The sequence below is a fragment of the Melospiza melodia genome, chromosome Z (genome assembly GCF_035770615.1).
Source record: "Melospiza melodia melodia isolate bMelMel2 chromosome Z, bMelMel2.pri, whole genome shotgun sequence".
In the NCBI taxonomy this organism is placed as follows: Eukaryota; Metazoa; Chordata; class Aves; order Passeriformes; family Passerellidae; genus Melospiza; species Melospiza melodia.
The window spans coordinates 62,361,668-62,498,747 of NC_086226.1; the positions used below are offsets into that span (position 1 = coordinate 62,361,668).

General features: G+C 41.7%; 6 protein-coding genes across 16 annotated transcripts; 2 read left to right on the plus strand and 4 right to left on the minus strand.

The window, feature by feature from the left end:
• Nucleotides 1-6,541: 6,541 nt before the first annotated feature.
• On the plus strand, nucleotides 6,542-52,373 carry IDUA (alpha-L-iduronidase). 2 transcript variants are annotated; one of them, XM_063181163.1, is made up of 14 exons: nucleotides 6,542-6,685; nucleotides 9,797-9,937; nucleotides 38,643-38,725; nucleotides 39,320-39,427; nucleotides 40,076-40,171; nucleotides 40,757-40,929; nucleotides 41,350-41,529; nucleotides 43,181-43,397; nucleotides 43,994-44,209; nucleotides 44,813-44,934; nucleotides 46,165-46,290; nucleotides 46,890-46,966; nucleotides 47,760-47,860; nucleotides 49,423-52,373. In XM_063181163.1, exons 1-14 carry the CDS (start codon nucleotides 6,561-6,563, stop codon nucleotides 49,521-49,523), a joined length of 1,866 nt encoding a protein of 621 aa, XP_063037233.1. In that variant the 5' UTR covers nucleotides 6,542-6,560; the 3' UTR covers nucleotides 49,524-52,373. The 2 variants fall into 2 exon arrangements, with proteins under 2 accessions (XP_063037233.1, XP_063037232.1); XM_063181162.1 differs by having other exon boundaries at nucleotides 6,543-6,685; nucleotides 40,727-40,929.
• SLC26A1 (solute carrier family 26 member 1) lies at nucleotides 12,231-49,060 on the minus strand. 6 transcript variants are annotated; one of them, XM_063181158.1, is made up of 6 exons: nucleotides 48,954-49,060; nucleotides 31,780-31,882; nucleotides 28,917-28,997; nucleotides 25,701-25,780; nucleotides 18,397-19,048; nucleotides 12,231-17,054 (listed from the first exon to the last, which is right to left on the minus strand). In XM_063181158.1, exons 5-6 carry the CDS (start codon nucleotides 19,015-19,017, stop codon nucleotides 15,534-15,536), a joined length of 2,142 nt encoding a protein of 713 aa, XP_063037228.1. In that variant the 5' UTR covers nucleotides 19,018-19,048; nucleotides 25,701-25,780; nucleotides 28,917-28,997; nucleotides 31,780-31,882; nucleotides 48,954-49,060; the 3' UTR covers nucleotides 12,231-15,533. The 6 variants fall into 6 exon arrangements, with proteins under 6 accessions (XP_063037228.1, XP_063037229.1, XP_063037231.1 ...); XM_063181159.1 differs by lacking the exon at nucleotides 31,780-31,882 and adding an exon at nucleotides 24,841-25,034 and having other exon boundaries at nucleotides 48,954-49,054; XM_063181161.1 differs by lacking the exon at nucleotides 25,701-25,780.
• A 2,587-nt stretch (nucleotides 52,374-54,960) lies between the features above and the next one.
• LOC134432437 (purpurin) lies at nucleotides 54,961-62,323 on the minus strand. Of its 2 annotated transcripts, XM_063181166.1 has the most exons (6): nucleotides 62,235-62,323; nucleotides 61,199-61,316; nucleotides 59,625-59,761; nucleotides 58,151-58,263; nucleotides 56,898-57,110; nucleotides 54,961-55,116 (listed from the first exon to the last, which is right to left on the minus strand). In XM_063181166.1, exons 2-6 carry the CDS (start codon nucleotides 61,313-61,315, stop codon nucleotides 55,106-55,108), a joined length of 591 nt encoding a protein of 196 aa, XP_063037236.1. In that variant the 5' UTR covers nucleotide 61,316; nucleotides 62,235-62,323; the 3' UTR covers nucleotides 54,961-55,105. The 2 variants fall into 2 exon arrangements, with proteins under 2 accessions (XP_063037236.1, XP_063037235.1); XM_063181165.1 differs by lacking the exon at nucleotides 54,961-55,116 and having other exon boundaries at nucleotides 56,884-57,110.
• Nucleotides 62,324-64,098: 1,775 nt separating this feature from the next.
• PDE6B (phosphodiesterase 6B) lies at nucleotides 64,099-97,555 on the plus strand. Of its 4 annotated transcripts, none has more exons than XM_063181152.1 (23): nucleotides 64,099-64,967; nucleotides 75,253-75,427; nucleotides 77,336-77,488; nucleotides 77,822-77,911; nucleotides 80,160-80,300; nucleotides 81,453-81,527; nucleotides 81,617-81,681; nucleotides 82,646-82,712; nucleotides 82,854-82,901; nucleotides 83,103-83,252; nucleotides 84,245-84,388; nucleotides 84,951-85,016; nucleotides 85,543-85,689; nucleotides 87,173-87,280; nucleotides 88,115-88,224; nucleotides 89,251-89,338; nucleotides 89,906-90,006; nucleotides 91,414-91,521; nucleotides 92,844-92,907; nucleotides 93,662-93,736; nucleotides 94,548-94,631; nucleotides 94,912-95,068; nucleotides 96,200-97,555. In XM_063181152.1, exons 1-23 carry the CDS (start codon nucleotides 64,729-64,731, stop codon nucleotides 96,256-96,258), a joined length of 2,514 nt encoding a protein of 837 aa, XP_063037222.1. In that variant the 5' UTR covers nucleotides 64,099-64,728; the 3' UTR covers nucleotides 96,259-97,555. The 4 variants fall into 4 exon arrangements, with proteins under 4 accessions (XP_063037222.1, XP_063037224.1, XP_063037225.1 ...); XM_063181154.1 differs by having other exon boundaries at nucleotides 94,912-95,078; nucleotides 96,200-96,302; XM_063181153.1 differs by having other exon boundaries at nucleotides 64,862-64,967; nucleotides 74,745-75,427.
• Nucleotides 97,556-102,135: 4,580 nt separating this feature from the next.
• On the minus strand, nucleotides 102,136-104,504 carry ATP5ME (ATP synthase membrane subunit e). Its single transcript, XM_063180143.1, has 4 exons — nucleotides 104,355-104,504; nucleotides 104,149-104,203; nucleotides 103,781-103,879; nucleotides 102,136-102,275 (listed from the first exon to the last, which is right to left on the minus strand). The coding sequence occupies exons 1-4, from the start codon at nucleotides 104,388-104,390 to the stop codon at nucleotides 102,250-102,252; spliced, it is 216 nt and encodes a 71-aa protein (XP_063036213.1). The 5' UTR covers nucleotides 104,391-104,504; the 3' UTR covers nucleotides 102,136-102,249.
• Nucleotides 104,505-105,857: 1,353 nt separating this feature from the next.
• Nucleotides 105,858-118,052, minus strand: TMEM175 (transmembrane protein 175). Its single transcript, XM_063179703.1, has 10 exons — nucleotides 117,942-118,052; nucleotides 117,574-117,612; nucleotides 116,560-116,657; nucleotides 115,421-115,472; nucleotides 114,546-114,581; nucleotides 113,063-113,146; nucleotides 112,289-112,453; nucleotides 110,443-110,521; nucleotides 108,623-108,764; nucleotides 105,858-108,091 (listed from the first exon to the last, which is right to left on the minus strand). The coding sequence occupies exons 1-10, from the start codon at nucleotides 117,942-117,944 to the stop codon at nucleotides 107,428-107,430; spliced, it is 1,362 nt and encodes a 453-aa protein (XP_063035773.1). The 5' UTR covers nucleotides 117,945-118,052; the 3' UTR covers nucleotides 105,858-107,427.
• Nucleotides 118,053-137,080: the final 19,028 nt, after the last annotated feature.

The window sequence follows — 137,080 nt, forward strand, 5'->3', positions numbered from 1 at the left end:
GCTGTTGCAGCCCAAAAGGGAACTGAGGAGAAAAGGCGGCTTGTTAGAAGGATGCCAGGCAGTTTATCATCCTCAGCTAACCAACATAGTGCTGCTTCTCTTCTACCTGACTCCAGCCATAACAGATGTGACTGCCATTAACATCAATGCCATTCTCTCTGGTAGCTCTACAACACTCTTCCTACATTCTAAAATAAATTTTGGTATGGGCAAAAGGGAATACAGGTGGAGCTCAGAATTTATGGTTAGTCTAATTAGGGTCTCCACAGTCTAACTAAAATACAGATGGTCAATAGCTTTGGTTCAGTTATGGTAAAATCAACACTCTGAAAATAAGAGTGAGACTGATAAATATTAAATTCCTACTATCTATGCCTTGTCTCTAAGTTTAGCCTGCCATTGTCCTTCCAAGTCCTAAGGGGCAGGGAGGACACAAGCTCTCCCCAGGCAGTAAGTGGGTATCACACTGAGTCCTTGGCATGCCAATTTCTTCATCAAATGTAGGCTCTTGGTCACTGTAGTGTGCTTGCCATTTGGGGCTATTTTGGATCATTTGTTAATAAAATCTGTTTTGCTTTCAGTAGTTCCCATCTAAACTTTGACACTCAGCCATAGTGTTCCTCTTTCCTCAGGGACAGTGGAGCAAATCCAGAATTTTATAACTGGCAGTAAAATATTTCAGATTTATTTCTGCACCAAGTTAAGTGCAGATGGAATACATACTAGCCTCAGGCCCAACACCCCAATCCTCCTGAAGTGGAGGAACTGGTACTTAACCCAGTAGAAGAAGAGCATCTTTACAGCAGTCCCTTCTATCTATGAGAACTAAATAATGTCACTGTTTGCAACACAACTTTCTCCTTTCAGCCCAGGAGCCCCATTTCAGAGGGGCTTCGACTTACCCAAGCTATCTTGCATGAGTGTTGATCTCAGCACTGCCTACATCTGGCCAGAATGTAGATCTTTGATCTACACTCTGATTCAAAGTCTGACTTCCCAGTTTGGCCCCAGAGTTGTCCTGTCATGATACTTGCCTGGTACAATTTAATGACCTGGACTCTAGGCTGACCACATTTGTCACTCAGCACCCACCTTGCTCCTCTGAACTGAGGAGCACTGCTAAGTGAACAGGGCTGGTGATGAGGTGCTGGTTTCCTCAGGGATAATCTGGCCCTTGCTGATGCCTGTCACATTTTACCCTGGATGCTATTCACAGAGCTAAGCTAAAAAAAATGTAGGAAGCAGCCACACATCTATCAAACTGCTGCTACCACAGCTAAAACAATCTCAGGCCAAGACAAGCCCTGAGACAACACACTGTCAGGCTGATGTGAAGCCCTCAGCCTAAGAGTCATAATGACAGAATTAGATGTACCAGGTTTCATCTGATGACATAATAGTTGTACAGTAGTGAACTGCAGCAAAACAATCCCCTTGAGTCACATTCAATCATGGTGGAATGGAAGGTGACATCTGGATGATAAGGTCCATGTCCTTGGAAAAATGAGAGAGCATTTAAGAAATAACCCTAGGCTATATGCACTGAATGAAATATACTGAGGTATCACAAAGGCAGGAAGATGTCAAATCCTGGCCTTGAATGTAGTCAGCTTTGGGATATTAGAGATATGCACATGGATAGAATTTCAAGCATTCACATAATACTTGTTAAATTTGTTGTAATAAGCAGAGGTGATATCAAGACTTCCTACCCACCTCTTGGGTAAACTACATAATGATGAGAAAAGCACTTGTAAAGGGCTGAGAAGTATTTCCATCACTCTGAGTATGTTTGCATCAACCGAGACATTGTATACCAGCAGTTGGTCCCCTAAGGGCATAGAACAACTCCACCTTAGCCATAAAGTCCAGAAACTCCACTGGAAAAGCCACAAAACACTTCTGAAACTTGTCAGAATTGTATCTAGACCAAAAGTGGGAGATGGAAAAAAAATTATAGCATCCCACCAGGAAATAAGCAGAAACTGAAAATGTGAAGCCCTTGGAAGGAAACAGCACATTACACCCTACAGCAGAGTAATGCACCCTCTTCTCTCCTATACAAATCACTAACCCTCAAAATCCCGTACAACTCTAGCATGATATGTTCCAGGCACCTTCCAGCTTCCAGGCTCCCTCAGGAATGCATGCATGTTTCTGCATCATGCACAGCTTGTCTGGGGCTGATCACTGCAAGAAAAGCAAGTTCAGCACAGGCAATCACCACCAGGGAGCAGGTATTACAACCGTCTGCAACCTGCACATTGTGTGGCAGAAACTTAGTGCTACAGGTACTGTACGTCTGGAGGCAGCATAGAACTGTCCCACTGAGAGAAAAGACAACAGACAGCTGCAGGCCACATCCAGTTCAACTACAACTATGCATCCCAAAAGCTGGAGATAAATTGAGGAAGAAAGAAAGCTGGGGCTCACAAAACCCACCAGGTCATGGGTAAAAGCTGCAACATTGTCAGAGCTGAGCTTTGTAAACAAGCCGCCCACAAGAAAAGCAGAACTAAGATCCATCCTGTGCTGCTGATAAGGCTTCTGATGTGAGATATGGATGTCTGATACCTTTAGTGTGTTGCAGAGATATTATGAGTGCAGTGGCAGTTTGGTGATTGACATGGCGTATAGAGTTGCCACAGTCCTGTAAGAAACAGAATCAGTTCAGAGCTGGATTTTACAAGGCTGACCATGTTATGGAAGCCATGAAGATGCACGAGCTGGAGCACAATTTCATGCTATGCCTTCTCCAGTCTACCAGCAGGCAGTTCAGTCAGGGCCAGTCTCATTCCCTTCTACCTCAGTCCCTGTCCTTCTTCTGTTGTGTACTACCATGCTACACAGTGTCATGTCTCTGCAAAAGAAAACAAGCTGAATCAAAAAAGGAGATGCTTCCCAGGCAGTCAGCTAGATGAATTATCCCCCTTTTACCTACCTTGATGTTGGACCTGACACATGGGAAACAGCAGCAACAGGCAAACAGTGGCAGGGAAGAAGAGCAGGACAGAAGTCTTGGTTAGACTGGATTAGATATAATATGAAACTTGAGACTATTCAGCCAAGTCTCTCTGTCCAAACACCAGCTGCCACCATGTGGGAATGTGAAGTTATCCAAGAAGCAAAGGCTGTCATAAACCTTGGAAAGCCTCACCAAGAATTAGTGAATTACAACAGTAGTTAGTTATTACAAAAATATCCAGATAACTCCAGATGATTTTCTAGGCTTCAAGTTCCATATGCTACAGCAAAAGTCTTTTTCCTGCCATGTGGCATGAGATGGCTGTGTGACAAAGCCATCTTGACATTTCCATGGATGCTCTTTGAAGCCAAGTTTATAATTCAATTAAGTACTAAATTAGCTGGAGGCATCTGAACAGAAAAGCACACACATTCACAGCTCACACAGACACACACACACACACCCTCAACACATACAACCAAATTTCCTGTGCATTGTGCAGGTACCTCTTCACAAAGAAAGAAAATGCAGCAGGAAGTTACCAGCTCTTTCATGTGTCTGAAGGAGCCCAGAATGTCTCTGCTCTCAGAACATCTGCAGGGATGCTGCCGGGAGAGCTGTTGGGGTTAAATGCCTTAAGCACTCTTTCTCAGAAGAATGATTCAGTTTAGGAGTAAGAGGTTGTACATCTCTCATCTCCCCAGTCTGAGACACTGGAGGATTTTAAGCTGGCCAGACAGCTGGGAAGGGTCAGCCTCAATATACTGGAAAGGGCCAGTGAACAGTGCTGCTCTCCATTCCTCATGCCTTTGTGCCTCCTCAGGAATGCCTCAGCACAGGAAGAGCTCTCACTCAGTCTTTGCAGGGAGATGGGAGAAGGCTGTGGTAAAACCCCCACAAGTGTACTTTGAATGGGAGTGACAGCTGTGGGGAATCTCACTGGTAAAATGCTACATAGAAAACCGCTGCTGGGTATTTCCCAGCCCTCAGAGGAGCAGAAAGTCAAAGCAAAAAGGGGAACCTTTTTCACTTGGTCACCTTGACCAAGGTTTTTATCATGGCTCTGCCTGATCGTCTCTAGAACCATGCTCACAGAAACCTAAGCATATGGGTTTAGCTATGAACCAGATTTTTAAACCTGGCAAACTGTGTGTTGGAGGTAATCTGAGGTAATCTTGGCATTTGTGCTGCCCCTGGAAGAGGACTGGAAGGATTGCAGAGCAGGCAAGGGAGTTTCACAGTGTAACCTGGCATCTGACCCGCAAATGCTGCCAGAACATGTTGATTCAGTCGACTACTGTGATTGGGAAAACACAAACCATATGCTCCCAGATGCTCTCCCTGTAGCAGCCCTCATATGTTTTAGGAACAGAGGTGTACTGGGCTCCTTCACAGGGTGCAGATAATTCTGATGGATTTTCTTTCCCTGGCAGGAGGCACCAGAACAGCTGTGGTGAGCAGAAAAGATTTCCTGTGGGCAACTACAGTTCTTCAAAAGTACCTTACAATATCTTATTAGCTGCTTTGTTGGACATGGAAGAGAAACCTATGGCTGATGGAGCCTTTAGCAGGGGTTTTACTTCGCTTCTGTCACCCAAATTCAGGCCTGGTGTGGCCAGTGTGCTGCATGTAGCACTTGCCCATGCCTTGGGATAAGTTGTAGAAAACAAGGGGGACATTCTCTTTGGCCCCTACCCCAATCTCTGAGAAGGACCTTCCTGGAATGCTCTGGAGGTCATGTTCTTGTCAGACTCCCAGGGAACAGACTTTCCTGGAGCTGTGAGAGAGACTTCTCTAAAAGGTCAACACAGCACCATTTTACATGCACAGCTTTGTGGTGTTTCAGGACTTTATACAACACGCTTGAGGACAGCCAAAGTTTCCTGGCCAAAAAGAGCATAGCATTGGTTTGACACCTTGTCTTCCAGATTGGACTTTGAAATCAGCCAAACTGAATGCAACAGTTCTGTTTTAGTAGTCTCTGAGGAAAAGTCAGCTTGGTCTCCAAGGGTCAAGCCTTCCTTATGTCAAAAGGAATGGTCTGTGGTAGAACCTATAGGCTTCAGGGCATTTCTCCCTTGAAAACGACTTTTTGCTAAAATTTTTGTCCAAGTCTTTGGGGATGGAGCTGTTGGTTCCTTGCCATGTCCATCACAACTGGATGCTCAAACTGCTGGCATCTTGTGCTGGCCCCACAATGAACCTTCCCCACTTTCAGAGAGAGAGGGGCAGGGTTGGTGTTAATAAGCAAAAAATCACTGTATGGTGTTTGGTTGTAAGGTGTTAATCTCCTCCAATCTATCCCTCTGAAGGGAAGGCTAACCACAGAGCCAGCTTGGGTGTGTGCAAGGCCCTCCTCTCATGGATCACCCTCTCTGGCAGGCAAAATGCCACCAGCCCTTACTGAAGCCCAGACAGCAGCACTCACCCAAAGGCAGCTGTTGTCTCAGCTCGGGGCGCAGCTAGCGGCATAGAGCTGGATTCCTTGCCTGGAAGGCTTGGTAAGATTCCTGAAGGCACAACAGGTAAACGAGAATGATCCTAAAGACAAGAGTACCACCTCATGGAAAACTCCTCAGGTACACACGGTAGCAAGCAAGCATTTAGAGAATCAAGCTGCAGGCTGTGCATGACAAATCACACGTAAAGCTCTTCATAGAATCATGGAATCATAGAATGTTAAGGGTTGGAAGTGACCTTCAGGATCATCTAGTCCAAACATCCCCCTGCCATGGGCAGAGACACATCCCACTAGACTGGTTTGCTCAAGACCTTGTCCAGCCTGGCTTTGAACAGTGCCAGGGGGCATTCACAACCCCCCTGGGCAACCTGTTCCAGCATCTCACCACCTCCACAGTGAAGAATTTCTTCCTAATAACTGAGCTACACTCCTCGTCTTTCAGTTTGTATCTGATATTCTCTACGACTGAACAGCCACGACTTTTGCAGCCTGTCTGTGTACGGGAAGTTCTTCAGTCTCCTTGAAAACTTCACGGCCCTTTTCTGGACTTGCTCCAACAACTCCACGTCCTTCCTGTAGTGCATCCCAGAGCCGGATGCAGGGTTCCGGAGGGGGGGGTCTCACCAGAGGGGAGCAAAGGGGTAGAATCCCCCCTCTCGCTCTGCTGCCCACGCTGCTTTGGATGCAGCCCAGATGCAGCTGGCTTTCTGGGCTGAGAGCGCAAGCTGCTCTTCGAAATACCGAGATCAATAAATCGGCTTACACGTAGCCAGCGGACACAGCTCCCACCCTGCCCCTACGCTTTTCCGGGGAAGGAGGGCGGTTCCGCTCCCGTCACCGCGGCCTTCCCGGGCCTGGCACAGGGAGCGCGGGCGTGGCGGTGCGCACCGCCCCCGTGTGGGGCGCGGGTGAGCCGCAGCCGCCCCGCGGCGCTGGCCGCGGGAGAGCCCCGGGAACCGGCGGCGCCGCGACTGCTGCCACAGCGCTGCGGCTCGGGAGCGGCGCGGCCGGCAGGAGCCCCCCGGCCGCGGGGCTCGGAGGGCGGGGGCCGCGGGGCCCCTGGGCGTGCCCTGGCGCGTCGGCGGCGGGCGGCGGTGGGGCCCCGCTCCCCGGCCCCGCGGCCCTCGCGGCGCCATGGGGCCGCTGCTGTGGCTGCTGCTGCTGCCGCTGGGCGCGGGCTCCACGGCGTACGAGGTGTACGTGGATGCCCGGCGAGCCGAGCGGCCCCTGCAGCACTTTTGGAGGAGCACTGGCTTCTGGTAAGAGCGCGCCGCCCGGCTCCGGGCCCCAGCCCCGAGCCGCTGGGCAGAGGCTCCTCGGCCCTCGCCCCGGCCGCATCCCGCCCTCTCGGTCCCCAGGGCGTGCGGACGCTGCCTTCCAGGAGGAAACGAGGCTCTCCCGGGCTTACTGCTGTGGGATTAGAGGGCCCTTGCTACTCCTTATCGCTTATCCTGGTGCTGGACCAGGTCCAGAGTGTAGGGCGGGACGTGGGATGTGGCAGTTAGTGTGAACTGGCCATAAATAGGCCTTGTCTCCGCTTCTCTGACTTGCTTCCATGTCCCCTCGAGTATGTAAAGTCCATCTTCTTCCCCAGCACAGTACATGTGTTGATACTCAGAACTCATTTCCCTTTACTTTTCAGTGTTTCCATTGCCAAGGGCCCCTAAAGGGCCCCAGGAAAAACTTCGGAGAGTTCTAGTACTGCCAAACAAAAGACTGATAGTTCTAGGAGTTTGTTCTTCTTGACAGACGTTTTCCAGATGTACCACCAGATGCAGCCAGTGGGTCAAGTTGACCCAAGTTAGGGGGAAGGCGGTGACCATGCAGAAATTCCTGTATTCTGGTCGTGCTTGGCTTCTGGTCTTGTGCTTAGTATTCTGGTCTTGCTCAGCTAACTAGGATTGGAACAGCCTTTAAGTTTAGTGAGACTACCAAAAGCTTCTAGCAGGCGTGAAAATAAGAGATAGTAAATTCCACTGCCGTGCTTGTATTTTACTCTAAAGTGATTATGATCTACTTCATTTAGGCATGCAGTGGGTTAAATAACGCTTATGTGGAAAAGAGTTGCAATGGAGATGGAATGAGTATGTGCTTTGGAAAAAGGACTTTGTGCACTTTTTTTGTATAATGAATAAAGGTTCCCTAAGAAAAAAGTTAAAAGATTTTTCTTTAGGTTTCCAAGGGGGAGTGGAACAGAACTGGACCTAAAATACATTCTGATAAAGAGAAACATTTGGGCTTTCAAGATTTTTTCTTCTTTCATTGTTTCTTTTTTTTTTTTTTTTTTTTTTTTTTTTTAGGAAACATTAATGAAAATCTGCCTTTAAAATAGTATGTTTAGCCCATTTAAACTGTAGCCTGTTAAAACACTCATGATTTTAATTGTGTGAAAAACCTTGGAAAGCTGCAAACATGAAAGACATGTGAAGGAAAGACAGAGTAACAGTAGCAGAGGCAGAGGCTATCCATGGGTCAGCAGTTACTCTTTTATAATATCTGGCCAACGCTAGTATTTCTGCAAATCCCTTGAAAGCTCATGCAGTGGCACAAGTGAGTTCCAGCTGCTAAAGCTTCTTTTCTGGGCGAGTGCCCAGCTGTGGATCAACAGCTGAGAAAACCTGGGAGCAAGGCTCGAAGTTCTTTTAGATGGGTACTTTGCACTCAGAACAGGAAAGGACAGATGCTGAAAGCACCACTAACAGAACTCACCGTTCTGCCAGCTTTCTGTTGTATCCCATCACAGTTTCTGCAAAATTTCTCTCTTACGGGGTGTGAATTTCAGAATGTTTATTCAACACAGTCTAAGCAAAAATAATTGTCTTTGCCACTATTGATTGGAAGCCAGTTTGAATTTCAGAGTAGTAGTAAAGCATTCCATCAGAATCTGATAGTTAATGTTGTCCGTGTTTACTGGAACAATTAAAAAGATCCAAATGGCTGCTACATTTTTAGTAAGAATGGAACTGGTAATTTCTCAGTATCACTTGTGTGACTTCAAACTATCTTATGGAGATGGTTTTTAAGTGCCTTTTATGCTGGTGAGACTGCAGAGAGGGGTTCACGTATACTGGCTGATTTGTAATAAGCATTATAAATGGATGTGGTTTGTGTAAAGACTTGAACTTTCAGGTAAGTTTGCAGGAGATGGGGTAATAGATCGGCAGTATCTCTGTTGTGTCAAGTTCTTGTCCAGGTGGGGTCAGGTGTTTCTTACTTTGTACACAGAGAGTTAGGCAGTGGGAGATTGATTCAGCAGAGCCCTTGGTGGCAGGATGATGATATGGATGGGTACAGAGTAGGCAGGGATGACTTAAATGACTCTTCCCAGCAGAGTTACAGTCAGCACAAGTCTGGTAAATATCATGGGAGATAGACTACAACAGTTTTTGACTTAAACAGTTCGTATGTAGTGTGTAGTTAGAGCACAGGTCATCTCTTGCTGCATTGTGAAGACACATGGATCTATTTTACCAAGCCTGAGGGAAAGTGTTGTTTTATCCTTCCTGTCATAAAAATGCTTTATCATTCAGAATGTGCACAGTATGAGGAGGCTTGATGAAAGTCCCTAAAGATGCCCAGACCTAGTGAACCATGCAGCATTCTGAGTTGCTGATTTGTGAAGGGTGGGGTTGACATCTCCATCTTGCAGTATTTATCTGTGGAGATTGGAATAACAGATATTTGCCACAGTGTAATGTTAATTTCAGTGGAATAAGTAGATATCTAAGTCAAGTTGATATGTTTGTTGCTGTATAGCCCTGAGCCTGTTAAACTGCTTGCAGAATCAAACATAGAAGCCTCAAACTGCACACTCCTGTGCTTTCTAATGCTTAAGGGTTAGCTGAACGTGGCTGAAGAATATGAAGGCTCTGAGCATCTGATTCTGCTTCAAAGAAGTGTAGTAGCATCCACAGCAGAGAAAGAATTGATGTCATTGCATGAGCTTCATCAAGAAGGTCAAGCCCATATTTTTCTTGCATCAGACATCAGCCTGTCTGACTTCCACTGTAAAGCCTGAAAGACAGTGAGCTCCTTTATGGTTAGTTCCTCAGAGACAAGGCAACTGTTACTGTATGGTTTCCTCTGGCCCTGTTGCCTGAGATCACTGTCTGTGCAGCCGTGACTGCTGGTGGTTTTCCTTTCAGCGTGGCGCTGAGATGCACCCAGGTTGTGTTCTTTGCCAAACAATGTGTATAGCCAGTTGGCCCCAAATAACCTGCAACTCCGTTTTGCTTTCGTCTCATGTTAGGCAGTGCTCCTCATGCCATGTAGGAACATGGAGGTGGTGTAGGAATGTAGCACAGGAATCTTTGCATGCCCAGTGGAGCTGCTATTTAATATTTCAATGTGTTTCTTTTCTTTTTCTGAAGCCCTCCTTTACCTCACAGCAGTGCTGACCTGTTTGACCTGAGCAACGACCAAGAGCTGAACCTTGCCTACATTTCTTCTGTTCCACATGGTGGCATTGAACAAGTTCGGATCCACTGGTTACTGGAATTAGTTGCTCTTAGGTAAGTATACACCTTAAGTCGAAGTCTAGGAAAATGTGACACATTAAAGGGTCCAACAGGCACTCACTTTGATGTTTATCTTAGCCAAATTGCAAGCTGGGCATATCTTTGCTTCTGTGGAAGTCAGCTAAGTTCCAACAGATGGGAATAATTCTGGAATTTTAAGAAACGAAGAAAGACACAGTTTGTAGAAAACTTGAGAAGTTGAGGGATTAGAAAGATGGTTTACTTTTTAGTGCTTTAATATAGGAAGTGTGATACAGTTAAAAAGTCCAGCAAAGGTTGATACAAGCCTAACTTACTAAGAGGTCCAGATGAAAACTGCCACTAACCCTTCTGCCTATTTTAGAAGTTACTTTTTGCCTCCTGAAGCCATGTGTGCACTGCATTAATTGACAGGTAGTGAGAATTAAAACAGGCTGGATTTGGGTAATACCAGTTAATACCCTGTCCAAAAGGTTTTATATACAAAATGGCATTTTTAGTTTTAGGGAAGTATATGTCAGACTTTAGGAGAACACTTGGAATTCATTTCAAGTCCCTTTTAACTCAGCTTGAGCAAATTCATATCAAGATGCCTAGTGAGAACAGCCAAATAGCCAGATGCCTAGAGCAGGAGCAATTGGTCTATGAAGAAAGACAAACCATAAAAACCCCATGAAAAATTGTAATAGCTCTTAAAAGTTCCGCCTGGCCCAGACTCTTGCTGAGCTGAGCACATTTACAGTACACATTATTGTGGCATCTACTGTCCCAGACACAGAAGAATGGGAATTTACTGCTTTGGGGAAGCAACAGGGAAGGAGAGCTCAGATGCTGAAAATGGCATGTGAGCAGAGGAGTAGGGAGTTTCAAAGTGTGCATTAGGAGTAGAATTTTTCTTTCTCAATATTAGAGTGTGCTTGTGTATGTCTGCTTTTTATGAAGGTGGTCATAAGTCCTGCACACAGGTAAGCATTGCATCAGTACCCCAGAGTGGCCTCTGTTTTTTAATTCATCGGTGAACATAGTGGGTAACAGGGCTCCTTGCTCTCTTCTTTCCCTCTTGAAGTTTCCACTAAACACCTTTTCCTCTGTGTGTCTCCCTCTCTCACTGGACTGTGGAATATGTACAATATGTACTCTTGGAGTGAGCCAGTGTAAAGGACAACCATCCCTGCTCACTGCTTAAGGAGTCCCTGTTTTAGAGATTTCTCCTGGGAGGTGGATTGAGTCTTTCAGGTTTCTGTAACCAATTCACGTAAGAAAAATCAATGAGTACCTTTGGAAAGAAAGTAGCCACATTTGCACTTGGAGCTCAGAATCCCTTCTGGCAGGCTTTCTTAGCTATGCCATTGTGTTGAATTGGGTGTTCCACATGACTGAGGGAGAGGAATGCATCTGTCATGGATTCTGCTCAGCCTTTGTGGGGACTGAACCACTGAGCCTTTTAAAAAAAGTAGGATACAATCCTTGACACAATTGAAATTCTAGGACTGTGGAAACATAGCAATCAATCAAGAAGTCCCCAAAAAGGCTTCAGTGTCTCAAAGGTAGGATTCTACCCTACCAGTATCAATCTTTAGCCCACCTTTGACATGTAGAATCTAGAAACTGCTACTGTTTAGAGCCAAGATAAAACATCTCATTTTACAGAAAAATGTTCATTTGTCAAGGACAAGAAGACATGTAAGTTGTGGGAGGACAACCAGTGGACTAAATGTCAGTACTTTTGGAAGGGGAAGGGGCATAGAGCCTGTGACAAACATTGGGACTCAAAAAACCAACAGGAGCAGAAATGCAATTCTGAGCAGAGAAGTTCAGTGCTGATGCCTAATTTTGTGCATGTGTAAATCTTTTCCTGAGCCAGTGATTTCCAGAAGGATGGAAAAAGGCTTTGAGTGCAACCATCTGAGTGCAGAATTGTCTTATGTCATGGGGTTGATGAGTAGAGAACACTCCTTGGAAAGTAGATGGGAACTTGACTGAAGAAGAGCCCTTAGGAAAAACAGAGTACCTCTGTGGAACTCTAGCAGATAGAGACTTTGCTTTTCTTCACAGCTGCCACCATCTGTAAAAAAGGTGCCATAAATGTTTCTGCCAAGGAATAGATGTACTTAATAAAAGACTGCCACCTTCCCTTTCTCACTTCTGTAATGGTCTTTCTCATTATGTTTTTTACTCCCCCAATACCAAGTGCATCCCTTTATTTTAATTTTTTCTCGTACAGCAAGCTCTCCCTCTTCATATTTGTCTTTATTGGGAGTCAGCCCATTATTTTGTCACTTGTGAAAAAGTACCACAAGGCAAACTGTTTTCAAATAACTCCTAGTTTTATTTTCCAGCCAGTAGCACACATTTGTCTCTTGGTCTTGGTCTTGTGACACAGGAATATTCATGATTGTGGGGAAATCCAGGATGTCTTTGATGGACTGGACAGTTCCCAGGTTGTTGGTTACCAGTGCCAGTAAATAGAGCTATTTTGACACATTCTGGCCATGCTTCACTAGTCAACAAGACAGGACACTTTGAGCTGAAGACTCCGTCTCTTTGCCCAGTTCCAAGGGACACACACACAGTCCACAATAAGAATCCATTTTTATGTAGCAGTACTACAGTCTGTTAGATACATGATATGTAGTAAATCACAAGGCATCACAGTGAACAAAAATACAGTCAACCTACATGAAGCATATAACATTTCTTAAAAGGCATATAATGGTTTTTATTTCAATATTAGTATTAACCTAGTTGGAATTACCAGCCTATCCCCAGCTCCTCTCCAAGACATGATAGCTAATTTCTGGTAAATTAGGAGAGAAGAGAATCAGTAGTTTTTGTTAATTTTCAATCTTCATATCTTTAATCTTAGTATAACTCAGTATAGCAAACATAGATGTACTAGAAAAAGGCTTGCTTTTTTTAGTTACCTTTTACATACTCCTTAGAAATAATTCACAGTCTGCCAGAATCCCTACAACATAGCACTGAAGCTGTTTTCATGTTTTGTTTGTCCAACACAGTTGATTGTGAGCCAGCTCTGCCAGTAAAACCAAAACAGGAAATTGTTCTTACAGTTTCTTCTGACCAATAGTTTCTTTCTTCATATATAAATTCTAAAGTTTACCTTTCCTCTTATGTGTAGTGAAGTTTCTTTACTTATGTATCCTTTGGTACCAACTTAAATGTGAAAAAGAGACTTCCCACTCTTACTTTCTTATCCTCATCATTATTCTCCAGAGACTCTTGCAAGGTTACGCCTTCCACTGGAATTTCTTTTTCTTTTTTTTTTTTTTTTCATCTTTTAAAATGAGGTTAATCTAGAGTTAAGGGTATATTTGCAATTTTTTTGTGTGTTCTATGTTGGTAGCTGGATCCAGAGAGCTAGAAAAAGTGTAGATTGGTAGGATGTTTTATTTGAATTCCAGTGACAGCTTGTTTTAGTGCAGTGTCCTATGAGTGTCTATATTGATACTGTCTGGTAGTAATTCTTATCAACCCATTTGCCCTTTAAGGTCCAAACAGGACCTTAAAAGAGGTATTCCCCGATCAAAGAATGGTTACAAACAAGAGCAGATACTAAGCAGTTTTTTGTCCTTGGGCCCTACTCACTTCCTTTTAGAACAGAAAGAAGCTAATCATACCAAGTCAGCTATTTAAATAATAGGGTGGATTGTTTTGTGACAGGAAAATATTGCTAATGGCCAATCCTTTAAATCTCATGTCAGATGTTTCTGTCAGGTTTTGCAGCTTTAGCAGTACTAACAGTGTGCAGCTGATAGGCTTCCTACACAATGAGTGTGTGAAAAAGCCAGCATCGAATAACTTGATACTGTGCTAGTCATAGTCCCTGTGAAGATATTTTTGGTCTTTTGGAAGTGCACTGCTTTTCCTCTAAGAAAATACTTGTTTCTGAGGGCCAGACAGGCTCTGGAGCACCTAGAGAACCTCAGTTTGACTGTTCTTTCATTCAGTGACCTAAACAATTGAAATAAGTCATATGATGTATTGACTTGACTTTTTTTTTTTAAATGGGATGGCAAATAAATGGCTTCTGTATATATGGAACCTATTTCTAGAGTCTGTTAGTTTTGAGAGGCACAGCTGTGATAGAATTTCCTTCCATGCTTGGTGGTGTGTGAAGCTGACATGACAAAGGAGAGAGAGTGAGCACAGCTGTCTTACCTCTTGTGCGGGTAATTATAAACTTGAGTATGAAACAGAATATTCTGCCCGTGCCATGAGCCAGAACACTGCATACTGTCTTACAATCAAAATCCAAAACTATTCTTATTTTTGAAGAGAGAGCATACATATACAACAATACAACTGATGACTAAAGCATAATGAACAACAGTTAATGCAAATTATTATAGAAAGTAACCAGCCTCAGAAAACATGATCTAGTAGACCTCAAATCAAAGATTAATATGATAGGAAAAAAACACCAAGCAAACAAAACCCCCACAATGTCTGTAGTATGTACAAACAGTGGTGAAAGTTTTTCAACATAGAGGGATACACAAGTTACAAAGCATTGCTCCGTTTACTTGACCCATATATGTTACTTGTAATACTTCATTAGCATTGCATCAGAGACCAGCCAGGCAGTTCTGACTGATCCATCAATCCCCTTCAAGAAAACTCACAGATTTACCTTCCCACCCTACCCTTATTTTCTCCTGTTTTTCTTTGAACCCAGGCAGGCATTTGTAGGAAGATAGGGATGTGCTGCATCACAGCTCTGAGGTTTTATGTTTGATGGTCCTTTTGTGTCCCTGAATTATAGTTGCGTCTGCCCACCAGAGGCAACTTATTTTACAGGATGGTACAACTAGCTGGGTAGCTGCCAGTTAAAGCCATTCATTTTTCTTAACTCTGTTTATCCTTTTACTAGTTACAAATTTGCACATTGGAGTCATATTTCTTCCAGCATGATTAGGGGTATCACAGCCTTCAGTAACTAATTATGACAGATTTAATCCAATAGAACAGATGACTTCTGTAACTCCAAAGCCAGCAGTTTTTGAAAATGGTCATTTTGAGAGGAACCTGTGATGGATCATAGTTTCTTCTCCTGTGGCAGATTATGCTGTTAAGGTGTGTGTGATCAAGGAGGAGAGATATTCTACATTCCACAATATTTTATGCATTTTATTTTTATGCAAACAGTGGGGACTTGTCTAGGAGTACATCTGGAGTGACTGGAAGGAGTAGGGCCTTGCAAGTCACTGTTTAAACAATGATGTATCCAGAATGCTGTATTGATCGCTTTTTGATGGAAGTGGCTTTGCCTTCTTAACACAAACCGGCCATTTAATCACTGGGAGAACAGCACTGGGTAGTCCCCTGACATCCATGTTGGGTCACAAAGGATCATGGTAAGATGCAAGTCAATCTCAAACAGCCATTGCCTGGATTTTAAAGTGAAGGTGGTGGTCTAACCTTTCCATGCTTGTCCTGGACTGCGTCCCCAGTGGCTGCCCTTTGTAGCATATGACATAAAGTGGAACTCTTTGGGGGGAATGGCTTTACGCAGCCAACTGTGTGTCTGATAGTTGCAAACTACCCCTCTCTGTCTGTCACTTTGTGGCGAATCATCAAGGAGGACACAGGGTTAAACTGGGCAGTCTGCTGGAAGCTTTTGGTCTTTTGCAAACAGTACAGCATTATGTATACTGTAGAACAGCATTTCCTGCATGCATCCAAAATCCTTTCCGAAGTAACCCCCTCTTTTCAGAGAGTCTATCACTGAGGGATTGCAGCAAGCCAGAAGAACAGAAATGTTTAAATTCTTGTAGTCTTTCAGGATTTCCTTCAAAGTATTAACTCCAGTGGTGTCCAAAAATGAGATGGAAGAGCAATCGACAACGAGGGCTTGGAAATCAATTTCCTTAGGAACTAGTTGCAAAGTGGTTTCTCCAATGCCCAGTCCATTAGCAGTTTTGTGATTTCCCTTTTTCAGATGCTGCTTTTCCTTCTTCTCATATTTCTTTCTTCGAGCAGCTTCTAGGTTAGGATCTAAATTGGTCAATCTGTACAGAGATTTTAGGAAGTAGTTTCTATTTGCATAGTAAAGTGGGGCCTCAAAGCGAAATATTTTGACCTTTGGAACAGGAGAGAGATTTTCATATTCTAAGTCATCCTCATAAAAGCTTGTGTCTTGAATCTGACCAAGCAGGGCTGTCCGTGGCCGCTGGGTCCGAACAATGATGCATAACATGGAGAAAACAATGCCAACCAACAGCCCTATTTCTGTGCTGACCAAGGCAGAGGCAGACATGGTAACTACCCAAACAAGTGTGTCCACCTTATTCACACAGTATCTTGCTGGCACATCTCGGAACTTCCTCAGGGCTCCCCGAAGGCTCACAATGATAATACAAGCCAGGACACACTTCTGCAAGGAGTAGAAGAGAGGTGCCAGGAAGAGCAGCACCAGCAAAACCACCATTGCACTAATTACTCCAGAGATTTGAGTTTGGCAGCCTGTAGATGTTTTGACAAGTGTTTTTGCCAAAGCTGCACTGGTTGCAAAAGAGTGGAAGAAGGAAGGAATGATGTTGCAGAACCCCACAGCGAACATTTCCTGATTGGCTCGGATGGTGTAAGCATATTTCTTTGCAAACATTTCGGAAAGGGATACGGTGAAGACAAAGCTGACTATGGCAAGAGGCAAAGCATCTAGAGCAACTCTGAGCATTAAGTTGAACTCTGGTACCTTTGGAGGGATAAATCCTGTTGGAATAGCTCCAGAAACACTGGATGCATACACTTCATTTAACTTACCATAGTGTGACACCAGTGTTGCCACAACAATAACTACCAGCTCCGTGGGAAGAGGAAATTTCAGTTTATGCTTATACCGATCTCCAATTTCCTTAGCAGTGACCAGCACCACAATACAAATGGCACTTGTGATGACATCACAAATGTTGGCCTGAGAAATGTTCCGGAAAATGTTAATCCAGGTAATAACCAGCATCCCATGCCCTTGGCTGCGTGGAATTTTTATTCCAATAAGATACTTCACTTGAGCTGTTAAAATGGTTAAGGAAGCACCAGTTGCAAAGCCATCTAGTACGGATTCAGATAGGTACATAGATACGAAACCTAGACGGAAGATCCCCATTAGAACCTGAGGAAACAGAATAAGAAGAAAAAACAAACCATGAGCTGTAACCATTGCTGCAAATAATTAGGTACAGATGGGGGAGAGCTAGCTGGAGGCCAATAGTATTTGGCTATTTCGTTCTTGAAAGAGGAATTACCCTTTTTTGTTTCCAGTCTGCTTTTAAAATGTGATTCCTTTTACTGTTGTGGAATGCTGCAAACACAAGAGATGAATGAGGAGTTTGAGAAAGGCTGGTCAATCAAGCATTTGTCTGAAATGACTCCACTGAAGTGGCTTGCCTGATTTTTATTCCCCATGCAAAAGAACAGTGGGTCCAAAATACTTCTGTTATACCAAAGTCAATTTTCCTTTTTTCTGTCTTAAAGCAAATAAAGTTAATATGTATGGCCTTTTTCTTGTAAAAAAAAACTTGATGATTGACAACAAATCAGATCCCTACTTTAGCTTTTTCATTAAACAGCTTTTAATTTTAGCCCTGTGGACAGAAGGGAACATGGAGTGCAGATGGCCCTTGTTGCATGCCTAAGATCAAAGTGTCAGAACAGATCACCAACTCCACAATTCTGTCCTTAACTAGTTGATTCTTCTTAGATGGTTTTGGAAAGTACAACTTCACAAGGGCATTTTTTTGTTCATATATGTGACCTGAAATTTCTTACTACAACCAGAAGATAGCTGGTTCTTTCTGCAATCATATATATACACAGATACATACATACACACACAGAGTTAATTGTGAAGTATGTTCATGATGCTTCCTTCTGTACTCTCTTGATATCCTTGTTGACAAGTGTCAAGGAGTCCTGCACAGCCATTGTCTGAAAAGTGGGTTAGTCAGTGTATTTCTCCTCTTGTTCTTTCTTTGAATTATCTTTTGGGCACCAGTTTGGTGGAACACAGCACGCCCTACCAAAAAACTGAGCTGCTCATTCTGAACCTGCAGAAGTAGTTTAATAGAGGTATACACCTCTATTAAAATATCTAGGGGAAAAGTGATTTCTTCATTTTTAAGTACGCAGCTCTCTGGGAATTTCCTATATCTGTACTGGGCCTCACTGTCCCATGAAAGCAACAGGGCCAAGAAGCAGAAGAGTATCAAAACAATGTTGATGGTCTTCCAGAAGAAGACTCTTGTTTTACCTGTGTTTACTAGCAACTAAGTAAACTGCCTCCCTCATGCTGTCTCTGAGTTGCCTACCATTAGGCTTCCTGGAGAAAACAGCCCAAGGTACATTTGAATGAACTGATGATGTATCTCATTGAAAGACAGTCAAGCCAAAGCTTAGGTCATGAAAAAAACTTTAGGAAATTCATACCTTGCCTCTGGGTGTCAGCAACCACTTACCTGATACACTCCAGCCATGAATGTCAAGGCTGTAGCAATGCCAATAGCGTAGCACTCTTTCCCACACTCGGCATTTATCCCCGCAATGGTAAGGTTGAAGGCAGTTGTGTTGGACGGATTATCATTCTGCAGAGAGCCGTCACCTGAGGCTGGTGGGGCATCATCATTCAAGTCAAACCCAGCCAAGAGAAGTTCTCGGTCCACAACTTGTCCCACCATTAAGCTTATCAAGCTGAAAATGCCAACAGAGACGTGACGGGATGTGCCCATTAAGAAGTAGATGATGTTGGCAAAGAAAGATGTGTAAAGGCTATAAATGGGCTTCAGACCTGCCAGCAGTGAGTATGCAATTGCTTGAGGCACCAAAATTATCCCAATCACTAACCCAGACATAATATCTCCCCAAATGTACTCTTTGCATCGGTACTTGGGAAGCCATCGCAAAACAGGAAAGAAGTCCATAAGAAAGTTCTTCAGCTTCTGTGGTGTGCAGGAGCAGCTCTTTCTCAGCTTAGCTACCATGATTGCTTTCCTGTTAATCTTGACACGAGTCTTTCTTTCCATGAGAAAGCAGGATGAGGTGTTGTTTTCCATTCTGGTAGCCTCAGGTGGTCTTTCCATTTTCCCAGTGCTTACTTCATCTAACGTGTTCCTGCAAAGTGAAGAAAACCTCTGTAAGGTTGCAATTCGTGAAAGTTTTTTTAACACAGTCACTTAACACTAAAAGTTTGTCCCCGATTTTGCTTTTAAGGAGGCATCATCCCAAAACAAACACTCTCACAGGGCTCCAGTGACACATAAGGCTAAGAAATAAATCTGCCCTTTCTTCCACACATTAAGGAGTACTTTGAATTGAATCCAGTTTGTTCTAATAAAGAAAAATGGGGTTGAATTAGCCATTTTTTGTTATGACAAAGATTTCCATCATATGTTCTAAATGTTCTATCATAAAGGTCTTTGTGACCAGAAGTAGGACTTGATGGTGTGAAATAAACGTGTGCTAGTGAGGTGGGTCATAGTGTTTCTCTACAGTGAGTACATCTTGTAATCATTGATTAGTAACTCTCATGGGGTATGATCTCTCACTGCAGTTGTCGTCGGTGCAGAAAAGAAAAACATTCTTGGTAGGAGCTGTAAAACAAAGTTTTCTGGAGAGCAGAGCAGCAGTTTAGTCTAACTCCAAAGATATGTACATAAACAATTGACAGACTCTTTGTGGCTGCTACATAACATTAACTTGTTGCATTGTAGATTGTTTCGATGTGCAGCTTCTGGTAATAAATGCCTCCTCACAAATACCATCACATTGGTAACACACAGACTAAGCACCATGACATTACCACATTGGAAGAGTGGTACATGTTATTATTTTCAGGTTTAAACCCATAGTTACCCAACTTTGGTAACTTTGCCAGTAATGAGATACAACAAACAATTATGTGTACAGCAGAACACAGCAGTGTTACCTATGGTTCTCCTGATTGTTTTCTAGTATGTGATGGCTGGAATGATTTGTATTCCCCTGATGGGGGGTTTTGTTGTCCCTTGCCTCAATGGACACAACTGTTTTCACCAATCTTGACTTCTGCATTTTTACTCAATTGTCAAATTAAATTGAAATTAGCTTAGTGCCTTGATAAGTAATTTTGGGGTGGGTGGGAACATGGCTAAGAGGCAAAACATGCAAGTGTCCTAACTTGCATAGCTAGAAAAATGTAATAGGAACACACAGATGGAAAATGTTAAACAGGCTATGCCAAGTGGCAAATCTTTTCTGGTTAGCAGTAGAGGGAAAGAAGAGACTTCCATGTGAGGATGCCCATGTAAGAGTAGTGGGAAATAAAGAGTGCCTCGTACTGATCTAGATGAAGATAGTATGTCCCAATACAACAGTATGCAGAACTTTGAGGAAAGGAGACCTCTAGGCTCAGCCTCTCCCAGTGTCATTAACAGCCAGGATCTCTGCATCAGAGCTATTTGGTGCCAGAAGTGACATTATCATAGTGTCAAATCTTGTCTTCACTTACAAGTGAAAGCTGTTTCTTTCCTCTTTCACTGTTTAGAGACAGACTCTGTACCCATCAGTTTTATAAAACTTGAAGTAAACTTACTGGCACAGTATTCTGTTGGTAGATTTTAGTGGTTCAAACAATTAATACATAGTTTAGATGGTACTGACAGAATTCTCAGCAAATTTAATGGGATTTTTTGCTGTTAACAAGAACATTATTATTTGTTGATGTTAGGTAATAGCCTGTTAAGGTGTAGAATTCTGAATTTAGAAAAAGCATTAATGGGTCTAACTGGAAACATAATAGCAAAAGAACAGATTAGCAATAGCCTGTAAGCCTTTGTCTAGAGCAGTCCAAACTAAGAGTGGCTTATTAAAAAGTCTTTTGTCTATCCTGCTTAGAAATAGTTTTCAAGATTTTAATAATTATGTTTTGCCATCAGATTGAAAATAATAAGATTATTATATATCTGTAACTAGAGCAGAAATTTTAAACAAGTTCCCAGGTATTATGATACAGCTTAGAGATAAATGATGCAGCATGATTTCCAAGGCTATGCAAAGTTTAACCACAATTCAAACAGGATCTTCAGGTATTATAGATAATTTATAATTTGGTAAAAGGCAGAGTAGAGATTCTTGCTAGAAATGTGTGGACTGATTGTCCAAGTTGAAAAGAACCTGCATAGCAGTCTAAACGTATGTTTAAAAATTAGTAGAGTTTTATCCATCCCAATTACATAAACCTATGTTAACTCCCATTGTATACATTTCTTTGTAAGTTTATTTCCATCATAAGGGAACACTAATTACAATTTAATATAATTATTTATAAAGATCCATGTCCATTCTTTATCAATGCTAAGTTTACTTTAGACCCTAATGTACTGCACAGTTATGCTAGCCAAGATCTGCTTGGACAGGAAAATAGGTTGGATCTAGTCTTTGTTAGAATGCAAAGGTGACAGAAAAGATAAATGAAGTTGCAACACCAGGTGAAGTACTTCAGAGCATATGAATAAAGTTTACCAAATACAGAATGCTAGCAAGTGTAATAAAGATGCTGATTTTTAAAAGGCAAAATCCCAATACTTCCTTCCAGTCTTACCTAAATTAGTTTGGAGAATGACACGCTTGTGCATCAGGACAGCAAGTCCTTATTTAAATGCCACTCACTTCTTATAGCCAAGTGAGTTCAGCCAGCCAGGAAATAAGTATTGTGCCCTTGCTTGACATACTTAAAAGCTAGTGGGCAGTTCAATATCCAATGAGTGCTTTTTATAGGCTACATAAAAAAGATTGCATCAGCTTCTGTACACTAGACTCGTATATTTAATTGCATAGTTGCTGTCTGCCTTTCTCTAATCTCATACAATTTACCTGGAAGTAATGTGATATTTACAAAAAAACCCCATTACAATTCAAAGGTGTGTATTGTTTGAGCAGCTTCCTGAGGGATAGTAGTGATTTTTATTACATAAGATGATTTCAACACAATTTCTTTGGAAATCTATTAAGAGATCTTGTGTTTGAATGATAGTTTACTAATATATATACTAACTTTACTGCTGTACTGGATAATCGGAATAATAGCTTTTTGTAAAAAACAACCAAGCCTCCCCCACCTGCAAAAAAAAGAAAAAAAAAAAAAGAGGTGGTACAGTAAACTATGTATCTTCTGTTTTCAAGCTGACAGTAAGTAATTTTCTTCATTTTTTTTTCCTGAAAATAAAGGCTTCCTTCCTGTAAGTAACTGTTTATTCTGTTATATATGCTTTCAGATCCATCTCAAATGAATGCAGTAGCTGTTAAGCAGTCAGCTCTCAACCTAGATTGGTATCCAGAAACAGTTAATGTTTAAAGTTTCCTTGTTGCTTTTAGAATGCAGTAAAGCCACACCAAATAAGATCAGGGTCATTGTTATCAGCAACCCATTTTTCAGCTGTGTAATCCAGTAATTGTCAGGCTATGATACCTATAACTCATTGCTTCACCTGAAGGAAGTGTGATTCCACCACAGATGGGTGCTATACCCTGTACACTTATGCAGCCTAGCAGAGCTTGCAGCTTCCAATGTTCTGGCCCTCTCCAAAGACAGAATGGAGAAGAGGAGATCTGTCTGCTGTTGTGCACATGAGCAGACTCCAGCCTTCTGATTTTGGCACTGAGATCCAACACCATTCTTCCAAAGTGGTAATACTTGAGCAGTGTGCCGGAGCCCTAGGGGGGCAGTAGGTGGATTCCTTTACTGGTTCACCAAATGACCCATTTTCATCTTAGTCCGCACTAAGAAATGGAAACCCGGTATTCCTCCCTTCCTTCCTCCAGAGCTCCACAGAACATAATGTTTGCATTTTATTCAAGTCATGATTTGCCGGAAAAGCCATTCTTAACAGGGCTGCACAAATGAAGCAGCATGTAGCATGAAACATGTTAGTTCCTTGCTCTTGACTTCGGTGTTGGAACAACTGTTTAAACAAGTGAAAGTTGACTTGTGTGCACATTCATGTATATGTGCAACATTCATATAATTACAACAGAAAGTAGTCTTGGTCATTTTTAATTGTACTTTATGTTTGGAATCTTCACAGTGAAGTTTTTTCAAGTTTCCCTTGACCATATGAGCGAAAAGCAATTGAACAGAGCCTTTTCTGACCCACTTTCTGCTAACTTTCCAACTGGCCTTAGTCCCACCTTTCTTCCTGTCTTTTCATCATGCCTGTGACCTGACAAAATCTCTCTGCAGGGAAAGAAACAATCGTTACAGTATGTTCATGTGGGATTTCTATTTGCAGCTTCTTTGGCAGGCAGTTTCTCCTGCTACATGTATAACCATTCTAAACGGATAAGTTGTTCTTTGTGAAACAGCACAACCCCTAAAAACTTAATTATTTTGCATCCTTTTGCCTCCCCATCTTGGATTGTCCACCAAAAACTCTGAAGCTGTATCTCTTTCAAGCTAGGAAGGAGTAGCGACAGTGAGCCTATCTCCCTATGCTGAGATACTTTAAATGCTTTATTTGGAACAGAGGTCAGATGGTATCACAGCTCTATATTATAATTGCTCACTTGCTGAAATAGTGATTTCAAGTGTAAGTTAGGATAGAGCCATTTAAAGAGTTTAAGCCACGTGATGTTTGTTGTTTTCTCCATGTTTGAACTATGAAAAATCCACTGAAAACTAATGTGGTTAGGGTGGGTTTTGTATTTATTTGTTGCGTAACTCGCTGAAAAACATGAGAGACATCAGTCTAGTTAAACATTTGATTGGAAACACGGGTGTTAAGTTGTTAATGTTCATCTTTCATATCAGAAATATTTTCTGTCTCATAGAAACCTTTCTTGGCTCTAGTGGCTATGATTGCATTACTGTTGTGGTTTTGAGCAATGACACGATATTGAAAAAGCTCCTTGGTTATGCTCATTTATGGTGCATAGATTTAATGTACAGGGGTGTGTTATTCTTGCAAACTGGATTTTTTTTCAGAGGACGGCACCTAGAAACTATGCCCCAGTGCACTTTGACACTTTATGGTGGCATAAAAACCTAAGCCAGCAATTGGTGCTTTGGACATACTTGAACAGATGTGAGGAATACATTTAGTTTGTGAGAACTGACTAGTCTGAAATAAAGTCCCCTGAGCTGCATATAATGGAAGACAATACTGCTTTAGCACCTATTGCTTTGATTTATTAAGGTTTTGTTTTACAGGGTTGCTTAGATAGGTCAACATAACCTTAAAGTTTTAGAAGTCATCAGGTACTAAAACAGAACAAGTGAGAGGAATGTTTCTCTCTGTCTTACATTAGCTATTATATTTTCATCTTTAGAACTAAGATGTACTTGGAAGCAGACTTAAGCAAATTTAAGGTGCCAGCAGTGAAAAATAAATTTATTTATACTCTGACCCAGCAAGCTGTCAGACTACAGGCACAGAACATGGCAATGCCTTGTAGGAAAATCTTATGAAGCTTGTTAGATTTAGTTAGTTTTTTCACTATATAGGGGAAAAATGTTACTGCTTCAAAGCATTTTGTCTTGAGTTTCAATGTTACACTAATTTAAACGTGAAAGAGCAAATAGCATTCCAGTTTAGTGGTCTTTACAAGTCAGGAAAGCCAGATCATGTCCTCTACAAATTAAACTGCTATACTAAGGGGAGGTTTATTCTGAGAGTCTTTCAGATTTGTGTATTTCTAAATAAAATCTCCAATTCACAATTTCTGTTTTCAACTGTAAATTGATTTAGGACTTTTCAGGCAAGTTAGGCTCTTTGTTAAGTGTCTGCATTGACCAGCAGCTGTGATTCAAGTCTTGTTTTCCCAAGAATTCTCAGTTCCATATCCCAGTGAGTAAGGTGACAGCTGCTGACAGGTAACAATCCCAGAGCTCATGAGAAGGCTGCAGTGGAACTCATGCAGTTGGCCAGCACCTGTTGTTATGGCTGGCCCATCAATATCATCTCTGGGAATAATCATTCATGCAGACACATGGTCAAGTAGTTTCACTTGTTCTGCAGAGACACTTTTTGTGCAAGAATTCCAGAAATTGCTGATCTCACTATTGACATGCTCTTGAAGGCAAGACAGCATTTTTCTTCTGGAATGACCACTAAAAAGGCATTTCCTGTGGATTCAAAAAACATTCCTAAAAATCAGATTTCTTACTTTTGGGAAAGTAGCTGTTTCAAAGTCAAAGTCTGTTATTTAAAATAAAAGAAGTCTTTCAAGATAGCTTTTCAAGACCCTGGTCATCATTCATGAAGTTCAATACTAAGCTCTGTGTTCTGCCCTGTGGTTTTGCTGGATATTGTTTAGCTGTACTAAGCTGTCACAGAGAAAACCAAATTGATAGTCCATTCTCATGGTTTTTCCTGTTGTTTTTGGTGGCATCTTGTGTTTACTACAGGCAATAAGCACATTATTTTGGAAACACTTATTGTACTGAAGCACTAAGAAAATGCTCTCAGTTTCAATATCAATGTACTACTTTGAGAAACAAAGATAAGCCTAGTATATGCCATTTTCTTAAATAGAAATAAAAACTAACCAATTGGTTGAACTCTTGGATGAGGGTTGCAGGAAAGATAATTGCTGTGCCATTTATAGCTGACTATATGATTTACAAACTTTTGTCCAGTGTCTACTTTATAAGCAATATTAATAATAAACAAAACAAAATCCAACAGCACAAGCAAAGTAAGTGAAAAGAGGCAGTTTTTCATCTTTGAAAACAGGCAAAGAACAAATTAACCTGAATTCAGAGGCACTGGAAGGGAGACAAATCTCTTACCTGGATAACTTTTTGACGGGAATGTACCAGCTCTGTTTTTGCGCGTTGGAATGAATGGAAGTCTTCAGCCAGATATCGCTCTATTTGCATAAAGGATAATTATTACCTAAATATTCCTCAGGGTAGGAATGGGTATTTATGGAATCTTGAGATTGGTGTTTGGTAGTGTGTTGTCACTTGTATCACTTTGTAAAGCTGGATATATAGGTATCGCTAGCTGAGGATTTGAGTTTAAATAATGCATAAGATTATTAATTAACTAGCACTGATCCAAAAATTGTGCTGAGTTCAAGCTAGCGCATCTCTGACCTTTGAAGCTGCTTCCCTTCTGAGATTTAATCTGGTTTATGCATCCTCATGTAGCATTAGCTTTTGATTTTACATGTTCAAGGTATATGAATAGAACTTCTGTCTTGATTGAGATTTGTGTCCTTTGCAGGCTGGAGTAGATCCTGTTCTGCTCAATTCGTAGGATGGGAGAACTGGAGGTCAGAGTTCTTTTTTTACATGTCAGCACATTCAGATCACAATACTTTTTGCTTCTGTGTAAACCAAAGACTTCATAATGTAGGCAGATCAGAAGGACAAAGATAGACTTCATTCTTGTGCGGTATATAAATGACCAAGTTCCCTGTCAGTTATCTTAAATCTTTGTATAAGTGCAGGCCTATCCAAGTGATAAATAAACATCCATCTCCCCACCCTTGACAAAGGTGATAGGTAATGTTTAATGGTTACTAGCAGTGCAGATTAACAGGTTGGGCACAAGGCCATGACCTGTAGAGACTGTATTCAGCTGGCCTACAAGCTGAGGGAAGAGCAGATGTGTCTATTTCTCAGCCAAGGAAGAACATGAGCTGGCATGCAGTAAGTATCTGAGATAGAAGTTGAAAGGTCACAAAAAGACTGTGTTGTTGGCACCCAGTCATGACTAGAGAGGGCTGAGTTTCAACATTGTCTTTTATCCCTGTGCAAAAAGTTGCTTGCTGCTCTTTAGAAGTAAGAAGGAAACATAAAAATTATGTAAATGAAAAGTCAAAACTTTGGCAAGGGAGGAGTAGAAATAGAACTTCTGTGATGTTAAACTGGTCATGGATTCTTAAAATTACTGGCTACTACCAGGAGCTTAGACTTGGTGATAGTAGTTGTGGTGTTCTAAATCCAAAATTTTAAGAAGGTAATTTCACTCTTAGCAAAATCGTGTTGCTTGCTTCTTTGTTATGGAAGGTCTTGTCAACCACTCCTATCATTTTCCCCTTTGCTAAAGTACTTCCTAGAAAAAAGGGGATGCAGTAGTACACCTTATCTGCATAACAAATTTTGCACACTGGTCACAAAGATAGTGTGGTTCTTTGGTTTTGTGCTCTACAGAATAGAAGATTTCACTGCTTCTATTAATTCAATTTTAGCCTTGAGGTATTTGTTCATTAAAAATAAAGTGACTTAAACTAAAGTCTCTCATATTCATCCTTTCATCCATTTTATTATCTAATTCTTAGAACCAAGAGTTATCTTGTCTAGTGATCTCCTAAAACACGTGTGCCATCTGCTTCAGTACCTAAGTAAACTTTTTCTCCTTTTCAATTCCTGTCCAATATTTAGAATCTCTGTTACTTCTGGTATTTGCAATCTTGGAATTCAGAATAATTGGGGTTTGCCCATTTCACAATTTTTTTGACAGAGACCCGTCTGCATTTCTCTCCAACAGCAGTTTTCCCAATATCGGGCTCCTAAGAGAAAAGAGGATATTATTCTATCATTATCACTTGACCCCTTCCATATAAAGTTGGCTATGACTTTGTTTTGCCTCAAGCTAGCCTAAAAATAGCTCTTTTTGAAATATAAAAGAAAGAAACTTCAAATAATAATTCTGAACATTTTTTTTGGTATAGCACATTGCCAGTGAGGCTAAATGTATTTCGACAGGACAGTTCCACGTGAGAAAAAACTGACAAAATGAAGCAATCTCTCATTCTGTCTGTAGAAATTTTGAAAATAATGGTTTTGACAGAACAGTGTTTTATAATGAACAATTTTGCCTACCGTACAAAAGTACTGACAGCAGAATGTTCAATAATGGATTATGGAGATGAGAGTTCATACTCCATTACATGAAGTCAATTATCAGGGTTTCAGTCCAGGAATAATTCTGAGTGAGCTGCTCCTGGCATCCTAGTTGAATTCTACTGACACTGAGTTCTAAAAGTGCTGTCTTTCCTTGTGAGCTGCTGAGTAGTGAAACAGTGGTAACTGTGGTAACAGTGGCAAAAACAGCCAAAAGAGGTACTACAGTGAGACATGTATCGCTAAGTATAGAGACTACAGTAGAGAAGAGTGATGATCACTGAGCATTAATTTTGAGGTGATTTTTGTTTGTATGACTTACTATTTATCTTTATGAACAGATGCACAGTTCAATTGGTTTAAAAACGGTAAAGGGTTAAAAGCAGAATTGAACAAAAGTATTTATGAAATAAATGATGGAAAAACAAAATATATTTGACATTTTGGACACATTTACTTGAGGATTATCAGATGATCTCAGAAAAATTCATGGCATTGCTATGTACAATTCATATCTAGTAACCTAATGGTTAAAAAAATTAATGCTAAATGAGTCACATATGGACAGTTAATCTCAGAATCATAGTTTAAAGTGTTTGTTTACTGGGTCACGGTCAATAATATAAAATCTTCAAAAGTACATAGTCCAAATGTAATAACCATGTTTTCCTTCTGTGCAAGTGTTGGAAGTTCAGAAATTCAGTGAATTAAAAAAACTATTAAGCCTAATGCCTGCATTGTTTAAAATGCTCTCAAGCCTCAATTACTCTGTAATTTACCTTTATATCATAGCAAGCCGGTGATGTGCCTAGAAACCACGCGTTTGGTTGCCTTTTAATAGGAAAGATGGGCACACTGAAAGTAAGCATCCAGTCACTTCCAATCCACGATGCACTGCACTCTACATTCCTTCTCTAGCTGTGGCAAGTGCCTGGTGCAGCTGAAAATGGTGTATATATGCGGAGAGTTGTGCTATTGATTTTTTTGTAATGAAAAAATCTGTAGTTCCTGTTGTACAGTTTCCAGGAGAAACTGAGATCTGCCAGATTCAATGCAGATTTGTATATTCAGAATTGAGGAAACCTGTCATTCAGTATGCAGGCCCCTTTCTATTTCCCACTACAAACACACAGCAAATGGATTAGCACTTACCAAAGGCACAAAGTAGCTACAGTAGTTCTACAACCGTTCTTATCAGCACCCAGTAGCACCGTACCTCAGGATAACAGCTTTCTGTAAGAATAGATTAGAAATTGTATGATGATATAGTGCAGGCCTTTCCAATTGGGTATTGTTGTCATAGTGCTTGCAGTGAGATAATATAAATAAACACTAGCACTTGAAAAATCTTTGTCCTGTAGAGTGTAATCACAGATAAAAGATAAACTTTAAGTCATTACATTACAGAAGCTAGTAACCTCTGACTTCTTACTCATCTCTGCTATTCTACTGTAATACAGCTGGTTACACTGTGTGGAGTTCAAATAGAATTGCAGTTCTGATAAAGCTTTTTACAGTCTTTTTAACTGGGGTTTTCCGGAGTTTTATATACGAACTTCAATTGGACAAAAAAATACTTTTAATGTGTTAAATGAGATTACGAAGTATGTGGAACTGTCCTTACACTTAGTGCTTAGTTGTCAATGGTCACTAATAGAGATTTGTCCTTTGAAAAAGCATTTTTATTGAAATAAATCATGAAGGGGGTCTAGCTGATAAATTTTGTCTATATATAGGAGGAATTTACATACATCAGCTGACACTGAGTGTAAAATGTCTGGGCTTTCCTGCCTTCTAAGAAAAACTCCTGTTGTTTCATCCCCAGATAGCCAGAACTGTAGCACTAGAGCCTGCCTATTGATGAAGATGAATGTTACTACTGATATTTGTATATCATAGATGCAGATTTAATGTAGCAAGGATTGTCTGGACTTTTGAAGCTTGTTCACCCATTCCTTGAAATTGTATGTAATCTTAACTGGATATTGAAAACCAATTTCTGGGTGCAAAGAAAACAGATGATTTATTACTTCATTGTGAAGTAAATTTTCATGTTTCATAAACACAGAATGTAATGCATCTTTATATTGAAAGGGGAGATATTTTTTGTATTAGTGGAAGTTTTTCAGGATGGGGAGGAATGGAGGAAAAAGGGTAATACATTAACGTGAAGATCATAGAATGTAAGACCTATCCATACTGTATTTAATAATACACCCCTAATCTAAATTGTAATGCCAAATCCAGGTTCAAAATAGAGTTGTCAGATCTGTAGAGGCTTAGAGACTTTTAAGTGTGTATCTCATATAAAACTATCTGTAAATGCAACTAGCTAGTTTTACCTCCTTAATTGTAAGAGGTTTGAGGAACAGGAATGAGGAACAGCCACTGGCATGCCATTTAAAAAGCCGCACTCTCCGATTGTCTTACAGTGGTCGTTTGTCAGTTCTGAAGTACTCAGAAACCACTCATCACAAAAATTCTTCAGGATTAAGAACGAGACATGGAAGGCATATTCATTGTGCCTTTTCACCATCAGAAGTTATTAAACACTAGTAAGTTGAAAAATAAACTTGGTATCACTTTGCAAACAAGTGATGTGTTCTAGTTAGATATAAAGTGGCCCATGGGAAATCAAGGATTGGTAGAGAAAGACACGCCTGAAACTACATCTGATAAGCAAAATAGATCCAGCAGCTGCGGGACTTCATCAGACACTATGTGCTGTCTGTATTTTAGATTGTAAAAGAAGTACATCAGCTGAGAAATCTAGCTGCAAATCTTCACACCTTCAGTATTTACCTCCATGTTTTTCTTTTCTTAGACTGTTTGTTTGTCCGTTTATGTGCTCCTTGGTACACATCTTGACAAGTGGAAAAAAGTTTTCAGAATGGAAAATGCTAAAATATTGGGTAAAAGTAGTACATTGTGCATTAATGCAAAATTTCAGGTCCAATTACAGTATGTACATGACCAAGCAAAGTGCTTGCAAGAGCACACTAAGTAAAACACTACTGAATTTGGTTCTTGTTGCATATTTGGCAGCAGGGAGGGCAATAATTCCCTCTCAATGTTATGATTTACACAACAGTAAATAAGCTATTTTCCATTATATAATTGAAGTCACATACTTTTGGACTGTATTTTCTTGTCCAGCTAGCAGGCAAAATAATAGATGGAGCATAAACAGCAAATAAAGATGTGATGATGAAGAGATGATAATAGCAGAGCTGTGAAAGGAAAACAGGAAGTCAAATATGTGCCATGGAGGCTTATTTCAGAAGGTGCAGTATTGTATGTACTTGAATTAGAATGCTGGATGCATACAGAGAACTATTCTGTCACTGCTTGGGAAGAAAAGTTCAGTGACAACTTTCCCAAGCAGTGCCAAAAGGAGTAATTTGCTTAAAGTAAGCTAGTTTTAGCATTTGATCATGTTTTCAACTCCTCGTGCATCTTCAGGTTTCAATATTGATTTAGTCTCCCTGTCACCTCATTTCAAAACTTTTGCTTACAAGTGACTTTATTTGGAGTTTGATCATCAAGGGTAGCATCAAACCATAGTGAACATTTTACTGATTAATCAGTTTCATACATCATACTCAATCAGAAAGGTATCCTCTAGAAGTCAGCTCACATACAGTGACTGAACCTCTGAACCTTTCAGTCACTTGCAAACCCTTTAAATTTGTAGTGAAGAATCAGCTGAAAAGCATTTTCTGCTATTTCACCTCATTATTTAATAGCTCCCTTTGCAAATGAAAATGAATATAGCAAACCTGAACATGGCATCACAAGGTCTCACGACACGGAATTGTCCATGCCTAGGTGATCTGATAGGCTGTGTTCACAAATGTAGAGAGGTCAGATACTAAAACAGCATATACCTGTGCCTAAATTGTTTCTACGGCCTGTTTTCCCTTTTACATCTGGAATTTGTTTTAAAGGGGAAGAGGGGTGTGGGGGGGGAGAAGAGACACAACAGTCTTAACAATATTTTCCGAGGCTAACTCACCTCGGCACAGGAAGCTCTTGGTGCTTTGTCTGCCTCTCTCTTCCCCCCACACACAGCACGCTGACTGCTGAAAGAAGGCTGAGACTATGCTCACAAAAGCAGGCTGAGTAAGAAATGGAAAATCATAGGCTGTGATTAGCATCAGCTTGAAAACATCCATTGTTTGCTTGCAATTCTGTGCCAGTGAATTTCAGCCAGATCACAGCAAGGATTTTTTGAGTTGCTTTGCAAGGTGAAGCTCAAACACTGCTGATTTCAAAGAGCAGAGATGCTTATTAAGATGCTGTATAAATCAAAGTAAATTCTATTTTTATGTTTTTAAAAAAATAGATTCAGCTGAATGCACAGCTTCATGGCTGGCTTGTAGAAGAGGCAGTGATTTCCAGTAAATAACAGCTGATGAATTCTCCATTTTTGAAGGGGTTTGTTCCTAAGCTACAGGGATTCATACCCATCCTTCTTTTTGCGCATGTACCACGCTGGTTGGTTGTGTGGATGGATTAACTGTGACAAGCTGTGACATCAGCAAAGGCTGGATGCTGCCTGGCTCTGTGATTTTGTAATGCATCCTCCCGTTCCTGCTGGGCTGACTCATTCCCGTTATAGGAATGTGTGCGAAGTGTGGGCCAGCACCGACTGAAGTGTTGGGCATTGTGCTTCTGTGCAGAGGCTGTGCCTTAATTGTAAAGCAGGCAGATTTTCCAACCCTGCTTACACAAATCATAAAGCTGAGAAGCAAATGCAGAAAAATATTAATGCTTATAAATAGACACAGAAGTGGTAAAATATATGGGTTATATTTACTGTGGGTGTGGTAGTCTTTGAACTTTGAAGAAGCCTCTGATTTAGGTTTTTAGTCAGCAATGTGTGTGAAAATAACAGGCTGTGTTTTGCTTGGGGACTGCCAGGGAGGGAGAATCAGTGTTCATCAGCCTGAATACTATCAAGTTATCATGGTTATTTTGGATTATGGAGATTTTGTGAACAGGAGCCAATTTACTTTACCTGTAATGATCATAGGACGCGAGAGCAAGTTAAGCAAGAGCAGGGTAGAACCAGTTTTAGTGTGAACGAGTACTATATTGTTAGCTTCCACTCAACTCAGGAGTGGAAAGTGTTTTTAATAACCCAGGAGTGTACTGATTTCTTAGTTATTAACGATCTTGTACTTAAACCTGAAATACCAGACTAGTAGGGTTTTTGGTTGACACTGACTAGACCTGAGAAAAACTGCTGTGAATTCAGCCTCTGGAAAGGTGAATGTTAATGAGGGCTATTCAGCCCTTTGTATAGTCTGAGGTAACATTTCAGTAGTGCTCACAGTCCCTTAGGATCTGCTTTTAAGGTCCAGAGGTTTCTTAAGTACTCAGCAGAACAAGAAGCTGATGATGACTATTGGTGGGTTTGGAGCAAACAAAGTCTTTATAGAAACCTGACCTTTAAATTGGCTTCATTTCATTCCTCATAGCTGCAAAAGTAATTAGCAAAACTAAGGAGGGAGGGTCCTTTTGTGTTGTAAGAGGCATTTTGGAGGGCAACAAGTTTCCCCTCCAAAGAAAAAATAAACTTGCTGACATTTTCTGTCCAGAGCTTTTGACCTTCATCTTGTAGATGCTCTCCCCTTCAGCTTACATGCTTCCTTGACCATTTAACAGCCTGTTCTGGCTAAAAGCAAAACAGGTACTTCTGAAGACCATTCCTTCTGGAATACCTTGTAGCAGCAAGAATTTGAAATGGCATAGATTACTGTTGTTCGTTCCCCCAGCAGTTACTGTTGTGGAAACCCTTAGAAGTTTATTGTTTGCTTGCAGTGAACAGCTTGACTTTGGACACTAATGTCCTTTCCAGGGTAGATGGACTCTTGTGTGTGTTCTGGAGTTTTACGATCCCTAAAATGGCATCATGGATTCTAGAAAAGTGGTAAGCAATTGCTTGGGACACTATCTACAGACACACCTTATAGTAGTCACTTACTTCAAGAGTTGTTTTCACTTCATTTAGTCTTGAGAGGGGGAACTTAATTATCATGCATATTTACAATCATCAAGAACAACGGTGATGGTGTTACCATTGGTCCACATCCTGGACCTGGGCGGACAAGAGTGTATGATTGCAGGAACCCCCTTACAAGGGTGGGCAAAGGTGGTCTGGCACACAGCTAAGGATCTTTATCAGATGAATATGTGGTATGTAATATGATCATTATCTCAGCAGAGGTACTAGATACTGCCATAGCAGGGCGGTTTCTTAGACTGCACTGTTGCTTTTCTAAGATTGTAACACAGAAAACCTTCAGTGGAGAAAGGGGTTTTTTAGGTGACTCCTTCATGGAGTCCACTTTCCAGGTGTGAGGTTGGCCAATAGCCTGCTGAGAAATTTTACAGGTGTGAGTTGCATCTTTCCTCTGCTAACACCTTGTGCCAGTTTTCTGCTTCTTGACTACATTTGCAACTGAGCAGTCTTTCCAAGTAGAAGCCCCCAGTGAGGATGTCAGCAGGCCATGCTGCTGTGGGAGTGGTGTTAGCCAGCCACTATGGCCAATCTGCCCAAAGGGAGGCTGTTCTCAGATGCTTATGAAAGTAAGTCAGATTATGTCAGCTTTTGGTGTGTGTGGTAGCTGTGTTTGCCAGAAACACAAAAGGGAGACCACACTTAGCTGAATGAGAATGTCAGGGCGAGGATGAGTGCTATTCTAGTATACTGGTATTTCCCAGCCATCCTTAATCCTAGGCTCTCTTTAACAGAGTATCTCTGTTGATGGTTACCCTACATGGTACATTTTTATTCCTAAATGGGCTGTGACCTTCTGACAGGAGTCAGCCACAGGGCTTCCTATCCCAGGAGATTTAATTCAGTACATTAAAATAAAGTCTGATAAAGTTAGCTTGACGTGTTATCAGAGATTCAGTACTTGACTGAAGATCACCTGGAATGGAAACACTCCCTGCCTGTGGTTTTTGTTCTCTCTTTTCTGTAGATAAGATATTTGGTCCGATGTCTGTGTGTGCACATATTTTCCAGGGCATGCAACTATATTCCTGGACAGGATCAATGTAGGCCAGAAGAGAAGCAACAGATGCTGGACACGGAAGGGAAGCAATAGCTGTAGGCTAAAGAGTGGTATCTGAAGCTGTGCTAGCTGTAGCAGATCTGACTTTAATGCAAGGTGTCGACAGCTAGAGCTGTCTTACCTCTGCCTTCCCAAGAGATTAAGTTTGTGAATGAGAGTAGGCTAAAAGTGGCATGGATAAGAAGCGCAATGTGAGTATCTTAAAACACTTGAAAGCTGTCCGGTGCTACCTATGCATCTGAAAAGAATTTCCCTCCATACTTGAAAAAACATTTCAGTAATAAGATGTAGTGGAAAGATGTTAAGATAGGCCTGCAGCCTTTCATTCAGCAAAGAATTGCCCATGAAGCAGACCTTTCCAAGGAAGGGAGCAACCAGATTTTGTGACAGCCAGCAGACACCCCTCTGTACTCATCACTGCTCTTCATATTCACAGCGTGATTGTTGCTCCCAAGAGACAGCATGTGGGTCTGGAATGGAGACCATGATACAGACTGGAAAGGTTCCTCACCAGCAGGACACTATATTGCAGTCTCTGGAATATAGAAGCCTCAGGCCTGGTGCTTCTATGGGCGTTGGTACCAGGATGCCAGTAAATGTGCTTTAGTGTAGTTGTTTATGATGACTGAAGATGAAGAAGGTCTATCTGGCAAGCTTCCTGGAAAAATCCCAGCTGAGAAACAGTTGAAAGCCAGGCACAGACAGGACAGTGATTGCTGCTTGACATTGAAAATACCTGACAGCAGACAATGAACAATCACAGTCTTGCAAGCACTCAGAAGAGATGATGAGTACATGACCTTCTGAGTGCTTGTAAATGAAGGCAGTTGTGTCTAGAAACCATGACAGAAAGACTGGAAGAGAAGGCAAGAAATAGATAGTGAAATTCTGTGAGCTTGCAACCAAGAGCCCAATCATAGGTACATGATGTTCCACCAACAGTTTAGATGTAGAAAGATGCTTTGAACAGCTTTGGCCATGGATTTATCCTCCGCCACGGATTAATTCTCGACCACAGATTTACCTTGTCATGTGCCTGTAAACAGTTTTGATCTGTTCGTCAGTGTCCTAAAATTGTCTTCAGAGCTCTCCTGGCAAGGGCCTGGCAGCTGAGCCAATCTTGTCCATGCAGAACATTTGTAAATAGTACCAGTTTCTGTGCTTCCAATAGTACCAGCATGGCTTCCAGTCACTACATGCAGGCAACCCTGCAAGCCAGATTCTAGTAGTACTGTATGTGCTGTAAAAAAATGCATCGATCTTACATCAGGAATGTAGTACAAGTAAGGGTAAGGTCAAAATCTGAGCAAGTGTCAATCCTGTCAGTCAAGTAATCATTTTATTAATGGGATCATATTGTCTGGTTCACTTGGTAGGAAGAAGAGATCCTTATAAAGTGGCAGATCAGCCAAAGAACCTAAGAGGTGTCTCTACACCTACATGCATAACAAAAGATCTTGTGTACCATCTCTCAGTCATGTTTGGCAATGGCATTCTGTTTTAAATGGTGCACTTGGAAAACTGTAAATGTCCTGGGATCTTAAGTGTACAGGCATCAAATAGAAGGTTTTATTTATGGTTATATTTTATATGCTTATTTATGATTATATTTTCAAATAGTATTGTGTAGACCTTTGACTGAAGCCAGGAAGACCCTATTTTATTTGCTTTTATTTGTATGGCATTATTAACTTTTTACAAGACAGTGTAGTTAATAATTCTTATGCATACTGACTGTAAGTGTGCATGTAAGCAAATTATTCAATAGAACACAGGGTACAACTGGAAATAGTTAATGGATCTGAGGGAGCAGAGCTAGTTTTAGCAAAAAAAAAAAGTCTTTGAACTTTGGAAGAGGACTTTTTTTTAAAACTTCTGTCTAAGCAAAAAACCTCAGGTTCCAAATGGCCGTTCTTTAGTTCAACAGTGACTTTTAAAATACTTCAAAGAATGCTAAAGCAAATAAATTTCTTTCTACTATTTGCTTCTTTTACAGCTGTGCCATTTGACTTGGGCAGGAACCCTAAGACCATCAGTGACTGCCTACATGGCAGTTTTTGTCATGGGGGTGGGACATACTTTTAAAAGAAAAAATCTGCTTCAGATCTTTGGTAAAAGAGTGTGACCAGGCTGGGGCTAAGATTTTGTGCCATGTTACATAACATGTGGAGCTGGCTTAGTGGATATGGTCTATGTTACACTTACTTTCTCTGCTTTGTCTTCCTCTTCTAGATCCTGGTCAGAGATTTGTCTTCATATTGCGCAGTTCCCTTAATTATCCACTAGGCAATTCTGTCAGCCCTTCTTAATTCTCTGAGAATTTGGAACTGCATTTACATATTCACTAAAACCTTTCCTTGACAAGAAAGCACAGAGAAAGAGCCTCCATCAAAGAGGCTCAGGAGAAGTACAGAAAGCATGGAGAAGTACAGAAAGAAGCAAGTTGTCACTGAGCACAGAGCCCAGCACTGATTTAAGAGCTCTGCTGATGGCCTTCTTCTCATGTGTAATCCCATTTGCTTGTCAGGCTATGCTAGCACTGATCACTTGCAAGAAATGTGATTGTCTCTCCCCCTTCCATCATACCAGCAGCATTGCATCTATAGTTCACTTGTATAGCTTTCCACCCAAGCAAAGGCAAAGTGCCTAGGAAAGAGCAGGAAAGAGGTGGTTAGGCTGCACTGTACCAGAGAAATTAGTTGTAGTGCCTTGGCATGGTTGGAGAAATCAGCTTTGAGAGGGGTTGCCAAGGCTTCACTAAAAAGCCTTTTGCTCAGGTTATACTGAGGCCAGAATTTGGCCACCAGGCCAAGGCTGTTTCTTAGGCCAGACAGCAGTAAGTCACACTAACAGAATGTTCTCAACAGAAGTTCATTGTTAATTCTTATTTGGCACTTCATACTGGCAAAAATTCTCCATCCCTTTCAGATTTCAGTTAAATCAGGCCATAAGTTCAGAAATTGTGGAAAATTGACCTGCATAGTACCTTGTATTTGTTTCTACTGGATGCCAGGCAAGAAAAGCCCTTCAGGAATTTAAAGCAAATCTTCTAGTTTATCACATATAAATTGCAAATGCCATTTTTCATCCCCTGGTCCGGTGTTCCCGTCCATGTGCATGTCCACATTTTGGTACCTGTGTTCGTGCAAGATTCCTTGATACAAAGGAATGCATCATAGGGTGCTGAGTCTTTGAATGCATTTATTCAAAGCTGGATTAAAGATTTGCAGCCCAAGATCCTGGGAGTACAGGAGAAATATTAAGCAAATTCTTACAATGAGGTAAAAATTACAGACATCTTGTGCATAAATTCAGCATTCTTTGAAAGATGCAAAGTTATTTTTCGTCTGGACCTCAATCCATAAGGAGTGCTACTAAGTGATCTATATTATATACTGCATATTAATAGTACCTTAAGACAGACTGCATATGGGGCTGTGTGAAAAGAGCTGGCCTAGCAGTGGGTAATCCAATGGAAACTGATGTAAAATTTGCTTCAGCAGAGAGTTAAAAATCTAATATTCTTTGAAAAAACATAATTCAGCAAGCAGACCCGTATATTATATTGTTTCTATTGCTGCTGAAATAGGTAAAGGGCATGGATAAGTCAAGAGACATGCTTTTGGTGAACACCTATGATCACTTTAGAGGAAGGAAGTTTGTGTACAATTCCAAGAACCCCAGTCTTACGCAGATTTTGAGAAGAAAGCCATCTGACTCATTATCTACTTATCTAAGTCCTATCTTTGCTATAATATTTACACTTGTGTTTTTTATTGCCTTTTTTCTTCAGAGTGGTGAATGGCAAACTTAACTACGATTTTACTGCCTTGGATAAACTTATGGACCGGCTGTGGGAAAATAAGCTGATTCCAGGTAAGGGCAGTTCCCTGCCTGCACAGCTTGGTATATCTGTTCATCCACATTGTACAAGCATTAGAATATTCTTAGAAAGCTTTTCCAAAGCTGGTTTTGATAAAAGATTTCATTGTTTACCTATTTGCCTTTACATCATGTCCCAGTGTGAGCAAAATGATATTATAGCATTAAAACAACAAAATTGGTTTTACATTGCCTTTGAAGGCAGTTTCAGATGGTTGTACTTGTAAATGAGATCTCATGAAGAGAATATTGTACCCATTGACATATACCTAAAAGGGCCAGAGAAGCAGATACTCCAGGTATAACTTCCCATAAATCTATGCAAACATCCACTGTTTTAAGTTTCCTCTGAGCCCTGCATTTATGTTGACAGCTAATAGCTTTGACTACTATAGTCACTGACAAGTTACAAGTAAACAACCTCAAATCTGAAATATTTCTGGTGGGAATATGTGGAAACAAAAGAGAAACTATTTAATGATGCTTCTTCATTAACAAGTTTGTTTCAGATGATGTGATAACCCTTCATTAATAAAAATGAGATAGCATTCACAAAAAAAGGAGACCTATTTCTTATGTCTCTTTTAGGATTTGAATTGATGGGAAATCCATCAGGATATTTTTTAGATTTTGAAGATAAAGAACATGTGGTACAGTGGAGAAACTTAATTACTGTTCTGGCAAGGAGATACATAGGTAAGTTAAAGAAAGAAAAGCGTTGTTATTTGTTTTGTTGTAGTCCTTTCTAGCTACTGCAGAAAGTTCTGTGTGTTGTGATCAATTTCAAGACCCAGGATTTCAACACAAAACCGGAAAACAAACATGCCAAAACAGACCATGGAGACCATGGAATAATAGTCTCTCTTTTTACTGATCCTTGGCCAACATCCGGAATGAATAGAGTGTTCTGGGTAGCACATTTGGCCTGCCTCAAAGGACTGATCTTTAACCTTGTTATATTGTTGTGATTCTAAAATACCAGCTTTCACTGGAGCATGATAACCTAAACACTTCTCATATGCCAGCTTCAAATATTTCTAACAAGGCAGAAGGATCAACCTGAATTAAGGGTAGGTGGGTGCCCTAATCACAAAGCTGTAAGTCTCCCTCTCACCTTGCATCTTTTTCAAATATTGCTGCATTTAATCAAAAATGAGAGATTATTTTGAAACTCACAAATTACATTTACCTCATTATTAAAAATAATGAGGGAAATGATCTACTGATAGTTCTGGGTCCTGAGCCTCACCTGCAGCCTGAACTAAAAGTATTGTCTTTGTAAGTCACTTATTGATAGTATTGTCTGGATATGCAGCTCACTGATAAATGAGGCCTCTCCTACAGATAGGTATGGATTGGAGCATGTTGCTAAATGGAATTTTGAGACCTGGAATGAACCAGACCACCATGACTTTGACAATGTGTCTATGACAGTAAAAGGTGAGCATGTTTTGGAGCATTTCTGAGTGTGGTGAAGTGAGACAGGTGTATGGGGTGAGCAGAGGGGTGACAGTGAGATGTAAGGTATACTGACAAAGAAGTAAGGTAGACAGCAGTGATAAGGAATGTGACAGATACATCAAATCTGTTTTGCTAAGGTCATATTACTGGTCACACTTTATTCCCTACTTGGTATCAAGGGTTGTGACACAGAAAAAACAAAACAGGAGTTACATTAAGAAGAAGCAGTTCATTAGTTGTATATAAAGTACAGTTAGTAGCACTAAGGGGGAGAAGGGTGGAATAAGAGGAAAACTCCTCACTGAAGCTGCATGCTTTGGGAACATGCTCCTACAAGACCTTTAGAAGAACGTTGCGGAGGCAGGTGAAGTTTTGATGTCTTCTTGTGTTGTCAGTGCATAGGAAATGGTAGTCCCAATTTGTGAAGCCTTGCAAATAAATAAAATAACAAGGTTATAACATCTCCTTGTAGTTTTAGATCCAGTTTCTGTTTTGAGTTATCATCTTTGATATATTCATCTGCTTGGACTTCAGGGTTTCTCAACTATTATGATGCTTGTTCAGAAGGATTAAGAGCAGCCAGTCCTTTACTAAAATTTGGAGGGCCTGGGGATTCCTTCCATCCCTTACCGAAGTCACCCATGTGCTGGAGTCTTCTGTGTCATTGCTACAATGGGACCAACTTCTTCACAGGGGAGACTGGTGTAAGGCTGGATTACATCTCTCTCCATAAGAAGGTTAGTCCAAGATTTCAGTTTAAAGCCATTTTTTTCAATCAGTTCAATCAAAGTTATGTTTTATTCTGATTTACAAAGTTGATGACAATGATGAGTGTCCAGCCTATAGCTGGAAGCACAGCTACCTATTCTTGCAAAATTTTGAAGATGTTCAGTTACAAGACTTTAACTCAAAGCAAATTTGTCTTTGCCCAATTCCCAAAGGGAAACAATTCCTCTACTTCTTTTCCATTTTATATTCTAGGAGGAGCTCATGCAAGTAGCAAGTGCTGTAGTAGATGAAGGAAAAATACTAGTTTTGTTGGTCCACAGCAGCTTGGTGACCAAGAATTATGTTTTATGTTTATGACTTTAGGTTATGTCTGTATGTTTACCACCTTTTTCTCATTACCACTAAGTACATATGAAATATTGTTGCAGGGAGGTGGGAATTCTCTCTACATCTTGCAACAAGAAGTAGAAGCAGTTCAACAAATTCAGAAGCTGTTTCCAGGTTTTTCTTCTGTTGCAATATATAATGATGAAGCAGATCCAATGGTTGGATGGTCCATTCCACAGCTCTGGCGAGCTGATGTGACGTACGCAGCGATGGTTGTAAAGGTAACAGTTCATTGGTAGTTTTGGCACAGTAGTGTCCCCTGATGTGTTTTTGCAGTTGAAAAAGTAGGCTTAACAATTAATTTTTAAGCAGTTACTCAGACTAATAGATCCTAAAAAAAGAAATCTCCCTATTGGTACAGTGGGGGTTTCCCTGAGTAGTCTAGTTTTAGTAGCTTGATTTAATTTGTAAATTTAATTTAACTTTAGTTTTCTTCATCTTTCTTAAAAAAAAAAAAAAGTCCAACCCAGAACCAAACTGAGAACTTCACAGAGAAGTGCTAGAGAACTGAGAATGTATACAGTCTCCCAGTTAGATCCATCTGATAAGATCACTCCCACACATGCCTCTCCATGTAATACTGCTGCTGTGGTGTCTGTACTGCTGGCTGTCACCTCTATATGTAAGAATTATTTCCCAGCTCCTTCAGAATTTTATCTCATCCAGAGACATCAGGTATAATAAAGAAGTGCCTTGAGCTCTTAGCATAGTCCATTCTTTGGTTTGGGATACTGGCTGTACACATGATCTTATTAATTACTGCTAATAATTACTGATGTTGGCCAGAAAAGCAGAAGAAGAGAGTGGTCAACATTCCCAGCTCTGCAGTAATTGCACCTTGGCCCCAGAGCAAGCTCAGCCCTTCCCCTGCAAAGCAATAATTTCTACTGCAGACCCAGTGCTTTGTGAGCCTCTACCTTAAACAGCACATAGAGTCCAAGTGCTTCTGTGCAAAGGAATAATTGCCAAATGCGAGAGTATGTATGTCACCCAGAAAAAAGATGCATCTTATCAGCTGCTCCTGAGGAGACAAAGGCTCCCAGTTCCCTGAGACTGCATATACAAGCTGTCTTTGCTAAGGCAACAAGTCAGTGACTGCATCGCAGACAGTTTGCAGGACAAAGTAGCAGTGTTTATAATGATGTGGTGAAATGAAGGGCGAAAGAAAGACACATCCAGTGGAAAATTAACACTTGGTTGTATAGAAGATGGAAGCACCGTGTTTCTTCAGAGACACAATTGTGAGACTGTCCAGTTGCCAGCCTTCTGATTTAATTCTTAAGTTCTGCTTAATTCTTATATTCAGGCACAATCTAATATGCTGAGAACTTGGGAACTTGGATGTTTTTTGGGAGAGCAGCACAGCAACCAGTGAAATACCAGGAGAATTAATTCCAAGTTAGCACCAAGTGGGAAAAATGGCTAATTGAGAAACAGAATCCAGGACCAGCTCACAGACACTGATGTAGTGGGTACAAAGTAACTCCAGATTTGGAGAACTATTTAGATTTAATTCAGATGGTAAATCCTGATTGCTAATTAAGTATTCAAGACAGAGTGGCATAATTTGTAGTGCAATAGACAAGGAGATGTGTTCATTATCTGTGAAGAGTTCTATTATTAATTATTTCAGAGACTTACTACTTGTAAAACTATGCAGGTGCTTCATATTTTACAGTGATTAATATAGTACCTAAAGTGCAGGTTTTCCAAGACTTATGATAAACAGTTATTTTCTTCAGTCTTTTCTAAAAGGCAGAGGGACAGTTCTTTACAGAATTCTGTAAAGATTTTTTAAAAAAATACAAGGATTACTGCATGTTTATTAGTTTTTCTCCAAGGTGAAGGTTCGTTTTCTCTATGACTTTGCAGGTAATCATCCAGCACCAAAACCTGCTCATTTCCAAAGCCAACAACACCATCAACTACTCGTTGCTGAGTAATGACAATGCCTTCTTGAGCTACTACCCTCATTACTTCACCCAGCGGACTCTGACAGCACGTTTTCAGATGAACAACACAAAGCCGCCTCATGTCCAGATGGTGCGGAAACCAGTGCTGACTGCCATGGGCTTGCTGGCACTGCTAGGTATAGTAAAGAGCATGTCAATAACCCCTCCCACCTAGAAGTCTCCAGCCTAAGAAAGATAGTTCCAGCCGTCTTGCTATTCATAAAAGCAAGAGCTTCCCTCACTGTTTACTAGCTGTGTTAAGAAAATGAAACTTCATTTCCTCAGACAGATTGATAGCTCAGAAAATATTTCTGAGAGTCTGTTATCTGTTTGATTTAACTTACTGCTTTGTTTATATCCTCTGTGTGCCAACCACTCACTTTTTGTTGACTGGTACTTCCCTCTTGTGATGCAAGGGGTACACACCATCAGGCTGCAACTGTCTTTAAGAAATCCCTGTAGCTGGAAGATTCATGCAGCATGTTACAGGGAGAACTTCATTCACTGTCACCTGTTTGCATGTTGTTAGCTAAAATGCTAAGCATAAGAACTGCTGTAATATGTATTTCACAACACTCTACTGTTGTGAAATAAATCTGACTGAAGACTGTAACTGGTAAAATCAGGCAGAACATAGCTCACTTATGCTCAGTCTATTTGCATGCTTTGACCCTGCAGCTTCTGACACAGGACTGACTAACAGTGATGCTAACAGTTGTCATGTTTTTTAAAGGAGAAAAGCAGATTTTTGCTGAAGTGAAGATCAGTGGAGATGAAAGCACTCAAAATAGCACAGTTGGAGTGCTGGCATCTGTGCACACCCCAAGTGAGACACAGCCCTCAGATAGCTGGCAAGCTACAGTACTGATGTATTCAAGTGAGGATAACAGGACTTCATCTAACATCAGCACGGTCACAGTGAATGCCACCCACTTCCCCAAACACAGAGGTAAACAAATACTATGTAGACAGCTCATATTGAGTGATCTTTAACAGGGAATATCAGCTGGAAAACTTCTACTGAACTGCCTTTCATTGGAAGAGTGAATTTAATTTTCTAGCTTCCTCTGTCATCTTTTGTGCACTCCTAGATTTTCTGAGATATAATGGTGTCCTTCTTTGAAAGGTTCCTAATGCCTACACTTTGATCCCACCTTTAATAGCAACTGCCAAGTGCTACCTTTCTGGAAAACTACCGATCTCAGTGTACTTGGCTGGATATTGCCAAGTAACAATTCCCTTTATGAGATGCCTCCAAGACAGCCAACACGAACACACAATTGCACAGCTGATTGAGTTACCCAACAAATGCATGCAAAAAGAGAATTTTGGTTCTGCTTGTGGAAGTAATAGTTTGAAAGATAAACTTGGCAAATGTAAATTGTACAGCCTCATGAGAGTCCTAGCTGTGGGACTTTCCAGTGGAAGTTAGGCTCCAAAGTGCTGAAATCAGTTTTGAAAAGGTAGACTTACACACCTGCTAAATTTATTCTTGTTAATCTTTAAATCCAAGTAAAGAGTTTACTTCTTTTGTTTGTCTCATCTCCTACAGAGATGGTGTATGTGACATATTACATGGATAACAACGAAACCAATCCCTATCTGAAGTGGAAGAACCTAGGAAGCCCTGACTTTCCTTCTCCAGAGCAGTTCCAGCAAATAAGGGATGCTGAGGTATGATTATGTGTTTGCTTGAAGTGTTGTACGAGTAAAGTGCTTGTGAAAAATACAACAAATCAGGCCTCTAACAAAAATTTCCTTAGCCCACAGTCATTCACTTTTTATATACACACAAAAATTCACTTGCAGTCCTGCAGAAAAGTGTAGCTCACACACAGCTTATGCCTTGGTGTTTGTGTTATACAACCTCTTCACTCTGGGCCTACCCATAAAATAAGGAGGCACAGTTGCTCCTGGGGAAGTTCTGCCTTCTCTCTGAATGTTCAGTGGGCTTTGAAGCTCTTTCTGTTCCATCTGCTCAGGTAAGTCATATGGCCCTGTGACAGAATGGCCAAATTGCTGCATTAGAAGGTTGAAATGAACCCCATTAATAGTAGAAAACAAACACCTCCCTGAGGTGAAAACTGCCCAGTGCAAGTTCAGAAAACTGAGGGGCTCACATGGAGATTGACAATTTTCCCTCATCCTCACTAGTGCTGAATGCACCATAGAGATAATTAAGGAGTCAGTCTTCTCTGAGAAGTCCTCTCCTCCCTGTGGATGAAAGCCATGCAGAGATTACTTACTGTATGTGAGCATATGAGAGCAGCCTGTCGCTTCAGCTCCCCCTCCCATAGTTTCCCCAATGCATTCAGACTCCGAGGTTAAAAACAGAGGTCATCTTCATCCCCTTCAGGGCCCACAGACAGTACTCACTTTCTGACTTCAGTACAGAGTACTGTGTCTTCTCTTCCCAGTCACCACAACTATTGCTAAGGCCTGTGGGACATTGTAGGAGACATCAGCTCTTCCTTAAAAAGGGCAGCAGCAAGATTGTACATGCTCTTGGCTGTCTGGTACAGCCTCATCCCCAGAGACCAGCCATGTAGCTGTTGTAGCTAGCAGTAGCTTGTTCTGCACACTGGGAAGAGATGAGGCCATGGTTTGTAAAGACCTCTAGCCTGAAAGGCGTCCGTGGGAGGTTACAGAAGTGACAGAATGTGCCTAAGGGCATTTGTGGTCAACCCAACTTGTGAGCTGGGCCAACCCTCTTTTTCCTGAGGAGCTGGAAAACAAGTTCTCCGAGTGTGGAGGACTTTGATGCCTGTAAGCATTAGCAGTACCAACTCTATTGGAAATTTAGAGTCCTAAAGTTAATACACAAGCACTTTACACTGGTTTAACAGTTGGTCTTTAGGTGCTGTAATGAAAGACTTTTTACAACACTACTCTTTGGCTCTGCAGGACCCACTGGTAACAGGTCCATTTCCATTTCCTGAAGCTGGCATCCTGACACTGAAGCAAGACTTTCCCGTTCCCTCAGTCTTTCTTATCCACATCTGTGCAAGACCCAGATCAGCTCCTGATCAAGTATGTGTTGTATTCTACCATTAGACACATCAAAAATGAAACTGCTTCCTGCCTTAAATCTTAGAAGAAGACCATCAAATTAATTTATTGTTAAAAGTGTAAGAATTAGTAAATAAACAATTCTTCTCTCTTTTGATGAGAAGGCTCTCAAAGATGTAATTCAAGATAAAGTACTACATAGCAAGTGATAGGAGCCATCACTAAGATGAATGAAAATTCCCATGGTGAGAAATTAGTAAAACAGTACTGAAAAGTGCAGTATCTCTTTAAAAATCACATAGTATGCTACAAGGATTGACAAGTTAATTGAGAGCTAAAGCTAAAATGGAATCATGGCCTCCATATTAGACATCTGTTTCTGCTCATTCCGTCTCACCCATGTTCATAGTGGTATCCAAAGCCTCTGACGGTCCTCTGCAGGGTTGATGAGTGGGAGACATAGACTGCAAAAAGCTACAGAGCGAAGAATTTTGTTTTTACACCTGATCTCAATGGAAAAAAATCAAAGCAAATAATTAGTATGGAAGGATGAACACAGAAATTTGACCTGGCTGATTAGTTTGTACAGTTTTTTTACATGGGCTTGTGTCTTTGGACAGGTGACTGGTGTTCATTTGATCCCTCTCACAAAGGGGCAGGTCATTGTGCTGTGGGATGACGACGGTGTTAAGTCAAAGTAAGTGGCTTTAAAATAAAATTGATACAAATGAGTTACCAACATACTAGTCCCTAACTTTCCACAAGCTCTACAGAGTAAAACAAGGTCAAAAATTAATGAATTGTTGCTCCTTGATAGATGATACAGTGCATTTGTCTGAAAAGTGAACTGTAGGACCTGTGTGCACAAACTGTGAAAAGCAACCCTGCCTAATCTGTGGCCTGATCAAAGAAATCTGCCTGTTGGTCACCAGCATTCAGTGGCTTTTCTGAGGGGATTCTATTCAGCATAGCAGACAGGAAGATTCATGGTAGAGGTTACATTATCAGCAGATGCCTAAGTGGGATCTTAGACATCTCTGTAAGGGATATGAACTGGAAGAGAAAACCTCCAGTTGCTTTCTTCAGCAAGCTCAACTCAACTGGAAACCCTCTATATGTGAACTATGAAAGGTGATCCAGTTACAAATAGATTACCTCAGGAAGGTAAAAGGACTTAGGTCCTTTTCAAGCCAGTATCCCTAGATTCTTCATTCTTGATAACACCGGTGTCTGAGTGAAAGATGCGTGATATTTTGTGATGCTGCGTATACCCAAAGCAGCAAGTCAGTCTAGGTGTTTTTCTGAGGCTGTTGGAGCCCTGGTTCTTCCTAATAGTGCCAATTAATTCCATCCTACATTTGGCAGGAATGAATCAACTGAACATTTCTTATTTTTGTCCTACTTGTTGATATAGCCTTGATTTTTCATAGTATTTGAGAGTTCATGTATTGTCAGTTGTAATTACAAACCTCTCTGGTTCTCTTTTCTAGGTGTATAAAGACATTTGAAGTGGAATTCTCATCAGATGGAAAAGTGTACCAGCGGATTAATACCAAAGACACAATATTCACTCTCTGGGTCTACAGTCCAGGTATGGCAAGAATACTCACATTAGGTAATCTGTCATGTGATATTGCCATCATGAGTTTGTGAACCATTGTTTAGTAACTACTCAAGGTAGGTAACTTGCAAGTAACACACAGTCCCTCACAGATAAGAGCGCATCCCCTCCTTTAGGATTGTATTCTCAGTAAGAGACTTATTTTCAAGGACAAACAGAGATCAACAAGTAGTCATGAGGACATTATTAGTGGTATGTCATGGGTAATTCTTTATCACAAAAGCCAGTCACTGAGCTGCAGGCCTGGCAAGGTCCCTGAGAAGTTAAGTAACAATTTGTAGCTGATGTAAAAATATGCAAAATTATAACAAAGCACCCCACAAAAAACCATGACCAGACCTTGCAATAGAAGTTTACTCAGATGAAACATCCAAGTAAAGGAAGATACTGATGTTTTATTTGGGTATTTTTTTGTTTATCTGCAGGTGGAGGGTGGTGGTTGTTGGTTTTTTGTTTGTTTTGTTTTTTTCTTTTTTAAGCAAATGCTGTCTAGTCTGCAACATGACCATCCAACAAATATTGATGATAAGCACTGATAAGAGCTGAGTGAACCACAGACAAACCTTGCCTTATAGTGATACTATTAAAAAGCAGTTGAGAGATGGTTTTACCAGAAACAAGGGCTTATCTTACCCTGAGAAAGCCTTAACATCAGCAGTGATGGCATAATAAAAGTTCAGAGGTATTTGTGCAATGTTAGCAAGCAAAGACTTTAAATCTTGGCTATGACAAATCTCTGAAGTTATTATTCATTATTATACTATAATATTATATACCAGTTTTAATAGTTTGTTTCAAAACAAACAGCAACAAAAAAGACTACTTGAAAAAATATCATGTCTCAGTAGTCCTTATTGCTAGGAACTTCCTCCTCACCCATTATTTCTGGCATTCTTTTTTTCCTAAAATAAAAACACTAAAACATATATAAAAATCAATTAATTAGATAAAATACCCCCAAATTTATATTACTTGTGTGTTCAAAGATTCTGCTGGGGAAAGCTGTATTCTTTGAACTGGATTGAGGATAAAAAGCAGCAAAACAGAAGATCAATTCACATACCTTTAAAGTAAGTGGTGCTGCTTCCTGAGTAGAGCAGAGGGTTTTCAGTCAGCCCGTGTGTTTCTTGTTCTTCTTCTTTTTTGAAACTGTCCCCACATAACCTGTTCCAAAGGCAAATTTCAGGCAGAAAAGTAAGTTGGAAAAAAAGGAAATCAGTAATTGTGTGTTGCAGATGTCACAGCCTTCTTCCAAAGGAGCTGCTGGGATAGCAGTCCTGTAGCTGTACTTGCTAATCCTAGTAAGTAGAGAGGACTTCCTTAGTGAAACAAGATAAAAAAGTCAGTACTTGGCCACAAGGAATTTGTTATCATTTTTAATCAGACAGACACAGACACATAGGATGCAGAACTGATTTCCCCAGCCTGTTCCACGAACCTACATTTTACAGGAGTAGTGCCTGCTTCACATCCTCCCAGTCCCACAGGTGCCAGCGTTTCCCAGTGACCATTTCTAACCTTTTCATTTGCAGGAAGCTCAGTCTCCGGCTTTTACAGAGTGCGTGCCGTTGACTACTGGGGGAAGGCAGGCCTGCCCTCTCTTCCCGTGGGGTACATTGAAGCTTTCAAGTGATGCTGAAGAGTGGTGCCTGGCTTGGTGTCAGAGTGGTGTATGTTCCTTGCTAATGACAACTTCCCAGAAAAATAAACTCCTCCCAGGCTGAGGAGGGTGTATGGTAATGACCTGATGAAGTTAGGAACGCAAGTTAGAAGCAACTGCCCCTGTTAACTCTTCACAGCACAAAAGACAGCATTATCAAACAGCTACAACTGCAACTGGTAAGAGGCTACCGTAGGACAGGGATTCAGCCTGGATAACTAGGAATTATGGGAATACATATTTATTATTCCCCCTTTCTCACTGAGCTAACAGCCAGGGCAAGCTAAGATTTTTAGAGGTCACAAACTGTAGCAGGAACAGAACCCTGGCTTCACTGTGTGGGTGAGGATGGTAGCAAAGGCACATGGAGGACCTGTCTGAGAGTGAACTGGCTGCCTGAGCTGCTAGCCAGTCTTGACTTAATGGTTTGATGGAAAAGTGCACAGTGACAAGACACATTCAGAACATGAAGTAAAGGATCCCTTAGTTCCTTTGGCTGGTTAGTCACAGTGGGTTATTTCAGAATGCTTGCCACATCTTCAGGTGTATGAGGTTTTTCACTCTCTCACAAAGGTGTTTCCACCCAGCTCTCTCTGTATTTGTGACCATTACATGGGTGCCAGAGCTGTTTCCTGTAGGCAGAGGCAGGGGTATCAGCTCATTCTCAGAGGGGAGAAGGCACAGAAAGCCCTAGCCTCCTGCCTTTTCTCTTTTGTGCTTTTGTCCAAGTCACCTGTTTGCACTTTGGCCACCAGCTGCTGCCCGTTTGTGGTAGAGGCTCTAAGCCTGAAAGTCCCTCTTTCTCTCCATTGCTGTCACCTAGCCTGGTGTCCTTCAGCCCTTACAGCTAACACCTCCCCTCAGTAAGTGGTTACTCAGCTCTGCATAGCCAGGAGAAAGCTGAAACACTAGTTAGAGCCTTTGTGTCTTCGTACGACGGGACAGCACACTCTTGAATGTAGCAGGGGTACTACTTAGGACACTTAGGAAATTAACAAAGAACAGTTTGAGCTCCCGTGCTTTGCAAAGCATGTCCGTGAGCGTGTGATAGCCCAAGATCACGGGCTACAGATCACCACTGGCTGTGCTTGCAGGTGCCAAACACTTTATGTAAACAGCAAAGTTCCCTGAAATTGCAGGGGTGCTGCTTTATTCTTCTCTTTTCACAACTGGCACAGTTTGAGCTGTGCCTTTAACAGGCTTGCAGAGAGAAGGATAATGCCAGTGAAAACAGCTGGAGTGTTTTCCATAAGAGGAGTGCCTTTGTCACACAAACAAATCCCCTACTGCTCTCTTTGCTGACATCAGCCACCTCACCAACATAACAACAAAAACTGCATATTTGATGAAACATTCAGGTCTCAGAAAAAGAGAAGTGCCCAAGTTTTCACAGTAGGAGAGAGCTGAACTACCTCAAATACCCTCAACTCTTACAGCACAGAAAAGAAACATGCAAAAAGTCAGTGCATGTGAAAGTGGCCTTGTATCTCCTTACTTGCTGATTATTTGTTCAAGTGCTTTTACTGAAAATTAGCTTTAAAAGACTTATTCTGTCACAGAATTCAGATGAAATATTTCTTGCCTCATTTGAGTTTTAATAAGGGGCACTTACCGCATCCTAGTCCTCCAATTCCTTGTCTGTACAGGCAGAACAGGAAACGGCCATGGATCCTACTGAATTGCATCCTCTAAATTTAAGAAAAGTTATTGAGACATTCTACTTGCATAGAGATAGTAAAAATACATTTTAAACTTGTGATAATTGCCCCTGAGTGAAGAACCATTGTACAGAGTTAAGTAAAATCTAGCGGTTAACACATGTTGTTTTGCTAGCATGAGGTGGAACAACAAATGAAATTATTTAGAGAAATACTAAGTATAGGGTCTTGAGAGATTTTAGTGTGTCTGGAGCAGGGGAAGATGTAGGAGCTTGAGTGGACAGTTTAGTGTGTTAAGATGTCCTACCTGAGTAGCCCTTCTGCTTTAAAATTTTCCCACCCTGGCAATCAGAATATAGCAGTCTTTATCAAACCAAGGACTATGTACCAGTTACAGGTGTATTAAAAAAAAAAAAAAAAAAAAAAGGAAAAAAAAGAAAAAAAGAAAAAAAAAAGAAACATAGCTGTAGTGAATAGTATTGATTTTGTTATGCAGGGATGAAAATATATAGATGTGCAAACCATGAAAAATAGAAGATTTCTTCTGAAAATCTTCTTTGCTGCTATGATATAAACTCATTCCTTTAAGAAATGAGCATGTATTAACAAGAGAGAGAAGAGAAGTTGGTATTTCCAGGTATGAGTTTATTTCTAACAAATTATAAAAGTTTTTGAAATGGCGTTTTCTTTTTTCATCATTTAATGTCTACAGAAAAACGCTATTTAGTACTTGAAACTTAAGATTTCTGTAACCATCTGTTGCTGACTCTGATAGTGTTTCCAAAATTGCATGTTTAACTAATCTCCTCTGTTATATGTAGTGATCAGCCCCCCATTACTGTTTGAGTTTTCAGAAGTGCCAAGTATCTATAGCACCAGGTGTGAATAGCAGGTGCTTAGTAGTTCTGTAGTATCATAACCAAAGCAAGGCTGCAGAGAGCTCATGTATGTCTTTTGCTGTTCATTAATCCAAATAAGAATATGTAACTGCAACATGGAATTATTTGCCTGTGCTTGAAACAAAAGCTTGTGAGGCTATATAACCATTTTGCAACTGAAAGAACCTTTCAGCTGAGTATTTTACATTGTCTAATTGTGTATATGCTACATTTGTTACCATCTTTTGTGAGAGCAAATAAAACTGGTTATTAATCTTTCACATGAACCATGTAAAAACAAGATCTGATCATTGTGTTGTAGAAACTGCTTACAACTCTACTTTCAACTTAATCTTTAAAGTAAAGACTATTCTCAAGGACTGTCATATTTGAACTCCAGCCAGCGACCAAGTACCATGCAGCTGCTCACTGTGACTACCAGCACAAGGGGTAAAATAGCTCGACTTGGGGAAATTCCAACATTACATGTAACTGAAACATAAAAAATGTCGAGGCTGAAGTAGAAACCTAAATGCATAGATTGTCTCAGTTACCACAGCCCAGGGAAAACTGGTCTAACTCAAGATGGTATCATAGTCTCTGATCTCAGCATTCACAGTGTCCTTGCTGGAGGAGGTTCACTGGTGTTTGAAGGACAATATCCTTGCAGAGTCCCTCCTGCTGTTGCGCAGTCATAGTCTTTCTGCCAGCACTAAAGGACCTTCTGAGGACAAAACAACAGTCCTTTTAATGTATAAACAATTTTTTTATTTTGTCTTGTTAGTGGAAAGTTTGTGCAGGATAGAGATTATGACTTGGGACCTATACACGCACTTAAAACCCAGGAATAATAGACTGCTTTTCATCAACCAGCTCAAACAGCAGACAGATGTCTGCCTGTAGATGTACCTGAGGTGTTTCATGTTGAACTCAACAGAATTTCAAGAGTAGTGTAAGTCTCATCAGCATACACTTGTGACTGCCTGCCTATCCTTCCTTGTCTTTCACATTTCCTGCAGTCATTAGAGACAAATTGATATGATGTAGCTCCCATCTGTTCATTAACTTACCACATCATACATTGAGGACTTGCTTGTGGTCCTGATGGAGACATACTCCCCCCCAAGTACAATTATTGGGGCATGTGAACTCAACCATGGTGTATTCAACCAGAATCACCTCTATATTTCTATGATCCTGCAGGCTTTGCCTCGTGTGGCTAAAGAGGAATTGCACTACCTATCTTGTCTGGACAGACTACACCAAGCAGATGCACTGGGTCCTGCATATTGTTTGTATCTTGTTGCTACAACTCTCATCTGCTCTGGTCATACAATTAGTATAACCATAGACATTAAAAAATCCCACTTCTCTAAGACTGGTAGTGTTGGTCTGACAGTTTTGGCCAAAGGCCATGCTTCTTCAGCTAAGGGTTAGTGCTGTCTAATCAGTTGTTATACAAGTCCTAAGGTCACAGATTCCACCCCAATACTTCCTGCTGGGAGAAAGGTGGAAGTGGAGAACATTCAATCAATGCACTGACCTTGCACTTAGTCCAGCAGAAAAGGCTGATATTTTTTCAACACTGAGTAGTTCTCTGTCTCTATGGGGTTTTGTTAGCTAGTGCTCCTGTTAGTGCTCCTGCTAGTGCTCCTCTGTTTCTGTCCTTAGCCTTAGGTGGTAGCTCCCAATCTTGTTCTCTGTCAGGGTAACTTTCCCTAGACCTGAGGAGCAAGGACATGTTTGTTCAAGCGGGTTGAGAGCCTTACGAGTATTGCCAGGAAATCCTGGGAAATACAAGTTTGAGAGACTTCACTGCATCCCTGGGATAATGTCTGTGGTCCTGGAGAGTGTCTCTACTTTCCATACTCTTTCTGGTTACTGTGGATAAGATTGTGCAAGCATCTTGCAGCTGTTTAACACTGTAGTGCTCTGAGGGTCTTCAGTCAATATCAGCCTTGTTCCACACACCTTTTTGAAGCCTCAGGGGCAGGGGCTGTTCAGCTTGGTCTTACCTCAGTGCTTGGTAATTATAACTTGTAAAAATTTGTGTAGTTGATAAACTGCAGGATACTGGGGTGTTGACTGGATTTTTATTATTAGGAAACACAAGGTGAATGTGGTTTTACTAAAAGCAGTGGAAAATGCATGTCAATAACACTGACTCAGGTTACCCTTTTTCTACGTGGAGATTTCCAGGTGCTCTTCTTTGGCTTTCTCTATCTGTGAAATTCTTTGCCATAAACCCACTCCATGCTATATCTTTCAGTTCTATACCTTTCAAATACTGAAAACTGGATAATCAAGGCAGAGAGGAGCAAATTACTGTTAATGCCATTAGAAATGCAAGCACCTGCTCATTTAAAGCATTGTCCACTGTCATTGAAAGTAGCATCTGTTTTATTGCATTTGCGGTTCTCCCCTTGGGAACTTTGCTGCAGGTAGCTCTGCCTCAGATGTGCTCTTAGGTCCTGTTTTTTGCTGGAGCTGTCTCAGTGATGTGCCTGCATACTGCCCTGTGCCTTGCTGCCCTCACTGGCTGGACTTTCTAGGCGAATCCTATAGTTTACCCTGTCACCATGCTGGTGTCCAACAATCAGCCCTGTCAGGGGACGTGCCCCTCTCACCATCCTTGCCCTGCCTGCCCTGTTCAGAGCTGGGGAGTGACACTGCCCCACCTGTGCTGGGAGCACCCTTGCTGCTGTCTCACTGCTTCTCAGTGAGCATCCTCAGTGCTTCTGCTCCCCAACAGACAGGACAACAGGCAATAAAAACCAGTTTCAGACGTGCCTTTTTTTCCAAAACATTTATTGACAAATGCCACATTAGGTATTCCCTTGAAAATTCAAATATCACTATTATATTGCACACTGTTTAAAGATCCCCCAATATTTTCATGTGTTTTTCAGGAAAAACACACTATTCCATACTATGATTTTTTAAAATTATTAGTTGAGTGGCAACTTCAAGACCAAGAGGTCTGGTTTCTGTGCTTAAGGATAGGATCAGAAGCGTACTTTTAGCAGGCCCCTGGAAAGAAAGAAAAGTAAACTTTAGTCTGTGTAAGTAAATTTGCAAAGGGCTTTAATAGCCATTAAATCTCCACTGAAACTGTAACTATAACCCTCCTGGGGTACTTCTGAATCACAGTGCAAGACTAGGAGGCAGGGTGCAAAAGTTTGCATTTCTCTCTGTCTATTGGCGCAGACACAGGCAGCCTTTCCTAGCTAGCCATGGGGCTTTTAGCTTTCCTGAGGACCAATCCATGACCCTGCAAACCAGCTGCCTTCCCTCTGCTACAGGGAGCGGTACAGAGCGCTGTGGGGCAGGGATGCCCAGGCCATGGCCTTGGGTGATGCCAGTACCTGCTCTGTAGTGGAGGACTGGCTGACACAACAATGTGCTGTTCAGGAGGTTTTAGCTGCCATTCCTTGTGCCACAGTGCAGAGCACATGTGCTATGTGGCTTGGTAAAGGGTCAACTTCCAGGCCAGGTAGGTGAGGTTGTGAAGAGTGTGAGTGCTCAACGGCCAGCAAAGAAGAATTTCTGCCTTCCACAGAGCCCTAAAAATGTGTCCGCCTATTTCACGGGCAGCATTTGAACTAGAAGATCAATTCCTGTACCTCCAGAAAAATGTTCCCAAAATGGGCTTTAAACATGGTCTGTTTACATGTATGTGGAGCAGCTGCTGACTCCCACTGCCAGCTGACGCAGTCAGAAATGCTGCTCAGAGCCCCTCATCCCTGCTACTCAGACCACACAGGACACAAGTCATGATGGAACTGAGGATGAGAATGGTCCTTCCTGGAGGCACCTTTTCATCTTTTCCTGGAGGACACTGCATGGACCCATGGTAAGATGCTATTATGCAAGTGGCCAGGACAAGGATTTCCAGGTGCAGAAACCCCGGCTTGTTGCATCCATCCCTGTACTGTCTACTACAGTAACAAGGCTGATCTTCATCTGGGAGTGTACCAGGTTCAACACACAGGATTCCGGTAAGTAGCAATCTTAAGGCTGCAGAACCAGCCTGTAGCAGGCTCTTGTTCCTTTATGGATTTCCCTTTGTAGCTCTTTTCCTACTAGATCTAACATGAGGAAAAGGTTACTAAAAAAGAACAGCTGTGTGTTGTGGTGTGCTGTAATGTCCCATTTTGGCCTTCCAGGTCATTTCCCCAAGTGTGCCTATACGTCTCTCCCTTCCCCCTTACCCCCATGCTGAGTGATTCCTGTCAATCAGGCTTAACATTCCAGCAAGGCGTCGTGTGGTTGGTCAAGTTCAAAGGATGCCCCTATGCCCAGAGGTCATTGGCCTTTCTGGGTGTCATCCCCCCTGAGACCCTGCCCCTCTCACCTGGTTGGTGGCTCACCTGTACCTCCCCTCCCCCTGTCCCTGAGCTTAAAAAGGTGATCAGACCATGCAGCTGGGATTCTGTTGGAGCAGTTGCTCACGTTCAGACCTCTGTAACCATGGAATAAACCTCTGGACATTAAACCCTCCAGCAGAATCCTCTCCTTTTTCTCTTCACCATCGCCTGAAGTTCTCCTCCTGAGGTAAACGGGGTTCCTAACAAGCCTGGACTTGTTCAGTGCCCAGCTGCAACCGCCAGCAAGCCAAGGTATCTCTGGGGTGATACACCGCAGTTGCTGCCTTTGGCCCAGCAGCGAGGGTCAGACTGGCCCAGGCACAATCTAATTGGTAATATTGGGAGCCTTTTTTCCAATAGCTGTGTTTGCTGTAGTTCTGTCACATTAACAGAAAATGCAATCACGTGTGCAACTCAGTGAGTTTGCTAATTAGGCTGAAGTACCTGACTGGAGCACAGGCTGGAACTGGCCAGACATGCAGATTTCCTCCTGCTTTTGGCGCACAATGCGCTGGATGGCTGGGGGGAGGCCACGGGGGTTGCGCGAGAAGATCAGGGAGTAGCCATCGTCACAGGAGCCGTCCTCCTTCAGGCTGCGGCAGGCATAGGTGATGGCATAGTTATCATAGTCAGTGTCAATCACCCAGTAGTTGTCCCCTGAAACAACAACACACAGCTTTGTCACAGAGCAGAGGTGGATCCTTCAGCAGGGAGGTGGCAAACTCGTGTTAGGGATAGCTTTCCAAAGGATCTATAATCACGTCACACATCCAGCTTATCTCCACACCATGAGGGGAAGAACTGGGACAAGCACAGGGCATCTTGAGACCATGATTTTCCCCACGATGCTTGGTGCATTTTCACCTTTTGTTTCTTAGGCTAAAGGTATTAGGAGGACTAGGATTTTCTAGGTTTTCAATGAAAACATACCTCTTTATGTTGCTTGATCAAGCATGGTGGAAGGAAGGACATACATTTCCTATGCAGGAGGCCTCAGTAAAACATTCCTCCTGTTTCCTAGCCTTTCTCTACTTAGTTCTTTTTGGTGTGGCTTATCTGCCAGTACTAAGGTAATGTACTTCTTTCTTATACCTTAGAAGTCCTCCCCAGCTTCCACAGCTGAGGAACTGCAGCTGTGGGAGGCTTGGGCATGAAGGATGGGCTTTGAAGGGCACGTAAGGTTCAGCATGAGCCGTTTCTAAAGGTACACTTGAGTTAACAGCTCCATTTCTTTGAGTCCAGCTGTGTCTCTCTGAAATGAGTCCTGTTGCTGGGGTGCAGCTGTGGGTCTATGTGTCTCCTCTGTTTAGCTATGGGGAGTACAGGGGCAACTGACCTCAGCACTTCCATAATGCCCACAGTGGGCCCCAGGAAGAATGGCTTCCCTAGGTTGAACACCACAATTGGCTGTACAGAACCCATTGTGTGTGGCCCAAAGCCTGTAAGCCTCCTTGTTAACATATATAGTGTATGAGAAGGATGTGTGGGGAGCCTCTGGATGCTGCCCGTTCTGTGGAGATAAAATGCACTGCTTGGATAAAGCATGCTCTCCCTAAAAGGATGTTTCAGGGGAGCTTGGTGCAATCCCAGCTGAACTGTTTTTCCTGCTTATATGTGGAAATGCACATCTGGACAGCTGTAATTGACAAAATCCTCAGCAATTGAAAAGTGTCAGGGGGCTGGAGAATTTAACTTACCACCACTGGAGAGGTAGCTGGCCAGTCCCTGGTAGGTCATATACATTTTTGCTGGAGTGGTTGGGTCAGGTACCGTGTACTGAGCAGCCATGTCAGCGCAGATCACCCAGAAACTGCAACGAGATCCATAACATTCAAAGTAAAACCTGGCAGCATGAGAACTTCAAATGGGTGTCCTCTCAGGGCTTGGGTACAAGTCCCTCAGGCATGGGGCATGGCCTTTCTAAATGCAAAGTCACTAATTAATGTCATTAAGTGATGAAAATCTGTGACACCCCCCAAACACACATCAATCACAGCCAGTGATTGCTGCTGCCCTCTGGTTCCCAACTGCTGTAAGGCTATGCTGTGGCTGGGGCAGTACCCTCCTTCAGTTCAGTAAGATTTTTGCCACCCATTTCTGTACAAGCAGACAGACACCAAGCACAATAATGAACGTTGTTTCTTGGCTTCCTGCTAGCAGTCTGCAGGGTGAGCTCACCTGCATTTGGGATCTTTTGGGCTCAGTAGATGTGCCCCAGGAAGAGGCAGGGACTTGGCTCTGCCCTGTCTATCCCTTCCTGGCAGTATGGGCACAGGAATGTCTGTTACAAGCACAGTAATAGTTACAGCTCCTCTGCCAAGCTGGTGAAAAGCTGTCACAGAGCCTTTGAGAACCCTGTGGGTGTCCATTGTTAAAATGCCCTTCTCTGTTTGGTATCTCTTTGCTTTGAATGCCATCCGCATTTCAACACTCTTTGTCAAGCATTACCTGGATTAGTGAAACAGTGGAAGGGTCTTCATTCCCTTCCTTGCTCAGGCTGGGCTTTCTCTTATCCTACCTTTACAGAAATAAAATTTGCAGCATCCTTGAGACCCCATTTGTTTTTTGAAGAGTCCTTTCATGCATCTTCCCCCTTGCACAGTATGGCATGCCTGCAAAACCTCATTTGCCCATTCCCAAAATATCTTGGAGCGCTGCACTGTTAAGATGTACAAGGTTCATAGCCACCTGCTAGTGCTAGCATATTGGAAGCCACAGATTTTCTCTTTTGCACTCAGAAAGCTATTTAATCTCTTTACATGCCGTAATTCCTTGTAGTAATCATGACCAACAGGCAAAACTCTAAGCTTCCTGCCATCTGTCCATTCAGGCATTGCAATTACATCTAAGAGTTAACCACAAGTTTTTCTCAGAAATCTTGCATCTTGACAGCCTTCATTAGGTCCTTTACTTGATTGCAATTAATTTATCTAACCATTCCATCAATCAAGATTTGACTTAATAATTAACTTTATGCAGTAGTTTTGTGACAGGCTGTGAACAATCTCAAAAGTGTCTAACCTCTATCTTCTAATCTGATACTTTAGCTAAACTTCCCATTTTGATGATGAAAACTCAGCCATGTTGTGTGCTCAGGGTTGATCATCATCCATGTCCCCCTCATCCAGTGCCTCATGCCAGCAGCTAGAGTTGAAAGTCAAGAGAGCTCACCCAAAAAGCTTCACTCGGCCTTTGGAGGACGCCGTCATTGTGCCGTCTTCCTCCACAGTGTATTCAGCAGAGATGTTGTCCTGAAGGAAAAGGCCTTCTGGATCCTTCTTGGCCAGGGCATACCATTTCCCTGCATACTGTCATGAAAGTGCATTAATATCTGCAATAGCCACCATGGCAAGATTAGCACAAAAACAATTTTGTGAATCAAAGTGCCTTTCTAACTCCCCACTGCATGATAAAAGCCAGTCTGAGTCAGGAGGGAATGTAGCACGCAGATGCTGCCGTGCTGCCTGATGAACCCTTGCCTCTGTGCCAGAAGAAGTGGGTCTGGCAGCTCTGCACTGCTCTGTGTGTGTAGTCCTTGTGAAGTGAGACATTCCTGTCACAGTGACCCCACACCAAAAGCATCTCCCATCCGAACACATCTTCTGAGAGTCAGACTGGTTCTTCCCTGTTCAAGCCCCTTCTCTTCCATGGAATACCATACCAAGTTCAACAATATCAAATTACAGGTACAAGGACTGTAGCAAGCTGGTAAGAGACAATCTCTGTGGCTGCCACGGGCCACAGTTGATCTCTGATGGGGAAAAGGGCCTACCCAGCAAAGCAGAAAATGATTACTATATGCTCAGAACATGGAGAGGGTGTTTTGGGGAGAGTAATGGCAGAGACAAATGGACTCAGATTAAGAGAAAGAATGCAAAAAATGGGTCCTGAAAATGTATAAGAAGTATCTAGTTAAAAGAAAACAAGATCTTAACAGGTGACTGACAGAGAGGGAGACCCTTAAAAGTTAACATTATCAGTAGAAATGCTGAGAAGAGCAGGAGCTGGCTAGGTGTTAAAACTGATTCTGCAGTGAAGCTAATGACATCTGTTAGGCAAGTTATGTGCTTAAGCCTGCAAGGCCATGATTCCTAATACAGGAGCCCGAGCAAAAACTTTGACTTTTTAAACTGGGATATTCCCAAAGCTCTCCCTGGACATGATTTGTTACCAAAGCAAAGCCAATCTTGTATAGACAAAGGGCTTGCCACATCCCAGATGCCCCTACAGCTGTGGTGTTTGCTGACCATTAATTAACATAGGTACTGACACATGTCTGGACTTTTCCAACAGCAGATTAGCCATCATTTTCTCCTCAGAAGCACAAATGATGTGTTTAAACAGGAGTCAGTGCTCAGCATAGCAGACTAGGTAAGATTTCCATTTGCTGTGACTCCCAAGAATGACTAATGATGGGTGCAAGTACCCTAGGGCTTGTGCTCGAGCTTCCTCTCTGATGTAGATCTAAATTGTTCCTTTCACGGAACTGCCTGAAGCTCAAAATTGTGCCAAGTTAACAGAATATAAGCTCTAGTAACATCCCTGGCTTTCAAGGCCAGTTTTACTGTAGTGTTCAGAAGGTTAAACAGTACTGAGATAACTACAGGAACAGCATCGGCAACACGGAATATGAAAGAAGTTAGCTTTTTGGTGAAGAACCCCTTTAGATGAACAAAGCTCATAATCTGGAAAAGCAGTGTGTATGTAAAGCTTCTGCACATGTACTATGAAGTAACCATAATTACCCTTTTTGGATCAAAATTGTCTTTCACAGAGAAAGAATCCACTGCACAGGTCTGAGCTAGGCTATATTCAACAGTGTAGAAGACCGAGGCCAGGAAAACATACTGTGTGTATTTCATTCTGCAAGACAAAAGCAAACATGGGGGTTTATTTCATGCAGTAGATGGAGGTAGATAGTGCTACAGATGCATTTCCACCATTTAAGATTAGTTTTTTTCCATACTACTATCCGTTGATACTGACAACCAGCTCTTCCATTGATACCGAGTAATTGTGGTGCCTAAATTCAGCCAAAACCGAACATTGATGGCAATTACTTTGGAGAAGTAATTTGCTTGCCAGAAGTAGTAATGCAATTCATTGTATTTTTGCATTATAAATCAAGCCAGACTATGGATAAGGTCAGTAAGATTTGGTAAAAAATTGAAATGTTTTGAATTTTGTTTTCACAGCAAGAAAAATGTTCTGATGAGCTCTGGTAAAGCACTGTACATTGTAAAGATGTTGTTTCTAATTATTTCACAGTGAGTGTCCACTTTGCTTTCAAGCCAGCAAAGCCATGTTCTTTATCTCCAGTTCTGCTCACCAAAACAGGCCTCTCCTGGGTGCCCACTCTAATGGCATAACACACCTTGGTATTGGCTGCCCTCTGACCATTCTTTCAACAAACATGACAAATAATATTAATTTTCTAGAGGCTTGATCTGTCATTGCACCACAACCACTAGGTGATCATGGCTGTTTTTCTCCTGGGGTATCCCACCTCATCCATATGCTAGCATATTTGTTTCTCAGACTTCAGGAAGAGAGAACCTTCATTACACATTCTTGCAGAGTATTTGACACTGAATACCTGTCCTAATGCCAAGATAAAACAGTTGTCTAACACTTGTCAGCACCATTCAAGCTGAGCTCCCAACCCAGAGCCCAAACACCCATGCAGAAACACTAGGCTGTTCCTAGCTGCTGCCATGCAAGCTGCATTTCCCTGCTGCAAGATATGCCAGTCCCATCCACCTCTGCTGAAGAGAGACCTACCTGCCGAGTGGAGATGTTGGAGATCCTTGAGACTACTCTGCTTCAGTCTTTGGACTGCAGGTAGCAGGAGGGTTTTGTGTCAATTGCCCTCCAGCTCCCTTTAAATAAGGAATCTACAAAGTCACTAATTGGTTATTTTTGCTCGTGTGCCTGAATAAAACACTTAATCTTGGATAATCCATTATGTAAAAACCAACTGTAATCCTCACACTGGTGGGTCTGACTGCTATACTAATACAAACACAGCTTTTACATAATGGGAAAAGCTGCCCAGAAAGCTAATAAATCTCATGATTTGATTGTGCCACTGCTTTGTCTCATTGAAGTCTTTCTGCCTCTAACACATGTTAGGAGAATAAGAACAGAGCATTAATCAGAGAAACACTTGGCCTACACACATGCATCTGCATAGGCACGTGTTTTAACAGCTTGCATGGAGCAGGTACATAATTAGCTTTTCTCATACCTGCATCATCAAATTAAGGTGATCCTTTCAAGAGTAGGAAGACATCATGCATTACCTACATCGGGGAGGGGACAAAAAAGTGCAAAAATACAGTTTAGCCTTCATGTTCATATCAGAATCTTGAGACTACTCAGTTCTCCTGTGCAGTGAAACATTTTTATGTAAATTCTTCCTAGCTAATTTTGTCAACATTTCCAGTTACAGAAATATTACAGCTCTCTCCTTCCCAAAATGTTCCTTCTAGTAGCCTCTCATGGGAATACAATACATCAGAAAAAGACAAGAAGGCAGAGATCACTATAAGAGTACTTTTGACAGCAAACCATGCCTACCATTCTCAAGTGCCCACATAACTTCTTTAACTGCAAAGGTTGCTCCTGAACTCTTTCTCCCAGGCTCACCTGGGAGGTCTAAGACTTCAGACATTCAAGTAGGAGTTGATGGTACTAGCAGCTATTCCTCACACTGGGTGCTAAGTGCTGGGGAGCCTTGGGCATAACCACTAGGGACAACCCTATAATTCCTATGGAGTCAGCCCAGGAAGTCCTGAAGCTTTTGATTCTGATCCAACAGCCTGGACTTCTAGAGTGAGACCAAAGCCTGCTGGATGTTTTGGGCTTTCTCCAGTGACCACTTACTGCCTCTTGCCCAGGACTTCTTGAGCAGAAGTGCACAACTTTGCCCTGTAGCTTATGTGAACTCTGTTGCTTTCCAGGCAGCTTGTCTAGGGCTGCCCATTGCCTGGAAAAAGCTGTCCTTGCTTGCTGCCAGGGGCAACTTTGATTTGGCCTCTGTGCAGCTTCCATTTACACTTCAGAGGGAGGCAGTGGTACTTTGCATGTAGAGCAGTGACTGAACCTATCCTGTTCACTGTCCTCAGAGGCAGCCTGGGCAAGCCCACACAGGAATGAGCTCATGGCAACTGGGACTGCTTGGCCACTTAAAGAGTCGCATAAAAAGTAACTTCTTAAACTGCACCTCAGGGCTAGATGCCCGGTAGGTTTTAAAGGGACTGAGACTGAATATAAAATACACTCTTTCACCCTGACATGGGGATTTGACAGAGAACAAACTGCAGTGTTTTCTGTAAATTAGGAGGTTTCCAAATACTTACCAGTTCATCTGTTTCCAACAAAAGAGATTAGTTTATGTCCATGTGAGACATAGGTGACACCTGAAGCCATGCTTAGATGAACCACTTAATCCCCTGGGGATTAGACACATGCTAATAATAGCTAATCACAGCACAAGATTTTGGTTCGTGAGCATAACATCTGTCACTACATTACTTGCTGTTTAGAGCAAGAAGAAAACAAAATGAAATTTACCTTCATTTCTGCAGTATTATGGCCATTTGTACTGGGCATAGGGGAAAAAAAAAAAGGAGGAATCAAAACATTGAAACATATTCCTGGGTTTGTTGAATTTGATGTAACATGAAACAGATTTTATAAAACAAAGATGTGTTTGCCTGTCAAAGAAGATACCCAAGAGCCTGTTACAGACTTGCTCACCAAAACCGGCTGGTTTTTAGTAGAAGAGATGGCCTGACTGTTCAGTGTACTGAACTCAGCACAAGGATAGTAGTTTTAATGACATGTAGCAAAACAGGTATGCAAATGAGATGATTAATCTTATCTTCTTCCCTATCCTGTGAAATACATCACCAGCAGTTTCAGATTTCCTGCACCTAGCAGATCCTCCTTTTGCCTTATTATTGGAATAAGCATTGGGTAAACTGCTCTGGGAATTGCTGCAATTGCACTGCAATCTCAGATTTAGTAATTTGTGCTGCTAGCTCAGCAGCCGATGCCACAGGATGAGAGCTCTGAACATGCTCCTGCATCAGGCGCTAAGTTCCCTGCTGTCCCTGCTGTCCAGCAGGTGATCAAATTGTGGGTTTGTTTGCCAAGGCACTGGAGAACAGCAGGTGCATTCTGAGTTGCCCCTGACAGCTTCTGCAGTGGTTATTGCCCCATGACCTGTGGGAACTTCATCCTCCCGTTTTCCATTTAATTAACGCTGCTGATGCCAGGCTTTTTTTCAGGGGTGTCGCATGGCAGTGCCTGCATTGCTGAGAACACACATCCCAGTCCCAGGTTTTCCAGGGGCTGGGAGGGCAGTGGTAGTCTGCTCCACTCCTTCGTTGGGGTAGGACACAGGAGAAATAAGGCTTCCCTGCAGTGGGACACCACGTCAAGGCTGTGGACACAGAGGTTTTCAGTTTCTGTGACTTCTGCTCAGAAATGTGGACCTTTTCCAAGGAGGTGAGTGGTGCAATAAACGTGAAGAGGAAATTGTTTGAAGTTTGTTCTTCTATGGTTCAAGGGTAAGATTTGTGGGTGTGTTATATAATTAGGTTAAAAAGGCATCATAAATCATTGCATTAGGACTTTCAAGTCAATATTCAAATACCTCACAGTTTTAAATGACAGGAACTGAGATATACGTTTCCCTTCTGAAAAATGATAGTGTAATTCTTGCTGAATGTATTGACTGACAATTGGCAGAGCAAGGCCTCACATGCACCTGTGCACACAACACATCTCAGAAAAAGGCACACACTTTTCACTCTGTTTTTAAGTGAAACAGGGGGGCTGCTCAAAACAAGAGAAGTCAAGAAGCCTCAGCTTCTCTGCCATGATGGGCAGTCAGCCCGGAGGGAATGGTTTTCTCAGAGCCTTGACAAGAGCCTGCAAGAAAAATTAAGTTCCAGCCTCTCTTCCAAACCCTTCTATATCTTGCTGCCTTGGTAGAACAGGGTGAATGCAGAGCTGGCTCAAATCTCTCCTTCGTGGATTTTAAAAAAAATCTCCTGTGTGGATTTTACCACGCAGTGATCTGCTGGCCAAAGAAGCAATTAAGGTTTTGTGCCATCTGCTGGTTTCTGCACAACTGTGCAGATGGTGGTTGCAGCTTGATCAGTGAGCTGCTGGATTTCCTCCCAAGCCGTGGCAGTTCCCCAAATGGCCTGCTGCTAATCTCTACCAAAAGACAGCTCAGGCCTAAGGCAACCTCATGAAAAAGAGTCTATTTGGGGCCCTCAGATAAAAAGATGAACTTTTTGTTTGTAATTTTCTAGTACTTACTATGAGGCATACTGTTGACATATCTCTATACCTATCTAATATTTACTACTGCTGAACTGATCCATTTCCAGACATTGGGAGGTTTATTCTCTTTAATTGCAGCATTTGTTTAAAGATACAATGTTTGCCTTTTTCATGCCTGGCTGCCAGGCCCTGGAGGGCAAAGACCAGCTTTTTCAGCCCAAGAGGACTGGAGAGCTTGCCATTTCATCGTGGACAGGGAGGCAGGTGTGGTCATCACAGGGAGGCATCTGCAAAGAGGAAAGGAGCTCAGTTCTCTGGAGATAAGGTCTTTACACTTGAAAAGATCTCTGATATACCTCTATGGCCTGATCCTATTCTTCTCTTGGGGGAAGGCAAGGGGAAGGCGAGAGGAAGGAGATTGTTTCCTTCAGGCAGGACTAGCCTCTCCCACATTTCAAAATGAGCTAACAGACCCGAGTTAATTTAATTCCTGGTGTTATTCCCAGGATGCCTGCCAAAAAGAAGGAGAAACAGAGGTCATGTGAATATCCCTGAAGGTATAAACCATGTGTGTAGTATTTTCTTTCCTTTTCTGTTCCTGCAACAGAAACAGTTTAACACAAAAAAAATGCAGGAATAAATCTGTAGGCTCTAACTGGTTGCAAAGCATGATGTAACAAGAGACCACATGTCCACATGTTTCAGACAGTAAATTCTGCCTTCAGATTATTGCATCAGATTACTCCAATGGGATATGTACAGCTCTTTCGCAGCACGCACCTCAAGGTGCGTTACAAAAGTGATACTCCTGGCACAGAGCTTGAGTAGTTATGGGTAAGCCAGGATGTCCATGCCAGCCCTGATAATGGATTTAAAAGCTAAAACCAGAAGCACAAATTACAAAAGCCAAGGAAATCTGTATGGGCACGCAGTCAAAAGCCATTGGCCGGGCACCTGGCCTTAGTGGGTGTTAGAGGACACAGTTTCCTTGTGCCACAGAAGGTGCAAGGAGGGAAAGTTTAGGTCCGAGCACCTTTCTGCACTCCAAAGGGAGGGCAGCTGTGAACACAAGGCTGATTAGTGAGGCACAGAGCAAAGAGAATAAGCAAAGGCTTTCACATACAACTGCACTTCAGATTTCTACATCTGCTTCTTCTGCAGGAGAAACAGATGGAAATATGGAGCAAGGGGAAAGAGAGGAGTTCTCTAAACTGTCAAAAATGATAGAATGACTTTTTTCATGGAGGATTTGTTTGCTTTATGTTTTCAGCAGCTGATCTTTAAAGCTGAAAGACCTCAGAGAGCCTAAGCCTTCCATGGACATGTTTTCACCACGGCACACTTCTCATCACTTACACACAAAAAATATTTATTTTACTGACAAGCCCAGAAGTTCCAGTCAAATTTCAGAGTCCCACAGTGTTACCACCTCTGTAAATTTGCAACTGGAGTACTCAGCCTGAAGACCAAGCTTACATCTGCTTCAGACAGGGTGGTGGTGTTCACAGGGCTCCCAGGAAGAGGGAGGAGATGAGAATGTTGACTTCATGTTTCAGAATTCTTGATTTATTATTTTATGATATATATTATATTAAAACTATAGTAAAAGAATAGAAGGAAGGATTTCATCAGAAGGCTACCTAAGAATAGAAAAGGAATGATAACAAAGGCTTGTGAATGACTGAGACAGTCTGGACAGCTGGACTGTGATTGGCCATTAATTAGAAACAACCACATGAGACCAATCACAGATCCACCTGTTGCATTCCACAGCAGCAGATAATCGTAGTTTACATTTTGCTTCTGAGGCCTCTCAGCTTCTCAGGAGAAAAAATCCTAAGGAAAGGATTTTTCATAAAACATGTCTGCGACAAGACAGAGCAACAAACTGGAAACACTGAAAATTTCAGGGCTGCCTCAAAGAGAGAGGCCCATTAAAAATACCACCACAGCAGCCGCCTCTGCCATGGTGACTGGACACTAAGCATCCCTCTGCCCACAAGAAGAGAAGGAAGAGGAGGCAGACCACAGTGTGGCCCAACATCGCCAAAATCTCTGCAGGACTCCCTGCAATCCTGTGCCTGGCAGCCTAGCATGGGGAGCCATGGCTGCTCCTGTGAGGGCCAGTGAAGCTCCTGTAGGACCATTCCTGCTGCTGGTCACTGGAATGTGAGCACTTGCTTCCTCTCTGCTGCAGCCTTGTGTCTGCCAGTGCTGAAAACTTCTTTATACTGTTCTGACAGGTGCACGGATATTACACAGACTCTTCCAGCTTCTTCTTGTGATTTTTTGGTTTGAATTCTTCTTACTCATGGTGGCTATGCTTGTTCCCACCCTTCTGGTTTCACAGCTTTTTATAGACTCAGTAGCCTTTTTTAATTCCTCATTACTTGCTCTTCCATTACTCTTGAAGTTAGAGTAATTTTCTGCACTTCCTTCCTTTTCTCCTGACCATTGTGCTGTCTGTCTTCTCCCCCCAGTTGTGGCCTTGTTTCCCACAAATAATTTCTCTCATCTGTCATGCTGTCTTCTTGTTCTGCAAACTTCTGCAAATCTTTCCTTAGAGTGTCTTCTCCTTTTTTCATTGCTTCCTCATGAGACTGCATAAGCAAACTTACTTCTGGGTACATCTGAGCACATATTTTGTGTCATTTGTGTTCCTCATAAGAGTTTTCATATGTCCTACACCACTGTGATTTCCTTAATTCCATGCCCAGATCATTTTGGGAAGAAACTTAAGAAGGAAGTATTTTGTGCACATGGCTTAGTTTGACAAGGGTTTAAAGATGATTTTAGTCCTTCATCTTCATAGTACATTTGATGAATGAAGTAATCTTCTTATTCAAGGTCCAGCGATTTGTGCTAAGAGCTTTGGATACAATCTGTCAATAGAAACACAATAAACTCATGTACACTTAGGGCAGAAATTGCCACTGCTACGGTATTGTTATATTTTTTAACAGAGCCACCTCTCCATCAAATTAAGAATAAGATAATCTGTGCATATTTACAGCATGTAGAAGGAGGAGGAAGGCATGAAGGCACATGCAGGCTGTGGTGACTTACAGGCTCAGTAACATTTCCAGTCTTCTGACAGAAATACATTTCCTCATAAATATCTCTCACAATAGTAACAATCAGACTTGACAAACACCAAACTGACCTGTGTGCTCTCCCGTCCCTTCTACAAGAACCTCCAGATGGAAATCCCTAATTCCTGCAATCCACCAATGTAATACGAAAAGTTGTATGCCACTTTTAAGAGAATTCTCCAAAGGAATTAATAAATTGAGGGCTGATGTTCTTTTGTCATGACAAGGTGGAGTCAACATTATTGCAAACATTTCATGCTCTGGCTACAACTCAACTGTCCACTGTCCTGCAAGCAGGGAAATACAGCTCTAGCAAAACCAGCTACTGCTGAACTGCATTTTCTGCAGAGCTAGGGTCTGCTGCTGTGCTCCTGTGTGTGAGTCAGGCTGCTGTGTGTCTGTGTGATAGTCAGATTGCACTACAACAAGTACATCTCAAGCTGTGCTCATGCATGTGCCCCAGCTGACACTTGTTCCCATGGCTGGCAACCTGCACCTCTGGCGGGCTCCAAGCGGCTCTGGGGGCAGCACTTGGTGCCTGCCCAGGCTGGAGGAGGTTCCTGTGATGAAGAGTGGCCCCAATCTCTGCACCCCAGCCTGGTGCCATCCCCAGCCTGGTGCCACCCCCACGGCCCAGGTGCACTCTGTCCCGGTCTGGCCCAGCCAGCTTGGCCATGTGTGTGGGCAGGGAAGCTGAGGCAGTAACCCACCCGCTGGTGGCTGCACTGCTGGGGCCACAGACCAGGACTGGGGCCCAGCAGAGTCCAGGGTGAGATCCCAGATGGCAAGGTTGGGCTGTTGTGGCATCTAAAGGTCCCTGGAGAGCCACAGGGGAGAAGGACAGGGGGAGGATGATGAGCAAGAGCCAAAAGGTTTTGCATGCCAGTCTTCCATGTGACGAGTGACAAGCTATGTGCAGCTGAAGCAGGGGGTCAGACTTTGGGGGACAGAAGAAGACCCTGGCCCAGGAGGGGCAAGGGAAATGGCTCTGATCCTCACAGAGCTCCCATGGCTGCAGGCAGGAAAGCTTATTCTTGTACAGAAACAGGTGGCTTGAGAATATTATGTGGTAAATCAGATAAGCTGCAATCTCGTTATGCCAACAGATGAGTGAGTCAGAAAGGTTTGAGTATAGCTGTCAATAGAGCATCCTGTAAGGATAATGTTTAATCAAATTAGATTAGACACTTGCAGCTCCCATCCCCACAGCTCCTTGTTTAGGGGGAAAAACACTGTTCCCATGTAGAAGGAACACAAAGCATCTCAGCAGCCTGAGCACCCTCAGCATGTCCCATGCCTCTTTTTGCTCTCCAGGCAGTGTTTGCCCCCACTGCTTTGGACACAGTCCCATAAATGGCCCTAACCTTGCTGCTTTTCCTGGGCAGTATGTTTTGCAGCACATCAGCCAGATGATTTTACTCCACGAATTTTGAGTAGTTTTCATGCTAGGGAGAGACTGTCATATGAGTTGTTGGGAGGGGAGGAATTTTAGTCCCAGAAACTCCACCTTGTTTTCTGAGCTATCAGGCAAGCCTTTGGGACAGCTTAAATACTTGATATTTCTAATTGGAACACTGTTTCAATGACATCTACCAGCATGTGACATAGCAGGGGTTTTATGCCAATTTTGCAATTTGTGTTTAAAGCTATTGGAAAAAAGTCTGTGCAACCACACGTGTTCAGATGCTGTTATGCTGTGTGACAGTCTAGTGCAGGTTTCCTAAAATAGCAGCCTCATCCTCCTCCAAAATCCTCCATTGTCTGCCTAAGGCTATTCAAAGAACATTATCCTATTGCAAGCTTAGAATGTATCTACTTCAGTTATCATTGTTGTGCCAGCAATGGCTGTCATGGTGTTCCTTGAATATCCCTAAAAGCCTAGGGAACATTTATACCTGTTTGAGTCATGCTTTTAATTCTGAGTACATGAGCCCACCACAGGGTTGCCCTGGCCCTGCTGGCTCCATTTGCAAAGCTCATTTAGATTTCCACCTGCCATTCCTCCATAGTTTCAATTGCATAGCAATTACATGGCCCTGGTTTGCCTCAAGAAGTCCTGCTTCAGTTTCTCCAACTCTGCAGCTATGAATATCAGTATGTTAGGACCTTCATTCTTCCTCCTTGTTAAGAAGAATTTTCTTGCTAAATTTCAAACCCTGGGTGCAGAAGCAGGAAATGATCTTGGATCTTTCATATTTGGAGTCCAGAGTTTCACTGTTGGACACTGTTTTTCTTATGAATGTTTTGAAACAAAAGCACTTATCTTGAACTGAACATAAACTTTCATACCAAATGAAGTATGAATATCTGTAAGGTTTGGATCCAAAACAGTGCCAATTTTGATTCAATATGAATAGTTCTTGCTTTTGCAATTTTTCAGCTCCCAAATCACAGCCAAAAAGCACATACAACAATTTTCATAACCCTTAGTGCATCCACAAAACCCTTTTTTTTTGTCAGGGAAACACCACATATTACCAAGCACAAAGGACCTTCTGTTCAGACACAGGGCATCCTGAGTACATCCTCTTACTGCATAGCTCTGTCCTGTGATACCCACTTCATATCATCCTTGGACATTTGATCATTCCTATGGTTCCTGGACTTCTAATAATTTCTGAGAAAGGAGACTATGAGCTCCCAGGAGACTTTCTCTCCTTTGACAAATTTGACCTGGCACAAGGAGGATCCAACAGATCATAAAAACTGTCAGGCAACAGTATGCTGGACTTTAAGAAGAGCTAAACTTCACTTCAGACTTCCATCAAAGACCTGGTGAGAGGAAACTTCATTTCTTTGGGATCCAAAATATGTTAGTTCCCTTGAAAGATGTTAATTTGGTTTTACTTCAACCTTTTTCCTCCCTGACACTGTGGGATGAAACAAGTCTTGTATTTTACCAAGTATTGGAAGGGCCCAGATTGCTACTACAGGAGAGACATTGAAAGGCAGAAGGCAGCCTCCAGCTTTTCTTTGTTAGTCATAAATAAAATTACTCCCAAATGGGAGGTTTGCACCACTGCAAATGAGTTTTTACTGGTGTACAAACAATGGTTTCCTTACATATAACTGGCCTGACAGGCCATGGGCAGGAAGGCTGGACCCACAGAAAAATGTTTCCCTCCAGCTCTAAGAAGTTGTTTGTCTACATCAGTTCCAGCTGGCTGGCCTGCATCTCTTCTGACTAGAAACGCTTCTTGAGAAAAAGGATGATACTCCTGTTTCTAAGGGTATCTTGCACAAGGTGAGAACAATCTCTTCCAACTGTTTTGGAAGGCTGTTCTCTGCAGGTCTAAAATCTACTGTCCTATAAGATTGTGGAGAACCGACTGTTCCTTTTTTCTTAGCCGTAGCCTTTTATACAATTGGGGACTGTTTGGTTAGAAAAGAGATGACTCAAAAATAGACATGAGAAACCTGTCTTTCCTCAAAGGTCACATTTTCCCAGTGTATTTCAGGTGAGACATCTGTTAGAACACCATGGCATAATCTGTTATGCAAGAGAGGGCTCATCCTAATGGATGTACACCTCCTTCTGCCTGGAAGTCTCGACACATTGTGCAGTCTTTGTTAAGCTGAGGTAGTGGCTCATCCCCAGGAATTCACCAGGTGTCTGCTCTCTATGTAAGTAGGAGTTTCCATGCCTCCTTGCTGAATTCTAGTCCTCTCATCCTGAATACAAATGTCTTTAGTTTTGAGATGGTGCTCGACACATTTACAGACACCTGACCAGGGCTTACTCACTGGCTTAATATTTTTACACCCATCAGTGGAAATACTGATGTGTTCTACATCTGTTAAAGCCTCCACAGAGCACCCTCCCCAAGAAATTATACATTTCATTAGTGAGCTTCTAAAACAAACTATTTGTCTTTCAGATTCATTTGCCACCCCTTTCTCACTGTCTTGTCTAAGCCCTCACTGTAAGACACAAAATATCTATTAAGTTATTTCCACATCAGTCAAGAGTTGTGACAGCCATTACTTTCCTTCTGTCCAGACACTCCTGACACTGCCACAGAGGAAACTATGCTGTATGACACAGTTTGCTCTTGACAAAGTCACACTGGCTGTTATTTGTCTCCTCTAGTTATGTAGATAAACAGGTTTGCTTTTGTATTTTCTTAGAAATCAAACTTTCAAAATTATCTATTGTAGAATTCTCCAGTTCTTTATTTTTTCCTATTTTGCTGAAAGCATCATTGCATCTACTTTTCCCCAGACTTCCAAAACCTCAGAAGATCCTCCATTAGTTGTCAGAAAAAGTCATCAAGAGTTTAGACACAATCCTCTAAAAACTCCATTTCTTCAGTACTTTTCTTGATAGTCTTGCCCTTCCTTATATGATAAAACAGAAAATATCCATTGCTTTTTGTGTTCCTAAATTTAACCTCGTGTTTGATCTTGAGTTTTCTGACATTTTATTTTTACTTGTTCATGGTATTTTTATACACATCTTCAATAATTTCACCACACACATTTTCTGTGTGTTTTTCTCTTGTTTAAGATTAACAGGAAGACATAATTTACAAAATGGCCTGTTTTTTCCAGTTTGAAATTTTCATTTCATGGTCTCATTTACCTGAGCTGTCTTCCACCTTCATTTCTCTGCTAGTTCTTGCTGTGGTCTCCAGTCAAAATCAAAGAAAATTGCCTCTTGCTCTTTCTGCCACTCAGTACACAGAAAACTGCTGCCACATGTGAAACCTTGCTGAGCTGCCTGAAACCTGAAGTGTTGCCATCCCTGCTGAAATTCCCCATTGCCACCAAGCCCTGTGCTTGGGAGAGTCCTGCCTGTCCCAAAAAGGCTCCATGCACCCCATGCTGGAGGCCTGGAGCAGGCCCCACCACGCCAGGCCTGAGCAGGCCCTTGTTCCTCTGCTGGAACATTGCTGGGGAAGAGAGTGTGGCCACATCACCTCCTCCGAGCCTTCTTGAGCAAGAAATCTGTTCTAATATCCTGGCTGAGAATTACCACAACAAGCCACCTTTCCCCAGGCTGGATTGGGCCACTCCTGGGAGAAGTGACAATATTCACAGACACAGGCAGCCTGGGCCCTTAGACCCTCACTCCTTGAGCAGGTGAGGGTTGCTTATTTTCCAGCAATGTAGTAGATGGGATTCATCCCTGTTCTCCAGTAATGAAACCTCCTGTGTGTTGTTAAATTCTTCTAAATTCCCAGCATCACACTGATCCAAACTGCTGTTTGCAGTGTTGTGGCTTCATTGATGTGAAAAAACTCCTTCTCCTCACAATCATAATTCTCCCCCTTTCTCCACAGATAATAATGAGGGAAATTTTTCTACCTTCCAAGATTGCTTGGGTTTTGTTTGGTGTTTGGTTTTCATTTTGTCTGCAGGGCTGCTCACATTTCCTCAGAGTGCTTCAATTCAGCAACCCCAAACAGAAGCTCTCCAGGTTCCTTCCCACATGGATGCCATGCATGTTCCCTGTCGTGGCTCTCACTAGCAAGAAGCAAAGACCATAGACCTTGCCAGTTCAGTATAAACGCTGGACTAAAGCATTCAGGATTGGTGCTTCCCTTAGAGAACAACCTTACAGGAGCTGCTATAGAGCTAGGCAATAGTAGAGAGAGTCCTAAAAAAGCAGTGTTAATTTACTATTTTTATTTTGGCCACTGACTTTTGTGAAGAATGCACTTCCTACTATTGCTGGGAGCTGGGAGAGCAGAAATAATAAGATGGTCACCTTGTTAGCCAAGGATTAGGCCCAAGCAGTATATATTTAATTAGACTTTAAAGAGCTTATTTCAATGTTAGGAGATGCACTCCTTCCCTGTTGCTGCTGCCTCAACGGAATTGTTTCAGTAAGTCTTCTGTTTATCAAGAGACAGGAGAGTGTCTTCAGACATTGTGAGCACTCAGTTTTTGTTTGCAGTTAGATTAAGAAGAGGAAAGTTGACCCAAAGCTCTTGAAGAGCTCATCTAATCTCTTTGGTTGAGAAGATCTATCCTCCCACAGACTCACCTTCAGCATTATAAAGGAATACATCTTCCTGATGACAAGCTCTCTTTGCAGGGATACCTCAAACTTGGTTAATCCAGAAGCAGCATCTTCAGTTACAAAATTTTAAGAGACAGATGAGAAATTAGAGTGCTGCTTGCACATCTTTTGACTTCCACCTACCCACAAGGTCTAGGGCATTCACAATGAGCATTAGTGAAGACGATGTGGAGAAGTTTCTTGATGGCAACCCTGCTTTTGCCAAGCAGTATTTTGAGAAGAAACTAAAAAAGGAGTCCTGGGATAACAACGAGAGTGAAATACTTTTTGAGTTGATCCAAGACATGCAAGAAAGCATCAACATGGAGAAAGTGGTTTTCAAGACCCTGAGAAGAATCAGGTCCCTTATTCACGCTGACCGCTGTAGTCTCTTCATGTACAGGCAGAGAAATGGCACTCCTGAACTGGCAACACGGCTTTTCAACATCCAGGAGGGAAGTACTCTGGAGGAATGCCTGGTGGCCCCAGACTGTGAGATTGTCTATCCACTGGACATAGGCATTGTGGGCCACGTTGCTCAGACCAAGAAAACCATGAACATCAAGGATGTCCATGAGGTATGTTTGATTTATTTGTTATCTGGGGAGAAGAGAGGCTTGCAGGGGTCAAGAGGCAGCAGCACACCACAGTGCTTGGTGAAAGCCCTTGTGGTGTAACTGGAAACGAGTAACAAGTCTGAAAGTTCCTTACAATTTCATTTATGGGGTGAGGTGAAACTAAGAACATTGATTACACTAGGTCTTAATGCTTGCAAACAGTGCACTGCTACACCTTGCCTGTCTAACTAAAAAAAAAAAAAAAAAAAAAAAAATCACATCTAGTCCAGCAGAGGAGAGTGAAGTTGTCAGATCTGAAATGAATGCACACAGAATTTTCCATGCAATTTTATATTCTATGAGTAAGTGGCAGAGCCAGAAATTCTTTACAGTGAATCCAAAGAGGGTTTTCCACGACAAAAGAACTTTGAAGATATTTGCTGTGATGAAGGTTCAGCTGAGGGCATTTAGAGGCACCACTATCAAACAGAGGGAGTGGACCTCAGAGCAGTTAACTGCAAGCTGTATACGGGTGATCTTCATCAGAAGCAGCAAGAGACAATCTTAGACTAAAAAAACTCTTCCAGCAAAAATTGCAATCTGCAATATCAAGAAGGACCTGAGGGATTTTAATCTTTTGTGTTTATGCTTTCATGACAGTATTTATTCCCCATACTTCTGGTTCAATCATGTAAACCTGGATGGCAGGAATAACAATCTGCTTGCTCTAATCATAGGTATAAAACTAAAATCCATGTGACCCAAATATGGCATTTGGGATTACTCCATCTATTGTTTGCTAGTTACAAAGAGACCATCTGTTTATTCATTCGCTTGTTGCTCAGTGCAGGCATATCTCAGCCCTTCAGCAAATCTTTCCTTGTCTTCCACAGAACACACTGAGACACTGTTTTGGTTCTGAGCCTGGGTTCTTTTTTGCTGGGCATACTGTTGATGTTGGGGGAAGCATCAGAATGTGACTTAAATCTTAAAGTTTTTTAATTTCTGACATTTCTCCAAATACAGAGGAGGATTTCAGATCTGTGAGCCAAATGCTGTGCTCCAATTCTGGTGCTTTTAGACATTGTCATAATACAATTCCTTTGAAGAAGATCCAGAGACTAAATGCTTGGTCTAGCCCATTTGGCAGAAAAGACCAACAATGGGGAATGTATGGGGAGAAGATTCATTAGGGAGTGATAATTTTTTCTGGTGCAACCTTCTGAATATGATCAGAGTTGTGTGGCTTTTTCTAACCCAAACAGAATGACTTATAGATGACAATTTATTCACCTGAGCTGGGAGAATATCTTTGGTAGCAAGGCCATCCCTGCACTCCCCCATGGCAGGTGATGATGGTACCAACGAGGCCCTGTGTAGACAAAGTGATTGGCCATCTGCTTGCCCTGGACTACTGTTTCTCCACTTTTAAGGAGAAACTAGGGATAGATGCTGCAGGCTGACAACAAGCTTCATGGTAAAAGTAGAAGAAAAATGAGTGTGTGAACTTGCCATTGAGTGCACTAGTTTATACCCCGTTGCTATGCAGTGCTACCTGGCTCTACCCACTCCGCAGTGCCAGCAAGAAGTCAGAGGAAAGGATGGAGGAGGCACCATGAAGAATGCCATTGATCTGAGAATGACCAGTGGAGAGCCCCCTTGTTCTGAGAGAGTTTGACATGTTAAAGCTTATGACTGGCAAGATCTTCGCAGAAAGTTAAAAGTGCACGTGTTGCAGTTAAAAGCCACATCCTCTGCTCTTGGTATTAGCTTTATGATCTGTATGTGGTTTTCTGCTAACTCATTTCTTTTCCTCAGTAATTTTTAAGCAAAACTTTCTTTAGGCAGCTTACTTTAAGGGGCTGAGCTTGGATTTGGTTTCAAGACACATTGTGAAAAATGCTTATTTGTAAATTCTCTATTAAACAGTGTGCCCAGTTCAGCCCATTTGTTGATGAGCTCACCGACTACACCACAAAAAACATCCTTGCGACACCCATCTTGAATGGCAAAGACTTGGTTGCTGTCATCGTGGCTATAAATAAGCTGAATGGCCCACACTTCACCAGCTCTGATGAAACAGTAAGTGGTCAGTAGCTGAATTCCTATCAAAAAGTTTTACTTTTGTCGTGTGATAGAAATCCTTTTATCCTAGTGATGCCTGCTTTAGTGAAGCTTCACTGGTGTGAGTTTCCCTTAAGGGCACTCACACACTCATAGAAGAGGCTTATATTGAGAATATTTATCTCAGATCTTTCAGGGAAGGTACAGTGGGATAAGTCTCATGTCATGGCAGTGCAAAGCAAAGCATTTATCCTGAGAAATTACCCTGATGCTTGTAAAGCAGTGCTATGAAATACAGTACACATGAAGTTGCTACTGCATTCAATTCAATCTCACAATTTGCCTTTTCAGCTTTTTCTGAAGTATCTGAATTTTGCATCCTTGAACTTGAAAATTTATCACTTGAGTTATCTTCACAACTGTGAGACTCGAAGAGGCCAGGTAAGAGTGAAAATGCAGTTTGGCTATCTCAAAATCAAATTATTTCATTCTTCTGATTTAAAGGGTGAATCTGATTTTCTTCAGAGATTTGTCCCTGATGAGCAGAAATAAAGAGATGCCCTCAACTGCTTTCAGACACTGCTTCTTTCCCAGAGTCCTGCATTACTCTCTCTCTCTCTTCTGCTATTGGCAAAACTGCAGGACCTCAGGCAGTGGCACCAGCTTTAGCCGGACTGACCTCAAGGTGTTTTGTTTATTTGAGCCTGTGAAGCACTCTTGGATCATTGCAGAGAGCAGCAACAAGGGACTTTCTGAAACACTTAAGAATGTGGTATTTTTCCCCCCATCTGCTCATTAAAAGTGCCACTGAATTTCCTCTTAGAACCAGTAAAATTATTGTCATATCCATGTTGTATTGGCCTCCATCAGTAGAAAAAAACATATATTAGGGGTTTAGGACATTCTGGATTAAAATTCTGGCACCATACTTTCCTATTAGTTGGGTTACAGTAGGACTGTCGGATTTATTGGCATGGATGTGAATCCTTGCAATAACTTTCTGCAGCAGGCCGTAGATGTCACTCAGGAGGACGTGGAATTGCATCTGTGCTTCATGGCAGCCACGCTCTATTCTCCAATGAGATTGCCATGGAGAGAGAATAAATGCCTATCTCAGCCAAATGGATGCAGAATGAAAGTTGATTTTGGAGCTTTGGGTGGCACTTATACTTTCTAATTAATTTATTATGCTTTGCCTAATTTTTTCATTTATCAAAAACAAGAATGATGGCCCAGTAATACCAGCAATGAAGAACCGTTAACTAAGGTAGACCTAGCAAAGGCTTTTTCTCTGGACAGCTTTAGCAGTAGGACTAGTCAGGGTAAGAAATGGGCTAGAAGAGAAAGTGGAGGCCCATAAGGTGAAAGCCTAGTGCTTCTGGTCTGGGACTGGACCCAGGAGTCCTGTGTTCATATATTACTGCTGTCTGAGGGACAAAGGGAGGAAAGCAAGAAGGAGATGCAGGACACACTACTTTAGTTCTGCCAATAGCTCAATTGTCCAGCCTCTGACTAATACAGGTCTTCAGGGCTGTGTGAAATTATTATAGTTCATTGTGCTAGATTTTAAAGCACTGAAGTACAGAGTGAGCAAATTACATTCTCAAAAGTGGTCTAGGATTTTAATATTGCAAATCCCAACAGCAAAGACTGGGTGATACTGTGGGTAAAATGGCTTTTGCAAAGACAGGCCAGTCTGCTTGTGCTCAGATACTGTGCAAAAGTCCTATTAGAACACCATATAATAATTTTTTACCAACTTCTTTATATCAGTCAGATATATTTCAGCTGTTTCTCTCAGACCTTCTTATGGGGCTTGTGGCTTTCAGTACTTATTGCATGCTGTAAAGTGCCAAAAGGCTAAACTGCTGCTCATGTTTATCCAATGGTTGGCATGACAACACGACTCTCCTGTTTGAGGGATACTGACACTGAACTCAGACTTCTTACAAGTGGCAGAGTTGTCCCAGTTTATGGACCAGTGCAGCTCAGAATTGTTAAAAAAAAATCTACTAGTGCCCAGTGAAGAGGTGAGATGCACTTTTTCCAGTTGTGGTCATGTAACAGTATTTCTTGTTCAAAGCCCAGTCTGCTTCAAGTTGCAGCTTCAGTCTTCAGAAGCATGGCTCCTCATATGTCCTGGGATCAGAAAGCCAGACACACATCTGGGATACAGGCACACATGCATTAACTAAGCTAAGCAAGAGTGTAAATTACTTCCTTACCATTTCAGAGCAGTATTTGTGTAACCTCTGCTTTTACAAATGAAAAAGCCTAATAGCAACAGCTTTCTTGAGGTTGTTACATTCTGTAGAATGTACCAGAAGATGGGGAAAAGCATCATAGGCTGTTGCACATATGAAACAGCTGCTCAAACACTTCCAGGGAAGTGTTAACTCAGATATTTCAAACACCAGCCTCTGGAATTTGCAATGGGTTTTGGATGCAACATTTTATTAATGGATATAAAATTTAAGTGGGGACAGCTCTTTGCCTGACACTGCTACTTTTTTTATGCTGTATTGGTAACATTTGACTCCTACACAACACTGTGGTGACCTGACTCTTTCTCCCTAGTAATTCCCAGTGGGAACAAGTGGGTAGGTTTCCTGCACCTTTCAGAAACCATAACCCAACAAGCCCATCTCTCCAAGAAAGGCTGTGCTTACATTTTCATTATATCCTGCAGGTGCTGTTGTGGTCAGCCAACAAGGTTTTTGAGGAGCTGACGGACATTGAGAGGCAGTTCCACAAGGCTTTTTACACGGTGAGGGCATACCTGAACTGTGACCGATACTCAGTCGGTCTCCTGGACATGACCAAGCAGAAGGTGAGTGTTCACATGTGTGCTGTGCATCCTTCTGCTTGCTGCTATCCACCGAGGGGTGATGCAGGCAGATAAGATTTACTGAGGCAGTAAAAGTGCTAGCTAACCTTCAGCCACTGTTCCTACTTTGCTTGGCACTTTTTTACTGTGCAAAGATTAAGATAATGGGTTAACGAAATCAGAGGAAAGGGGAAGAGCTTATCACTGAAATGGGAGAGTTGGAGGCTGAGAAGACAGAGGAGGGGAAGAGGTGTCTGACTTTGGCAATCCTGGTCAAAGTCTGCAGCACAAACAAAACCTCACGAAGTCCGTGGGTATCAGAAGTATAGTGAGACACCCGTGGAACCATCAGCAAACAAGGGCCTGTTTATACACAGTACACCCTTGCCTGGAGTGGCATGAGATCTGGAGAAATCTGAAGTTCCAATATTAGCAGAGAAAAGAGCTAGGCCATATCACAAGGTGACTTGTGACCAAACAGCCACCTTCCTCAAGGACTCATTCATGCTCATGATATCCAGGTTTTCAGATGAAATTTGGCTTCATGAAAACAAGCTGACGGAATTGAAGTTACCTCTGATTTGGTCTGATGGTTTGCACCTTTGGCAAACTTTATGTGGGGGTTACACAGCATCCTTGCCAGTGGAACCCTCTTTGTCCCATGGCCAGGCTGTCTTGTTGACAGAGCTCTTGCAGCACATTGTCTTGTGAAGAGGTATGTTAAAAGATCCCCTGTAAGCTAAAGGCTCTTTGATCAATATTATAATGTAGCATAAGAAAAAAACCCTAAAATAAGTATTTATCTTCTTCAAACTGGCAAGTAGTAGGTCAGGCAATAGTCACACTTTGGAAAATTAAGAACACAAAAACATGGTTGAAGCTGTTTGCTCTGAGTACAGTGCTCACTGTTCACTGAATGAATCAGCACTCTGTGTATAGGCAGTATATGGTAATATGCAGCCATAGAAATGCACCTGACACGTCCAGATTTGAATATCTGGCTATCATTCTGCTGCCTAGTGTTGAATTAGTTTTATTATTTCATGCCTTGTTTACACAACACCAAACCCAGCATGATAGAGTGATGCTTGCATTGAAGCTCAAGACAAAATGCAGTTTTCTACTCTAAACATACGTTTTTAATTTTAAAACCAGGAGTTTTTTGACCTGTGGCCAGTCCTGTTGGGAGAAGTACCTCCCTACTCAGGACCTCGAACCCCGGATGGCAGGGTACGTGAAGACAAGATTTCTTTTACTCTCCCTTCTCCAGATGGATTGCCTCACCGCTCATTTTAACACCACTCTTTTCTCACTTGTAGGAAATAGTCTTTTACAAGGTCATCGATTACATATTACATGGAAAAGAAGACATTAAAGTCATCCCGTAAGTGCCCAGTCCCTGAATGCTAGGTACTGACACGGGGTGTAGCTGAAAACAAGGTTCCCCATGTTTTAAAGACATCCATGAGGAGAAATGTAAAGGACCGATAGAGGATCGAGAGTCAGAATGTAAGTTGGTGCCTCAACTCACATTTCTGCAGGATAAAGATTTCCTCAAGGACATCGGGATCCTGACTCGGAAGTTAGGCTCCAAAATTCACTACAACCAGTGATTCTTTTCAGGTGGAGAAATGAGCTGCCTTGATTGCCTGCAGTTTTCTGCTGTCCTTGCCAGATAGAGGCATCACTCTCCTCCATGCCTTCCCTGTGTCTGGGATTTGTCCAGGATGCTCTTGTGCTGAGGTTTCCTTGCTTTTCTCCACTCCTTATATCACTGACCCCATCTTAAGGCTACCTCTGGCCTTTTCTCCCATCCTGACACATTGGGACTCCCTCTTTCTAAAAACTGCTCTCTCTTCTTGCCACTGAATTTTTCAGTGAAGCCTTGGGCAGCTTAGGCAAATCTGACATAAGAGAGGTTTTCCGAGTTCTGTTAACACCACTTTACTCTGGGGTTTGTGCTGCAGGAAAGGTCCCCATTTCTTGGGTACAGCAGTATTCAAAGTTCAGGCTGGCAGGCATCCTTAGCCAGGAATCTTCTTTTATCCTTCTTTGTGTTGAAGGTCTGAGGCATGGCCTTCACTTCTAGGAATGAATTTTTACAAAATATCTTCAAACCGATATTTTATCAGTTGTTTCGTTTTGAATCCTTGAAGCAAAAGTATATACTTATGTGGAAAATTTTTGCTTGTGCGTGTGGATCCTTTGAAAGTAACAGAACAAGTTATGAACTGGGTGTTCCAGGTCTAAACCTGGATTATACAATCAATGGAACCCACTTCAGCTCCATGATTTGTTTTCAGTAAATATATACCTTTAATTTCCCTTATACATTTTTCTTTCATTAGAAATCCTACCCCGGATCACTGGGCACTAGTTACTGGACTGCCAACCTATGTGGCTGAAAGTGGATTTGTAAGTACTTAATCTGGGATTCCTCAAGTCTTTCTGACACGAATAATACTCATGCAGCTTTCTCAGCAATTCAGTGTTTTGTTTTGGCAGTTAAACTTCTCATTGCCCATACTGTAATACCTTTTCTTTGTGATCCCCTAGATTTGCAACATTATGAATGCTGCTGCAGATGAGATGTTTAACTTTCAGGTATTGTGAAAACTTCCAATTCTATCAAGGATTCAACTTTATTTTTTTGCAAAAAGTGTAATGTAGAGTCAATTTTGGGCATATAAATACTTCTTTTGCTTGTAGTCTGAATGTAAAATTGGAGTGCTCGTGTATTTACATGAGCATAATATGTAAAACATATTAAGTTCATGATGTCTCTCTGCTTGCTGTTGCTTCAAGGAAGGTCCTCTAGATGAATCAGGATGGACTATCAAAAACGTTCTCTCCATGCCAATTGTGAATAAAAGGGAAGAAATTGTTGGTGTTGTCACATTTTATAACAGAAAAGATGGGAAACCATTTGATGAACAGGATGAAACCCTCATGGAGGTATAGTTTCTTGCTGAAAGAAATTAGTATAATTGAAGAGGTCACTATTTTTCCATGTACATCTGCAAAGCATCCTGAGTGTTATGCAGCTAAATGTATATCTTTGTTGCTTAGAGTGGTGTTATACATCAGCTTGAACATTGTGAAGGCAACGGTTTGACATACTGGGGGAGTTTGGTACGAGAAACCCGACTATATTCTTGTGATTTTTTTCAGCATTCTTGGATTGTACTCCTAGCTATGAGCATCTACTGTGTGCCAAAACAACCATTCTGACCTGTATTCACATAATTACCAGCTGGCTCTCACTGGCTGGGCAAGTCCCACGAAAAATGACACAGAAATTTTCTATACAGCTAGGACAAAAAGAGAGGCCAGCTATTAAATCTACCAACAGTGGCTGTGATTAAAGACCTTGCTCCTTAGAAATGTTCCTATGCTAGTTTCAATGAAATATAAATATTTAGCTCTTGGCACCTGTTATCAATCAGGACATTTCCTGAAATCGACTTTTCTTATCAGACAAAAAGACCATGGGGAAAAAAATCAGTTTGAATTGGCCACTGGACAGCAAACAAGTTGAAAGCAAGCACAGGATGTGAGTAAATACATGTGAAAGGTGATGAGGGCCCTTTGCTCTCCTTTGATGTGAGAGCTCCTGATCTGCTATCACCACTGTGACAGAAACATTTCCACAGACACCTGCAGAAACACAGAAATAGTTTTCTGTACTCTGAACTGGACAGAGGGTCCTTCAACCTGCACAGAATCGATGCTGTCAAGGCCTGGGCAGATTTAACATGAGGGGAACTGCTTTGCTGAGGAGCATGTCACAATTGGAAGCAAAGATGTGGTTGCTCATTGCTAGAATTTTGGACAAAGTCCAGCTTGTGTTTCTTTAAAAAGGTATCACACAATGTCATACTTCTGTGTTTCTTTGAGGAGCAGATGTTATGGCTATATCTCTGTTTCCTTCTCTTCCCCTTACCAAGTCCTTGACACAGTTCCTGGGCTGGTCTGTACTCAACACAGACACGTATGATAAGATGAACAAGTTGGAGAACCGTAAGGACATTGCTCAGGACATGGTGCTCTACCACGTGAAATGTGACAAGGATGAAATCCAGGAAATTCTGGTAATGCCTCATGATGTGGAGCTCACACCCAAGTGTACTGGCCTGGCCCATGACCCGTGGCACAGACACAGGTCTCCCATTTCACAGAGACACTTCAGCCACCACGATGTGGGGGCAGCACCTGGGCCCTAGTAACTGCACAGGGACAGAATGAGTCTTTCTTTTTGTTCTGTGGTCTGCCCTGCTCCTTGGCACACTGTGCAACTGTGCTCTTTCTAACTTCCTCAACAAAGCCAGCCCTGGAGGTGCTACTCAGGGCAGGGCTGTAGGAGCGGAACAGAAACTGATTTATTCCTCAAAACCTCCTCTGTGCTGAGGATGTGAAGTCAGAGGACCCAGCTGTGACATTGGCTCTAGGGGGACATTTGCAAGTGAGGGAAACACAAAACAAAATCTAGGAGGGGGAGAACACTACCAGGAAAAATGTGTTGAAAGACAAGAAATTGAAGAAGGAAAGAAGCACAATTTGGATATGAGAGTTGCCCTAGATTGCCCCAAAGCTGCCCAGTGAGAAATCCAGGGGGGTTCAGTTGCCTCCTTAACACACCCATGCTTTTTGCAGCCAACAAGAGAAAAGCTGGGGAAGGAGCCATGTGAGTGTGACGAAGAGGAGCTGGCAAGCATTCTGGTAAGAACAATGCACTGCTGGAAAGAACAGCCCTGGCAAGCAAATTCTGCCTGCCTAGATGTAGGGAAGAGTTCCCAGTGTTGGCATGCTGTTACCTGGCAAAGGGTGAAGGCACAGCATACCCTGCCCTCCTTTGCTGCCTGAGTTTGAGATTATCATCAGTATGTGTCAGCACGTGCCTCCCACAGCTCCTGGGGCGTCCCTGCTCTCTGCCTCTTTATCTCAAGGACTTCAAAGTCCATCTGGCTTGTTTTCCAGAGTAATTAAGGAGGGCTGTAATTCTTCTGCCATTTTGAGTCTTCAAACTATATAAAATCAAATGCTTAACAGGAAACAAGCAATGTTTCCTGCACAAAACTGCCCTCCCTCTTCCTCCACTAAGGGGTTATCATGAAAAGCTTCATTTCGGTCTATTTATGTGCTGTATTCCAAAAGAAAAGCGATGTCAGACTGATACATTTTTATTCAGCAAAGCTTAGGAATGACATAAGCAGCACAGCAATAAACCAGCCCATCTCTCTTACAGAAAGAAGAACTCCCGGGACCCACCAAGTTCGAAATCTATGAGTTCAGGTTCTCTGATTTTGACTGCACCGAGCTGGAGCTGGTGAAGTGTGGCATTCAGATGTACTACGAGCTTGGCGTGGTGAAAAAGTTCCAGATCCCGCAGGAGGTATGAGATGGCAGAAGCCAGCACATCTCCCGTCTCGGATGTGCTCGCCCATGCCGCGGCTGGCACTGCGGGCCCCGTGGTGCCCGGCACGGAGCAGCACAGGCCCGGGCCCACGGGCCTCGCAGGGAGGGATCGGCCTCCTGAGCCCCTCACCCCGCCGAGGGCAGGGAACAGCCTCTCACATGGCATTGGAGCATATCTTCTGCTCTCTTCTCCTCCTCGCTGCCTGCCACAGATGTGGTTTGCCATGAGTGGCGGACTCTGCAAAACTCTTCTTGCACGTTGTATATCCAATGCCGCTCACAGCCGCAGTGTGGAGGAAACACAGCTCCCGGGCACGACACGGGAGTGCCTTCCTGTCCGCCCCTTTCCTTTGACAGAGCATGCAATCTGCAGCTTTCGGCCAAGACACGCTGAAACACACTCTGGCAAGCCCCTTTGTTTCTCATCCCCATGCAAACACGGATGTGCCTTCATTTGGCGCAGCTGGCACCAACCTGTCGACAGGAATGGTGTGACCCCCTGGAAATAAGGACCCCACAAACCCTGACTTGCCAGCTCACGACTTTTGCAGTTCAAAACCCTGTAGGAATTGCGAAACCGGCATTTCAGCAGCCCTGCTGCTCCCGAAGGGATTTCTCTGCTCATCGTGCGAAGTCGATTTCCCTCTACTGGGATCTGGGGGTAACTGCAGGAAGAGTTTTCACCCTGGAAAGGCAGGATGACGGTCGGGGTGGAAGTAAATGGGAATTACCTCTGTTCTTCTAGCACGCAGAATGTCAGCATCAAAAATATTAAATATACCTACTCTGGAACAACTAACCTCTGGAAGAGGTGTGAATAGCAGTGATTCTTATATTTGAGATTTTAAGAAATGAATATTCATTAATAAATAATTGGCTCTTTAATGAGAAAACTGCATAGCTACAAGAGAGAGTACACATGGAGAAGTAGACTGCAGCGGAAAGAACAGTTTTATATTTAATGCCCTATATTGTAGTTCTTTAGGTGATATAAATGTAATTCTCCTCTACATCTATGGATCCATATCTGTTGAAGAAGACATGAATATTAATAAATCACAAGAAAAAGGGATAAATCTTATAAGTGATAACCTAGATAAACAGAATAAAATCAATACATTCACAAACAGTAAGATGAAATCTCTTTTCCTCCGGGTGGTGCTGATTCTTGTTTACCCCAGAGGCATGTCTGTGAGATTAAATTAAAAAAAAAAAAAAAAAAAAAGAGAGAGAGGGGGAAATATTAGAAACCAGCTACAATTTAGTGTCCACTTTTGCTCTCTACTAGGCTGTACTCTATCAGCATTGCCAGGGTAGCCTGATGATATATGAACCTTCTGATCCCTACCTCTACAGAGCGGGTTTGAACTTCATCCATGATTTCTGTACATGACCCGTAATCCAAGATGGGCGGGCAGCAGCTTCATTACCTACACTAACATCCTCTTCCCCACCGGCAGGTTCTGGTAAGGTTTGTGTACTCTGTCAGCAAAGGCTACCGGAAGATAACTTACCACAACTGGCGTCATGGCTTCAATGTGGCACAGACCATGTTCACACTCCTGATGGTAAGGTAGCACCACCCTGGTTAGTTCTGCAGCACAGCTTCATTTACAGCAGGTCTTCTGTCACACCTGAGAAATATGCAGGGCTCCCTTCGAACCCTGGTGCAGGAAAATGTTTTGTCACTCCTGGCACAGGTCCTGCTACATGAGGTCTCCATTAGCCTGAAGGGTCAGTCACTGCATGGCACATGAAGGAAGCTTTGGTCAATATTGGGCAATGAATGGAGAGCTTTAATTCTCATAGATACAGATATGCATAGTGTTGAATAGATTCCAGATTAAATCCTTCTGCAGAGTAGAGGAGAGAGACTACAGGACTTCCACTCTTCCAGTAGATTCTGACCGTAAGACCCAGACTGAAGTCAGCTGGTTGGGATGGACACAAACTCATGCTTTCCATTTCCATCCAGAACAAACACAGGTGTGGACAATCTTTTGGATGGTTCAGCTTGACAACCACATTGCCCAGAAAGATGCAGAGCCCTTTCACAGAGTACTTTGTGTCCAGTGACTGGGAGGGGCGCTTCTGAAAGCCTGGGTGAATCCTGGGGCCAAGGCTTCTATAGCAGTGGGTAGCCAACCCACTATATGGGTAGCCAACCCTGCACATATGCATCAAACACGCAAACAGCACAGATGCACCTGCCTGGTCTGAAATATTTTGTTTCCAGCTGATTCCCCATTTTAGCCTAAGTCAGTTGTGTACTGTGTTTGAGTTCACAAATATTTTCAGTTCTCCTGGACTGTCCCAGGACATCCCCAGCATAGAGCAGTCATCGCTCAGTACCTTTTCCTGTCAGAGATGTTAACATATGGAATATAAATTCTCTCCCTCAGACTGGCAAACTGAAGCGTTACTACACCGACCTCGAAGCCCTTGCAATGGTAACTGCGGCTCTGTGCCATGATATTGATCACAGGGGAACCAACAACCTCTACCAAATGAAGTAAGCATTTTCTTACCACTTCAAACCATTTTTTTTTTTGCTCCTGCTTGGAGTGGAATCAGGCTGTGATCACACCCAGCTCCAGTGCAGCTGTGTTTGACACACAAGGGTGACAACCTTCTTGTACAAGAAAAAAGCCTTGCTTTTCAGCTTGCTGCAGTGTTTGGGCTTATGCTTTGGCCAGTGGGGACAATTTGCCATGCTCTCTGGGGCTTTCTTTACCTCCTAGCAAACTTCCCTGAGTTCAAGCAGAACTCTACATTACCATTACAGTGTGAGCAGGTGCAGAGCAGGCACTCAGTATCCTGAGCATTACAGGAGACTTAGGATGCCAACAGAACCATCCTGGACATAAGATGATGAATTTTTACTGTATCTATGGAGAAAGCACCATGTTTGGCATTGCCCTCACTACCTACAGAAACAAAGCACCTATGAGAATATTGCTCTCAGTAGGTAGTCATTAGCTACAGATAAACAATTGCATAATTTTGTTTCCTTGTCAAGGCTCTGTTGCTCACTTAAAGGAGACAGATCACAGCTCTTCTGCAATGCTTGCTGCCTAAATCTTCTTATATATCCTGGAGCTTTGGAAAAACATTAAATAAAGTTTTTGATAGAAGAGGGCCTTGCTTTTCAGCAAGGTGTCCAAGGATTGCAGATGTCCTTGCTTTTTAGAAGGTGTCCCAGGATTGCAGTTTTTTCTGTTCCTATTACCAGATATCAATATGTAGTTATTCAGGACTTAAACAAACTTACTAAGCTGAGTAATTACACTGCAGTCATAAACAATATTTGGAGTGGAATTTGTAGTTGGAATACTATTTTTTCACAGTGTCTAAAGAGTTATAAGCAATGTCACAACTGTCTTTTATTAGACTGAAGTCATTACTTATTAAAAAGTTCAACTCATAAGACTTTTTTAAAAAACGGAACTTATATGTGTGACAGAAATTAAATACAAAATTAGACATTTCATTTTTAAGTGCTGCACTAATGTCTTCAATTTTTCCTTTATGCAAACAGATCTCAAAATCCTTTAGCTAAACTTCATGGATCCTCTATTTTAGAGAGACATCACTTGGAATTCGGAAAATTCTTGCTCTCTGAGGAGGTTGGTAATGAACTGCAGTATAAGGGCACGAATAATTTCCTTTGACTGAAGTTTTTCGTTAACAACAGAGTTGTCAGTACAAGACCTTTCTCTGGATTGGATGCCGAGAAACTGCATCCTTTCCATCCTTGGATGCCTCATTTCCAAAGGGCTCTAAGCCCACCCAGGACTAAAGCACATAGGCTTCCTAAATGCATGTCTTGGTTTCTTCAGCGGCCACATTTTTATCCCTATAGGAACAGGTTAAATACAGTGTTGCTCTCCTGTAGCCCCTCTGATAGGGCCAAGGCTGAAATATTCCCACAGCTAACTTTTCATTTCAGGCAAATTTGCATTTGAGTCAGGAGATGGGGTTTGGGTAGGCACTGTGTAACAACCTTCCCCTGCTCAGTGAATTAAAGGGGAAACAGCACTAAATGTGGTGTATGGGCTCACACCCCTTGGACACCAGAGGAGCAAACTGAACTACTGAAATAAAAAAAAGTGACCATATTTGGGAAAGGGAGGTGGCCAGGAACTCATAACATAGAGCTTGGATTTTTCAATGCCCTGTCCTTTGCTTTTCAGTCACTGAATATATGTCAGAACCTCAACCGCAGGCAGCATGAGCATGTGATTCACCTGATGGAAATTGCCATTATAGCCACAGACCTGGCACTCTACTTCAAGTAAGTCAGTCACACACACCTTGTGTGAAAGGCAGAAAGCAGCTGGCACTTTACAAAGGCCAGATGTGATGCTTTACTCTGAAAGCCCCCACCAGTGCAGCTGTTCTCTTCACAAGCACTGGCTCTGGGAGGCTGCCTTTAATAGTCACCTCAGACCTGAGGGGAGAACTCAAATAATTCAAAAGAATTTTGAACTTCTACTCAATTAAATCACATACATTACTTTTTAACCCTCTATTGCCAACAAGGCAGGGCTATTTGATCCCCTATAGGAAGAAATGTCAGGATTTGGTTTGGTTTACTTACCTAGCATTTCAGATCTGAAAATACTCATAAATGACAAATGGACTGGCCAGGACTGTACTAACTTCTCTGTGATAGCAGAATGACACAAGTAACAAGTAGTTCATTGTAGGTGAATGTCCAGCTCATAGTGTATTCCACACACAAGGGCCTAAAAAGCCAAAATCTTGGAGCAGTGCTTGCTTTCTGGGACATGAGGCTGAAAGTCAATGACATATAACTTCCTAATTAGCAAGGAGCTTTCAAAATGTGCTTTCAAAATACAGTGTCAAGACCAGAGACTGCTTCTGTGTTTTGCACTGCAGTATAATTACACAAAATTTAAACAGTCCAAAAGAGAAGAATTTGAGGGAAGCTAGAATACACAAAACACTTACTGTGGAGATCCAATATCTGTATGGTACCATCATCTGTCTATACATCACCTCTTCCTCACCACTTGGGAACAAACTGGTCCTTGCCCTCCTTGGTCCATGAACTGCAAGCAGAGGCTTGGCTGAGCTAAGACACAGGATTACTGATGATAGGACACACACACAAGTCACTTTGTGGTATGGCCTAACTCTTTTCTCTGCTAATATTGAAACCTCAGATTTCTCCAGATCTCATGCCCCTCCAGACAAGGGTGTATTGTGTATAAACCATTACTCAGAATTCCCTATATACATTTAGATTATATAAATAAGGTTAACAATGCCTCACTAAGTACATAAAGCCAGGTGGCTTTAAAAATACTCCAGCTAGCTCTAGGCTTCTGCAATTCGCTTCACATGTAAGGAAAAAGATTTCTTTTACTGCAAACAAAGGTGTAAGCATTTCTCAGCTGACATAACTTGCAGTAGCTCGTACTTTCAAAGACCTGCTCATACCTCACCACTATACTCATCCTAAAGGCATTTACAAGAGTTAAGGGAGCAGATGATGGTGCTTGGTTTTGTTAGGACATAAGAGTCAGGACAGCAACTAATGGGAACCCTTCTGGTGGAGTTAGCAATACCAGGATCAGCCACCTGCTTTTGACATATTTGTTTCCTTGTTTCATAGATTTTCATAGATTTTTCTTCTCCTCTTTTTTTTTTAACCCTTCCTCCCTACCCCCCAAAGAAAGCGAACGATGTTTCAAAAGATCGTTGATGAGTCTAAGACGTACGACAGCGTGAATGCCTGGACTGAGTATCTGTCTCTGGAGACAACAAAGAAAGAGGTTGTCATGTGAGTAACTAGCTCTGGGGAAAGGTTAGTGATGTGGACACCAGGTGAGAGCTCCAGGATATGCTTTGTGCTGCAAAGTCAGCAAGTGATACATTACTGGCTACTCAGATTTGGTCTTCTGGAGAAGCAGGGAAAAATACAGGGGAAAAAAAGCTTAAAGTGGTTCTTCATCCAAGTAAGTGTCCTGTTGGTCATATACTCCCATGGAGACGCAGGATCCCTTCTGGCTATACACTCCTACCACATCACCCTGTAGGCCACAAACAGGGGCATCCAATCCATTAGCTGTTCTTCCCAGTGGCAACTAGCCTGAGTTGCATGATGCTGCTGCTGTAACCATACAGAAACTTTGCAGGATGCCCTGCACTGGTGGTGAAGTGCTCTCACCACCTCACGGCAGACTGCACTGCTACACACCCGTGGGGGAGCCAAAGGTGTTACTCCAAAGTCAAGGAGTTCAGCCCAGCAATCACTAAAGCAGCAAACATTTTAGCTCCAGAAGCAAGTAGTTCTCCATCATAATTCCATTTTAATCAAGAGAGCAGCCTTTGATGAGTGTCCCAATCAGAACCAAGGCTGTTACAGCAACACATCTATCAGTTTGGAAGGGGCCATGGGATACCTGATACAGTACTGGTCTCCGTTCTTGGCCTGTTGTTTCTGCCTGGTTAGGCTTAGGATGGCCTTGAGCCAGCCCATGCTCCAAAGGACGAAAGCACTCCTCAGATTTTTCGGTCTTCAACATTTTTTATTAATTCTTATCTACAAAGTTTTTTGCCAGCCTGACAGAGGTCTACCCAGCAAGGCAGCCATGGGCACACTGACCTCCCACTGGGCGGTCGTCTATTTTTATACTAAAAACTACGCATAAGATATTTACCTTTACCTTCCAATACCTTTTACTCTTATTAACAAGTGCAGATTTAATGTGAACCAATCCCAAAGTGCCAGCATCACCACCAAAGATGGATGACAAGAAGAAGAGGAGAAGGACAGGGCACGCCCTAATTCCTCCATCTTGTCTCCAAAGAACCCCCCTGTACCAAGATCCCAAAACCTGTGTTTTCACCCTGTAAATAATCCATTCCTCCACCACTTATTCCCAAGTGATCCTCTGTCCTCATTTAGGTGGCATAACCCGTGCAAGGTCAAAATCCAACCACCAAGCACTTCTGGCAACATTCCAGGATTTCCGAGCCCCCCCCAAGGGTTGCCTCGGCAACTCTGGACATTAGGAGTGATGTGCTGAGTTCCCACATACTGGGGTATGAGGGTCCTGAACCTAAAAATAGGGAATAAATTAATTTCTTTCCTGTTTTTAGGGCCATGATGATGACTGCCTGTGACTTGTCAGCTATCACAAAGCCTTGGGAAGTCCAGAGTAAGGTAAGGTGCTTGATATCCTGATGGATTTCTGTAGCTTACACTTCAAAGTAATGCAATTTCTAAGCTACTTAGAAGATAAATCAAAATCTCCTACCAAAAAAGGAATAGCTGTGGTTTTGATGTATTAACCAATCTTTCAGACTGTAGTTGTGAATTCTGTACAAAATTCATGTTTACAAAAAAAATCCCAACAAAACAAAAAAACAAAACAAATCCCTCAGTTACATAGATTTTTAGGTCACAGTAAGATTTTTTACATGTAACATGCATTGGCTTTATTATAGCAATACCTACCTGCAGTTTGCTCAGTAGTTTGATTTCCTTTAGGAGTTAATTCCTGAACTGTACTTGAGCCATTGCTAAATAATAAACACTAGATTTTGAAGGAGGGTAAAAGAAATAAAACCTACGTCCTGTTCAGCATGAAGAAAGGACAACAGGAAAAAAAGAAAAATAGACACCCGCAAGGTGACCAGTAGGCAAATCCTCACAGGGAATACATTGGAAATATTTCTCAATAGATGAGCAGTGGCCTAATGAGATGCAGTGCAATATGACTGTTGAGCTGTCACTAGACAGGTGAAATCCTGCTGCCACAGCTGCCCTTCCCAGGAAGAGGAATGAGGCTATGGTTGCACAAGAAATAACAGAAGGATAAGAAGTGAGATTTGATTCAGAATGGAGAAATGAAGTGCATGAAGTTATGGGGCTGAAGTTGGTACTAACTTTTCTTTTTCCCTCTGTGTCAATGTAGGTAGCTCTCCTGGTAGCAGCTGAGTTCTGGGAGCAAGGAGATTTGGAAATAAGCGTCCTTCAGCAACAGCCCATTGTAAGTAACATGTAAGAACCAGGCTGTTCAGTTCAGACAGCAAGTCTCAGCACAAGCAGTGCTGCCCTGAGTGCTCTGTGTCTGCCTGAAATCACAGTGCTTGCCAAAATCCTTTAGAAAATATGTTTTGAGATAGTGAAGAGCATCCCTGACAGTGACAAGTGCCTCTTGTCCAGCTGTCCAAATAGTTAGGTGGGTTCAGTGGCTGTGAAGCATCAAGGGGTGATTCACCCTGGAGATTTTTGTGTAGGTCCCCTACAGAAAAAATTAATAACTAAATAGACAAGTCACAAAAGAAAGAAGAGTTTCTAATAAGGAGGAAAACTGCAAACACAGACTTCACGGAGTCATAGAATTATTGATAAATGGAAGGGCATTTCTAACATTTTTTAAAATTAATAAATTCAACATTGAAAGAGGCAGGAGTCATTCCTGTAAGTGTCCTCCACCTGTGTGGTTTGGGGATTTTTAAAGTAGACTTTCATGCACCCCCTCTACCCACAGTGGCATCACAAATTATATAGTAATTAACAAGATCTTGTAAAAATATAATTTCCACAAGGGAAAAACTTGTTCTCCTCCCCATCCATGGACACTTGAATTGCAGTCTAAAATTTCTGCTAAAATGGCTATGGAAATGAGCCCTCTTTCTTCCTCTGCCGTTGAGGAGGAGGGCTGTGATGGGTGGTCTTTAGGACAGCATGACGGAACTGCCAGGCTGACACAAGAGGGCAGTTTTGGGGAGAAAATAGAGTTGTGTTTTTCAATTAAGTGTTCTCATAAACCACGATGAATTTGTGTCCTCCCACAGCCGATGATGGACCGAAGGAAAGCTGCTGAGCTTCCGAAGCTTCAAGTGGGTTTCATTGACTTTGTGTGTACATTTGTCTACAAGGTAAGCAAAGTGCAGCTTCACACACCCCACCCTTATCAACAGGGGTTCAAATCCCAGCTGACTGAGTCCTGGGGCAGCAGCACTACTCTTGGGGAGAGGGACGGGCACACAAGTGAAAATCTGCCCTTTTCTGAGGCATTGCAACGGGCTGCCTGTTTCTGCCATTGATGCTTTCTGCAAAGCATCAACTTTGGATGTGAGGTGTCAGGGTCTATCTTGGGGTATGATGGACATGCATTCCCTCTGCATGGCATTGCACTGAAAGATGTGTTTTGATTAGGAGTTTTCCCGTTTCCATGAGGAAATTCAGCCTATGCTTGATGGGCTGCTGAACAACAGAAATGAGTGGAAGACCCGTGCTGATGAGTATGATGCAAAAGTTAAAGCACTGGAGGAAGAGAAGAAAAAAGAGGAAGAGAGAATGGCTGCAAAGAGAGGTCAGAAAAAGTAATTAGCTTTTCCTTCCTAACTCAAAAACATGCTTACGAAACACTCACAGATTACAGCAAGTTTTGCTGACACAGCAGAGTAAGATTGGCTCCACTGGCAAGGCTGAAGGCAACTTGCCTTCAAACTTGACATGATAACAGGTTGTCAAGAAGGCCACCAGTTTAAAATCCCAAACACTATTATCTGAGAAACTACTGAGAACACATTCAGCATGAATTCCCATGCAGCTGGGGAAAGCAAAATGTCATGTACTGTCCCTGGAAAATGGCAGGTAAACAGCCCTTTGGCTGACCTGCTGTCCCACAGGTTATAAAGCAGAAGCTAAGAAAAGCTTTATGAAAATTTAAAAAAAGTTAAAAAGGTCCTAAATATTCCTAGAAGAACATTTAAGAAATAATTGTTCATCACATCACATTTCTAGCCCAGATTAGCTACTACCTAGTTGCAAAGAGTAGTGGCAGTGCCCAGTAGCATTTTATTTTGGTTGAACGTGGTTTTCTTCTTCTGTGGGCCCAGCCTGGGCAGTACTGAAGACCACCAGCATTGGTGGGTACTGGTTGAAAGTTTTTCTGAAAGCCTGAGGATTTGTTTGACTCTCAAAAGGGCAGAAGCAGAAGGTTCTCCTGGCCTATTCCAAATGTCTGATCAAATACCTGCCACAACTGGGTGCCTTCACTCCACAGAGACTCTGTCTGAACTCTTCTTTTGTTCTAAACTGGACCAAAATTCTAGCAGCCTATGGTGTGGACATTGCTCAAATGACACAATTTAGAAATTATCAGAGCTGTCTAGATGTTTTATCTCAGTTTGATTCACAGTAGTTAACTTAAAATAGCAAAAGGAAGTGCTTTAACTATGATCTAGAAAATCTCTGAAGAATTATTTACTGAATAAGTAATTGATATTCAAGCAAGGAAAATTTCCACTAACTCTGCAATGCTCTTTCCAAGCAGCCTTACATGTACAATCACTTTGCGCAGCAGACAGCTCTATATAGGGTGCTATAGGTATATGACCTAAGCTGATCATTGGAGAAAAGTTCTAAAAAACTTCTGCAAATGACTGAGAAGGAAATTTATGACTGTGTGTCTAATTCTATGTTTCTTTTTATATGACAGGTGAAATAACCTGTAATGGAGGAACAGCTCCAGCTTCCAAAACCTGTAGCATACTTTAGACCTACTCTCTCTGAAATATATGCCACACAAAAGGAGAACACCCTATAAAAACAACAACAACAAACCAAAACTACACAGCAACAACAACAAAAATAAAAACCCAAAACCCCCCAAACCCCCCAAAAGCAAAAAAAAAAAAAAAAAACCAACCAAAGACAAAACAAAACAAAACAACAACAACAAAAAAAAAACTAAAAAAAAAAAGTACAAATACATTCCTGATTGGACTATTCTGATAATTTATTAGGCTTGTGACCAACCAGGGAAGGGCTAGATCTTGTTTGCCTTAATTGCAACTCTTCCTGATGGTAGGGAGCCAGTTCTGTCCTGTCTCCTGTCCTCCATTTAATGTATCTGATGTCAGATGGCATGTGACAAGTCAAGACAACATTTGGCCCAATAAATCAGGTTGTAAGATTATGGAACAGCATTTTTTCTGCACTGAAAAACTTCTTATCCCAAAGCTGATGGGGATAATCCTGCTCCGTACAACCTCCTGAGACTGACAGTGAATGCAACTATAGCCTTCGCAGTGGGAAAAATGAAAAAGAGATAAAGTTATCATATCTAAGTCTGTATCTGTCTGGACATCAGAAGGATGCCTGAGGGTAAGGATAAAGCATGAAAACTGACCACAGTAAACCTTTGAACTGCTCTAAAAGATTATGATTCCACTTAAATCCAAGAAACGCTCTGATAGATAATACATCTGCATTCACTTCAAGAATCTGGATAGGTTGCTATCCCAAAGCATGGAGCTATTCATGCAACACACAGTAGCTGCCTTCTCTAGGAGCAGGACCCACATTGTATACCAATTGAAGCTTTATTCCTTCATTAATAATTTTAAGAAGACAGTGTTATCATTACCCATCACAGTTCCTCTTGCAATTAACTAAGCAACCTGAGTTGTGAGATCTCATAAATTTGTTCTGTTTTGCCTCATAATGCTGTTACTTAACACAATGGATTAGAACTAACAGTCCTTCCTTTCCGCCTCCTGCTCTGTCTTGTTTTTAGATAACATGCCAGACTTGTAACTCTTATTTCAGATGAAAGTAACTTTTCACGTTTATTCATGCAAAAATAGAACATTCGATTACACTCTTGTAGTAATAGACACAACCCCATGTCCTGCTCCCTCCTCCCACCCCCTTTCTTTCTTTTTTAAAATTGTTTGCAGATCTGTTTTGCTGGGGATTTTCTTCTTCTATTACTCCTGTTACCTTCAGGATTCTTACCCTTCAGTATATTGTTTTGCATTACAAAAATACTGCAAGTAAAAGGAAAACTAGAGCTGTGGTGGTACCTGTGATCATTTACCTGTCTCAATGTAGTTAGCAAGATGTAATCCTCAATCATTATGCAGTAATTCTGTGAGAAGCTACGTGTCTTTCAGGAAAATACACAAACTTGTCCACTTGCATGAAAGTTAAAACACAACAGGTAGTGACTCCATGTTGTATGTCTCATTTTATTAAGAATCATAGAATGTCAAAGGCTGGGAGGGACCTTCAGCATCATCTAGCCCCAGCCTCACTCCATGGGCAGGGACAACTCTCACTAGACCAGATTTCTCAAGGCCTTATCCAGCTTGGCTTTGAACAATGCCAGGGTCAGGGCACCCACTGCTTCCTGGGCAACCTGTTCCAGTGTCTCACTAACCCCACAGGAAAGACATTTGATGTAAACTTCCCTTCTTTCAGTTTGTACCTGTTACACTTTGTCCTTTCACTACAGTTGCTGATGAAGAGTCCCTCTCCAGCTTCCCTGCAGGACCCTTCAGATACTGCAGGATTGCCAGTAGGTTCCCACACAGCCTTCTCTTTCCCAGGCTGAATAGCCCCAGCTCTCTCAGCTTGTCTGGAGGAGGTGCTCCAGCCCTCTTATCAGTGTTGTGGTCTCCTCTGCACTTGATCCAACCGTTCCATATTTATTGCTTATGTTTGGGGCACTGGAAATAGTCTCAGACTCCAGGTGGGGTCTCATAAGAGCAGAGGACCATGTGGGAGGTTTTATCATACAGCAGAAGTCGTCAAATAAATTCTGTTCTTTCTTTTCTTTTTTAAGCGGGAAAAATGCCCCAGGTTATTGTAATGCACAGTGGTAAGTAGTGGGATTTTGATGATCACCACAAGACACCGTACACTTAAATACTGAGAAAAGCTCCTTATGTTCTCAAATGTTTTCTGGGAAATAAAACCTGGAGGCTAACCTTCCTGCTCCTCGTAAGCAGCGTGAGGCACTCAGAGCACTGCAGGGTGCTCCAGCAGGGCTGCTCACACAAGGAGCGCGGTGTGCCTGCCCATCGCAACCTGTGAGCTATGGGGGACTGTGCCCTGGCTGCCCACATGCACTTGGGAGCACAGCTGGTCCTCACAGCCTCAGGGTGGGCGTGCTGCCAGGTATTTCCAAATGGGAATATGCATGCATGCATGCAGGGGATGTCCATGGACACTCAAGTGTGGGGTGCCAGTGGAGGAGGCTGTTTCTTAGGGGTGGACCTTTGCCATGGGAGCAGTGAGTGAGGGCCAAGAAACAGATTTGTCCACTGTTTTCTCAGGTGTGGTGGACTGAACTTTGCTTGGGTGGGCTGGTTGAGCCAGTTTCCACGATAACCTGGGATTGATGTCTTAAACAAAGTGTTTTCACATCAGATAGGGAAAAAAGGCACATCAGAAGCAGATCCTGCAGAGGTAGGGTAATACTTTTTATCATGCCAATCTCCTTTCTTCTGGTGAGGCACAACTGTATCTAACAATGCAAAACTCTCCCTCCAGGGCAAATCTGGGAGCAAACCTCTAAAGGGGTTCCTCTAGAAAGCAGATTCAAGTGGCCCCTCCCCCAGCTGGTTCAGGAAAATATTTACTTGGGGAAAAGTGGAAAAAACTGTTTATTTAACAGGCAAAGTATTCACCAGCACAAAAACAAACAAACAAAAAACCAAAAAATTATTTTAAAAATCCCGTATTAAACAATAAAACCTCTTGCCACTCTGAAGAGATGACAAACTCAGAAAGTCCCCTTGGTGGGCTGTAGCTCAGCTCACTCAGTCTCTGATCAGTCCCTCAGGTGCTGGAAATGCCGCGGCCCAGGCCCGGCCTGGTGGGCCACAGGTGCAGCTGCCGGTGCTCCCCTGGGTGTTCAGTCCAGAGCAGGTTTGAACAGGTCCAAGAAAAAGGGAAAAAACCACAGTCCAGGGAACTTCTCTGCCTCAGCTAGCTAAAACTAATAAAAGCAAAAGAGAGCTCTGTCCCGCTGTCTGTGCTGCAGACAGCACAGTCTAGGAAAAGGACCTGGGGGAGCAAGTGCAGTTTCTGGTAACAAACTGCACACTTCTTCTCTCCCCCTTCTCTCTCAGAACCAATCTTAAAGGTGCAAAACTTATTTCTGGGCTAAACACATGAATGGGGATACAAGCATTATAAAGTCACTACCAAGACAACATGGGAGTGTTGACACATACGCCTGAGGGTATACCTTCTTTCTGATAAGGCACAACTGGCAGAACTATGCAGCTGCCAGAGCAGGGCCAAACAGCTGTTGTGCCATTAGAAGGCAACATAAGCCATCAAAGAGAAGTGGGGGCACATACAAGGCCTCTGCGGCTGTCAGAGCTGTGAAGGTCACAGTTCTGGCGGAAAGGGAGGGAAAAACTGACAGGGAGATTGGAAAATGCCTTCAGCCACCTCCTGTATATCTGAAAGAAATGCTTACTGTTGTCTTTTCTGAGCTGGCCACAGCCTGACTTGAACTAAGCTTGGGAAGTGCTCCTCTTCCCCCAGGCAGGAGGAACAGGAACAACTCAACATTCAATCAGTTCTTCAAATAAAGAGATGGTATTGAACACCACAGGGAGTGTATGGATCCCAGCTCCATCTTTCAGGCAAATGGATTGCATGTCTTGGTGCTCCGTAAAGGGGCTTTGTCCCACCAGCATATCCAGATCCTGTACAAGGAAAGCTCAGAGAGTACTAGATCCAAGATTTTAGATTCACTCAGTCCAGGCTGAGTTGTTTCCATCCTCTATCATAAAACTTGCAAGAGGAAGATCTTTTTTCTCTGTACCTCTTCCTCTACTCCTTCCACAAAACTATAGGAGTAGAAAAAACATTCATTAGATTCAGTAGGAAACCATTCCACTCCCTTTCACAAAGCAGCAAGAGTACTCAGTAGTCACACAAATGTAGTTCCAGCAGAACATGTGGATGTAGTGTTTTCCAGAATACAGAATAAACATGAAAGGTCTTCCCCCTCAAACCCTTTGAGAGGAAAGACTTATTTTCATTGCTTCTTTCCCTTTCTTGGCTTTTTTTTTTTTTTTTTTTGCTTGAACCTAGACAGTCATCTGTTGTCTAGCCAGAATGGGGTGGCAGAGAACTAATTTGGTCCCTCTGGAATGGCTGTAAAGAGATACACAGTACCTTTCCCACCCCACTACAGAATTCTTCCTAATCTAAGAGAAATTACAAGGACAGCTTTCTTGCCCAAAGCCAGTTCATAGAAAGCATGTGGAAAGCGTGGCAGACCTCTCTTGCATAATTAAGATGTGTAGCAAGTCACTCCTTGTGAATGAGATACATTACAATTTGTCTGTAACTTAGTTTTGAGGAACATCTGTCCATCTGTACTGTTTAGAATATCTGACTAATGAGTCAGCACCAATTCCTCAGGTCCCAACATAGCTTGACAATCCAGAATCAAACCTGACTGCCACATGAAAGAATTGAGCAATAATTGAGCACTGTGATAACAAAACTGAAAAAAAGATGACATAAATGCAGAATTGTGATTCACTGCTCATTGTCCATGCAGATCGGTGGCAGGTGATATCCCTCTGGGGTCAGTACAGGGGCCAAGACTCTTCAACACTTTTGTCAGCAGCATGTACAGTGGGATCAAGGGCACCCTCTGAATGTTTGGCACCAACACCAAGCGGTGAGGAGCACCATGAGCACTCACAGCCCAGGAAGGCAATGCGACCCTGGGCTGCATCCAGAGCAGCGTGGGCAGCGGGGCCAGGGAGGGGATTCTGCCCCTCTGCTCTGGTGAGACCCACCTGGAGTACTCAGAACAGCTCTGGTGCCTCTAGCAATAAACATGGAACTGTTGGATCAAGTGCAGAGGAGGCCACAACATTGATAAGAGGGCTGGAGCACCTCCTCCAGACAAGCTGAGAGCTGGGGCTATTCAGCCTGGAAAAGAGAAGGCTGTGTGGGAACCTATTGGCAATCCTGCAGTATCTGAAGGGTCCTGCAGGGAAGCTGGAGAGGGACTCTTCATCAGCAACTGTAGTGAAAGGACAAGGTGTAACGGGTACAAACCAAAAGACGGGAAATTTATATCAAATATTGGGAAGAAATTCTTTTCTGGGAGGGTGGCAAGATACTGGAAGAGGTTGCCCAGGGAGCTGTGGGTGCTTGCCTTTCTGGGCTGCCTTTCTTTCCCATTGCCTTTCTGGGCTGTGAGTGCTCACAGCTGGCACTGTTCAAAGCCAGGTTGGATAAGGTCTTGAGCAACTTTATGGAGTGAGAGGCGTCTCTGCCCATGGCAGTGAGGTTGGGACTAGATGATGCTGAAGGTTCCTTCCAACCCTTGACATTCTATGACTCTATGAAACTCCCCAGTCAAACCATTTAAGTAACAGATTCAGGCAGTCAGTGCCTTGCCAGTCTCCTCCACCTGCCCATATACATAAAATTTTATGTATTTTTTGATCACGATCATTACCTGTGGATAACGGGGGGAGCAACTGGCTACTGCTGGGGGAATACAATGGCAGTTGCAACAATACCTACATTGTGACAGTTGCTTCCTGTCACATTCTGTCCCTATATTTGCTGCTGTTCTGGGCAATTCACTCAAAAAATACCAACTGAAGCGTAGTAAGTACTTTATTGATAGAGTATCACACAGAATTCAAAAACCATTGGACAGCTCAGAGCCTAGCCATGTACTTCCATGTGCGAAATTCAGATGAAATCTGTTGTTTACTTCAGTATGGAATCTTCACTTGCTAAAAGGGAAGAAAACACAAAGATGATTAAAGCTATTAGCCACGCAGAACAAAAACATGCAAAGCATTAAAAAAAAAAAAACAAACATAGAGCCTATCCTTATGTAATTTCCTTCTGTCCAGTATTTATGATTCCCACTTCTGTTTATTCAACAGAATTGTAATTAACAGCTCTGGGGTGATGGCAAACTTTTAAGTTTACTCAGCGGTGAAAGACAGTTTTCTGAACTAACAAGTGAAATGAACTCAGAAAAAGCTACCACTGCAGGTATGTCCATTTTAAGGAATAATCTTGAGCAACTGCACTGCACATAGAGTTTAACAACTGCTTTTCTGAAAAAAAAACAGATCAAACCTATTGTTGAGAACAACAGACCTGTCACCTACGTGCCACTTTTAAACAGATTAAACATTCTAAAGCAATAATCATGAAAATTTCCTTACTAAGTGGCCTGGCAACATTACAGCACAGCCTCCACCTCCAAAAATACAGAAAGTTTAATCTACCTAGAGAATATCTTAAAGATCCGGGTTTTTTTTAGTCCATGACCAATAGAGATGATGTATTTAAGAAGGCAAAAAGCTTTCTCTCCAATAAGTCATAGACAAAACATATTCTAATTTCTGTATGTGTAGTTATAGTGTTTTGTTCAACAATAATTTTGTTTAGAACAAAGCAAATGTTCTTTTGCATGAAAAGAGTTACAGAGCGTGTATCTGCACCAAGAACAGCCTGAGTTGTTAATCAATTTTCTTAAAATTCTTAGTTTTAAGCCTACCTAAAAACCCTAGGTGAAACAAAGCTAGAGAGTACATTTCTCTGTATGGGAGAGGGGAAGGAATCCTCTGTTAGACCCATACAAGGAACAGAAGAAATAATCCTAAGGACAAGGGAAACAATGCTGCAGCAGGAATACTGCAGCTGGAATACTACAGTGGAAGGGAATGAGAACAAAAGCAGCAGTATTAGCTGCAAATGATGCCCTCCAGCACACCCTCTGCATATGAGATACAACAAAAGCAGCTCTAACACTGCAAAATACAAAAAGACCAAGCTGACCTCTAGCAATACACGTGTGATGCCACTTAAAAGTCTCAAGTTGCAATTACGTACCATTGCCTATGCCCTATATTTAGTCATATTTGTGAGCTTCCTACACTTCATGGAGCAAAGGGCTTGCACATCCAGATGAAGAGACAAGCCAGCATAGTTGATATATAGATTCAGTTTTCCTCACAGAACAACGAGCATCTTTTAGCAGTTTGTTTTCTTGGTGGAAATTCAGCCATTTAGCAAAAGTGTTACGTTTTGCTCTGACAAGCTTTTCAAAATGCAGGCATAATGAGACAGCAGTACTATTTACTCCTCACACGGCCCTAATCCTCGCCTCCAGGGATTAGCTGCAGGCCCCAGTTTCTCTTAAGAACACTGCGGTGGCACACCAGTCCTGCAGCCTAGCGCCTGCAACACAGTGTGGGATGAATACACTAAACCGAGGAACTACCTTCTGCAAGCTCTTTTGCAATTCGCTCCAGTTCTTCACGTTTCTTTTTCTCCTCCGCCTCTACTCTCCTCTCTTCTTCAGCAATCGGCTTCAGGTAGTCTGCCATCAACACAAGCCCTTTAAAACACAACTTCCCGAACCCCCGGCGGAAAGCTCCGCTTTTGCGGGCTAGGTCAAAAAGGAGCAGAAGCCAGTTTTGCTGGCAGAAAAGCACATTTCATAGGGATCTGTCCCTTCACACCAGCAGGGCCGCCCGGCAGGGTCGCGGCCGGGCCGAGGGAGGCAAATGGCGGCCGGGACATTTGAAGGTGCCCTTGCGGGGCGGGATCGGGGAAGCGGGCAGCGGCCGCCCGGGACGCCGCACTCACCGTATCGCTTCTTGCCGTAGATCATCCCCACGAGCAGCGCCGAGTACCGGGTGAACTGCGGGAACAGAGACAAGGACGCGCCCTTCGCTCAGCCCACAAGCACGGCCGGCCCCCGCAGCCCCGCGCCCCGGCCCGCCGGCCCGGGCGGCCCTCCCCGCGCCCCCGCGCCCCCGGCACAGCCCGGGCGATCTTCCCAGCGCTCCCACCTTGATGAGCGGGGACACCTGCACCGGCGGGACCATCCTGGCGGCGGCGGCGGCGGCGGCCGGAACTGAGCGCGGCTGCAGGAAGGGGCGGGAACAGCCGTGACCGGGAAGCCAAATGCGGCACCGCCCTCTGCTTCCCGAGCGTCGGCGGGTCCCTCCCGCAAAGAGCTCCGGCGGCGGAGGGACCGCCGCGTCTCCGCCACAAGCAGGGGCTGAGGGAGCTGCGGTGATACAGCCTGTGAGAAGAATCGAGGGGATCTCATCCGTGTTTTTCAATGACAAATGCACACAGACTGAACGGCAGTTTTAAATGGAACAAAAGATAACCACTCTTTTATTTTTTAATTTTTAATTTTTTTTTTAACTCACTGGGGTAATTGTACATTAAAACCTGTTGAGCACTTTGAAAACATATACTAGAAATATTTTTTCATTGTCAGAGTAGTCAGGTATTGGTGTAGGTTGGCCAGGGAGGTGGTGCAGTCACCATCCCTGGAGGTGTGCAGGAGGCATGAGAATCGGGTGCAGGTGATGTGGTTTAGTGGTCTAGGGGTTACAGTGGCACTGCTGGGTGAACAGCTGGACTGGATGATCTTAAGGTCTCTTACAACCTTAATGATTCTGTCATTAAACAGTTGTGGTGTCTCTGTGCAGATGCTCAGTCCCACTGGACAAAGACCTCTGCAACCAACCCATCTGGCCCACCCAGCTTCAAACTGGAGGGTTGGACTAGATGGTCCTCAGAGGCCCCTTCCAATGACATCCATTCTGTGGTTCTGGGATTGTAATTACTGCATTTCAGTTTAATTTTCATAGATACAAACCCCTGTGGTCATTAGCAATTCTATCAAGAACAACTAGTTACAGTTATATTTAGGAATGATCTCCTACTTGAAAATGACAGAATTCAAATTGATGAAGTTTGTTTCTAAAGAACCTGAAATGATGCTAAATGACCTCTCTTTATATAAAGTCTCATATCATGTTTGTCCTTAGGTTTAGGTTCTGACATATTACCAAATTTGGGTTGAATAACGCAATTTTGACTGCAAGCAAAAATAAAACTCTTCTTTCTGCAGAAGGGCAGAACAAATTACTTATTTCTAAGTAGGGTAAACACAAAAATCAGAAAAAAACCAACCCAGGAAAACCAAACCAACCAAAATGATGCATACACGCCCCCCCCCCCCCCAAAAACCCATTATTGAGCGAGTACAGTGCCTTGTAATATTTATACATGGCTTTATACAAAGCATCCTTATAGACATTGAAATGAAACTCCTTGGCTAGTTTTTGGGTTTCATTCTCTTCAGGTACCAGGAGAAGTAGAATCAACATTTCTTTACATCACATTAAAAACATTTTGGTATTTTGTAAAAAAAAAATCACAAAACTGCTGAGGTTGGAAGGGACCTTGGTGTAGGAAAAACCCACCTAACGTCATTTTAATTACAGACATTGGCCTTAAAGTTCACTTACAGAGAAGAAATAAATGGCTTGAAGTTTTGTTTCTTCACTGATTGCAATTTATTACAAATACACATATTCACTACTATGTGTCTGCTCACATTAGAAACAAAACCATACAGAACCAAAAGTGCTTTTATTAAGTATCAGAAAAACTGCTATACACAACACAATGGAAGTAATTTAACCACAACTAGGTATAAATCCCCTTGAATAGCTGAACATACTGTTCATGAGAAGTATGTAATATTCACAATGACATATTCGGTATCAAGGTGCTTCAAAACAAAAGCACAAGTGCTTTCAAGACTGATCTCAACTGAAATGAGATATTTGTTTTTCACCTGTAATTTCTTCAGGCATATTTTGCCACTTTTTTTTTTTTTCCATGATGAATAACAAAATTCCCCAAATGCCTTTAATTATGGCATTAAAGTTGTCAGGCACTAAGATAATTCAAGATACAAATTAATCACTCTGCCAGAAGGAAATGTAATGGCTTCTAAGGCAGCCAGAGTTTAGATGATTTGAAAAGCACAATACTTATCCAGCTCCATGTAAGTGTAAAAAAAAAAAAAAAATCAACATTATCATGGACAGGAACTTCTAGGGGTTAGTTTCTTCTGCTGTCTTCCTGAGACTCAGAAATCTGTGGGACCCCTTACTTGTCCACAACTCAGGAGAAAGCTTAACTCCTTTATCTGATGTGGAACTCTCACATATTGCAGTCTCATACTCTCCTTGAATATGACACCATGCCTTCTGAGTAACAGAAGAATGTTCCATTGCCAGACAAAAAACAGACACAAAAAGCCTGAGAAATTAAAACACTTCAGACAAGAAGCTTCTGCAGAACAGAAAAAAACTTACATCTAATCACAGAGCTCTTTTCCCTCAGAAAATATCAAAGCTAGTTGAAACTTGGATGCAAAGCCAGATGATTCCTCATTTATTACACACTTTTAAAAAAAGAATAGATATGGCCAAAGAAGTTGTGTTCAGATGGCTTGGAAGACTGCTATCACAATTGCAACTCCCATCTAAACTCACACAGAGCCACTCAAACAGTTAGATTTCCAACTGCTATCCCCTGTTTGTGACTACGCAGGACAGACCATTGAAAAAAAACATTAAAAAATTTAACATTGAAAAAAATAAAAAAAAAAAAAAAGAAATCAGTAACTTGTATGCACACATGTTCTCCTATGATGTACCATCCAGAAATCCAGATGTCTCTGTGTTTTCCATGCCTCACATTCTCTTACATAGAAACTCAACCAACTTCTGTGTTTGGCTGCCATTTTCCTGGGTATCTGCGCACTTCTTAATTGATCATTGCTGCAGTTACATGTCAAGCAGCATTTTTTTCTATAAGGCAATACTAAAAGAAGGGGAACATGCTTTTCTTTGCATCCCCTCTTTACCCAATATTTTCAATAGCAGATTTTGGAGAAAGGGTCTTGAGCATGGTCAGCTTAAACATAAATATGCCCCAGTTATGGTCAATACAGGCTTTGGTTTACATCAATATAATCCACACACAAATATAATGCGAATCAGAGTAGCTGAAGCTGATCTCTTAACTTCACATGCATTGCGCAGAAATTTAGGACAGTGTTTCGTTTGGAGACAAACATGCCTCCTCCTCTTCTAACAATACAACCTTCCGTCTGGAGAGAGACATCACAAACTTTATGGCAGTTAAAGAAATTCTAACAAAAATGCGCAAGGCAAGAAAAGCAAACGGGATTACAATCTGCATAAGATGGAAAATTGCAGTGCTAAATTCACTTAACAAGCAAGTTAGAAAGAAGGCCCCCAGGCTTACGCAAGGGTAAAGAGCCAGCTTGGCAAACATGAAGGCATGCTCCTTGCCACCATATCTAGCAAAGGCATGCAAAGTTTCCTCTTCATTGAGAAGGGCTGTAGTCCATATTGCAAACTGAAATATGCTGGCAAAGAAAGTGATCACACAGCTGACCTGAATGGCTTCTATTTCATTATGAGACTTTTCTGCAAATTCACTGGTCAGCTGGTAAGCTAGTGGAAGCCCACCAATGAAAGCCAATGAAAGTATGTTGAGCAGTCCCATTAACCGGGTAGCTTTTGTTACATAAAGGAAAAGAGAGTGATGGACAAACCACAGGAGACCAATTGTAACAAATGAGCCAAAGTAAGCAAGGTAGTTTGGCCCATATTCACTTAAAGCTTCAAGAAGACTGCCATGGAACTTCTCTTCAACTTCTCTGGGGTCAGGAACATTGTCTTCACTGTGGAGAGAAAAATTAATTTACTTCGCATATTCCTGTTATAAAAACACACCTGGCGCAAGACTGAATTATGCTGCTTTACTTTGAGAAAGTAGTGAACAACAAGAATCCACCCTGTACTTCTCTAGTAATTTAGATACAGTGTTTCAAATAATATATATATAAGAAAATCTGAATGCAGGTTGGCATTCCTTTGGGTTAATAAATTTTATACAGAGACTAAACAGCTTTTATTCACAAAAAGCTTTCATCTGAAAACATAACTAAGCAAAAAAAGGAAGCTTTTTTCTTCAAGACTCTACATCCCAACATGTATTATGCACACTGATCCTCATTACTAGAATGTGGATGTTAAAAGTATCTTTGGTTTGTGCTCTGAGTCCTTCCAGAAAATCATACTTTAAAGTAACCACTGCAGATTTTGGAAGTTAAACACAATGTTTGATTAATTTTATTTCCTCAAATGTTACGCATGAACAGAAGTTTATATATTTTACAAGACAAAGTGTAAGAACCAGCACAAAGCCTTACCATATATCCAAAATGAGCAGGGTTGCTACAATGGCATAGACTCCATCACTGAATGCTTCTACTCGTTCCTTACTCAGAGGCTCACTGAGGTAAAAAGTGAAGGTTTCTAAACTATGAGGTTCCTCCTCTTCACCTCTCTGACCTGGAAACAATCCAGAGGCTTAATCATGAAAACAAGTATAAAATAAGGTAGTTCAACAACCTACTGTGATCACCTTTTTTCCCTATCTGCCTAAACTTTTCTTTAGACAAAAGAATGCCAGTCACTCTACTGACAAAAGGATGTCAGTCACTCTACTTTTTTTGGCATATGTGCCTCTCCCTGAAATTCATGTTCCTTTCAAGACAAGTGCTTCAGGAACAAAAAAAAAAAAAAAAAAAAAAAAAAAAACCTCTTTAGCTCTTTCCTTTAAACTGTATGGCAAACCATTAGTAATGACTCAAAGCTGCAATTGAACAAATCAGATGCTGTACTTCAGGAAGGCCTAATAGCTCTAGGGCTGCTATGACAGCTTGGAGAACTTAGACTACATGGTAGTAAAAACCTGTCTTGAAAAAAACCATGGGGGCTGAACAAGGATATTGAACACACTTAAAATGATTCAAGCCTTTTGTCAAAAGGTGTAGTTTTTATAGGAAATGTTGAACACATCTCTAAAGAATGAACTCAGAAGTGCCTAGCTAGCGAAAAGACACTGCTTCATATATATAAAAGGTTAAGGCTCCACAGGAATGCAAAGCAGGTGTATTCACAAGAAATTCAGTAAAGCAGTATTTCAGCCATCTGATAGGGTGAGGTGGATATGTGACCTGACTGCAAACCACACTGGCCCCATCACAATAAGCATGGACAATATTTGTATGTGTTTATTCTAGGCTCTGAGTCTGGCTTCATCCTTTTAGAACATTTCTGCCTGTTATTGCTGCCACATGGGGACTGAAGAGTATGCTCACACTTGCACTGGAAACAGACAGACTTGTACTAGTCTGAACAGCAACAGTAGAAGTACAAAGGTGTTATTCTTCTGCCCCAGCTTGGGAGTGTCAGTAACAAAGACATTATCTCTTCAGTGGTTTTATGGTCTCTCTCAGAGGGACACTGCACCTTTCAGCTAAGTAGGTTGCACGATATCCCCTGCTCCTTTTATTTTAGCAATGCCAACCTCTTTCTCAGCAGGATTTAAAGGCAGCTCAGGTTGCTACGGTTGTGCAGTTGTTACTCCTGACACAAGGAGGGCAGAAAGCACATGAGGGAAGGAATCATGAGTTTAGGTTAACTTGAGACATGTGTGAAGGCACATCTTTAGATTATAGCAGTTAGATTATTGAGTAATTAGTAATACCCTGAACAGTTAACTATTGTGAGAAGTTTGATTTACAGGTGCAGTTCTTGCCTGTTTGAAAATGTGTGACTATTCAGCATTGCGGGGAAGGAAGTGGTAAAGGCACAGAGCTTTCTTCCTTATGTTCTTCCATCTCCATGCTCCCTCTTGAGGAGGGAAAAGGGATAGATGGCCTGCCACTGTCATTCATACATAGTGTGTCTGTATGCACTAGCACTATCAGGACAAAAAAGAAAGGTTTTGCACTGGAAAAATGATCTTACAATGTGTTGTGCCTTACACAAATCTCATCGCATGGGAATGAGGGGAAATTAGGGAGCAAGGGAGACACTGTTTAGAAGCACATCAATAAACCCTAAAATCACTATGTTCTGAGACTGAAAATGAAAGCAGAACTGAAATGACTTCATTCTAGGCTGTCTGCATACCAGGTTGACAACCTAATCTGAACATATGCCTAGGAATTTTGTTACTTACCAAGAATTTTGTTTTTACACCATGTAATTAATCGACTGAGATGCGGAAAAATGATTACAAGTCCAAGAAGTACATAAGACTGTCGGAGAAGAAAATGAACAGTTTAAATATAGTTATCAAAAATATAAATTACCTTCCAGATTTAGTATGAAACTATAACTCTCAATCTTAGCACTAATAACACTGAGAAAAAGAAATCTTGACTTTCAAAAAGAAAAAGGCTCAGCTGAAATGCTCATTCACTTCCTGAATAATGTATGTGGAACCAAATACTGCTTTTTCCTACCTAATTTAGTACCAGTAATGAAGCAAACTAAAACAGGGAGGGAAATAATTCTGCTGACAAAAAGTGCAGGAATAACTACTTTGGAAGTTGAAGAATTATCCCACATAATCCTTTATGGGTTCTTCCAATTCATGATACTTTAAGATTCTACTATTTGTGTCACAAAAACACATTGGTTCACAGGTTTTGCACAGGTCTAAGCATAGGAGCAACTTGGAGAGTAATTTCACCATTGCTAATATTAAAAACAAAAACCAAACTACAGTGAACGGAGTGAGGAAGAAGAGGAAAACATATTTTCAGACAAAACTAGGCCTTTTCATGTTTAGACTTATAACTGACCCTTTCATCAAGAGCAACCTGATTTCTCACAAACTTAGGGATTATTTAAATACTGCCAATTCCTGTGGAATCTTTCTCAAAATCCATCTTTTCCTAAAGAACAAGAGGAATGGAAGCTCAGTGTACATTCAAAAACTAGATTTCAGTTCTGAGTAGGGGTTCCAGAAAAGAGTTAAAGCTGTATTAATAAGTAGGAGCAACTCACTGACATCAACTAAAGATGGAAGAGTAAAAGGCTATGTAAAAGCAGTCCTTGAGAGGCAGGTGGCCTAACTGGTCTCCCTTCTCTGTTTGCTCTTACACTCTAAGTTAGTGCAGCAATTGCATTCACTTTTCTTCAGTTTGTGCAATGTGGTTGGTGCTCATTTCACATAAATTTCCTCAACTACTTCTGATGCACAAGATACTATCATAGAGTTTGGAAGATCTGCTAAAAACAAACAAAAAAGCAGGCACAGCAAGTAATAATTTAGCAGAATATTCTTGCTACACTATACAAACTCATGGATCAAGTTACAGGTTGATATATGTGATTAAATACATTCAATGCAAAAAACAACACCCTAGAATGTAGCAGACTCCATAGATGTTGGGAAAGCTCCATGGAGGATTGAGGCTTAACAGTAGGAACTGCTGAGTCATGATGAGACAGCAAAATAAGTTCCTGTCTCTGACCCTGCACCCCAAAGCTTATCTCTGTAACCCCATGGGTCACTTTTCCCTAACCCCCACTATTGGACATATTTGGATCCCCCTTTATGCTATGAAAAGGGGCTGTTTTAGCCCATTAGACAGAAGAAGAGCCGTCACTGGACCCTTCACAGACTCCCCAATAAACCATTGCTGTGGAACACCAGGACTTCTCCTCTCTCGCGTCTGCTTCAAGCCTCAGCCAAGGGCACCCCAGCAAGCAAGCAAAGAGCTGAGATCCTAAGAGAGCTGATAATCGCTAAAGAGCTGACAATCACTGGGCTTGCTAAGGGTAGCCACGGCTGCGAGCTGCCTGGGCATTTGGGCTCTCTGCCTCCCAGAGGGACGGGGCTCCCAGGTCCTTGCATCGCTCCATAATAAGGCCAAGATCGAGGCTTTATTATACCAGAACTAGCAATGAAGAAAGTGTGCTTAATTAACACAGACATCACTGTTTTCATACACAGTCCTAAAGACAGCTAATACAAACCGCTGCATCAAAGTTTTCTGTCAACCGAGAGAACTTACCAAAGGAATAAAGAAAAAAGAAAAGATGGCTGCTAAAAAGCATAAAATTGGTCCTCTCAGGATAATCTTTAAGATATGACGTTTATAGAAATTCTGATTTTCAGATTCCTGTATCTGTTGATTCAGTAAGTGTGGGTGATAGAATCCATATGCTACTATCACAGCCTGCAAGGAAAAGAGCATTACTGAACTTATTACATATAAATATATGAAGGATTTCAAACATAAGACATAGAACTATAAATCAACACATTCTGAAACACTTGCAAGCTTATTCTTCACTCCCATATGGAAAGTTGGTCCTAGAAACTCTGAGATTTGACAACATACTCAAAGATTTATGTGAAGATTTTAGTCTCCTCCTTTGATCCTTGATGAAGGGGAATAAAGACCTCTGTAACAAGGAACTGAAAGCAACAAAGCACTGCACAGGAGGAAGAATGCTGCTGGACTTCAGACTGAAAACCTGTGTTCCGTCACCCACTGCTGCATGGAAAACTCAACTGTTCTTTCCTCAAGGCATTTTTGCAAAGAGTGGGAAAGGAATTCTGTGAACACTGAGATCAGCTGATTTAGTTGCATAAAACAGCTTAATGGGTCAGGGAACTTCTGTTTTACATACAGGTACTGTATTATCATAATGGGCATAACTTTGAAAAAGAATGCTATACAAATAACATATTTAGCAATTTATGCCACTCACTAAGAAGCTTAATTTCAGTTCTACAAGAAAGTCTATGTAAAAGTGAAAATGCTAATGGAGAGCTCCAATACCTGTATAAGGCCAATGACAACAGCACAAACACTGAACAGGAAGATGCCAAACGGTACCCCTGGAAAGGAGGCCATTAAGGAAAACTGGAAAAAAATCAACAAGATCACATATTTAGTTAAGAAGCAATGCAGGAATAACAGTAGAGAAACAGAAGCACTCTTCATTCAATATTGAAAATATTCATAAATCTACATAATAATTTGCATTTCATCATAATTCCATTAAATGCTATTTCTAGCCACAAATACATGCAGGCATTCCAACCAAAGGCATTTGGAGAGATGGTTCTGCTCTGACAGTGACAGTGCTAAACCTTAGCCATTCTGGCACTGTGCCTCCATAATAAAGAGCCTCCAGAGTGGCTTGTACCTGAGCATAAAGCTTAACTGGTTTTGGTTGACATGACATCATAGCTGTGAAAATTCTTGATATTAGGATACCTTTTTGAATCCTTTATTTTGTCTACCTCCATGGCTCCCTGTTGTATTAATTTTTGCAGCTTCTTTAGAGGAGGATGAAAAAGGAAAAAAAAATTAAAGGAAAAGAAGAAAAGCAGGGTGTAGTGTTAAAGTAACATGGACAGCTTTCGAAAACAAATTCCAGCTTCAAGGCAAAATGTATGAAAAGTATGTTGTCTTGCTGATAAACATCGTCTTAGTGACCACAGCCTCATTTTTTGCAGACTACAGATAAGACATACATACCCACATAGAAACAGGTGCCTGTCCTACTTACACACACAACTGTCAAGATGCATTTTAATCAACTGTTTTGTTCTGTTAATATAGTATTCATTTGCAAATATTCTTTTAAGGTCATATGACCAAAAATTGTGCAGATTTTAAATATAAACCCTCAGCTGCCAGAATCAACCTTGCAGAGCAAATCAGAAGTGATACCACAAACTTGGTCTAAATTACAAAAGGAAAATGTCCTGCCATATAAGGAGAAGTTTGAAACACAGAGTTTTATTGATCTTACCAAAATTCTTATCAGATAACGTGGACCTTCTTCAATACAGCTGCTTTTTTAAAAGAAATCATGGAAAATTTTTTACCATGAGGGTGGTAAAACATTGGCACAGTTGCCCAATCCCTGGAGATGTACAAGGTGAGGTTGGATGGGGCTTTGACAAACTTCATCTAGTTGAAGATGTTCCTGATCTTTGCAGGGGCTGGACTATAGGACCTTCAATGGCCCCTCCCAGCCTGAACTATTCTATGATACTATGACTTCCCATAACTGTAAGTTTTGTTGCTAGAATACCCATTTTCTGCCAGGTCTAGAACATGAAGTATTTGAAGGTTATAAAATAGCTTCATGAATTTTAAAGAAGCAACAGTTAATGGTGACAATGGATTGAGGGTTTATACTATAACAACACTTTCCTGCGTTTCTGAATACTTTGGTAAAGTCTTTCCAAATAAATGAAGAAACAAACAATGTAATTAAACAAATTTCAGATTTTAGAAAATTACTTACTGTATATGGCAAGAAGGTTATGATCATCATACAAGCCTAAAACAGAAAAAAGCATTTTGAAACAGTATGTATTTTCTGGACACATCTTTAATGAGGGCATTGCTTGCTTTGTATTTTACAAGGAGATCAGAAGTTTGTGCTGCATAATGAAAAGTACCCATATTTCTGAAGTTGCTAAGTTTTGACAGCAAATGGCTGCTTTTGTACACATCTTCCACGTTCTCTAGGCAAATTGTACAAGCTTGTTGTAGAAAACACTACAGTTTCCTGTGTTACCAATACCCCAGGTAAAAGTTTTGCTATGGTTTTTAAGAGACTTCTTTCTAAATGCTAAATTTACCACACTCTCTAAACAGTTGTTTCTGATTTGTCAAGAACGTTAATAGCTGATCGTAACTATTTCGCATCTAAAATGCAAAATCAAAAAACCCAACCCAGCAAACAAAAGCATAAAGAAACACATTGCTTTGAAAGCTACATTAGGTAAGAATTAGATGCCTTAGGCTATTCTTCTAAAATAATTTCCTCTAGTTTTATCTCATGGAGCTCCAACAGTGCTTTTATTAACAAAATTAGAATAACTGCATACTTTCAGAGAACAGAGTTTGAAACAACATTGCAAAATACTCAGTTCCCCCAGATGAACTTCAGACTAACCTGCTGCAGAGCTTCTTTTGGTTTACAGTAAAACATTTGCAAGTTAAAAGCAAGTTATTTATCAATCAGTCACAGTCACAGAAACTAAAGATCTTTGTATTTTCCTGGAAATATGTCAAAGTTATGCTATTTAATGTAGAAACTTTTGGATATTCACAAACACACTTAAGTGACCTGTATCTGCTTGTTAACCATCCAGCTTCTATGACAACACTCACCAGATTTAGAAGAGCCAGGACATCATCTATATGTTCTATCACCTGAAACAACCTGTCAAGGCAAGGCAAAGTATCATGAACAAGCCAACTCACAAAATATATTCTACAACACTACATATAAATTGTACATTTATGGTAGTATGGGGGAACCCAATTTCCTTCTCTACAGAATTAATACAAGTATTCCAGGTGCCACCAAAACTCATGAGGCTCAAATGTGAGAGTAATTTGTTAGAAAAGTCTTAAAAGTGAGATACAATGAAATTCAATCATGGAGCAATTATTAAGAACCTGGTTTCTATTTGAATGGCAGAGTATTTTCAAAATTTTAAGGCTTAGAATAATTTCTCCTGAAGAGACAGCGCACAAAGAAAAAGCTTTCCTTGCAAATGTCCCCAGATTTTGTTAATGAAACTCCTCATTCACAAAACTATCACTTAGAATAAACAGGACCCATCACCCTCCACAAAACCCTGAGACTGTACCTCAGCATTTACTTATACAAGCAAAGAAAAGCACTGGAGTAAAGGAATGGATGTGGGGATTCAGCTTCAAATACTGAATTACAGGTTTCACGCCTTTATTGGAATGCAGCCAATCTACTTGCATAGCGACATTTGTAAATTTCAAAATCCAAACAAGAACTGCTCTGGCTCCAGCACGATGCCTGCGTGCCAATTTCTTTTTAACCACCAAGACATGGCAGGTGGGAGTGTCCACAGCTCTGTGAAGTACAGAATCTGCAACATTACAACTGACTTTGCGACAACTACTGCTGAGCACAGATGAGATGAGTTTTAGGCCAGCTGTACTATATCAGTTCCTTTGTTGTGGAGCATGCAAGTTACAAATTCACGTTCTTTTCAGCAGAATTAGAAGTCTAATTCCATCTAGCCTTCAAGGTAAGAAGAAAAGTAACTCTAAAAGATACATAATGCTTGTTTTACTCTGTATGACTATGGCAGTGGTGTAAAGTAGCTTTTCACTGCTAAGAGTAACATTTCTTTACAATGGTTTTCTAATATTATTCAACAAAAGACAACTCAGAAGTCTGGCAGCAAGACAGAAATACATCAGAGACATGGTTATCTCCTGCACTTTCTAGCTTTTAACTTTAGATTTAAACATCATGTTCCTACCTTACATGAGCTGCCCATGCCACTGTGACTATTAAAAAGGTCATCAAGTAAACGGCAATTTTTGCTAGAAGAAGTTGCTGAACACTTTCACCTAATTTCTGAAACAGAAAGTGACACCCAAGGAAAGAAAATATAAATGTTATGTTACAAAATTATTACCAACATCTGAAAAAGAGATGTACAACAATATAATGTATTTTTGAAAAATGCCTCCCAAAAATGCAGTTCCCATTCAACAAACTCATTAGTACATTGCAGAGAACAGAGTTTATTAGGAACTTGTAAATAGGCTGAAATATGGCATTTGATGAATCAACACATCTCATCAATCTGTAAAAAAAAAGGGCTTCCCAATGCTCTATTCACCTTGTTACTCATTTATGCATTCTCTCATCACTGTTATTATAATAATGCATTTCAGAGGACTGGACACAATATGCCTCTTTTACTTTCACAGCACTGAATTCTGTAGTAGAAGCATTGAAGAGGTTTCATGTGACCATTGTTAAAAAGCAGTAAGGAGAGGGCTTAATCTCAGCAAATTTTCCAAATACGACTACAGTGGCTCAAACAGACTCATATAGTATATTTGCTGCAAAACAAATCTTATCTGAACTTCTTAAACTAATATTTATGTCTATTTAAGAGTAGAAAAATAAATAGAAACAAAAGAAAAAACCTGCAAATTTCTCAAATTATTGTTTCCTAAAATTCCTGGGTATCCTCAGAATTAATTTCTTTCCTGTAGTCTTCTTTCTCCACCTTTGTTTATTCAAATTACATTTATTATGAACCTGACTTTAAAACTAGCATTCAGATTGTGCTATGTAAGCTTCTCTCAGTGGTGGTTTATTACCAAGAAGACCAGATCCTTTTTGAAAGATGTTTTGGCTAAACGGGCAATTCATGTCTCATAGAAAAGTAATTATAATCTATGGCGAGGATGTTACGTGCTAAACGAGGGTGTTACATCTACTTGCGAGGACACAAGAAACAACAAACGGCACGTGATACCTGGTCAGGATGTATTTTTGTGTGAGCCACCGGCAAAATCTGAAATAACAAAATGTTTATTAGCACATGACGTTCTTTTCCTTGTTGAGCACTTCCCTAAAACCACACAACCCTCAGGGGCCAGCGGATCGCGTAACCAGGAGCAGCTCTGGAAGTCACAGCCGTTCCCCGGCCACGGCCCGGCCCGCCGCGGCGGCACAGCCCACACCTCTCCGGGACGGCCCCGACACACGGCGACAGCGGGGCGGGCGCGGAGCCGGCCGGGCCGGGCAGGCACGGGCGCCCCCCGGAAAGCCGGGACCGGCCGCGGCTGCCCCAGACTTCTCCCTCCCTGCCTCCCTCCCCGCCTCCCGCCGCCGGGCGCTCACCATCACGGTGGCGATGATGGACAGCAGCGCGTCGCTGTAGGCCAGCAGCCGGTGCGATGTCTGCGTGCTGCCGCCCGGCTCCGGCCCCGGGCCCGGGCCGCGCTCCCGCGCCGCAGCCCGCGGAGCCGACATGGCCCCGTGCGCTCGGCGGCGGCGGCGGGGGCGGCGCTTCCCTCGCCCTCAGAGGGGCGGGAGCCGCCCGCTGCCCCTGCGGGGCGGAGGAAGGCTGCTCTCGGAAGCGATGAGGTACATGTCCCTGAGTGGCCGAGCCGCTGCCGGGCGCACAGCGGCTGAAGCAGCAACCCCGCCTTTAAAAGGCGTTCCAGTTCACCTCTCCGTTTTCCATAAGAACATCCTGAATCCAGTGACACTGACAGTGTGTTCTACACAGGACTGGTCAGGAAACATCAACAGAAGAGGCAAAGGAAAGCATCGCTCTTAGAGAAGCAATTTATATTCCTCAAACAAATTCCCTTTTTAAAATGGGAATTTCAGTAATTGAGGGAGGTAATCCTGTCCCTTTCCTCAGGCCTGGTGAGGCACATCTGGAGTGCTGTGTCCCAGTCTGAGCCTCTCGGTACAAGAGAGACATGGAGCTCCCGGAGCACGTACAGTGGAGGGCAACAAAGATGATGAGGGGACTGGAACATCTCTCTCACCAGGAAGAGCTGAAGGAGGTGGGCCTGTTCAGCCTTGAGAAGAGGCAACTGAGAAGGGAGCCTCAGGAATGTCTATAAATATCTAATGGGTTGGTGCTGAGACGATGGACATAGCTCTTCTACTGCTGTGGTGCCAAGCAATACAGCAAGCAGAAAAGCTGCACCTCAGTATGGGAAGGGCTTCTTTACTGTGTGGCTGATCACAAAGAGGAACAGTGAGATTATTGGGTCTCCTTCGGTGAAAATACTCAAGAACCATCTGGATGCAATCTTGTGCCATGGGGTCTAGAATAATCCTGCTTAAGCTGGGAGGTTGGATCAAAAGGACCTGCCGAGATTCCTTCCAACCTTAGCCATTTTGTGATTCTGTGATCTTGTGAAATAAGGACCTGTGGAACTACAAGCCAGTCAGTCTCACCTCTGTGCCTGGTGAAATCCCCATGGAAACTATAGTAAGGCATATGGAAAATAAGGAAAATGGAAAATGGTTAGTGACAGCCAGTGTGGCTTCATTAAGGGCAAATTATGCCTGCCAAGTGTTGTGGCCCTCTGCAATGGGGTTATAGAGGTGATCATTGAGAGGAGAGCTGACATCATCTGCATGGTCTTGTGCAAAGCATTTGCACCCAATGGATTGGGTTGGAAAGGACATTAAAGATTGACTGCTCCAACCCTGCTGCAGTGGGCAGGGACACCTTTCACTAGACCAATTGCTCAAAGCCACATCCAACCTGGCCTTGAACACTTCAGGCATGGGGCATCCACAGCTTCTGGGCAACCTGTTCCAGTGCCTTACCACCTTTATAGTAAAGAACTTCTTCCTAGCACCTAACCTGAACCCTACCCCTCCTTTGGCTTAGAGCCATTCGCTCTTGACCTGTCACTACATGGTCTTGCCCCAAGTCTCCATCTTCCTTGTATTCTCTCTTTAGGTGCTGGAAGTCCACTTTCTCTTTTCCAGGCCGAACTATCCCAATTTTCTCAACCTTTCCCCATAGGACAGGTGCCCCATCTCTCTCACCATCTTAGTGGCCCTTCTCTGGACTCACTCCAGCAGTTCCATGTCCTCCCTGTGCTGGGAGCCCAGAGCTGGATGCAGGTTCCAGGTGGGCTCTCCCCAGAGCAGAGCAGAGGGGCAGAATCCCCTCCCTCCCCTGCTGCCCACGCTGCTCTGGATGCAGCCCAGGACACGTTTGGCTCTGTGGGCTGGGAGTGCCATGGCTGGCTCATGTCCAGCCTCTCATTCACCATAATTGTCCTGATCCAGGTGGAGAACCTTGCACTTGGGATTGTTAAACCTCACAAGATTCCTATGGGCCCAATTCTCCAGTGTGCCCAGGTCCCTCTGGAAGACTTCCAGGTGTGTCAACCACATCACTCACCTGGGTATGATCTGAAAATTTGGTGAGAGTGCACACAATCCCTTCATCTGTATCACTGATGAAGATATTGGATAACACTGGTCCCAGTATGGACCCCAGAGGGACACCACTTGTCTCTAATGTCCATCAGGACTCTGAGACATTGACCACTACCTTCTGCATGGTCAATGGCTCAAAGTCCTGATGGATATCCATGATAACTTCTGATACTATATTTGGACATATTGGAAAAGAATGTATTTCTGTGTGAACCCTTTGTGATCATGTATTTGTAGATAATATTGCCAGAAATTAAATTAATCACTTGAATATTCATGCTTGTATTTTTGTTAGAATTGTGTCCTTAATTATCCAGGTCCTGTCACATGTTACAGTTGTTATGACATGATGATTTACAACAACCATTAAAACAGACTCATGAAAATGGATAAAAGGCTCTGATCACTGTCCTTCATAATACAGATGAAATACAAGGTGTCTTGGAAGAAGGATGGAGAGCATCAGTGATGGGACACCCTTTTCAAATGGTCACTCATTGCTGTGGAAATTTTTAGTAGACTGTTTCACCCTGTGGTTCTTTAAATATTGACTGCTTTGCTTTAATAATAGGCAGTTATGTAAAATCACGTGTAATGATCCATCAGCTACACATAACATCTGGGTGGATGGAAATGGAAGGTGTTCAGGAGAGGGATAAGGAATTGCCCTATAGGGAAATCCCAAAAAATTGATTGTGTACAGGTGTGATGGAGGCCCTGAGTTGAAGGTGTGACTGCAGCCATGGCACAAATAATGTAGGAATGAGACCTAAAACCATGAGATATGATGGGAGATATTCAGTGAAGGCATTATGTGGGTGTGATGGGAGTGATGGGAGTGATGGGAGCCACCTGATGGGAGTGATATGTCACTAGGCTGGATGACTTTTATTGCTGGATGACCATTACCACTGCAATCAGCAGTGGAAGACGGAGTGATGCTACTGGTTCTGTTCCATTTTGCTTAAACCCCACAGTTTTTCTCTTTGTAATTGTTAATGTCCCTTGATTTATATATTAAGTGTTTGCCCTCCCCCACCATTTAAGACAAAAGCAACAGGATACTTGACTACAGTCTCACCCCAGTTCTCCCAAAAGTGGAAATGGGCATTTGAAATCCTCTGCCATGCAGACCAGTCTATGAACTGGCTCTTCTTCCCAAGAAGAACACCTCTTTAGTGAGATACCTGCCTCGCTGTATCAGAGCATGCATCCAGGAGCACCTGGAACACTTGTACGTAGCCTATGCACTTGTATTTTCCAGGTCTACTGCCTTTATCCCCAGCAATCTAACAGGAATCTACAACCTGTTTGTTGTGGTCTAGAAATGGTACTCCCTAACTCAGTTTCCCCCTACAGACTCTTCTAAACCACATGCAGTTTGCTTGGCTTCCCCTCCCTTTTACCTCTCCGGGACTGGAGTTGAGAATTGAAGGCACAAAAGGTGAAAATTGCATTGAGACAAGACTAATTCGCTGGAAACAGCAATGAGATAAGGTATGATAATGAACACTCACAGCAACAATAGTAAAAAAAAAGTATAAAGAAAAGATAATAATTTGCATGCAACAATGCTCACCATGAACTGGGAGAATGAACAATGCGTGACGGGTTCCCCACACCACCGTACTTTTTGTTCCTCCAAAAACAGATGCCCTTCCCTCTGGAAGTGAGAAAGTCCCTTTTCCCCACTGCAGGCAGTGACATAAAGTGGTACCAAATAACATGATTCCTGGCCATGCCCCCTCCTGCTGATTTGGGCTGGAACCAGAACACCATTGTTTCTGTGAACCACACTATTGGTTCGTCTGTGTTTGTGGAAGTTCTTTTTGAGCTTGACCAAACTTCCAGCCCTGAATTCATGAACCACACTGTTCGTGAATCTGGCACCGCTAGTGTGGCCGGGTTTCTGGTGTAACCCTCGCTGTCTCTGCACCTGGGATCTCACTGAGCATCACCAGACTCACAGTGCCTGGTTGTTTACAATCAGAAATGAAGCCCAGATGCACTCAGCCCCTCTGGTCTCCCAGGACCAGCTGGAATGCCAGAGGGGTTTTTTTCTGCTATATTTCTATAATCTTGATGCAGCACTCAGAAAAATTTACTTTTCTTTGTATGTATTTTTTTCCCTTTTAGATTCAAGATTGAAATTGCAGATCCATCCATCCATCCATCCATCCATCCATCCATCCATCCATCCATCCATCCATCCATCCATCCATCCATCCATCTTCCATTTCCTGAGCTTACTGATGAGCCCATCAGAGATTATTGAAATCCTTGCTGAAGTCATGGTAGGAAATATCCGCTGCTCTCTTCTGTCCAGGTAGTTGTCCCATTGTAGGAGGCAATCAGGTTGGTCAAGCATGATTTTCCTTTAGTGAATCCTTGCTAAATAGTCCTGATCATCTTCTTGTCATCCATTTGGATAGAGGTATCCTTCAGGATGAGCCATTCCATCACCTCTTCACATGGAACAATGTAAAGCACAAGTATTTTAGAATGCAGCATAACACAAATTCCCGATGGAGGAGACTGAAATCATTCATTCAAATGTTTTCGCATGCTTTGTATGAAGTATTTTATGTCTAGATGTAACTTGAGCTCCCCATGTATTTATTACACAGAATTGAAATATTTCCAGGCACACAAATCTCTGTATAGCTAGTATAATTTTCTACTGTATTATAATAAATTCTGAAACTAAAGAAAGGCAATGAAATAGCTAGAAGATTTCACAGGGCATTTGTGATAGTTATCAACACAGTTTAAAGTCTTCCTCTATATTGCACTTCTCCACAAACACTTAAGCAACCGTTGTTTTCTGAAAAACTGGTGTTTTTTGGTGTTATGTGCTGAAAACTTTTGTTTCTAAGATTTAAAGGAAAAAAAAGGTAAGACAAAATCAAAAAAGGTGAAGATGATCTTTTTCCTTCAACTAAGTCCTCTACACATATCACTTTCCAGAGAGGTGGTTTTCCCTGTTAGTGACTGGCCTGTTGCAGCACACTAGCTATCACTTGCATTGCCACAGGCTGTACCTTCTCCAGTCATTGCATCTGAGATATTATTTTGCTTTATTTTTTTGAGGGTTGGCTTTGTCTCATTTATTTAATTGCTCTGCCTTCATTACTGATTTTATTACCTCATGTACCTCACTACTGGGAAGTCTCCTAAGGTGAAGTCATGCCTCTTCCTAGCATTGAAGACTTCCGAATGAACACACATCTCTTGTGAGATGTTTGCTGGTGGCCTGGTAAGGAATGTAGTTTACTCATGATGGACGGTTGTAAATTCTTCTGTTGTCAGCGAAGTTGCACCTGCGTTTCACTACCACTCTTGCTGCTGTTTAACATGCTCAGGTTTTGGAGCATCAGGAGCGATAAATGATTTAGAGAAGCTGAGCTCACCATGATGTACAGCAGCAGTGTAGGGCTGCTCAGAAGGACAAGGTTTTTTAAGACCAGATACAACTGTTGTTATTCCTAGGCAGCTTTTTGACACTGCTGGGTTCAGGTGTTCCAGTGTGTTGTTGCCCTATGTTCTGAAACAAGCCAAAGGGAAAAAGTGCTTCCAAATAGACTGCACTTCTTTGCTTAGTTTGGATACTTGAGTCTATCTGCTTCCTACTAGTGTGTGTCCATCAAGACAAAAAGTATGAGTCTTTAAAATGAATTGTGAGAGCCTGACCATTAACAAATCAAAAATTTATTGAGCTAGGGTATAGCTTTCAATTTCAGAATTCAAGGTAATGAACTTGTAATGAACCCACTGTCTTCATCCCTGTTTCTGCAGAGAGTGCTATTTTGTTGCTCTACAGCTCCTGACTTAGCCACAGTATTGTGGAAGAAGAGACCAGTTCTTACACCTGGAGCTGTATTGAACATTTGTTCTCACATAAAGAGAGATACATTTCTGCACAGCTCACTGCTGCAGCTGAGTAAAAAGTATGGATATTATGCCTAGTTGAAAACATCATTTATTCCTACAAATTCAAATAAAATTTGAGTTCTGTGTTAATATCTTAAAATGCTCTTTTGTTAGCACTTAGAATAAGGAGTAAGAACGGAGGCTCAGGGAAGTCTGCAAGAGCACTGCTCTTTGGATTACCTATGTTCACATGTCTTTCATAATGATACATTTCTGCACAGTTTCGGAGGTTACCCACACCAAAGTCTTAGGAAAGAAGTCTCTGTAGCAGTGCATATAAAAGCCACCTTACAATAAGCCACCTTGCAAAAAGCCACCAAACAGTATTACCTATTGAACCTTTGGGGAACAAACAGGAGGAGCAATGACATCAGCTGTTTGCATTAAGACATTAACCTTTCCACTTCACCTTCTGCCTGTGTTTCTTCTGTAGTCCAGTTGCTTTGATTCTTTCTCATTTGCAGGCCTGGTAAAGATATTGAAACATGTCAAAAAAAAGAAAAAGTATTTATTTTTACTTAAGAATCTGTTGCTGAAGGACACTCTGGTAAGTAAAAATGCTGATTGTATCTTTGCTTTTATTGATGCTCACAGAGAAGAATGCTGTCTGATGAAAGTTCAGTGGTATCTCCTCCAATGGAGAAAAGACAAATTGTTTATTTTGAATAGACTTTGGATTAGTGTCTTTGTTTGCTTGACTAGAATTGGTCTTATTTGTTTAGCAGGCAATGTAATCTGACATAGGTAACTGTAAACTTTTGCTCAAGAAAAGCATGGATCAGTCTACAGGTAGAAAAGGAGCTGCCATGTGTACTAGTGTTGCAATTTCATTTTATTTATTCTGTAATAAAAAAAAAATCACTTAATGAAAAAAAAAGTATTTTATACGCAAGTATATTATAGGTGATCTTTGATTCTCTGGAATGTTTGGAATATTAAGCATTAATTCACATCAGAACTGCATTCCAGATATTGTTATAATACTGCGTATGTTGATTTGTCATGTTTTTGGTAACACAAGTTTACAACGAGTTTAGGATGTATAAAGCCATTGTATTTTCCAGGTCTTGAACTCTTGTTGCTCACTAAATTCAGCTATCTGTCATACAGCTTTGTTTGCAATAATATTTATCTAGAAGCTGTGGTAACTGAGTCACTGGAGGAAGTTTGGGCCTCCAAAACACATGGTAATGACTCAAATTTATAGTAAAGGTAGTGCTTTCAAATTGAGCATTTTAATGTTAAGAGTAAAGTTAACATAACATCTTGCTTTTTCCATAATAGAAGAAATGCAAAAAAAAAAAAAAAAAAAAAAAAAAAGATAATTAGTGATAAACAGAGAGTGGTATCAAGGTATCAAACACTAAAGGTTTGTGGTGACTTCTTCTTGTGTATCCATATTCTTACTCATTAGAGGGGAATGGTACAATGTGAGACCAGCTATATTAGCTGGTCTGCCCTGCCCCTGATGAACAGCCTCCTAGCTCTGAGACTTCTGCAGCACATGGCACCATATCTATATCTTGAGCTAGCCCTCGTTTGCTGTAAAACAGCGCACTGCATGTTGTAATGGTGCACATGGACAATAAAACTTACCCGTGGTTAAAGGTTATGCTGTTCCTGCTTGAGCCTTGCACCCTTTGGTGGGAATGAGCTTCTCAGTCTTCAGAACTCAGCTTACCTCAGGGTATCAACCTGGCCAGATGACGTGGCATTCCTGATTTTATGCTTGCTTGCTCAAATGACTTCTGGGTCTGAAATTATGACTACATGTTGTTTCTGCCTTTCATCTTATGTCCTTGTTTCTTCAAGCAGGGAAGCATTTTTATCAGTGAAGGTGAAATATAACTTATGGAACTGATCAGAATTCTTAACCTTTGAGTAGCAATAAATTCCAGGAAGATAGTGCTCTAGGTGGGAAATAATGCAGCACAAAGAGCTGAATACAGGATTTACAGCTATCAAGATGGTGGGCTTTTGTTTTGCTCATTTCCAAGCATCTAAATGGTTGGACTAACTTTGGAAATGTTTAAGAAATGCAGTTGCATGCTTACCATTAACTTTCTTGGGAAAAATGCTAGAAATAAAATGTAAAAATTACAGAAATTGCTGATTCATGTTGTGAAAATTATGTCAGTGAAGAAGCAACCTGTGCATTTCCATCAGGAAATCTCGTGAAGACATTGAGACCATTGTAGCCTATGTGAATAAAAGGACCTCATTTATTTTTAGCACTCAGGCTTTGCTTCTGGTTATACTTTGTACTTGAGTGTGGTGCTATGTATGGCAAAATGGTTCATCAAAACTACCTGCTAGCATTTCCTTGCTTTTAGATTGTGATGAATGATAATTACCGTTCTCATACTAAACTTCTATTTATACTTAAACCCTGCATTGAATTACAGATCTTTTGGAATGCAGAATAACTCTACTCTTGATTTATAATTTCGTCCTGATGTTTGTGTGCTTCCTGGGCCAGATTATCTGTAAAAGTAAATAAGTAGTTTAAAGTGGATATTCAGTTATGCCTCTTCATTAATTTTCTCTGTAGGCCCTCAAGACATGCTATTTTCAACTGGCAATTACATGTGTAATAATATGACTGTTACCAACTATGTGGGCATCTGGCTCACTAATACAGAGATCCAGCTGCAGATCCAGCTGTGTGCCTGTGTGGCTGAACATATTTTGGATGGCTTTTTTTGTAATAATGGTGAGTGAAAATTAATTTGTATACCTCATGTGGGTTTTGCAGATATGCTGCCTCTCTGAACTTGTAGTTTTGAAGTAATAACATGGATTGCTTGTACTGGTTCAGTCATCCTGATGAGACAATCCAAATTTGTCCCTGAAATTGTTAATTAACTTTTAACAAACCAAATGCATTTGATATACTCAGGTCTCATGTGGAAAATAGGTCATAGATGCTAAAGACGTATGGGTAAAACCTTTTTTCTCCCGTGTTTTTTTTTCCCAAAATAGAAAGACCAGCACTTCAGAAATGTAACTAAAACATGATGAGGGGGCAATGCTTGACCCTGAGAAAATGTTTGCAGAAGCTTTTCTGAACCTGAACGAGCCAGATAGCATTGCATAATTGCAGGAGCAGACTTCAATATAATGTACCCTTTGGTAGGGACAGCAATTCCTTTGCCATCCACAAAAACTGACACATGGTATTTCAGAGGTCCACACTGCAGGTACAGAAGGGATAAACACCTGCAGAAGTGCAGACATCTGACAGTTATAAGATGCAGATGAAAACAGGTAATGCACACCAAAAATGCAACACAAAGTTTAAAATAAAAGAGGAGAAGAATGCAAAACTGCAAAAGAAAGGTCTTAGCTTAAATACTTCTTCCAAAATTACTGCAAGAGTATTTCATTCTCTTGAAATTATCCTGATTATTTCAGATGCCTTTGCAAGTATTTTTCATTGTCCCCTCACCAAGGAGGCTGCTGGCCTGCACAGGTGATAGTAAAATGTCAGAACTGACTTAAGGCAAGAAATGACAACAGGGTAAGACTTACCTTTCAAGATGTAAGTTGATAAAATTGCTTCTTGGCTGATGTCCAAAAACCAGAAGTCTCTAAATCACAGGAAATTACATTTTATTAAGAACTTTTTTTTTTTTTTATCACAAGAAAGAAATGTGATATCTGTCTTATTCTTATCTTCTAGATGAGCTATTTTATCAGATAAATGATGCTGTTCTAGATGCTCATCTCAGAATTGATCCAGATGACAAGGTTGCCTGTGGTAAGTACAACACAGACAGAAAAACAGATTAATGAAGTACAACATGTAATAAATGTTGATATGATGTTTTTTGTTCCAGAATTCCTCCAATAGCTGACTGCCAGTCAAGACTTTCACAGCCAGTAAAGAACTCAGCTGTGGCACTCTGATTCAGAAGAGAAGGAAAAGGAGGACAAAACAGTAAAAAATAAACAGAATAAAGGAAAGACATAGTACTCCAGTGCAAACTAAAAATTATGAAATGTAAGAAGTACACTAGGTGATATCATGGACAAGTAGATTTGTCAGGGTGGATGTTACTCAGGAATCTAAGAAAATCAGGGGAAAAGTGAAGTGTGGAAGGATGTATGCCAAAGCGCATGTCTTCACAGAGTAGCCGGGGTACAGCCCTTTGTTTACAGAAGGATAAGATCATTTGAATGTGATTCTGATCAAGGTGGCTTGCTATTTTGTGAGACTTTCCATGAGGACTATGCACGGGTGTTGTCACTTGCAATAGAAGCTATGAACATGTTGCCAAATTGGAATGAGCTGATTGCCAGAGAAAATAAACATAGAAAGGGAATGTACCTAAAGAGCTTTCCAAATGCAGTGATTTTATTTCTAGAACAAGCCACCAAGGCCATAGTTACAGCACAGAGGACTAGCTGCATTTCATGAGCACAATGATCTAATATTTTTCATCTGAAACATCTCATGTTGGTGCACAGATATGAGAAGTGAGATGTGAGGAGAGGGTTTATCATATGTGTTAGACTTGATGAAGTTTGTATTTCAGTACTTCAGGCAGTTATGCTTCTAAAACTGCTGAAAAGTTGAAGATGGTAACAGAGGAATGCTGCAAAAACGCCAAGGAAAAAACTGTGTAAGAGATGTGAGAAACAGGTGTGACATGATGACATAGACCTAGTAGATCTTATTGTTGTACCAACTTTGTTTGTTATTGTCTGCTATATGTTTTTACATAAAACAGAAAGGTTTGCACACCAGATGGACTCCTGAAACAAACAACAAAATAAAATATTAAATGATTCTGCACAAATCTCTAATGAAGTTGCATAGCTTCTTCCTCCAGGATCTTGACAAAGCTAAAAGTTTTTGTGGTTGCCAAGGACAACTGGGTGAATTACTGCAATAAAAATATATCAAAGACTGGTAACACCATCTGTTAATAAATTATGTTCCTTTGGCTTCAGGAAAACACTGAGCTGAAATTCTTGTATTTGGAGAAAAAGCCCTACATACTTGATCTGCTCTTATAGACATCTGCTTCTGGCCAATGTGAAGATAGGATAATTGGCTATGACAGACCCTGAATGCATGCAGGTTTTAAATGTTCATATCACCTGAAGAGAGGAGTCATTGCACAAAGACCCATAAGTGTGCTAAGGCTTTACTTTCAGTTTCCCCTGTGATTAATCCTTTGTTCCCAGAATAATCTTCAGGATCTCTCTGTAAAATAGCATACATTAAATTCTGAGATTTTACTGACATATTTTCTCCAGAGTGTGTGGCAAAAACGGGAATGATTTTGCTCTGTGGAGGGATCACATCCCAGGCTATAGTGGATTATCAACAAATTGTAAGAAGGACCCTTAAGAGGATAGCATATCATGACTCTTCCAAAGGTGAGTGAGAAGCATGGTGCTGATAATACTAATTGTGGATTAAAATTAGTATTTTAATGGACCATTCACTTAAGAATTGGACTTAATGATCCTTGTGGGTCACTTCCAACTCAGAATATTCTGTGATTCTCAGTGATTCCCCAATGGGATTCTGCATGTGCTCATCCATGGGTCTGTTCTGTATGTGGCCAAAGTATTGTTTTTATGATCTTCTGAAGAATAAAATGATATGTGTATTCAGGCCTGGGAGAAGACTCACAACTGTTGTTGATATGTATTTCTTACTGATGATATTGATGGAGCTATTTTAAGGTGGCATGTTTGTAGAACACTTATTCTTGAAAGTGTCTTGAAAATCTCTTGCTTTTGTGATGCAGAAGAGCTAGTATTTGGCCAAATGTCAGAAGGTGGTTACATCTGTAGCTTTGTACAATGAAAGCTTTAACACTGACATTCCTTGTGCTTGGGGTGCACAAGCCTGTGACATTGGAAGTCCACACCAAAAGAATTCTTCATCTACTATTTATATGCATCCTGAAGGAGTTTCCCTCCAGCAGCAGAACTACTTACATCACTACTCCCCTTCAGTCTTCCCTTTTCATGTATGATGTGTACTTTTTCCTCTAATTCAATTGAATTCTACAACATAGTACAAGAAAAACTGAATACCAGTTTCTGGTAACATTTTCCAAACTCCTCTCCCAGGTTTAGTAACCAAAGGGTTTGAACCCTCGTCAAAATAAGCAATGTCATAACTAACAATAGCCTAATAAGCATAACAAGCTTTGGCAGGTATCTTGTAGAATTACATGTATCCTATCAGTTTTAAAAATTCAAGTTTGGCTTAATAGCACTAACCTACCCACACCCTAAAACTGTTAAATAAATGTGCTGATTGCTTCTGTTAGCAATAAAAATGTAGTATAGGAAACTTACATGCACAGAATTTTAAAAGTTTTAGCCAAGATAACAAGATATTACTTAAAAACTTCTCTAGCAATTTGAGAACTCTCAGGAATATATGAGCTAACTTTACTGGACTATAAGACTTGCACAGTTTTAGTGACCCTAGAACAACAGTGTAAAGAAATCAAGAAAGCTGTCTCCCATGGCAAGACTAATGATGACATTTGGAGCAGGGCACCAGGTAATTCCAGGTACTTACATCTAGTTTAAGCACAAGGAGTTAAAATTGCAATGGACTGGAGCCTTTCTTTAAAAACTACTGTGCAAATTGCAAGGATCAGCAGTTGAGCACTGTGCACTCTCTTAATCATCAGAAGTGTGAACACATCTTTCACCAGTGTTAAGGCAAGTGGCTTTCCCATATTCAGTGGCCTTAACAGGATAGAGCTACAATTAAGGTCAGACAGTAAGTTTCTGATCTTTCAGGTCCTTTAGCCTGGCAAAAATTTCTATGTCATTTGTGGGCATAAGACAGAGCAGTCTTGGTGAGCTTTATCTTAATGAAGCCTTTGCAGTGGGATCTTACAGATGTGTAAGGCAGAGCCATTCTGGGGAACCAGCCCCTGTTGTGGCTGTAATTTTTTCACATAAATGTAATTTTGAGCTGGTTGAATGTGAAAGATATTAACTCTGGATATTACTGCTGTCTCTTGCTAGGCTTGGGTGATTCTGAAGTACTATGAGACAAAGAAAGGTGCAGAATGGAAAGAGAACATGGAAATGGGTGGCTTATTTCCCCATTTTTCCATGCAGTTCCCCAATTTTTAATGCAGGGTTTGATGTTAGGCTATGCCACTGATGAAACTGAGGTAATGTATGTCTTTAGCAGTCTCCGGGCTCACAAACGGATTGCAAGCATAAGGGCTCTGGAATGGAATGGAACATGGGCCAGACCAGATGGGAAAACACAGGTTTGCACCGTATGCATATCACAACTCACGTTGTAAAGGTGAGAAGCAGCAGAAGTCATTTACCCTGTCTGCTACTATATTAGAATTTATGTTTGTCAAAAATGGTGGGATCATTCTTGTGTTCCAAGGTGACGTGAGTTTCATAAGTTATGTTTGGATATAGCAGATATGTTTGTTTACTCTATCACTGTCTGAGCAGGTCTCTTCAAAACAATACTTCTATTTTCCTTGCCTTCCCCTGGAGATAAGGAACATTAACAAATTACCAACAATCAGGTTTGGGTTTTTTTCAGAATAATTACCAGCTGCTGACAGCTATGTTGCTGCACTCAGTGGATTAGTCACCGAGCCTACTGTAAGAGTGATGCACTTCAGCTGTTTCAAAGACAGTAAGTTCTCTGTTTTCTGGGCTGTGAAACCTGCAGGACTGGAAAGGCAAACCATACATGTGCTGTTTCCAGAACAGCAAAGTGTTCTACTCCTAATTTTTGTAATTTAGTGTGGATTAAGTTCACCAAGTGCACTTAATGTATTGCTGCTGTTGTTGCAATACCACATGGATTCTGACCCTGCCTCTTGTTAGGATTGTACAGAACAAGCCAACAGGCATCTGCTTAAACTTGTACAAAATGTGGTGTCCTTCCACAATGGGATTACAGCAATGGTGGACAAGGGAAAAGCAGTTGAGGTCATCTACTTAAACTTGTACAAAAATTTGACACTCTCCCTCAAGACATCTTTGTCTCTAAGCTGAAGACATGGGTTTAACAGATGGATTAATCAGTAAGCGTTTAAAGAGCTGGTTGGATGGTTGCACTCAAATAGTTGTGGTCAACAGCCTGGTGACAAGTGGTGTTCGTCAGAGGTTGGTATTGGGTCTGGTGATGTTTAGTAGTTTAATTGTTAGATTGTTAATGTTCAATTGTTAAATATAGGATATATCTATTCAAGCATGTTTGAAAAATAGGAAAATAGAGAGACCACTTTAGTTTGTAAGAAAACGGGTACTAAGGATGGAGCAATGTCAGTTTATACTTGCATGTGCATAAAAACCATGTAGAAGAGAGCAAAGGGTACAGCCTATCATATGATCTACAGTTGTTCATTTTAGCAGGGCTCTCCAAAATTTATTGCTAATTCACACTTTGAAGTTATGTTAACATAGCAAAACAGATTGATTAGCATCAGCTGCTAAAATCAAAGGATTTTGTAGCTTTTGTGTTGTTATTTTACTTCTCTGTGGCAATGCATGCAATACCCTGTTGTTAACCCTTTGGAAGTGTTTTTACTTTCCCACAGTGAGTTTAAGCATTGACAACAATCCATCATTTTTCAGCCCATGTCCTTTCATCTATTTACATTTAGCTGCAGAAAATAACTATGAGGTTCACCTTGCAGAAAGGTGCTTTTGGCCCTGAGTGTTCATCGTCCTTTTTTTTTTCCTCACTAGGCCCTTCCAAGTGAAAATTTGTAGAAGGTGGTCCTAAGGTATGGTACTTTGATAAACAACAGCCTATGCAGACTTGGACTCCACCACATGCTTGTAAATGTTCTCTTGAAATGTATGATGTTTAACCAAAAAGTCTTTGCATTTTTAAGGAAGCTTCAGTTATTTCTACTGGAGCTTTCCTACTGGACAGTTGTCACCTAAACTGAAGCTATACCTGCTTGGAGAGCCACATGTACACATTCCTGGATCTTTGTCTTGCTTCCAGAAAGTATTTTAAATAAGGAGAACCCAATTGTTAAGTTTTGTGCTAAAGTGGCTGTCTGGCAGTGTCTCTTCACTTCCACAATAAAAATCAAAACCAGAAATAACAATCAATCTGATATCTATACTGAAATTACTCACAAAGCTGAATGAATTTCAAGGGATACTTAACACAATAAGTATCAATAGTCACTAGAATTTAACATATGTTCTGCTTTCCAGGTGTTGGCATTAGATAAGAAAGCCACTGCTATGAAATTGTAAAAATTTATGTTACACAAAACTGTTTGTGTAAAGAGTTCAAAAGGATTAAAACTATGAGGTGTGCTTTTAATCACACTGAAATAATGAAGGGATACCACATTAAATGAGAAATAAATGTTGGCTTTGCTCCCATGTTTCTTACTTGGAGATTTTAAAATAATGGATTAATGACATTTATCCTCTTTCAGGATGGAATATCTCAGCACTCTAGAGTTCATTTATCAGCATGCAGTGGTCAGCTTTACTAATCTGACAGAGAGGCAGTATATTTCTCTCGGTTGAGTAAGTTGGATCAACCCATAAAGTTGTAGGAGGCAGACGAAACCTATATAAGAATTTTATTATCAGGGGCACAGGAAGGAAGAAAGAAGAAAGAAGTGTAGTATCACTTTTGTCACCACGGAACCATTAATGTGAACTAAGCTAGAATTTCTCAGTACTCTTGGGCTGAAAACATTGAGCTGCAGTTTCATTAAGCCCCTGCTTCCCATTTAGTATGTGTATCTAGGTGAAGTTTGTTCACCTTCTAGATTGTATGTGATCTGTTTTTGTCTCTCTAAGCTCTTGGCCTTCATCAAAATGTTGCTGAGTGAAGACATTGACCAATAACCCAGAGAGAGCATTTCATCATTGCTGATTTGAAGGGAACATTCTTTTTGTCATTTTTACAGTTGTGCAGCTTGTTAAAAGTTTTCAAAAGTGACTGCAGCACAGATGACTCAGTACATTTCTGAAGAGTACTCCAGCCACCTAGTGAACTCTTTCATTAAGCAGTTGCATGGGAATGTGAACATTGTGAACAGACTCATATACATGACAAATAGAAAAGAAAGCTGTTATTGAGATTGAGATGAAGTCATCTTCATCATAAATCTCAATAACCTAGTATGGGATTGGATGAGCTGTTTGTCTTGTGAATAAATTTAGTTATTTGTCCATCAGGCTGATGCTGGACTGACTGACCAGAAACCTATTATCTGGCTTATAACCTCAAGAAAGTCACCTTCATTATAAATCTCTAATTGATATAATTTTTGCTCTTCCCTCATTCATGCACCCAGTACAATATACAAGAACCAATTGATAAATTGGGTCACAAAGTGCTCTAAGTAACTTAAGTAAGTTAGGACCAGCCTAAATTACACCATGTATATCTACCAGTAACCCTAGTAGTGAGCTGTTGCATTTCATTAGCCAGGTGGTAATGAGCCTGGTGAAGAAGAATTCAAATTTAACATTAGACATAGTTAGGCTTTCCAGTCTGTTTACAGGGTGTGTAAGGCTCCAAATCTCTGCCTTATGTGAAGTGCAACAGAAACATTGGCTCTTGCTGAAAGAAATGTTGGGCTCTGCACCTTTGAAATTCAGGTGGAAACAACTTGTGAGACAGCTGAAAGGCTTTGGTGCTTCGTGTCACAGTTTGGAGTCAACAAAACTTAACTAAAAAGGAATCCATGTTTCTTAAATGCTCTCTTAAGGTCTAGACCACTGTAATGAAACTATTGTAATTGAGCTACTGTATAAATTTAAAAACCAGAACAAGGTCAGCCATGAAATGAATGTTCTTGAAGTCAAAATTCACTTGTGATCAGAAGTTTCACTGAGGCTACCATGCAACAAGACAGAACATGCGATCCCGAACTTATTAACACTGCCTTTTGCAGCCCACCATTTCTGGAATACTTCTGGGCCTGAAATAGCAGGTCTTTTAGACAAACACAACCCTTACATTTAAAGTAGCATGGGAATTACTCTTTCCTTTGAGAGAAGAAAGGACTGGAGGTGAAGAGCAGATCAGTACCTGTCCTTATCAGCAGCTACCAATTTGCAATCCAGTGAGCTGTAATTTGACCCTAGAATTTTTCACTATTTTTCTCTCATTTGTAACTAACATATGATTTTTAATGTAAACTTCAAGGCAACAGGACTTCTTGTCTTTTTGTAGTATGGCTTCCTGAGACCTAAGGGTACAGGTTCATCTTCTCCATCCTGAGTAACTTCCTAATCTCTTTGCTGATTTTCACCAAACCCGATAGACCTGGACCTCGTAGACATTTTTTGAAATACTTGAGTAACGAAGAGAAACACTGTCTCTTTCCACTTTTAAGGGAGCAACCACATTGCGAAAAGTACTTGTATTTGATTTTTAACTTTCCTTACTGTCTCCTTACAGTTTTAATGCATGCAGCTCTATCTAGGAGATATTCACAATTAAATCAGCTTTGATTGGGTGAGACAGAGTAGAGATCCATTCTGAATTAGGTGAAGTGTCTAAGAGAGGTGAAAAGTCTGTGAGGCCAAAGCTGAAGGAAAAGTCAGATGCCAGAGACAGCAAGACGACAGAGAAAGAAAAACAGAAATGACCACAAGGTCAATTTGCCCCCGACCTAAGAATTCCTTTGATAAAGGAGAACTGGCGATAAATGTCACGCGGAATGAATATGTATGAGCCTATTGTGAAACTGTATGCATATGCATTTGGAAAGGGGGGATAAAAGGAGACCTGAGATCTTCAGGGGTACGCATGCCTTTTGAGGAGAATTTTCTCCGTATGGTTCCGGCGCCGTAAATAAACATACCGGGCTTTACAACTTTTATGAAGTTGTGAGGTTTCTTCTTTTCTCCGCAAAACATGGGTAACGTGAATAATTTAGGCCTTTGACATGATCAGACATTAAAATGGTTGTGGATATTGATGCCATTTCTATTCTGCCGGGGAAGTTCACTATTGCTTACTCAATTAACTTAGTACTGAAGTGGATGAAGTGGGTGAGGCAGCTTTAGGAGCTCCCTGTGAGAGGAGAGCAGAAATTGCACAAATTGCTGTAATTATTTCAGCCAGAACTTCCATGATGACAGCTTTAGTTAAGGTGCTTCAGTTACATTTAAACAAAGCAGTAGAAACACCCATTTCTGAACATTGGTCATTGTAACCCACATTTACCTAGCTCTTATGCAGTGTTATTTGTTTGCTTTGAACATTATAATTTTGTAGTTGTATCATTGAAAATTGATGAACTCCTATGTTGTGAATATTTTATTCATTTATAGTCATTCTCTTAAACTTGAATTTTCCATGAATTGAAATTGGTTATATAAATTTTTAATTAAGTTTATTTTGGCCAATTCTGAATTGTAATAAAATGTAAAAAACACTTGGAGGACATGATTTTCATTTTACTTTTCTGGCTGAATGCTTAAAATACTGAGAGGGCATTCAAAATCATTTAGCTTCTCTTTAAGGACTAGAGAGGATGAAAATGCTTGAATATCAAAAATAGCAATTCTGGCAAGCAAATTTATCATTTAATTGGTAACTAAGACACAAGTTGGAATGCTATGACTGCTGTAATACCAGGAAATTTTAATAAACAACTAAGCAATACGGATACCTTGCCCCTGTTAACAGAAAGATAAAGGCTCCAGTGGTAAGTCTAATCAAATGCAAGTAGCTGATTATATTCTTAGTCTCAAGCAAGTTTTTAAAAGCTTCTTCCTTTGCAAAAACTGATCAATCTCCTGCTCCCTTGATAGACCAGAGCTCAAGTGAGGTCACCATACATCTGTACCTGCACCTTCCTGTCCTGGTACAGTTAACTTGATCTAGCACAGGAGTGCTGCAGTCAGTCCTTGTGACCTATACATGAGGCACGTTTTTCTTTTAGTTTCACAAAACTAATTTCTGTAATTCTTTTGCGGGCAATTTTGCATTTTTTAAAATTTAATTACAAGTTTTGCTTTTCATCACAGGATCCTGGACCCTATAATTGTCTGAAAAAAATCTAGTTTATTTTGCATATGACCACATTGGCATAAAAATCTATAATCAACCTTCATTAAAATTTGTTCAAAATGGTATTGCCTAAGAAATGGTAATGTAGCTAGGTAAT

Bases quoted from the DNA above. Each gene is read 5' to 3' on its own strand.
- IDUA (XM_063181162.1), top strand. From the start codon at position 6,561: ATGGGGCCGCTGCTGTGGCTGCTGCTGCTGCCGCTGGGCGCGGGCTCC. The intron at 43,398-43,993 runs GTATAGTAAAGA...TGTTTTTTAAAG, and splicing joins GGGCTTGCTGGCACTGCTAG to GAGAAAAGCAGATTTTTGCT. The intron at 46,291-46,889 runs GTATGTGTTGTA...GTCTTTGGACAG, and splicing joins CCAGATCAGCTCCTGATCAA to GTGACTGGTGTTCATTTGAT.
- SLC26A1 (XM_063181161.1), bottom strand. From the start codon at position 19,017: ATGGAAAGACCACCTGAGGCTACCAGAATGGAAAACAACACCTCATCC. The intron at 17,055-18,396 runs GTAAGTGGTTGC...CTGTTTCCTCAG, and splicing joins TCATGGCTGGAGTGTATCAG to GTTCTAATGGGGATCTTCCG.
- LOC134432437 (XM_063181165.1), bottom strand. From the start codon at position 61,315: ATGAAATACACACAGTATGTTTTCCTGGCCTCGGTCTTCTACACTGTT. The intron at 58,264-59,624 runs GTGAGCTCTCTT...ATCTCGTTGCAG, and splicing joins GGCCGAGTGAAGCTTTTTGG to TTTCTGGGTGATCTGCGCTG. The intron at 57,111-58,150 runs GTAAGTTAAATT...TTGTTGTTTCAG, and splicing joins CAGCTACCTCTCCAGTGGTG to GGGACAACTACTGGGTGATT.
- PDE6B (XM_063181152.1), top strand. From the start codon at position 64,729: ATGCCAGGCTTTTTTTCAGGGGTGTCGCATGGCAGTGCCTGCATTGCT. The intron at 81,682-82,645 runs GTAAGTGCCCAG...TTCTTTCATTAG, and splicing joins GAAGACATTAAAGTCATCCC to AAATCCTACCCCGGATCACT. The intron at 94,632-94,911 runs GTAAGCAAAGTG...TGTTTTGATTAG, and splicing joins TGTGTACATTTGTCTACAAG to GAGTTTTCCCGTTTCCATGA.
- ATP5ME (XM_063180143.1), bottom strand. From the start codon at position 104,390: ATGGTCCCGCCGGTGCAGGTGTCCCCGCTCATCAAG. The intron at 103,880-104,148 runs GTGAGTGCGGCG...TGTTGATGGCAG, and splicing joins CTACGGCAAGAAGCGATACG to ACTACCTGAAGCCGATTGCT. The intron at 102,276-103,780 runs GTAGTTCCTCGG...CTTCCCTTTTAG, and splicing joins TGCAAAAGAGCTTGCAGAAG to CAAGTGAAGATTCCATACTG.
- TMEM175 (XM_063179703.1), bottom strand. The intron at 116,658-117,573 runs GTATCACGTGCC...TTTCTGTTTCAG, and splicing joins CAAAAATACATCCTGACCAG to AAATTAGGTGAAAGTGTTCA. The intron at 110,522-112,288 runs GTAAGTTCTCTC...CTTCTCCGACAG, and splicing joins CTTTTTTCTTTATTCCTTTG to TCTTATGTACTTCTTGGACT.